The 141,995-nt window shown below is 48.2% G+C and overlaps 4 protein-coding genes across 4 annotated transcripts; 2 read left to right on the top strand and 2 right to left on the bottom strand.

The window, feature by feature from the left end:
• The first annotated feature begins 12,709 nt into the window (after window positions 1-12,709).
• Window positions 12,710-44,015, top strand: NTNG2 (netrin G2). The gene is made up of 7 exons (XM_026049571.1): window positions 12,710-13,807; window positions 25,143-25,786; window positions 34,110-34,282; window positions 35,058-35,084; window positions 42,851-43,018; window positions 43,259-43,393; window positions 43,792-44,015. Exons 1-7 carry the CDS (start codon window positions 13,595-13,597, stop codon window positions 44,013-44,015), a joined length of 1,584 nt encoding a protein of 527 aa, XP_025905356.1. The 5' UTR covers window positions 12,710-13,594.
• Window positions 44,016-50,415: 6,400 nt separating this feature from the next.
• On the bottom strand, window positions 50,416-75,649 carry SETX (senataxin). Its single transcript, XM_026049197.1, has 25 exons — window positions 75,613-75,649; window positions 74,705-74,885; window positions 73,131-73,341; window positions 72,857-72,966; window positions 71,741-71,960; window positions 71,312-71,431; window positions 70,596-70,767; window positions 69,969-70,059; window positions 64,624-69,183; window positions 63,975-64,074; window positions 63,447-63,623; window positions 61,861-62,090; window positions 61,369-61,533; window positions 60,640-60,796; window positions 60,423-60,524; window positions 59,882-59,994; window positions 59,107-59,178; window positions 58,015-58,164; window positions 57,414-57,521; window positions 56,518-56,705; window positions 56,060-56,152; window positions 55,249-55,413; window positions 54,653-54,751; window positions 52,617-52,704; window positions 50,416-51,635 (listed from the first exon to the last, which is right to left on the bottom strand). Exons 2-25 carry the CDS (start codon window positions 74,882-74,884, stop codon window positions 50,805-50,807), a joined length of 8,502 nt encoding a protein of 2,833 aa, XP_025904982.1. The 5' UTR covers window position 74,885; window positions 75,613-75,649; the 3' UTR covers window positions 50,416-50,804.
• Window positions 75,650-77,728: 2,079 nt separating this feature from the next.
• On the bottom strand, window positions 77,729-83,857 carry TTF1 (transcription termination factor 1). Its single transcript, XM_026049200.1, has 11 exons — window positions 83,758-83,857; window positions 82,626-83,557; window positions 81,360-81,625; window positions 80,720-80,905; window positions 80,551-80,629; window positions 80,161-80,291; window positions 79,664-79,886; window positions 79,288-79,377; window positions 79,030-79,095; window positions 78,373-78,458; window positions 77,729-78,081 (listed from the first exon to the last, which is right to left on the bottom strand). The coding sequence occupies exons 2-11, from the start codon at window positions 83,543-83,545 to the stop codon at window positions 77,921-77,923; spliced, it is 2,208 nt and encodes a 735-aa protein (XP_025904985.1). The 5' UTR covers window positions 83,546-83,557; window positions 83,758-83,857; the 3' UTR covers window positions 77,729-77,920.
• Window positions 83,858-84,799: 942 nt separating this feature from the next.
• On the top strand, window positions 84,800-136,352 carry CFAP77 (cilia and flagella associated protein 77). Its single transcript, XM_026049570.1, has 6 exons — window positions 84,800-84,955; window positions 114,044-114,143; window positions 114,615-114,843; window positions 125,631-125,733; window positions 127,267-127,362; window positions 136,230-136,352. Exons 1-6 carry the CDS (start codon window positions 84,800-84,802, stop codon window positions 136,350-136,352), a joined length of 807 nt encoding a protein of 268 aa, XP_025905355.1.
• The last annotated feature ends 5,643 nt before the right edge of the window (window positions 136,353-141,995 follow it).

Genomic DNA, 141,995 nt, shown 5'->3' with positions numbered 1-141,995 from the left:
CTTTGCTCGGTGCAACGCAGTCCTAAGAGAGGAGCTCAATTGCCTCCAGTAGCTTCTAGCCAGTAACCAGCGTAGCTAGAAGTGGATGCTTGAGCTGACAGGCAGCTTTCTACAACCATTCCATATTTCAAAAGCAAGAACATCATTGACATGTGAAACGCATCTGCCGGTCATGATGGGGACTAGAACAACTCCATCTTTATGCCAGTTTTGTCCATAGTAATTTCTCACCGGCAGCCTTATAAAACGACGTGAAAAAAATGAAAATGGGTGTTAACTATGCGCTTTCTAAACTCACTTGGTTAATGCAGATTAATAGTCTTCGTGTACCAAGAGCCTGATTGTGCCTGCCAGGGTGCACTAGTTAAGTAATTCTCCCTGTAAGAAAAATATCTCTGTGCATTACATGAGCATCATCTGCATTTACTAATTCCCAGAGAGGAATTTCCGCATTTCTTAGCAAAAGACTCATTCTTTACAACTCAGCATAAGTTCAGCTTCTGCAGAAAGGCTTTTTTGGTAAAGAACTTGCAAAACCAGCTCCGTTCCAGTGGCCAACACAAGCTTAAGCTTTCCCTGCACCACCAGGACAGACATCATGGGAACGGTCCCTCCTTGGGCTTTCCCAGCAGGAATCTGCTTTCCCAGCAGATCTCCAACAATGCCCCAAATATGCCCCTTCTTAGAGCAGGCGCCACAGCCAACTCCTGCAAGGATTTGCTCCATGGAGAAACGCATCAGAGGCGGAATCTTGCAGCTCCGAGGAGTCCTTGAGTGAAGCGACCTTGGCTGGCGAGGATGTGGTCCTGGGCAATGGTTTTTAATGGGTTTCGTATGACTCAGGTTTTTCCACCCGTCCTTCCCTCTCTCCTTCCCTCCTGCACGTCCTGCTAGTTAGCAAAGCAGCAGCCAGCAAGCACCAAGCCCGTCTAAAGCCGGGTTATTATTAACACCCCTTTGACAAATTGTCACAAACTATTAACAGGAGTCTTCCGAGCAGCCTGGTCACCGCAGCCCTCGAAGCAAAACTTCCCATGCATTATTTTTTTAGTAATAAAACCGCAAGTTTTTGTGCATAGGGTACAAATGCAGGGCAGCCTTCTGCCTGCGGGTGCAGGGAGGCTGTGCCCACACACGGCTGCTGCATCGCCTGCAGCCCAGGCATGGGCTGGGAAAAATCCTTCAGGAAAAGGTGCTTCCATGAGTGACAATTCCCTACGTGGCATTTAGGAGGTGGCACCCGCAAGCTAATGCTGCAGCGCGATACTAGAGGGCACTGTAAACCTGGCAGTTTGGGCTTCTGAGTGGGTAAAAACACCAGTATTTGCTATTTGCGGTCATTAAAGCCCTCCCGGCACTCAGCGCAAAATTAGCGCTAACCCCCGGGTCTCGAGCAAATTAATTTGTGGAATTGCATTCCGTTTATCCCCTCGCCTACACTTACAGCACAGGATCCTTCTCCACTGCCAGGCCTGAGCTATTGTACCACAGACTTTACTTCCCATAAATGCGCCGGCTCTATAATGTGTGGAGGGAAAGGCAGCAAGAACCATTAGGAGAACTCAGGAACTTTGATGCTTTTTTTTTATATAAGCTATTGCTTAACGCTAATGTGTTGATTAATTGGAAGCCAGACCACTGCCTGACTTCATTTTAAAAAACAATGGTTTTCTTTTATTGTGGTGAAGCAGGATTTCACCCCGTCTCTTTTAGATATGCCAACATCAATTTTTTTCCATGTCCACTTAAATGTATGCGCCTATCAGGGAATATGTGTATTCCTGCAAGAAAAACAGAGGAGTTTTGACCGTGCCTTGTAAAACATGTTTAAAAATAGGGATATGCTCCTCTAAATGCAACGCTTCAATGAACTTGGCCTTTAGACTTATGGATTTCCATATCCATCTCCTTACCCATCGCTTTAATTTATAGTTCAGGATGCAAATTAGGGAGATTTACACCAAAAACAACAACCTGACAGGTAAACAAAACTTGCCAATGTCAAATGAAAGACATTAAGGCGGCCTCGAGCTCCCGTTCGTGGAACATCGGGTCCGGTAGAAACGCACGGAGCGCCGGGATGGGAGAGGGAAGGGACCCGCGAGGTCACCGAGCCCTCGTCCTCCCGCTGCAGGAGGATCAGCTCCGCCTAAATCGCTCCTGACAGGTGCTCGTCCAGCCTGTCCAGCACTGGAGGTTTTTAAGGAGATTCCACAGCCTCCCTGGAACGAGCTATTCTGGTCCTCAGCTATTCTTAAAGATGGAACATTTCCCCCAATGTCTAACCTAAATTTCGCTTGCTGCAGTTCAAGCCCATTACTTGTGTCCTTCTCCTGTGGCCAGGGACACCAGCTCAGTACTTTTGCAGCATCCTTGGACTTTGGGAAGGTTCCTACCCTATCTTCACTCAGCCTAAGGAACCAGCTGTAGCTCTTCATCTACACACCCATTTCTTGACATCCATTTCCCTGGTTCCCATACATTCAGCTTTGCACTTGTCCTTTCCGAATGTCAGGCTCTTCTTCCCACGTTGTTTCCTCCATTTTTGGAGTTTTCATATCCTCCTCCGGTTCCCTAAGGGCAATTCCAGCCCCTCTATCCTGACACTGTCAACGGACACAGACATTCTGCTCCATACTCTGCTACTCGAGTCACTAAAAATTCTGTCCTCGTTGAAGAAAGGGGCAAAATTCCCAGCATCCAAGAACATCAGCACGTGGAATTACCATCGTGCTCACCCAGGTGAGCAACATTTCATTTCCACCAAGAGCTCAGCCACAGAACATGGTACATGGAGACCGTAGAGACCACATTTTTGAGCCTTATAAACCCAAGTGACATTGCCTTCCTTGCACACAATCCCTCCACCATCCCCATGCAAAGGAAAAAAAGAGTATTATCTGGTGCTACAGGATTTCATTAGTATCCTCGGAGCAACAGGTTAGATCCAATATAGGTGGAAGCAGGATAATTTACACACTGTAGAGAGCTGGAAGGAAGCGTAAATTACTGAAGCACAGGCTACCGAAGCTTCTCTTAAAATTCGCTCTGAATTTGGCACCAAATATATTGGAGATAATCAAGTTTTCCTTTTAAAGATCCTGTGTATTTAAAACCTGCTGTGTTTAATTTCTGCAGTCACAACAATGCTCATTCATAAATATTTCCTCATGTTTGAGCTATTAGTATGTGCAGCACTGCGCTTGATTAATGGACTAGAACAACAGCACCAAATACATTTGAGGCTCTGGAATACCGCTTTGTAATGCCTAATATTGGATAAGATATTACAGACAGGCTGGTCTCCTGCCTGGATTTGATTGCACTTCAGTTGGGGAAGCTCGGACAGGGATCTGGGAGAAGATCTGAATTTCAAGTGAGACCTAATTTCACAGCAGGCTGGACCAAACCTTGAGGGCTGCACGCTTCCAGCCTCGGATTCCTCACAGTTCAGATGCAAATGTCCTTTCTTAGCCCCATCTCTTGGGAATTTATAACACATTCATCAACCTCTTGTACCAGAGAGCCCTGTCTAACTATATTTCGAAGACCTTAATTTGATTTCAGTAGGAATTCAACTCTTAATAACTGATATTAAACTGCATTCCTAGCGGGGATGTTAGGACAACACCCTTTGATAACTGCATTAATCCGGTGCAATTGTGTTGATATCAGCCTTGTTCATCTCATGTGTGCTCAGTGCCATCTTGGCATGAATATGAAATATGCAGATCTGGGGGATACACGCTAATAGTGTGTCCATCTGCTAGGAGCTTTTATTAAAGAGAAGTGTGAATGCAGTTGCCATGCAATACACTCTTACACACAAGGACCATGAGTTGCAAAAACAAGAGAAAACATCTCATGCTTTTGCCTTATTGGTATCTCGCATTCACCATTTCTGCAGCCCGTTTTCATTTCAGTTTTAGAAATTTTCACCAAAAGAAATACGAAATTTGAGCGGAAAAGCTAAGCGGTTAGCGATGACTGTGCGCAAATACGCATGCACATCCCTTCCTCTCTGCTGACAGACAGGATATTACTTTTCCACTGCATATGAAATTAATACCAGAAGCATAAGAAAAGGCATCTGAATTCCAACCCTTAAAGCCCGATCTGGATCTGACGTGTGTGGCCAAGACAACTATCACCTAGAGGAAAACTATCTGCTCGCGTTAAAAAGAAGAATGATCCAGAGCTGCCAAAGAGCGAGCCAAGCCAACGCTTCAGCTTTGTCTTGAACACGGAGTCACAGCCCCATGTCCTCGTAGGATAGGGATGATCAGCTGTGTGCTGATCTCTTCTCTTTCTCCATGCTAAACAATTCTTCCAGTTACATCCTAAGGGAAGATGCTCCCATGGCTCACGGTGGTGCTCAGCTGCTGTGCCCTTAGCCCGTCTCTCCCATGGGCATGTGCTGTTCCAGGCTGATATTTTGGGGGAGTAGCCTATAATTTATTTAATAGTTGGCAGGGCAAACCTAAATGCCCTAGATATGCAAGTGCTGGTTTGGCTGCCAAGCAAAGATGTCCTAAAGACATAAAGTCAAGGTAGCCACGATTATGGATATTCTGGATATGGATATTGTGCATCCAGGGCCTTTTGCCCACCAGCCTGTGGAGACGAGGAGCTTTTGCCCTTGTAGCTGGCTCCAACTCTCACACGGCACAAGGCAGGACTGAGCAGCGGCTCCCTTATTCCAGGGCACTGATACACTCAGTGCCGAGAGGGCCCGTGTTCTTCTCCTGCTCGTTTCACAGATATTTGAGTAGGCAGGAGAGAAAGCAAGAAGGCAGTGTTTTTCTGCCATATCTTCAATATGCAAATAGATCGGTGACACTCAGCTCTCCTCAGCGCTTCCAACATACATGACACAGATGATGCTGTTCCCATTGACAGACTCAAACTGGGGGCTTGGTGGAAAGAAACTCACTGAGTTTCCATCTGCATGCAGCTGAGATGGTGGTTGGGCAGGGAGAGTCACTGCACTCCAGAATACGTCAGCCTGACTACGTCCATAGTGTCTTTTTTAGCTGTACTGTGAATGTGAAAAGCCAGTTAGATTCCCAGTTATTCCAGGAAGATCCTGGTGCTGCTTGGGTTGGTCCCGTTTGTGTTCCTTATCTTTTTTCCCTATTTCCAGGCAGGGCTCCTGCAATTTGGGCTAGGGCCAGCAGAGCTGTCGAACAAGGATTCACCTGGTACAGGACCAGAGAGAAAGCTGAGGGTCGAGATTGATTCTAGATGTATTTATGAAGTTCCAGTGATGCAAAGAGCATATTAGCATAAGTGGGTCATTATTTGGCGATGAGCACATGTGTGCCGGGGAGGGAAGCATGTGCCTAGGGCTGCTGCTTTTGCACTGCTGAACACATCACCTGAGAAAGAGAATTAATGCCTTTACCCCAGCGTTCAAGAAAGAGAGGAAAAGAGAACAAGCCAACCTGCCGCAGCCAGCTGATTATGCATTTTCCACATCAAATTGTCAGCATTTATTCAATTACCTCACTCATTACAAGCGTGTTCCTCCACCACTAACCTAAAAACGCTCCCTGCTGCTGTCAACTCCATCAGGAGCGACACGGCCCTCGCTCGAGTCGCGAAGCGCCGCGGGAAGCGTCTGCCTCCAGCCCAAGGCTCGGGGCTGCCTGGAAAACAGCCCTTTCACGGGGGCAGCATCCCCATCCACGAGCGCCCACACGATGCCGGAGTTTTTTGTGGGAATCCTCTCCGCTCCCGAGCCCAAGGGAGGATGCAGGTGGCGGGATGTGTTTTAAAACACATATATGCTCCGAGGCAGGGATTAGAGGAACTCGCAGGGCTCTGCCAAGGATACACAGCAGGTCCCCAGAGCCAAAGGGATATATTCTGCAAGCCTTCAGTTTTAATAGTAAGGTAAAAGGCGAGTTCCCCTTTCGAGGGGTTGTTAATTATAGATCCCTCCTCTAAAAGCTCCTCCTGTTTTTACCCATACTCACTCCTCCAGAGCTGGTAAAGACATGGAAAGCCTGTCTTCCCCCAAATCAAATAAATCTGAAATGCTTCCTGAGCTGATTCACTTGGCTAAGCTCTCATTTGATATATGAAACAAAAGACAAGGCACAGAAAGCAACATATTTTCCCCATGTCAAGGTGAAGCACTTCCCATCACCCAGTCGCTCTCCCCGGGAGTTAATGCGCATCAATAATATTTAAATGATCAAAGTTTTTTCAGCAGTGACAGTGATGCTTTTTTTTTTTTTTTCTCTCTTTTTTTTTTTGACTTGTCATGCTTGTTTTCCTTAAGGAGGCGACGACCTGCTGCGGGTAAGGCTTGCAGCTTGGCACGCAGGAGCCTTTCGAGAAGCGGCATCTCCCTCGCCGAGCGGCAGCCTCATGTTTCCCTGCGCAACAGCCTTTCTCCGCTCCAAACGCTCTGCATCCCGTTGCCTTGCTGGGGCTAAGTGAAAATCCCACCCTCTTTCCAGCCTGAAAATCCCACCCTCTTTCCAGCTGTCCCCCTGGCAGGCAAGAGGCAGCCGTTCCTCCCTAGGGAGAGCGGCCGCTGCTCCTTTGCTGAGCTAATCCCGGAGGGCAAAATGCGCCCGGAGCCCTGGAAAACCGGGAAGCGCAGCCCAGGTTTTGTGTAGGAGCAACGGAGGGAGAGGGAACTCTCCCCTCCTGTGCATATGCTCTGTGGCAGCTCCCAAAGAGCCTCCAAAAGAGACAGTGGAGGGGGGGAAAGAGCGTCCCTTGGGACTGATCTTGTCATCCGGAGGGTCCGTGGGTGCCGGTGGGTTGGGGACCTGCTGGTGGGGCCCGTGGGCTGGAGCAGGGGCTGCGCGAGACGGAGCGGGAGGGCAACCGCCCCCCTGGACTGCGCGTGCCGCGGCTGCGCGACGCTCCGCTTCCCAGGCGGTCTGTGGGTTTGCTCCTTGCAAACACAAAATATCGTGCCTCGCTGCTTTGCAAAAACTGGGGGTTTGTCCTTGACTCGAACACAAGGAACTGGGAGATACGAGCTCGCCCGTTCCCATGCAGCTGGGAGTTTTCATCACGCCCAGCTTATGCAGAAGGATGCAGGATGGTACCAGGGTGGTGGCATGAGCCACGTGTCCCCTGTGGAGCACCAGGTTCCCACTGCAGCAGGCTTCCCCCTCCCACATCCCTAATTTCCCAGGGAAAATTCCTTCTGGGCTATGGAAACATCTCTCCAGAGATCCTGGCAGGGCGGTGGGATCCGCAGCCTGCACCCTGGGAGAAAGGCACCGCTGGAAGAACAGCTTGGGCTGAGATGGGTCCATCAAACGCTGTCCCAAGCCAAGGGTTTCTCACCTGCTCCTGCCTTGGAGCACCATCCTTAGCCTTGCCTTTCCACCTCATAAAATGCTTACTCACTTGCAGAGAGCACTTTGGCATCCTTGGCTGCACACTGCTGGATAAGGAATCTAAAAGGAGCGGATTGCTATTAGAGGTGAGCCAGCAAGACGCATCCTCACATGAAAGGTCCTCGCGAGCCCCGTTGTTCCCCTGCCCCTCATCCCGGCTCTCAGGCGCTCGCTCTGCTGAATCCAGGCCCCGCAGGCTGCCGACGTCTTCCTCTCGCTGCTGTCCTTCCTCCTCTCTATCCCAAGACAGGAAAACACCCCCCTCTTCCCTTGCATATGTCAGGAAAGCAGCGATTGCCATTTAGATTTCGGGAGCCAAATATAGCCGCCGTATAAACAGGTGCGAGTCTGCATATGTCAATAGAATTACACCTGCCTGTAATGGGTTTACATTTGGCCCTCCAGCCCTGGGGATTCCTCTGGGAGCTGAAGCTGGATTAAATATTAAGGGCCTCATTCTCCACCCTTGCCGGCGCTGGAGTAATTAAATAGCGGCCGAGGAGCGCGGGGCGCCCCTGGGGAGCGCGCGGCCGCTTTGCTCCTCGCGGACCCGCCACCCCGCAGCCGACGAGCCCGGGCATTAACTATGAGCCAAACAACCTGGGCACAGGCAGCAAATGGTCTAAAATCAACCACGTGTGACAACCGCTTCCCAGGCCTTCCTATCTGCAAAGGGAACGGGGCTGATGGGCGGTTTGCAGGCGCTTCCTTGGCGCTCCCGTGTCTATCAGCGCCACGGACCGTCTCTCCTCCTCGGCATGGAGAGCCCTTGGAGTCAGACCTGCTCTTCCACACCTGGAGCAAACACATTGCTGCCACTGCCACCTCCGTCAAGTTAATTTGGTGATTAGTTAACTCTGGCTATTTACCAACTAGCTCCTTTTACCCGGCCATACACGAGGGTTACGGCCAGCGCCTGCTCTCGCGCCTTGCAGGCTGGAGAAAAACGACGTCAGGTTTTTCTTTCCACGCCGAGCACTTTAGAAGTGTGACGACCTGCAGCGGGCTGTTATTCTTTCCAATTGAAACCTAATGACGCGTGCATATCGCTTAACTCCGATGTCAATAATCAGCACAGCACTCGCGCTCTGCCGGCGCTATTAGAAGGAATGAAAATGAAATACCCACTCCTTTTTATCCTGTTACCATGCCATAATAACTAATAAAGGAGCAATAAGTGAGACACGGGGGATTTCCAGGGGAGTCATTACTATGGAAAAGACATGTAGCCTCTCAGTGAAATCCAGGACTATCAGCCAGTGCTCAATTGCCAGGCAGGGCTTCTCACTTAATATTGCTGGATTAAGGTAAGTGTGGGCTGCAAAAAATAGTGTGTGGAAAGTAGGGTCTGTGCCCGGCCGGAGGAGCCAGATGGAGACAGACAACAGCATCTCATGGATCTCACCTAGGATCCATTACATGGGAAACATTTCCCAGGAGAGCTCAAAACTGCCCCTATCCTGCCACAGGGCACATCCCGGGTTGTGCAGGGGTTGCTAAATGGGACAAGCCCCATAAAATTGCAGAGCAAGCGGTCCAGATAATTCATACAACAAAACTGCAAGCAGATGAGGTTGCAAACCACGTGCCAGAGAAGCAGCACATTTCCTGACATAGAAATTCCTGTATTCTGGAGTAGGAGGGAGCAGTTGGTGTTTGGCAGCCATATCCATGGGGGCAGTGGGAGCTCATGGGTTTTCCTCCCCATGAGCAGACTGTCGCACGTGCCAATAACCTGACACTGCTTGGGGACCATCCCGTGTCCCAGCAGCCGCCCAGGCTGGGCCTTCACCCGCTGTGGGTTTATCCAGCCCTCCTTTCCCTGCCCCTTGGCATAGCCACAGGACTGGTTCTAACCACACCTTGGTGCTGCTGGCAGCCCCTGTCCGGCTCCCCATGCTAATTCCCTGCCTTGCCAAAGAAAAGCTGGTTTGGTTAAATCCCAAAGCACATTCCCACCATCATCACAGCATTTCCCGGCCATCTGATTACCCATCTCCGAGTTTTCTGCTGTGTTTATCCTATTAATTCCAACCTCCCCCTCTTCCCCCAGCACACACACACGCACCACTTCATTTCCAGCATCTCTGCCAGCAGAAGCCTCCCCAAAATACCAGGGCGCACAGCGAGAACTTACACGTGCAGGGAAACCCTCGTGACTAGAGCTTTTTTTTTTCCTCCTCAAGCAAACATGAGCTCATGATTCTTTTAAGCCCTTAAAAAAAAAAAAAAAAAGGAGAAGAAGAAGAAGAGGAGGAAAGAGAAAGGAGTGGCACACCCGGGGCCTCCCGGTTATCTAACCGGCGGCAGCACATCCCGCCCCGCCGGAGCATCGCTGCTCGCAGCCTCCTCTTCCCCGGGCGCTGTCTTTTATTTTATTTATTTATTTCTTTTTGCAGCCTCCTCCCTCCCCGCCCCGCTCGCATTTCCTCCCCTGCACCTTTAAGAAGCACATTGCTCGCCGCTGGGATGCCGTGCGCTCGAGCTGCCCAGAGGAAGTTACGCAGCGCGGATCAGGCGCGCAGATAAAAGCTCCGAGCGTGATTGAAAGTGAGCGCAAAAGGGATTTCGGCCGCGGCTTTAACTTGCGCGGGGAGCCGGGGATTGAACAAAGCTTCCCCCCGGCCATCTGCCCTTGGGGCCGGCAGCCGAGCCGGGGGGGCTCCGGCCCCGAACTTCACTTGCGCGCCCGGGACCCGCCGCTCCCTCCCGGTAAGGACGGGCGCGCAGCCAGGCGCGGAGGGGACGGGGGGGGGGGGCTCTGCTAAAGCGGGTCCCCAGCCCCTTCCCTGAGCAGAGCCCCGCACCCCCACCCCGAAACGGAGCCCGAGCCCGCGGAGCCCGAGCGGCCGCTCGCAACTTGGCGCGGAGGCTGCGCGGGGTGCGCGGAGCGGCCGCGCTGCCCCCGGGGAGCTGCCCCAAGGCGCCTTCGGCTCCGCAACCCTCCCACGTCGCGCTGTCACCCTGCCCTGCCCGGGAGCAGCATCCCCGTCCATGCACCAACCTATATATTATTTATATTTTATATATATCCCCCCCCGGGCGGAGTTTCAAGAGCCGCCCGCTTTGCAAAGCGGGCTGCTTTCCCCTTTTGCGTGACTTTTAACACAGTCTTTCAATTATCTCGAAGTCCTCTAGCGTAAGAGGAACCTTAGGGGAGGCAAAGGAGGGGGAGAAAAGTAGCATCAATTTGTCCGGAACCACAAACGCGTTAAGGGAGAGCAGCTCAATGCGAGCGAGATTTACAGGTTTTTCTGCTGGGAGCGCCGCTCTCCGCTGGGGTTTGCGACGTTGTTCTTGCAGTTCATTGCCCTGTCACCCTGAATGCAGAGCGTGTGTCTCCTAACTCGTGTGTAAGAGATGAGGGGAAAGAGAGAATCGGCAGGGGAAAAAAAGGGGGGCAAAAACTCCTCACATTTCAATCGGCGTGCGGAGAGGGGGGTGCTTGGGGGTAATTTTTAAGGCAACAGCTCTAAGAAAATCATTAACTCGCGCATGGAGTTCACTTTCTGCCCTTAATTCCAGAGCAGAGTTGTTGCTCTGTGTTGCCTCTTTATTTCAATTGGGTGCTAATCCAATAGAAGGAGAAAAAAAACCAGCTAAGTCGAGATGCAATCTAATTTTGTGTTTTTAATACTCTGGCTATCAGCCCCTTGTGATTGCCGAGTACTCTTCAAAGAAACCAAAGCGCATCGATTCTATTTGTTCCCACAAATTGCCATTTCTTAATAACAACGGGTGGAGATTTATTTTCTAAGGAGCAAACCAAGCAGAGCAAAACCTCTCATTCCAAAAGCCTTTCCTTTCCCCGTTTGCGATGTGCCAGCCTATTTTAGAGCAACCTGGTGCAACTATTTCTGCAAAGGAACTGTAGCGTGCTGCTCTTGGCACTGCCGACTTCACAGGGAACCCGCATGATTGACTGTCTGCAAATATATTTTCAGGCAAATTTTTATTTCCCTGGGAATCTATGACATTTAGCAAGCATAACAAGAAACTAATAGATATTATAGATCCAGTCTTCCTTGGGGTTTTCCCCCGACAGCCGTTCAAGTGCAAAATGTAATTTTTAAGGCTATGGAAATAGATCCGTAAACTTAACGGCACTTGAGTCCTCATTAAAACAACCCAGTTTGTTTTAGACACAATACTGAAGTCTCACCCGCTCTCTTATCAGGCAGTTGGCTGTGACCAATTTGATGAAATAATTAGGAACTGACTTATTATAACTGAAAAGACAGCTCTGATGTCAGCGGGACTTAAAAACACTCTGTGTCACACCGTTTTATTATTTTTACTACATTTACTCATAATGTAAAAATAGCAGCCAGACTATTCTTTCTCGGGAAGTTTATTCAGGTCCAATGCAGCTATAATAGGTTCTTCTTTGAGGGCTTGAAATGAAGCATGAGAGATGGGTTCCCTCCTCTGAACTCATTCATCTCCATCAGAAATCTTGCAACCCAAAAGGGGGAGAAAGGGGAGACGGCAGCACAGCAGTAGGAGCCCCCCTTAACAGGGATCAATGCATCCGTTAACCCGGAGTTTCCCAGGGTAAAGGAGCTTTATGAGGAAGCATCTGCTCTACACGCGGGTGAAGCGGCCGTCTCCGAAATCTGGACAGAAAAGTTGAGGAATCAAATAAAAAGGGAATTATCCAGAGCTGGATTTCTGTTCTGGTTATACACCTCCCACCTTCTCTTATGAGATCTGTCTCTCCTGGATCTAATGCTGAGGGATAGCTCCACTTGGCTTTTTTTTTCCCCCTCCCTTGGCGTTTTGTTTAAGATTTTTATAGCTCTGTTGGAAAGAAAGACAAAATTGCAGAAATGTTGCTTTAACCTGAAATGAACACCGGGGAGGTCATTGCTCTTTGTGTGCTAGGTGAACCTTCAATATTATTAGTACTTTAAATTGTTTTTTATTAAACGTTATTGTTCAGATAAATCATATATGGGGCTGCTGGACAATGTATCTGTCTCCCTAGCTGTCTTATTTATTTGCTTATCTTTTTAAGGCTATCAATTTGTCTGTCTGTCGCTGGCCCGCGTCTGCATATTCTCCATCTCCTAATGACCTATTGTTCCTTCTTGATATTATTTAAAGACCCATTAGAGCTATTGCTGTCCAGCTGCCCTGAAAACAGAGCAGAGCCGCTAAGTGGGGCCCACCAACCTCCCCAACAACAGCTCGCCCATAAGCATCTTGCTATGGATTTCTTTTTATTAAAGTTGTATATCTCCCTCTTGTGAAAGGTCCGCGCTTGTCCTCGGAGACCAGAGCCTGCTCGTCCCAACCACCCCCCGCTTTGTCCCCGCTAATTCCTCTTCCAATCTATTGCAGGTGGCTCCTGCTAACGACGTCCCCCTCGTCCCCACCATGAGAGGGGATCAAGCCCTCAGGTAGCAGCGGGGCCAGAGCCAAAGACCTGGGGAACTTGCTGCTAAGTTGCCCCAAGGCACCAGGGGACAGAGGGGCGAAGGTGGAGGAGCAGCAAGCAAGGCTGATGCCGCTCGCATCCATCAAATGACCACGGAAGAGCCGGCTCGGAGCCCCTGCAGGTGCTGCCACCCAATGCAGTAGCATCAACACAACCGCCCTCGGCAAGGCGGGAGGTCTAGCTCCAAAGAAGCTCCCTTGCCAGAGCCGTATTGATGAGCAGATGCTATATTTGTTCTATGAATTAATACTCAAAAAAAAAATAACCCCAGTAATTATTTAAAGGAGACCACAGGTTAAAGCACTCGCCACGGCAACGCATTTGCACCAGATGAGAAGGTTGCGGAAAACCTGATCCAGCCCCATCTCACAGCCTCTCCAATCTACTCCTATCGAATTTCATCAGCAACTCAGAACTTGATCTTTTCTATTGATTGACTGGAGTCACCTCTAGATATTTTCATGCTGATTTGGAAGACCTCTCATCCAACAAAGAGAAGGATGAGGTTAAGGCAGACTTTGGACCACTGATCTGCAATTCTAGCCCAAACTTTCCAAGCCAAGTGATTTGCAAAGTTGGCTTCTGCCTCGGGAGCAGCTTTCCGTGCCCGAACACCATGTGGAAAATGGGGTCGTTCCTGCCGTCACCTGGATCTCCTTAGGCGGGATCACTTTAGATGAGGAGTTTCCATGCTGATCCCGAGGGCACCCCCTAGCCCAGTAGCTGCCTTTCTCGGGACTCTCGGTGCTGTCCTCGCCCGGGGCCCCGGCTTGCGGTGCCAGCTGCCATGTCCTACCTGGTGGCCCTCCTTTTGCACTGGCTGCCCCTGGCCATGGGGCAATATGACATTTGCAAGTCCTGGGTGACCACGGACGACGGCCCCTCGTGGGAGTTCTACGCCTGCCAGCCCAAGGCCATGCGCATGAAGGATTACGTGACGGTCAGAGTGGATCCGGCGGGAATCACCTGCGGGGACCCGCCTGAGAGGTTCTGCACTCACGTGAGTATTGCCGAGATCTTGGGCTCTGCTGTGGGCGGCTGCACCCTGAGCATCCTGCTGAGATGAAGGACCTCTCAGCTTGGGCACCTCTCAGCTTGGGCACCTCTCAGCTTGGGCACCTCTCAGCTTGGGCACCTCTCAGCTTGGGCTCTTGGCCTCGCAGGGTGCCAAATACCTTGCCTGTCCCCATGCAGTGCCTGTAAGGGGTGGTCCCACGAGCAGGGGATGGTGCCAGCGCGCTAAGGGATGGGTCAAAAGCAGCGCGGGATGTCAGAGCAATGGAAAGGCGAGTGCTGGTCCAGGTGGGCTATCCCTGTGGAGATACCTCCATGCTGCCCAGAGCTCACGCACTGGTTTGCTGGGACGTGTTCACTGGTCCCATCACAGGTCAAGTGTCCTCTCCACCAGGAACGCCAGCACTGGGGGCTGCTGGAGGCACTGCAGGGGCTACAGGAGCAAGGGGAGGGAAAGGGGAGTCCAACACGACCCAAGCTCCCCTTGCTTCCGAGCCTCGACGTGGAGAGACCCTGTGGACAGACACTTGCCCTTGTAGTTAAAATCTTTAACTTATTTTCCCTTAAATATTAATCATTGCCTTTTATTTGGTGCACCGCAAGGCTCCACAGGAGCGTTTGATTTATAATTCACGAGGCTTTGCGTTGCTGAAGAGAGTCGAGAGGGTCAAAACAAAGAGCAGGCCAAGGTGGCCGCGAGTCGCTCCCACGGGCGCTACCGCGGTGGCCCGAAGCCAGGGACGAAGCCTGTCCCTCCCAGGAGGGCTTGCCAGGATGGTCTTGAGGGCTCTCCAGCCTCGTGCGTAACGAGAAGGGGAATTCTCATCCATCCAAGTGAGCAGGAGGGAGGAACAGGCCCAGAGATCCCATTGCCAGCCCTGGCTGGGGTCTGCTACGAAGCCAGGCCACTCGTTGAACCCATGCCTCAGTTTCCCGTCTAGAAAACACACAGCCTAGCAAAACTTGGGCTTTTCTTGGGAAATCCAAGAGAAAGAACATTGCCTTGCCAGCCAGAGAGGCCAAGTGCTCACACTCATCAGGTCACAACACCAGCAAGTACCCAATTCTCCCCAACCCATGTGGTCTCCTCAGAGCTAGAGAAGATCATGGTTATCAGCTTTTCCCTTTATGTGAACATCTGAAAGGAAAGACCAAGTCCAGTCTAGGTGAATTAACCATTGCTAAGCCAGTCTAGGTGCCCAGATTTCCAGCCACCTCTCCTGCAGAAGGGCCACGAGGTGACCACAAGGTGACCACAGCCAGCTTTGCCCTAAGGCCACCGCAAGTGCCAGCTGCCCTTGCCGACCTCTGAGGAACTTCCCCGCTCCTCCTCCTCCCATACAACCTTAAATCAGCTCCCTGCGCCTCTCCATTCAGTCAATACTTAGCTTAAAATATCTCTGTTCTGGGTAGCGGTAGTATTTCCTTGTCGCATACGAGTGCCAAGCGCCGTAACAAGCCCCGCACGCATCCATGAATGAGAATTGCCCAGGAGCACAACATGGATTTGCCGGCATGTCCCTGCCTAACCCCGGAGCAAGCCCAGCCCAGGATTCGTTTTTCCAGCCAGAAACCACCTTTCAGCGTAAAACCCTGGATAAATTTGCCAGTGAGGAAACAAAGCGAGAACACAATAAGGCAAAGTAAATTATTTTCTAGATTTGGCGTTGGTTTGCAAAATCCCCGTGTATTTACCGCCGCCTTTTCTCCCATGTACAACACTGCTGCTATCCCCTGGTGAGGATTAGGGAATTTAAGAAAAGGAATAAGGGAGGTAACACAGGCAGTATTTGGGACTGGAGCCGCCTGGAAAACCCAGGACTGCTCCTATGATAGTGGCCATACAGGGCCACATCCCCGGGCATTGCAGCAGAGGATGCCGAGCGGCCCCTTTGGCCAGGAGAGGCTGGAATGGGCAAGGGAAAAGGCTGTTTGCATCCCAGGACCTATCGACACACAGGCGACGGTGAGCGCAGCCCGCAGCCAGGTTTCACCTCCCCATCCTGGGGAAATCCATGCCGAGCATCGTTATCCCCTTGGAGCATCGTTATCCCCTTGGGGCTGTAATTAGGGCACGGCAGCAGGTGGGACCATGCAGGAGCCCGGGGCAGACGGGCAGAGCTGGCCCAGGGGTCTGTCAGAGCAGCAGCCCAAGGCCAAGTTAAAGACACATAAATGTCCTCGAGGTGCAAGGGGGATGCATCCCTGGCAGGGCTGCTAGGGCTGGTGCAAGAGGAGGTTCCTACATGAGTGCCCTGGATCTCGCGGAGCAGCCGCTGTCCCTGCTCAGGCTCCAGCTCTCCAGCAGGAATTGCCCATCCCGCAGGACCACGCGCTGCATTTTTGCGACGTTTTGAGCTCTTTCTGCAGGTCCCTGGGGCATTTGCGGCAGTTATTCCAAGCACGGTCTTGCCAGCGTTTCGTAGCAGTTTTGAGTCACATCTGGCTGCTCCAGATCCTTTTTGAAGTCAGGGCGGTTGTTTTTAAGTGCTTGAACCCTCTCCCGTTTGTGTCAGGGTCCCCTTGACAGGGTCACCTGAAAAATGACACGTGCAACGCAGCCCAGCAGGGTGCACGGGGGGAAGCAGCAAGAGAGATGGATAAGCAGCTAAAAAGCCAAACCAAGTAAGAAATGCAGCTGCAGGCTAACAGGGAAGGGATCTTTCAACCACAGGCGCCGAGGGAAGGGTGGAATTCCAAGGATCACGACATAAAACTGCTAAATTTGAGTTTCAACAACGGGGAATTTCCTCAAGGAAAAGGGTTGCTCATGGGGGGCCAAGTCCCCACGGGTTTGTGGGGGGCAGGCAAGAAACTTGGTGGGATTTGGCCATGCAACCCAGGCAGGCACCCCCAGGGATGGCACCGTGTGCGCCCTGGTGCGGCTTTGATATCGAGCAGGCGCCCTGGAGAATTTATCTTGCAAGCTTTGGTGTTTTGCATATAATAAAAAAATAAATAAATAATGCAGGTTTCTAGGGCAATCCACATGCAATTGGGGAAAAGAAAAAGGGAAAAAAGCAAGCAAGCAAGCACGCACCCAAAGCGCACTCCCTGCTCACGTTTGCGTCTTCGGTTTCCAAAGCCAGCAAAGAAAAGACACCCAGAGGTGTCGGGAAGCAGTTTGGGCTCCATAGCAGTGATGGGGCCAGCCAGGGTGCAGGAACTGACCCGGCCAAAGAGAGCTGGGCTGGGCCCAGGCGTCCGGGCGCTGCTCTTGGACATGGGGCCAGGCTCTCGGCCGTATCGATGGGCAGGGGGATTTTTGCTCGGCGTCAGCACTGTTTCCCCGGCTAATAGAACTTGTTGATTTTGGCACAGGGACAGGGAGGACGAGGCCTTATTTATTACACAATCAGCCAAATTTGATGTTAGGTTTAGCTAAGGATTCTTAGCTAAACTTTTCTAAGTGGCTTGATTTATAAGGTTTACTGTGAAGAGCTAATTTCTCTTAGGAGACCGGCGGATGCAATTGGAAAAAGCAGACAAAGAGCAGCCACAGGAACGCTTCTCCTTCGGGTCTAACAACTCATCCTGCACACACCTCCGCTCAATCCCAATTTGCAAACAAAGAATTAGGGGGCACCAAAACGCAAATCATAATTTCGACGTTGGGAGGGAAGTGGCATTGCTGGAGCAATGCTCTTCCAAAGCCGTTCCTAAAGATGCAGCTGGAGCAAGCTGCTAAGGGATGGATTTGCCCCTTGTGGCACCCTGGGCAGAAAGAGTAAGAGAAATAGAAAACCAAACCCAGGCAAACAGGGGCCAGAAAGGCTGGGCAGAGTGTGCAGCCTTTGGGTTTATTCCATAGAAACAACCAGGCTTTGTGGTAAGACCAAGGGAAGTTGCTTCCCGGGGGAAGTGAATCCTTCTCCACCTGGATAAGTCCAGCTGGATCTTGCCATGCACCTCGTTAGCTGCCCAGCTAATTCCCATCCCCTCCAGCAGAGAGACCCAGGCACTACAAGTACTTGAGAAGCAGCGGCTTTACAGAAAATGAGGGAATATGACTCAACTTCACACGGGAGCAGCAGCGAGCGGGATTCCCTGCACACTCCATAGCAATCTCCGTGAATGTCCAGATTGGGACTTGCCTCGTATAAAGACAACTAGTGCTCTGCTAACAAGAGCTGCCCTGAGGATGGAGGAGGCACCGCGATACCACCCTAATTGCACATGTTTCCTTGGCACTTGGAAGCTTCCCCTGCCTCAGGAGAGATGGAAATGGAATGGAGATGGGACCAAAGGGCTTGTGAGGAAGGGATGTTCTCTGAAAGGAAGAGCAGGCACTGCTGGGATGACCAGAGCCTTGCTGAGCACCAGCTGCAAACTGCCTGCAGCAGCACCCAGGAACCCGCGTCCTCCTTCCCAATGGATCAGCCGGAGGGATTAAAGGTGACCCCGAAACCCGTGCACAGGAGCACGAGGCTGCCACGGGCTCGGTGCTGCGCTGGCCCAGCCCTTTGCCTCGTCCTTGCCTCAGTGGCCGTCTGGGTGTTGCGTACAGGGGTGTCGCATCCTTGGGGATGCTGTTTCTGCCTGCAGCCAGCCTACACACACAGCGAGGCACAACCGTGCGCCGCTTCGAGGGGCGAATCCTCAACGTGGTTTACAGCAGGACAGATTCGGTGCAAAGTGGACAGAAACCAGCTCGGCTGCGTTAGCTCCTCGCTGCTAAGGGACGTCCTGGAGGACAAGATCCTGCTCCCAGCCAGGATGGCTCAAGTCTGGCACCCAGTGCAGAGCCCAGGCTCTCCACCGCACGGATGCCTCCTCATACACATTACCCTTAAAACACAGACACAGGGAGAGCAGCTAAATATTCACCAACACTTTCAGCAGCAGCAACAAGGGGACGCAGCCGCGGAGGCTTTGGGCAGCAGTGCCCTCCCCAAGGAGCCTTTTCCAGGGGGATTCTCCTCTGCTCCCCTCCCGCTCCACCATCGGCCTCCATATCCTGCCCTGCCCCCTTCCAAGCAGCCCTTCCTCTTTCGCAGAATTAAATATTAATGGGAGCGCGGGAGCCTCTCGGCGCAGCTGCCGTATCGAGCTTACGCGGCGCACAGGCTTTTAGAGAGCGGGCGCTTTTCCTACTTCCTCAGCGTTTTCCGAGCCCCGGATCGATCGGGCACTTAGCACCCAGCTCGCTGCTCCATCAGGCAAGCGGACCCCGGCCCCACACTCCAACTGGACAAAGGGAGCCGGATCTGAGGGGTTTTCTATGGGAATGAGCTCCAGCCAAGGGCCTTGGGAAGAGCAAAGCTTGGAGAATCCCTGGTCCAGAGCTCTTTTGCCTCCAGATCGGTCTCACTGGTGGCTCAAAGTGATGGTCACCTTGTAATGTGAGCTTGCAAAAAACAGTTGCAATGGTCACCCCAGCACCCAGGCTTGCAGAAACACAAGCAGCTGCAATGACACAGTTCCACGGCCACCAAAACACCCCGAGTGGCACTGCCAGCCGAGGGGATTAGCGGTGGCCGAGGAGCCGCCTCCGCTGCAGGCCCGCAGCGGCCGCCTGGATGATCCGCTTAGGAGAGGAATTTTCCGTGTGCGCTTAACCCTCACTGCACCCGGAACGGGCTCCTGGGGCATTCCCTGCTGCAGACCCGGAGCCGGCACCCGGAGCCTTGTGCTCGGCAGCGCTCCCGGCCGTCCCCACCACTCACCAGCTGCTGGAAATAATCACTGTAAATTAATTACGGTGCCCTCGCCCTTCTAGTCCCTCCCAGCGTGCAAATTAATTGTCAGGAAGTATCTGCACTTCCCGGGAAATCCCACCCCATCCACTGGCAGGTTACGGTTTAGGACCCGGAGCATGAGATTTAATTACAGACAAATGCTATTTTTGATCATAAAAAAAAATGGAAAAAATTGCCCTATCTTTCATACATGTGGAAGAAGTGACCGAGACTGCATGTCAGAAGGGTCTGGAATGGGTGCGAATGCCCTGCAGACCAGTGGGTGCTTTGGCTACACAAACACGGTTCCTGGGAGAGCTGCCGCTCCTGGCTGCATTTGAAGGGAAAACGCCAAGAAAACTCCCCAGCTCTGGATGTGCTGCCCGTGGTCCTCGCCCCATGTTCTCACGAGGAAGCCCGAGGTGCCCTCAGCTCTGCACGCACAGGAGCACCAAGGTTGTCCCTGCAATGGGACCCAGCAAGGAGCACCCAGGGCTGCCTGCGCATGAGCGGTGCCAGGGCCACTAATCCTGGGATTAATCCGGGTAGAAGGCAGGATTCGGCCAAGTAGAGCAGCAAAACAAACGCACCCAAGTGAGCATTTGCAACCAGCATCTCCCTGCTCGAGCGATCAAAGCCAACCGGCACGGGGAGGATGCCCTGGGGCTCTCCGTGCCAGCCAGACCCTGGAAAGGCTGGGATGGAGGAGGAAAAGCTGCACCCGCCATCAAGGAAAAGCTTCCCAGACCCGTAAATACATTCTGGTGCCCCTGCAAGTGTCCCCAACGCACCCGGGTAAACCTGGGAAGAGCCAAGGTCTTCCTGCAATCCCAAGTGTCCCAACCAAGAGCCAGTTTGGGGGCAGAAAAACACGACAGAAACAAGGACCCAGCAGCAGCCAACACGACCACACACGAGAGCTGGACCAAACTGATGCCTTTGACATTTCTCCTCCATTTGCTAAAAAAGAGAAACAAGATAAAAGGCCAATAACAAGGCAAGACCTTAGTGTAGGGCCTTGACCCAACCACAACAATGTCCCCAAGCAGAACAGGTCCCCAAAAGCAGAACGAGTCCCCAAATGCTCCCGCAACCAAGATGGGGTGACGAGAGCTCCAATGACACCTCAAGCCAACCCGCACACACTTGTATCTCATCCGCTCACCTAGGGGCTCCAATTTTCCCTTTTTCCTTTAACCCTAGGTGTTTTTCTTCACCGCGCAGCTCGTGTTTGTAATTCCTTTTCCAGTTTCCCTTTGGCACGGAACGCTACTAAGGGCTGCAGTTTTATTTCTGCACAGCTTTCACCATTCACAACAGATGTCTGGTTTATTTAAAATATTCAACAGCTTAATGATTAATCAAGCAATTTCACCTACAAAAATATATAATTTTATGCTGGAAGGCTTAAAAACGGCATTATCTGCCAGGGGGGGAGAAAGCAAAACAACTTTGTTCTCTCCTCAAGAGCCCTAGAAACCAGCTGGGTTTTGTAAAGCAGGGCCCCTCGCTGTGCCCCATGCCCTCCCTTGCCACCAAGGTGGGACAGCGTTTCTCCTGCAGTGTCCTCCCGTGTCCTTGCTTGCCAGGCTGATATCTTGGTTCTTAGAAAATCGCTCCTCTATGAGCAAGTTGCCGCATGTTCCAACCTCGCTCCAGCGGGATTGCCATTCCCACATGGTGTCACCCCAGGATGCAAGGTCCTCGTGCAAGCACAGATCCCTTGTCCCTCTGTAGGGTGCAGTTTTGAAGGTGCTGAGCCAGCAAGGGTGTTGCACCCTGGGGTGACACCAAGACGGGACACCAAATCACATCATCCCACATGGCTAGGACCAGCCATGGTCCAGAACATCTCCATGGGAGGTGTTTGGAGTGCTGCAACGGGTGGGTCTCCAGGCGCATCCAACCTCAGGATTTCTGCTGCTGCTTCCCACCACTTGGCCTCAGCTCCTCTCCTGCCTTTTGCCCCTGGGCCTTGGATGATTTGGGGCCACGAGCTCGAGGTGACCAAGGCCACATCGCTCTGGTCCACACATGAAAGAAAGCACAATCGGAAGAGCAAGCCAGAAAGCGGGAAACCTGCAACATCTAGTTGCCGTAAGGACATCCACGACTGATTTAATAGCATAAGACTCAAAGTGAACTGCTTTATTTTAAGCTTAGTGAGACCAAGTTTGACGGGCTAATGCATTCTGACTTTCATATCGAAGACGTAAATATCTCGAGACTCCGGACAGATTCTTTGGAGGACACATGGTTTGGATGAGGAAACCAGCCTCAAAAATAATACCTGGAATTGTTTCAATAGTGCTTTAACCGATCTGCGAGGCCCAACAGAGCACGGCCATCTGCTTCCGTTCTTCTCTGCCCTCCAGGCTGACTCCAAACCACCCCACCATTAGCAAACGCATTGAGCATCCCGAGGAGGAAGGACACTTCAATGAGCCAAACCCCAGAAAGGAACACTTCATTTTCACAGAGGAAGCTGTAAATGACGTGACTCACTCGGCGGCTTTCGAGGCCCTGCCCACCTCTCAGCATTGCCACTTAAAGGTTATTCTTGCCCTATAGCAATGACACGCATGAAACCGCAGGCTGCTCCTGAATGTCAGGTCAGATAGAGATGGCTTTAGGCTTGGTGTCTGCGGAGCTGGGTGCATGGACAGGTTTGCATGCACCTTTAAGCAGAGGTGCATCTACAAGAGCTTGTGCATCTGCTGCTCCCTTTTCTCGGGGACAATCCTACGGGCAGCGTTTGGGCTCGTTGGTGTCCCGGCAGCCTCGAGCGGCCCCGCACCAGATCCCCGCTGGATAAGGGATCAGCCGCCCACCCGGAGGCTGCTTCATTGCACAGGAGGTGAAAACGGAGCTCCAGGAAGGTCTTCCCATGCCCGACCCATTGCACCAGCTGCACTCTGCTAGCCCACAGCGGGACCGTGCCGCGCTGCCACATGTCCCCTGGCACGGGAGATGGTGCCAACCCCCCCAGCTCCCGCGGACAGGGATTTGCTTCCTTTCCTAGCAGTGCCCCCGGCAAAGCCGTGCCAGGAAGCGGCTCCAGGGCCCTGCAGGGAGCTGAGTCTCCTTAGCAGGGATAATAACTGCCCAGAACACGGCGAGTCGGGAGCGCGTATGAAATGTGTCACTACTCTTTGCTGGATGGAGGGGGCTCATCCCCGCTCCGGGGTGACACATCACAGCGCAGAACATCCTGGCTGGCAACCTGCCCCACTCAGGAGGCTTTCCCCTTTTCGGGGCTAAAAGCAAGGAAAAACAAGCAGCACGCAGCACGTTACTTGTGTCAGATATTTGAGCATACGGTGGGGTGGGAAACGGTGCAAATTTTCCCCCTTTGTAAAGGGCCAAACCTGACACCGAGCCGAACCTGACGGCGCCGAGGTTTCACCTCCCCAGCAATTTACTTGTTTTCCACCAAAGCAGCTGGAGCAGCTGTCGCTGCCGTGCCCGGGGCTCCCGCGCTGCAGCCCATGGTTTATTTACAGGCCCCGTTCCCACGGCTGCAGCTCCGTGGCCGCGCCGGCGGCTCCCTCGCGCTCAGGGCCGCGCTCTCCCTGTGGCCTCGGCCTTATTTACCTTATTCCTTATTTACCGCGCGCTGCTGCGAAGGCAGAATTATTCATTTCCCCTGGGCCCTGTGTGGCTGCTCAGCACCACGGGCTCTGAGCCCTGCCAGGCACCGCGGCCCCTCGTGCGGGTGCGAGACAGGCCCCCAGCAGCTGCCCGTTGCCCAAGGGGTGATGGCAAAGGGTGGATTTTTCCAGGCACCTGCCATGCATATCAGCATCCAAAGCACAGATTCCAAAGCACAAGCCCTTGCTTCCAACGGCAGCTTCCCACTTCCCAAGGGAAGAAAACGTGCAAGATGCCTAGCGCAGAACAAGCCTGTTTCAGAGGTTGTTGTTGCCCCTGCGCTCCCATCCCCAGGGCTTTTCCAGACACAATCCGGTCACCCGGGAGCTCTATTCTTGCAGCCACCCAAACCTGCAGCTCCTGCCACAGCAGCACCCTCGGTCCCAAGCACAGCACCAGCCGCACAAGGGCACGCACGCAGAGTGCAAACCATCCAGAAAACAGCACAGAGCCCCTCCGGGCCTTACCTTGCAACCCTGCAGCGCTCAGCAGGACCAAGCTCATGCCCAGAAGAGTCCTCCTCTCCCTCTCCTCCATCCATTCATCAACCCCAAGCAGCTCCAGGTGCTTTATCAGCTTCTCCCGTGCACAGGTGCTCAGCCTCAGGGGAGCTGCAGGGACCCAGCTCCCTCAGGCCCTTGGGATTTGGGCTCCGAGAGGGCACTAAAGTGACAGCAAGAAGGAAAGAGAAGCCTCATGCGCAAAAAAACCAAAAGTTTTGCGGTCATTAGTGGGCCCATGCAGTTTTTCAGGGCATGCAGAGCCCTCCTTCATCCCCAAACAGCTCCGAGCTCCACCAGGGCAGGGGTTGGAGGGAAAAAGAGCCTGTGATTAAGGGTTTTAGCCTCCACCTGCCCATGCAAAACCCCACGGTGATAACCCTGACACGCACACCCAAACTTTCACATCTTGCTGTGTGATCTCAGTGATACAAGTGCCCGTAAAGCAGTTTAGCCCGGCCGTGATGTGCGCATTCCCACTGGGCACAAAAGCTCAGCCGTGCAGTGTCACCCATGGGTGAAAAACATCCCGGGAGCAGTGGGTGATGCAGCACAAGTGGCAGTAGGTGCCCGGGAGGAGACGCCGGTGGCACCGGGGCTTCCCTCTCGCCTGCAGCCTGGGAAGCGGCTTGGGAAGCGGCCGGTCCCCGCGGGGCCGCCAGATGCAGCCGGCAGCGCGGCGTTGTGTAACCGCGCTCCTGCAAGGGGAGACGTTAACTCACGTCACCTTGTTCTTGCCACGGGGTAAGAGCGCGCGTACAAGCAGCAAACACAGCGCGGCAGGACGCGTGTTTAGCCTGCAGGATTCCCGGCTGCCTTTCTGGGTGCGAGAGAGGCGGCGCGGGATCGGCTGCCCATTTCCTTCCCCTCCTCGTTCCTCTGCCCAAGTCCTTTCCTGGTTATTCGGGGCCGGGATGCTCTCCTTGGGGTGTCCTTTGGAGACAGCAGAGGCACTGGGAGGCCAGAGCGGCGTCTCTGCTCTTTCTGCTCCCATCCCGGCTCGGGAGCGCGCTCGGAGCAGCTCTGGGGACGGGGTCTCCTGCAGCACGAGGAGCTGGTGGAGGCTCAAACACGCACAGCAAGGCTGGCACTTCGGGAGGTTTGAGCCATTCGGTTCCTGCGAGCATGAACTGCAGCTTTCCATGGGCTCCTGTGTCGGCCAAGCACAAGGGAGACCGTCTTGGGGAACGCGCTTTCTATGAAAACTGCCCCCTTGCCGAATGCAAAAGCCCTTTCCCAAAGGGTTTCTCAAAGGAAACAGCTCAGTCAGACACAACAAAGGCAAATCCACATAGTTTTGTCTTAAATTCCTTCTCGGAAATAGCACCACGCAGAGCCAGACCCCTGGCCTGTGGTATTTCAGCTGAGCATTTAACACTGGCAAACCTAAACCCAACTAAAAACAGTAACTGGGCAAGTTGGGCCGTGCTGTTGGGTGCCCGTGATGCCCCCGAGGTGCCTTCCTCCCTAGTGACCCCTCTTGTTCTTCCAGGAGAACCCGTACCTGTGCAGCGACGAGTGCGACGCCTCCAACCCGGACCTGGCCCACCCGCCCAAGCTCATGTTCGACACGGAGGACGAGGGGCTGGCCACGTACTGGCAGAGCGTGACGTGGCGCCGCTACCCGGAGCCGCTGCTGGCCAACATCACGCTGTCCTGGAACAAGAGCATCGAGCTCACGGACGACATCGTGATCACCTTTGAGTACGGCCGGCCCACCATCATGATGCTGGAGAAGTCCCTGGATAACGGGAGGACTTGGCACCCCTACCAGTACTATGCGGACGACTGCATGGAGGCGTTCAGCATGCCAGCACGGAGGGTCAGGGACCTCTCTGCCACCAGTGCCAACAGGGTGCTCTGCACGGAGGAATATTCCCGCTGGGCGGGCTCCAAGAAGGAGAAGAACGTGCGGTTCGAGGTGCGGGACCGCTTTGCCATCTTCGCTGGCCCTGACCTCAAGAACATGGACAACTTGTACACCCGGCTGGAGAGTGCCAAGGGCCTCAAGGACTTCTTCACCGTCACGGACCTGAGGATGCGGCTGCTGAGACCAGCCCTCGGTGGCACCTACGTGCAGCGGGAGAACCTGTACAAATACTTCTACGCTGTCTCCAACATCGAAGTCACCGGCAGGTAACGGCCGCCGGGTTTCTTTGGGTTGCTCTTCTCGGAGGGATGAGTAGATGGTCACTGGTAGCAACCTAAGCCATCAGCGTGCCTGGGAACAGATTAGATTGGCAGTCCAGGCTTTCTCCCTCCAGTGCTTCCTCTCCCCAGCACCAGGAGCAAAGCAGCTGCGTCCTTGCAGCGAGTAGCTCGGGCAGCGCAAGGTCGCTGCAGGAGCGCGCGCCCAGGACGCTCCGTCCTTGCCGGAGCCGGGATGGAGCGTGGGGAGCTCGCAGCAGGGATGGGAAGCTCTGCGTTTGGTTCCCCTTTTGGACCCGGGCACCGTCATTGAGGCTGGCCAGGCTGCCGCCCCCGTAGCTCATCCGTCCTGTCCTCACGTGCCATAAAGTTCTTGGAGACGAGAGCCGAGCTCCCGTGGCTCTGCTTTGCCAGGTGCCAAGGGCTGCCCATCCTGGGGGCAGGGAGGGCTCAAAACCCCCGTGAGTTTAGGCTTGTTCCTCTCTGCTCTTGGGGCACTGCCCTCCTCCTGCTGTGCACATGAAGGGCTCTGTAGCGGTACGAGGGGCAAGGGGCTCCTGGATAGACCCCATGCAGTGATGGGGGGACGGGACGGGCCTCCCCCATAGCCGGGGGGCTGAGCAAGGCAGCGGGCGGGGGGGAATGTTTCTCCGGGCGTTTGCTTCTCCTTGCTCCGCGCACTGCCATATGTTACGTTATGACATCGAGCGAAAAAGCCAAGTAAGGTGGAAAAGTGCCGAGATGGCGAATTTCCCGTGCAGCCTGTGGATTGAGGGGGTGCGAGACTCGCAGGCGAGAGGAGGGGGGAACAAAACCCTCCTCCCCGCGCCCAGCGTGCGCGCGGGGCTCAGCGGAGCCGCCGAGGAGCCGCCTGCGTCGCTTGCAACCTCCCCACGAGCCCTGCGCACCTAAATGTGGCACGGGGGTGACCAGGACTGGCACGGGGGCGACCGGGACTGGCACGGGGGCTGCTCCGGGAGCACCAGCAAGGGAAGAGCCCCTTATTCCCATTGGAGGAGGCATTAAGGATGCCGGGGCAGCGCAGACGGGGCCGATCTGAGCAACAAGAGCCTCTCCTGTGAATGCTGCCGGGTCTGTATGCGGAGCCGGCGGCGCTGCTGGATGCAGCACGGAGCGGCAGCGATCGATGCCGGGCGGCATCGGGGGCCGTATGGATGCGCAGGGTGGGTGAGGGCAGCGGGATGCACGGTGTGGCGCTCAGGAAGTGGTAAGCGGGGCTTAAGGAGCCGACGTCCTTGTGCAGCGACCTTGGCTTCGGAGCGCCGGTGGGATCCACACGCAGCGCGCAGGCCAGCCGGGCACCGCCACCCTGCCTGGCACCTTCGGACACTTGGAGCTTTAAGGCACATGTTAAAATTAAGTCACCGGTGTACAGCGTTTGAGCCCTGGGGCTCTCGGTGTCCCGGGATTGCTTTTTGCCACAAAGTCACTTTATCTTCTCCGTGTCCCTTGTGCAGCGTATGTCACCTGAGCATTTTTTACTTCCTGGCTGTGCTGGTAGGACACGAACCAATGTCCATCTGGCTCTTAGCTGTCCTCCTCCCGCATCCCTCCACCAGCCTTTGACCTCCCTGTCCAAATTTAATAACATTTAATAGCAGCAGAGATGCCTCAGAGGTACTAAAGCCCTACAGGTTTTGTGAAAACAGGCAGCCAGAGCACGGGGAAAAAAAGACATCTGAATGCCCCAGAAGTGGCAACCTCTACTAGACATCAGAGCACCCACAGAAGGCTGCATCCATCCTTGCAGGAGGCCTGGCTGTGTGGACAGGGACCGCTCCGCACATGGCCCCAGCAACCAGGAAAACCTCGTCCACCTTCTCCTTCGGGCAAGGGTGGCAACCTCTGAATTTACCATGCAGAGCCCGGTGAGCGAGTGCGGGTGCTCATAACCTGCAGGCAGCTCCAAGGAACAAGAGAAGCTTTTGCTTAGATCATTTGCTCCGTCCCCGGAGAAGGAAGAGTCGCCGGGGGCTGCACTGTGGGTGGGACAGGGCTGCTGGAAGCCTCAGTGCTGCTTTTGGCCAGGGCCACCTTCTGCTTCCCCCCAAATGCTGAGCGCTGCGCTGGGCTCCCGTGGTCCAAGGTGGGCAGGTGGGCTCCCGTGCAGCACCACCACGGAGCCGTGCCAGGGAAGGCAGAGATGCTCCATACGAGTTATCCCTCTGCTCCTGAGCTCATTCCAGCCCCAGTGGGCAGTTTGGGCACTGGGAAGCAGTGACGCGGCAGGGCCGAGGGGATATTGGATCTCGTGTCTGGCTCTGCTGGGGCGCTGGGGCAAGCAGGGAGGAAGGGGTGCGAGGTGGCCACAAGGGTCCCCCGCGGGGAAGCGGAGGACGGCACTGCCTGGCCCGGGCCTGGCAGCTGGACAAGGAGGCGGAAAGGGCACGGATAAATCCGTGCGTGTTACTAAGGGACATGTGTCGGTGATCAGAGGAGAGAGGCCATGAGTGGGAAGGGAAAAAGCTGCCCCAAGGAGCCCAGGGATGGGGTGATGCTGGGAGGGCCATTGTCCCAGAGCACCCCTGCCCTGGGGTGCCAGCTCCAATGGGAGAGGCTTTCCCCGCTCCAGGGTGCCTGGGATTGTGTTTTTTCCCTGGATACCACCAGGGTTTGGGCAGGCAGGGGTGAGGCTCCGTGGGGACCCAAGGGGATGATGCTGCTCATGGAGCCACCCTGGGGCCTCCTGGGCCCCATCCCGCAACCTCAGCCGGATCCATTTCTCTGCCTGCGGCTGACAGTTTATTTTTACTCCCTTTCTTCTTCTTGATGTCTTTTTTTTTTTCTCCTCATCCTTTTTTTCTCTTTCTCTTCCATCCTGTCCCTATCGATCCGCTGCGTAACTGGAGATGCGGAGCACTCGAGACAGGAATAGCCAAGAGAAAGCCCTTGGCCTGGCCTGCTGGCCAGGGCAAAGAGGGGGAGAGCGGAAGGACTTTTCCCCGTGGATCTCAATTCACTGCTTGGTTTTCTCCTCGTGCAGACACAAGCTCAGGCACCTTCCTAGGATATGGAAAATCAGCTGCTCCCGATGCCAGTGTCAGTGCAAGGAAGGAGGATCTTTCGGTGTCTCTGACTCGTGTTTCTTTGGAGTCATTTTTCCCCCTTTGCACCGTCAGTCAGCGTGGCACGTGGCAGGGCACGCTGTGTCACCGAGACGTTCCTAAGCCCTAATTGAAGTTAATGTGCCGTGGTCGGGACACATGGATCCAGTGGGGAGAATCAGATGGAGGAGAAGTGAATCCGTCTCGGCTGGGTTGGGAAGATCGCGCTGCTTCCTGCTGCCCTGCCCCATCACGTGCTTGGTCTGTCCATCCGTCCATCTGTCCTGCTGCTGTGAGTGCTCATCATGGAGCAGCGTGCGGCAGCGATGGGGCCTCCTCTCTGGGGAGGCCAATGAGTTGCCCTCAAGAAGGGCTGATGTTCAGCTGGGAGCTCTGTCCTTCTCACCTCTCTTCTCTACCCCTTCGCTTTCTGCGCGTTTGCGCTGCCTTCCTCCTTTCTCAAGCAGCTACAAAAGAAATGAAGGCAGCCCCCTGCTCCGTTCATCTTTGCGGGCTGCTCTCCTCCTCTTGCACCACGCACGGAGCATCGAGGCCGTCCCGCAAAGAGCCCCTCCAAGCGCCAGGCGGAGCGGTGCCCACCTGCAAGGGCTGCTCCTCCCCGCGCTGCTGGTGCCTCTCCGGAGATGCGGGGACGCTGGGTGATGCCAGTTAAAGGTGACACTCACGGGTGCTCCGCGCTCCTGCTGCCTCTGCTCTGTCCTCCCAGCCGCGGCTCCGCTCTCATCAGCGCTGCCTCCCGGCTGCTCCAGGGCAATCTGCTGGAAAAGGCAACGGAGAGGAAACATCCTCTGCGATCTCGCCTTGTCTGACAAGGGGAATCAATGAGCCTTTGATCCGCCAGCTAAGCGCCTTTCCTGGAAGGCCGAGGCGGGAGCCGCCAGCTCCCAGCCGAGCAGGGACGTGCAGGGAACAGGGACACGCAGGGAACAGGGACATGGGACCTGGGCACGTCCTGGAGCTCAGCCCCACGCACGGCTCGCTCCAAAAGCGCCGGGCGCCTCCACGCGAGCAGCCCACGTGGATGGCCCTGGCCTTGGCCCAGGCTTGAATTAGCTCTAGTTCAAGCAAAAACCTTGGGCATGTAGTTAAATTAACCGTTCGCTTGTCTCTCCACGAGCCTCTTAATGGGTTTTCCTCCCGTTGCTGCAAGGTGGAGGAGAAACTTGCAGGGAGGGAGGGAGCAAGAAGCCCGGCAAGCTCCTCCTTTGCCCAGACGCCCGTGACACTTTGTCGATAGCCGGAGACAGATGCCCAAGGTCCTATTACGCTCTCGGGTTTAGTTTTGTGGAGGTTTTTATTTCCCCTTCCCTCCCCACTTCATTGCCGACTTGCGTCCGGCCCTGAGCAGATAATAGAATTTCATCAATAGACTGAGAAGGTGATGTATGTTAAAGCACTTAATATAAAGAGACTTCTACAGGAGCCCAAATTCAATTTGGCCAATGAACTCAATTGCAGGCACGATTGCATTCCAGGAGAAAGACCAGGAGCCTTCATACACGTTCCTTGGCAAATATTTACGCTCCTGTATCCATGCGATGTCCTCTTCACCCTTCCTCCCTTCTGCTTCCTGACCCCCTAACGGGGAAGTTTGTTTTTATGGGAGTTTTTTTTTACGGCAGCTTTGAATGTAAATAACGTTCCACCAGTCAGCGGGATCCTGACAGCTGGCGAGTGTCAACTTATTCAAAATAAATAGCCTCTCTAAAGGGAGCAGCCAGCCAGCACGCGCTCCATCTTGGCATCTTGTCTTCTCTCTGCAACCCAAACCTCAAATCATTTCAGAGGGCGGCGAGCGGGGCCGTGCCCGGCCGCGGGACGCGCACGTCCCCACCGCACGAGCGACGAAAACCACTCGCGGCCTCTCCCTCGGCTAGCGTTGATCACAGGGCTTTGGGCTCTGCAAGAAGCAGCCAAACCCCAAAGCTCCCTCGTTGCTTCAGAACGGGGCTTTCAAGGAGCTTTTCCTCCCGTTTCGCCTTGCGGACCGCAGCCTCGTTCGCGCGCACGGCGGCTGCACGAACGAGCCGCCGGCGCCGCGCTCGCCCCGCGCTTGGCACCTTGCTGCCCTGCTCCAAGCCGCTCGAAGCAGTGAAACGCCCCTCACCGAACACCTCTCATGCCACCCATCCACTCAAAGCTATTTTTCCTCGCACAGACGGACTGCAAAGGACCCAGCCCGCCACGCTTTGCCCAGCACATTTGCTCCGAGCTTTTGCCGAGCTGGTTGCAAAGGAGCAGGTAGAAAGCAGGGAAATGTGCAGCTGCGGCCACGAGCAACGGCCGCGGAGACAACAGGGAAAGAGGGGAAGAGTTATTCATGTTTCCCTGCGAACCGAGATCAGCTGAAACACCGTTTTCCTCGGGGATGGGGAGGAAAGAGCTCCCTTCAAACGCGTGGTCCCCCGAGGCTCATTAAAGACTCATCAATTACGGGAGAGCAAACAAAGCTCGTGCAGTCCTTCCCATGGACGGCAGGCTGAGCAGCGGCGCCGCGCAGCTCCCTGGTGCCGGGGCTAAGAGATATTGGGGGGCAAAGAGGGAGCCCCCAGCACCACGGGATGGGCACAGGGTGGGAATCGGAGGTTGGAGTCGGTGGAAAAGGGAGGTCATGGTGCGGGGTGGTGGCTTTTCTGCTGTCCCTCGTCTAGGAGTGTTGGGGAAGGAGGAGAGGGCATGGGGCAGCTCTCCCGGGCTCTGCCCTTGGAGGAGGAATGGGATGGAGAAATGCTCCGTGCCCCTCTCTGCTGGCCTCCTGCTCCACAAGACAGAGTCATGAGCGGAAGGGAGGCTCTAAAACCCGTATGGATCTTTAGAGAGGAAGCGAAGGGCTGGGGTTTCTTTTTAAAGTTATTTAAAAATCCATTATTAATGAGAGCTCCGGAGCGGCGGCCGCTTCCGCGCGGCTCCTGCAGCTTTGCGGCGCTCGCGGCCGCGCTGCGCGTCCTCGCCAGGCCGCCCGGCACCGCGGCACGAGTGACCTCCGCCGCGCTGGCTCACAGGAACGCAAACTGTTCTTTATGGCTGGAAAAGGGAAAAAAAAAAAAAAAAAAAAAAAGAAAGAAAGGGAAAAAAAAAGGGCACATCCTTGTAAACTTTCCTTGGCTCTCCAAGCTCCCTGCTCTTCCCTGCTGGAGGCGTTGGCAGCTGCGGATCGCATTGCACCACTTGGAGGGGAAGGCAGCGGCCGAGTGAGCTGCGCTGAGGATGAACTTGGAAATAGTCTGACATGGGACTGGGACATGCTGGGCCGAACAGGGGGCTCCAGCAACCAGACCCTTTGCTGAGGAATGGCAAGGACCGGCTCTCCCCCAAGCCAGGGCATTTGTGGGGACACCAGGGCTTCCCCCGTGTCTGCACTGGGGCTGCTCTTCCCTAGGTCGCTCAAGGGCTCGGGACACTTGCTGGGTGATAGATCCAGCAGCACCAGCCCCGAAGCACCAGCTGGAGAGCAGAGAAGGCGCCAGCTCCTCAGAGCAGCTCCCGAGGCAGCCGGCACTCTAATGGGTTTGCTAGAAGGAGAGCAGGGCTGGAGGGTCCCCAAGGCTGGGACAGGGACATCGCTGCCTTGCCCAGGGCTCAGAGCAGATGTCCTCCCCTCTGCTGCAGTTTAAGCCTTGCTGCTAAGCAGCTCCTCACCTTTTCCTTCATCTTCTCCCTCCCGACATGGCTGGACGCCCAAGGCAGATGAGTGGAGACAGGCAGGACTAGCAGCTGCAGCCCAGGGGACCGCACTAATGTCATTTGCTCCCGTCTCCACCAGCTGGAGCTCGGCTGGAAGAAGCTGCCACAGGCACCGGGCAGCGCTCAACCGCGTCCTTGGGCTGGAGACCCTGCGGAGGAGGCAGAGAAGGGGTTAAGGCCGAGGCAGAGGGGAGGCCTGGGCTCAGAGCCGCTCGTGGCGGCGGGATTGGCAGTCGGGGCCGCTGGAAGCCCCTCCGTGGCTCGCTATTAAATAATGCAGCCTGATTGATTGGTCTGCAAAGCGCTGTGCTGCGGGGTCAGCAGGCTCGGGCAGGAGCACGCTGCTTAGATTGATGATCCTCAAAGGTCAAAATTGGAAAGCAATTCCCTGGTAAAATTGATTCTTTGGATAACAAAACTCAGGTACTGTGGCTAAGAGCCGAGTGCTGAGAAACATGGGGCCCGAGACCAGGCGGGAAGGGCGAGTGTCTGGCTCTGTTTTCTCCTGATTTAATTTTCCTTGCTTACCCTGATTAGGGAGCGAGGTTCCTCTCCAGGCAGTGCAGCGCATGATGTCCTGGGTGTCCTGACGTGCTCAGGCAGCGAGATGTCCCCAGGACGAGACCCTGCTTTGCACTGGAGGAAGCACAGAGGTGCATATTCCCTTCGGGAGGCAGGGAAGGGCTGTAGTCCGGAGGAGAAGCCGTCCATGCAGCCGGTGCTCAGCCCTGAGTGGAGCCCTGCAGAGTGAAGAAGGGGCTGAGGAGAAGTGGCACGAGAGCTCATGTTATTGCACCGCGCTCGGACAGGAACAAGCTGAAAGCCGACTCACCAGACCGGGAAAAATGCTTTTTAAGGCTTCTGCTTTCAGGACCATAAATTATCGCGCAATGGACAATGCAGGGAAAACCAGTGCACTGTCCTAGGATACATTTTCTGGAAAAAAATCAGTTGATCTGTTTAGTTTATGTCTAGTGGCCTGAGCTTCAGCCCAAGGGCTGATGGAGCCATATGTGGATTATGCAGCCAGTCTCGGCCACCCTTGTGCTTCGCACAAGTCACCCCAGGATTGTGAGGAGTGGGAATTATTGCGCACGGAGACAATTATTCCCTGCATGCTGCACTACAACTCATTAGTAGTTGGTCAATGTTTGCAAATTGCTGGATAGTGTTTTTCCTCATTGGCTTTTCCAAGGAGGTGGTGGCTAAAAGGCAGTTTCGGTGCCTTTTCCTTTTTCCACACATTTATTTGGTCTGAAACATATGTGGCTCCTTACTGGAACCCCAGCTTGAGACATTGACTTACCATTGGGGGGTCTGTGCTCCTGCAGTCACATAGTAGAGATAAAAATCTCTCTCATCTTGGAAGGGAGACTGCAGATCCGTCTTGGTCAAGGGAATCGGGATGATAACCCAGTGAGAAAACCTGCAAAATCTCAGTGAGAAATCCTGCAAAAAGAGCAGGGAAGGGCTCCCCAGCCTCACTTCACAGCTACATTTTCACATGCATGGAGCAGACTGACACGTCTCCCACCTTACAGGTGCAAGTGCAACCTCCACGCCAACCTGTGCACGTTCCGGGAGGGCAGCCTGCAGTGCGAGTGCGAGCACAACACCACGGGGCAGGACTGCGGCAAGTGCAAGAAGAGCTTCCGCTCGCGGTCCTGGCGCGCCGGCTCCTACCTGCCTCTGCCCAACGGCTCGCCCAACGCCTGTGAGTAGCTCGCGGGGAGCTCTGGCCGTCTCAAATGGGTCCTCGGGGGGGTCAGGGCGCTCGGTTTTGGGGCATCGGGGTGCTTGTTTTTAAGAAGGGCACTGATATTTACCAGTCTGCTGGGGCGCAGGGGCAGGAGATGCTCCCCGGGTGGATGCAAAGGTGGGTTTTGGCTTTTAGCAGCTCATGATGAGTTCAGATGAAGGCAAGAACAGGAAAGACAACCCTACCCCTGTCTGCAACCCTACCTCTGTGGGTCAAGGTCTGCAGCGTTGGGTGGCAAGACAGATTAGTGTCCCTGGAAGCAAAGGCACAGAAAGACGAGTCCGGGTGTTTCCCTGCTGTCCTCAAGTCGGGGAATTGGGCAGCATCCACCACAGACGGGCCGGTTTCTCCCACCTCATGTTACCACCGTGGCTGGATGTCACGGAGCCGTGGCAGCCGCTCCATCCTTTCAAGCGGCAGCTTTGAGCCTCACCAAAGCAGCGCACCATTCCCTCCTTCCTTCCCTCCCAGGTTTCTTTTTGAAAGATTTATGTGCTTTAAGATGATCAAAGGCGGCGCGCGGGCTCCGAAGGCCGTGACGGGAATGTCTGCGTGCGCCGGGGCCCGGAGCCGCGCGGGGCCTTTGAACGGCAACGCGCTCCTCAGCTCCCACCCGCCGGCCTTCAAAGGCGGCACCGGGCACCGCTCGCTGCCTGCCGGCCCTCCTGTCCTCCCTGGTGCTGTCACCTCCAATTGCTGCATCTCGTCCCCGTCTTCTGCTCTCTTGCAGGCGCCGCTGCGGGCTCAGCCTTCGGCAGTAAGTAAAAACACAAGGGGAACGCGGGCGGTTGGCACTGAGCGGCATGATCCTTGGGGGTGTCACTAGCCGGGGTGCGGGGTAAAAACAGTGGCTGTTTTCTGTCCATCATCATCATCCAGGCATTAAGTATCCCCTCATCGTGCTTCATTTCTGTCCGAGAGCCTCACGTTTCTTTCCATCAGCTCCAACAACCTCATTTTGCCTCCTCCTCTGGCATGTTTCCCCCCACGAGGTTCGTTAGAAAAGCAGAAAAGAAAACAAGGTGCTTCAAAAACACTGGCGCTCCTGGGAATTCCTCACGGTTTTGCAGGTTTTGCTTGGAGAAGGAGCCAGGTTTCAGTTATTCGGGCGCAGCATCCAGTTTGGGTCACCTTGGGCTACCTAAAGGAACCAGGATCTATAGCGCGCGTACGTCTGTATAGACATGTGCACTTATAGGAACATGTGTCCAGGAAGCGTCAGCAGCAGAGTCGGTAGCACTCGGTGGGGATTTCTGCTGAAAGATTGATGGTGTGAAGTGACTCCTTATTTAACAAAGCTGGAGGTAGTTGGATATCAAAGAGCCTTGAGCTTTGGGGACGCAGGAGCCTGGGTCTGGGTTTTGCGCCTCAAAATTGCCTCGCAGGAGAAACAAATTGTAGAGCTGAATGAGTAATGAATCCCTCGGTTTGCAAGTAAGCAGGAGGAGCTGGAGGAAAAAGTGTAGTTCCAGGTAATTTCAATACAATGGAAATATAGAAAGGTACCTGAATGAAGAGCAGGGGCTGGCATTTCTGGATAAAGGAAACATTTAGATTTTTTAAGCAATTGAATCTAAATGTTTAAGAAACTTCAAGCAAAAATTGAAAGTCTCTCTAAAGTAGTTCCGGAGTTAAAAAAAAAAGAAGTGTTTTAATAGCCCCAAATCCTCTTTACTTTTCCGATTGAGGACTTACTGTTAAATCAACTCTCTTGCTTCCCTGGGAATCCTCAGTTCTGCTCTTGCTTCACTGGAAAACCCTTTCCCATCAAAATTTCCCGCTATCAAGAAGCCGGGAGAGCAGCGGGAATTGTCCGGGTTGTGCTGGAAGCGGAGAGCAGGGATTTGCAGCCGAGGGCAGATAAGGAGAGATTACGCAGCCTGCACAGGAGACAAGAAGTGACCTAAATTAAGTATTTAAACTAGCTAAGGGCTATTATGAAATTAAGCACCATAATCAGCCCAGAGCAGTGGGACAAACAAGGACATGAGGGCAGCAGGTGTGTGTTAAGCAGGAATTTGTGCCCCACGTGTAATTTTAGCTGCAGCCGCCGTGACCGGGCTCGCTCCGGGCCGACACATCAAGGGATTTTCTTGATTTGTGACACTAAGTCAGCAATTAAAGTGCCCCCGTTGCCCGCAGGATGCCGGGGTGGAAATGGAGCAATGGAAGTGGGGCAGGTCTCCTCCTGCCGTCTGCACCAGTGGCCTTTTTTTGCCTCTTTTCTGCCTAATTGGCAATCACGTTAGAGCTGTTAAGTATTTAAGCTAATAACTGTGCTAGCGGAGGAGCTGGCACAGCCGCGCGGGCCCGGCTGGCAGCTGGAGCCGCCCAGATCCCGCGCGGAGCCTGGGGCTCGGAGCAGGCACCGCTTTCCGGAGCCGGGAGATGCCGGATTCCCATCTCTGGGCTGGAGCGAAGCCCCTCGGGAGGCTCCTCACACCTCTTCTCTTTGCCCGGTAGCGTACGAGCGGCCGCAGCGCGGTCCTGCCACCAAAGTGACCACCACTACGTCACCTACCACCACCAGCACCTCCACCTCCACCACCCAGCCAGGTGGGTGCCTCACGGCCCAGGCCTCCGTTCTTTGTACATTTAAGCTGGTGAAAAGACATGGATAAAAATCACCCTGAATGTGGTCGTGTCCCCCTCAGCATCAGGGAGGTCCTGGCTTGTTCTGACCTGTTTCACTCCAAGAGATTTTGGGCATTGGTAGCAGGAGCTTGGGGTGAGGGGGCCAGCCCCAGAGTTGGCTCCTGTTTCCATAAGGACCACCATGATGAGTCCACCTCAAGGCTAGCAAAGAGCATGACCCTTTCCTTCAAGAAAAGCAACAACAAGAGAGGTTTTCAGATCTCTTCTAGGGTCTTTTAGGACCGCCCAGCAACATGGTCCTGCCGGAGCTGCTCTCCTACAGCAGGAACAAGTGAGGAAAGCAATGACTTCAGCGTCCGACTGATAAGAATCAAACCTCACGCCCAACCTTGCTGGGGTGCAAGAAGAAGCCCCCAACTTTCTCCTGGTCCATCAGAGCCATCACATCTGCTGCTGCTCCCCCAGCCCATGGGCACTTGCCAGCAGCATCCAGTGCAGGGACTGGTGCTGCACAAGAGCCTAAAATACCCTTCCCTCATCCCTAAAATCACCCTGAGGGGGAAAACGTGGGTCATTTTTTCCCGCGGTTCCTCCACTGTGAGCAAGGAAATATCCTCGCTTTTCTTTGGGAAATGAGCGGCTAACAACTTAGCAGCAGGACATTCTCTTTAAGCTTCTCCCAGGGGAATTAGCCAGGCGCTCTCGGAGGTGCCGTGCTTTCGGGGCCTGATATTTCCCAGGAGGACGGTTTACACCCACGGTGTGTTAGTAACAGTCTGTCTGGGGGAGCTGCCAGGAGCCAGTCAAAGGGATGAGGCAAGTTGATTGCTTGTTTATGCAAATAGAGCCATATTCGCGGCAGTGAATTCCTGGGCAACGTCCTTCTCTGCTTGGAAGTGCCCCTTATCCAGGAGCAAGTTGCACCTGTGCAGGACAAGGGTCTTTTGCCACCCTTGCTGGGTGCTCCAAACCCCGGCAGTGACAGCAGAGCCCATCTACACAATGCGCTTGGGGACATCACTTGATTTTTATCCATGCTCACCCCTAGCAGCAGCAGCTCTGGTCTGTATTTCGGTGTCTCCCGTGTGCGTGGCTTGCAGCGCTCTGTCCTGTGTCCGTCGGGCATTGCAGGGCTGGCACGAAGGTGCCCGCACGCTGCTGGTGCTGGGGCCACCCTGGCCACCAAAGTGTCACCAGGGGCCTGGGAACCTCACTCGCCTCGGGGTTCGTTACCATCGGGACCTGCTCCTAGGCAGAACGGGCTCCTGTAACATGTCCATTAACTGGTGACAAAAGAAAAGGTGTTGCCAAAGACAGACATCCAGTCGTCACCTCTCTCTTCACCTGGCTTTAAAGCCAATGGAGCCTTAAGGATATTTAAAAAACCAGGCTATGAAGGCCCTGCCCCATCCCTGCTTCACCCTCTGACCCGAGTTCTCTATTTTACCTCCTGAATTTCTGCTTCCCACTTTAAGCGCCCACCTCCAAACCAGCCGCCGAGCTCGCTGCCGTGGCGCCCGCGCGGGAGAGCCAGCGAAACCCAGGTATTTAAGGGCAGATGGATGCGCTGCTCCCTCCTCCGTGGTGCTGGGAACCGCAGGGCTACCCCCGGGGCCCCAATCCACCTCTACTTTCCTTTCCCTTCTGCACTCCTGTTATTTCTAAGCCTTCCCCCAGGCTTGTCAAAATCTTTCTTCCCAATCGTGACATTTTCCCCACGCCTAAAATAAGCCTAAAAAGCAGCTTTATCTCTGCTTCCATTTCCCCCTGTGTGGTTGGTAACCCAGCAGTTCCAGTCCAGTTCTGGTGGGAAACCACAAAGCAAAATGACTTTTTCCAGTTCCTTCTTCAGGGCCGTTTCCAAGCATCTTTTGCCCCAGCATTTTTTGCTGGAAATGGGGGCTTCTCAATGCCCTGTATTCTCTATCCCCAGAAACCCACCAAGACGGAGGGTTTTCATCAGCGCAGAGCAAAGCCCCGTAGCTAGAAGCTGCCCGGCTCTCTGTATTCAATAGGTCTGGGGGCGAGACATGTCTCCCATGCCCAAAATGGGAAGCTGTCCATTAATGTCATCAAGATCCGAGGGAAGGGTTCTGGGATAATGAGCATTAATAATTTCCCTGGCTCTGTGAATGCGATTGAGTGGAGGTGTATGTGAATGACTAAAAAGCAAAATGCCTTCAGGGCTGTTTTTTATTGTGACTCTAATTAAGCCCTTGCCAATTTGCACAGGGCTTTTTTCATATTCTCTTTAACACGGTATTAATATCAATTGGCTTCCACTTTCCAGCTGAAAAGGACAATGTCTATCACCTTCTCTTAGAGCTTGTCATTAAAAAAATATATCTTTTTTTTTCTCTTCTTTTTTATTCTGCATTGTTTATTATCCCCTTGCTGAGGCTGGGAAATCACATCTCTCTCCTTCTCGGGTTTGTCCTTTGAAACTTGGCAAGGAGCAAGGGATTTTTTTTTTCCCTCCTCCTCCTTATGTTACCCAACTGGAGCTTGAAATTAATAATATGGCTTTTAAATTTTTATCCCTCGATTTGTTTTCTAGCAAACCTGAAGATTGTTAGCAATACCGAGGAGATGGGAAGGGGGTATGGAGCCAGCAGGGGGTGAGGGCGTGCAGGGGGGAAAAATAGATTTATATTTACATAAATAAATATATAAATATATATATGTTATAACAGGCAATCTAATCTAAAGCCAAATCTCTTGCCATTTTAATTCCTCATCGGTGGCTTGCAAATTCTTTAGCTGCCATTCCTGAGGGAACAGCATGGCCTGACGGAGGGTCTAGGACTTTGCATTAGATTTTAGGAATTTTATCCAAAAATACTCATTTCCCCCCCGAAGCCCCTTCAGGTCAGTTATTCAAAATAACTTCCCCAAAGCGGAGAGGGGCCAGTTGGCCCCGGAGAGCCCTGCGTGGAGCAGGAAAGGCCTCGTTCTCGGAGGGGCTGAGAACGGGCAGCTCAGCGCAGGAGCGGGCGGCTCGCGGCAGCCCCGGGCGCGATGCCGGCGCATCCCGTAACGCGGCTCTTTCCTCCCCGCCTGGCTGCAAGACGCGCCCGGCCTCTCGGCCACTGCTCCGCTGCAGGTGGGATCCGGCCCGGTCCCGGTCCCGGCCCAGGCTGCCGCCGAAGGTAGGAAGCGCTCGGCGCCGCCGCGGCTCCGTGCTCGGCACCTGCGAACAAAGCCGCAGCTTTGCCCACGTCCCGCGCGCTGGGGGCGGCCCCGGGGGCTGCATCCAGCCTCGGGCTCCTGGTGTAATCACGGGAAAGGAGGAGGATGAGCAGAGGTGGGAGGGATGGCTCCGAGCTTGCTGGGGGCGAGCGGGGCGGATCACGGGAATCGCGGCGCCTCCCGGGGCCGGACGCTGTTTGCAAAGCCGGGGGGCTGTGGCCATGGAGAGTCTGGTGCCGCTTGTAGCGTAGGCGCCCGCTTGGATGCTCCCGGCTTTGTGGCTCCCACGTTTGCTGCCCGCAGGGAACGAAGCCTCGAGAGGGGCCGCGCTGTCTCCCAAAGCCCAAGTTTTCCGCTCCGTAGGGCTCCTGCCAGTAGCTCCATCTGTAGATATTAGCATCCCTCTCCGTGCCAACTGTGGCCATGGCTAAAGCTGGGTCTAAGGCATGAGCCAGTGCTTACAAATCTTCGACGGGACAGCTCCCGTTCCCTGGAGACTCAGTCTCTCATTCCTGCTTCCACGTGTCGTGAATCACGTTAGATCCAGCTCTCCTGACCCAGCCTAGATGCCCGCCTAAAGCTTCCTGTGCCCCGTTGCCACCTGCTTAAACCAGCAAGAGCCGCATTAAAGCTGATGTTCTCTCTAACTGACACCACGTCAAGCTGCTGAGCGCCCAGCCAGCAGTGCCACGCTCGGACCCAGGCCGAAGCCCCCGGAGCCCCCAGAGAGCATCCGAGGTAAGGACGCAGCTTGGAGCCCATAGCCATGCGAACGGGGACGGAGCGGGACGGGCTGGTGTCCCCCAACAAGCCTTGACCTTCTTGAATTGCTCTGAGACAGAGAGCACCCGCCCCAGTCCCCTCCAGCTCTTGCCAAGGATGCACAGGAAAGTTTCCGCCCTGTCCTGCCCATGACACCCTGAGCTTTCCAAGGATGTTCAAGGGGACACCTTGAGCTTTCCAAGGGGAGAGCTGAAAAGTGATGCTGGTGCCCTTTGCTTTCCAAGGGGAGGGCCGGAACATGATGCCCCCAGGGAAGCCCTGTCAGGACGAGCAAGGAGCACTGCACCGTGCCTGCTTGAAGTGCAGGATTAACGGTGCTAATGCCCGGTTCCTAACACAGCCCAGGGTGTCCGTGCTGCAACCCCAGGCTCTGCTGTGAGCCAGTGGGACGGAGAGACAAGCACAGGCTGCTTGTAGCCAGAAGCGCCAATGGGTGTTGCTGCCCAACGTGGTTTGACACCCAGACCGCCTGCCCTGGGGTTTGGGGCGTGCAAAACCCACCCGGTGCTGCAATTTGCCAGCGCTCGCTGGCATCCATGGCCTGCAATGTAGGCGCCCGCCGCGTCCCTTGGGTGCTGCTGCTCTCCGGGGCACCTGTCCCGGCCGCCGGCTCATCCCGGCGCTCAGCGGCGTTCCGTGTCTCGCGCAGCGGCACCGCGGAGCAAAGCCGGGCGCACAGCACACTCTGCAGGCAGGAGGCCCGGCAGGAAGGCAGGTAGGTGCCCGCGCCGCCGCGCCAGCCGGCCCGCGCGCCCTGCGGCTTCTTCTGTGCTAGCTGTGACCGCCTCGAGCAGACACCACAGCGGGTAGATGCTTCTCTAAGCTTGTTAGACGTGTAGACACTCCCTTTGACCAAGCTGGTTTGTTGTGTGTAGAGGTAGGCGTGCGAGTAGCTGCTCGGCCCCATTGTGCGGCTGCGCGGGCGTCGAGGACGGGTGAGGAAGAGGAGGCCGAGGTGCAGGAGCCCCTCGGGCTCCAGGTGCTGCCGCAGCACAGAGCATGCGTGGAGGACCAGCCCCTCTCTGGTTTCTCTTAAGCATCCTCCAAGATCTCAAAACTCGTCCGGCTCAAAGCTGACTCTGGCCGTGTGGCACCCGTTGAGACGTACGAAGGTAAGAGGAGGCGCTCGGCGGCTCCAGGGCCCCTGGTCCTCACTGGTGTGACGTGATCCTGCTGGTGCAGCTGGAAGACGAGGTGGAGGGTTGTTGAGCTGCGGGCAGGAGGCAGCGCCTTGTGTGGTGACCTGCACTGGCCAGGGCATTGGGCCCATGTCCTTCAGTTGGGGTCAGGCCAGGAGCAAATATTTCACGGAGGGTCAGGGTTACCATCGACCCCCGGTCCCTCCTCAGGCAGCAACGAACCGTGGGGAAACCTCTGCCCTGCTCCACCGTCCCTGCTCTTCATTTCATTGTCACAAACCTCCTGCTCCAAACCTCCGTGCACGAGCACCCGCACTGCTGCCTGCCATCCCCCTGCCATCGCTTCGTGTTTCACAGCACAGCCCCTGTTCAGAGCCTCCCTCCTCAAGCACGAGGAGGCTCAGAGATGGCTGGGCTCCCATCTGTGTTGGGATGTGAGAAGGGACACAGGTGGGACAGGTCAGCGGGGACCTACCTGGGTGTGCGGCAGCTTCAGCTCCTGCTCATCCTTCCTGAGGTCCTTCCAGTTGCCAGCAAGCGCTGCTGTGGCCCCCAATGGCCCCAGCTCCAGAGCCTGAGCCCTGGGAGCACCATGGGAACATCATGTCCACCCTACCTCCTGACCCTGGGTTGGCTTCTCATCACCTCTTGGGCTCTTTCATCAGCACTTAACTCCACTCTGCTGGTTGCTGCCCTCAGCTGGGCTCTCCTTAAAGCAACCCTGCCCTCACCCCCCAAGGGACCCACCACCCAAGGGACCCCAGGCCCCTGCCCCAGTGCAGCCCCCCCAGCTCCCTCCTCTTCCTCGTCCCCGCAGACTGCGAGTGCTACGGCCACTCCAACCGCTGCAGCTACATCGACTTCCTGAACGTGGTGACGTGCGTGAGCTGCAAGCACAACACGCGGGGCCAGCACTGCCAGCACTGCCGCCTGGGCTTCTACCGCAACAGCTCGGCCGAGCTGGACGACGAGAACGTCTGCATAGGTGAGGGTGCTCGTGCAGGTCCTCCCTTGAGGGACGCGCGGCCATGCGTCCAAATAGCCCCTTTCAATGTGAAGCAAGAAGATACCACTCTGCTGGGAGCAGCGTAGAGCCCTCCAGGGCTCTCCTGCAGCCTGGGCAATGCCGGGGGTGTCTCTGGTGTCCTTGGGGCAACATCTAGTCGGTGGCGGGTCTCCCGGCCAGGGCTCGTCAGAGGGGACTAAGGGCCTGGTCTCTGGGCAGAGTGTAACTGCAACCAGATCGGCTCCGTGCACGACCGCTGCAACGAGACCGGCTACTGTGAATGCAGGGAAGGCGCCACGGGGCCCAAGTGCGACGACTGTCTGCCCAACTACTACTGGAGACAAGGCTGCTTCCGTGAGTACCCCGGGCTGGGGGGAATCCTCCCTGGGGGACGGAGCCACCTTGGGGACGATCCTACCTCAGGGATCCTTGGGTCCTACCTCAGGGATGGACCGACCTTGGGTCCTGCTTTGTCAGGGAGAGAAAACAAGGGGTGAGATGGGTCCAACTATGAGGGGGATCTTCACCGCCTCCAGCTCAGCTGCCCCATGTCCTTCAGGGTCCATCACGAGAACAACCCTAAGCCTCCTCACAAAGTCCTCACAGACCCTCCAGCACTTGACAGACCCCCAAGTCTCCAGCACTTGACAGATCCCCAAGCGTCGCAGTTTCCCCTGTCTCCTCCTTCAGCCTCAGCGGCCGCGTCACACAGTGCCGGGGCCTAACGCGGCGTCCTTCCCTCCCGCCCACAGCCAACGTGTGCGACGACGAGCTCCTGCTCTGCCAGAACGGCGGCACCTGCTACCAGAACCAGCGGTGCCTCTGCGCCGCGGGCTTCAAGGGCGTCCTGTGCCAGCAGGCGCGCTGCGAGGCGGAGCGCGGCGCGTGCGACGCCGCGCCCGGCGCCCATGCCGCCCTCGCCTCCCTCCCGCTGGCCGCCCTGGCGCTGCAGCTGCCCGCCTGGCTGCGTCCCTGAGGCCTCCGCCTGAGGCAGCCACGTCCAGGGAGGACCTTGAGGGATCCCAGCTCAGCCGGGCGCTCTCCCGCCGCCTCCGCGTCCTTCCTTCCCGCTGGGACTCGCGCGAGGCCTGCGGGGCCGGCGCCGCCGCCACCCTCCCTGCTCCACACAGGGACCCTGGTGAAACAGCGCCGCCAGCCAAGGGATGGGTTTTTTATTTATTTATTTTGATATAGGCCCTTCTTTTATTTTTCCACCTCTCCTTTCTTAGCGTCCTGTTTTGTAAGAGCCTCTCCAAGCTCCAGCGTCCCGGCGCAGGCAGGGGAAGGGGAGGAAGAGGAGAGAGGACCCGCTGGTCCCTCCTTGTCCCCCGTCGCACCGCCGGCCCCGCGCCAGCCGTTGCCTATGGCTCTAGTTGCTGCCTTGGTTCTCTTGTGTTTTCATCGCTGAGTTTTTCTTTTTTCCTGCACTTACGGAGAGCACGGGGCGCGTTGGGCACACGGTACGCGAGGAGCGCAGTGTCTTATCCACACGTCTCCTGCTAGCGTACGGTTCGGATACTTCTTTTGGGTAGAGACTTATTTTTATTTGGACTAAATGTTATAGAAGAGCCACCACTTAAAAGGGACATTTTGCCATGGGCGTTTGATGATGGTGTATCCTCCTCCAGTAAAGCAACTATTAATTGCTGCTTGATCACCATGTTTTCCTTTTTGTGTGCACAGTTAATTACAGGTAAAGACTTATTTTTTGATTCATAACGTCCTCCTGTGTTTTCTGAGTCACTGCCAAGGTGCACTGCATGGGGAGGGAGACGGGAGGAGGGAGAGAGCTTGTTTCATCACTGAGAAGCGTTAATTATTTCTCCTAATTACTTTGCTGAACCTAGGTTAGGCCGCTAAATGTAGACAATTAACAAAGCCAGGATTAGATATTAAGCATTGATCTCATCTCCAAAAGCCATTTCCAAAGGAGTCGGCAGCAGGAGAAGGATGGAGAGTCCAGGACTGCTTCTCTAGAGGGAATTCAGCTGTCCAGACTCATGGCACCCATGAGTGTCCTGCAAAAGTTGCTGATTTTGAGTATTTTTAGTTAGCTAGAGCCTGGGACTGCAGTGGAGAATGTGTAGGGACCAGATCAACTCACCTAAAGCTCATAAACCTGCTACAAGCAGGGCAAAGAAGGCACAAGAAGCCAGACACAAGTCCTATAACTCAAAAACCGGGAGAATGCGACTCTTCCATCCCCTCGAGAGCTTTGATGGTGGCTTCAGGCAGGAGCTGAGGTGGGGACAGGGTAAGAGGAGACGAGACAACCCCACCGCCCTCCAGATCAACACATGCAATGAACCAGCACTTTGTGAAAAGGGAAGAAAAATGGAATAAAAAACATGGGGCAGACATGTCAAACTGTCACTAAGAAATTGGGTACATTTCTGCGTGGAACAAGCAGGACTGCTACGTTTAACCTTAGGGAGGAAGGGCACAGGGCTTCCCCAGGAACGAAAGGAGGATTGAGGTGACCCTGCTGAGATCTGAGCAGCGAGGCAGTGGCTGGCGCTTACCTCCCTTTCTTTAGTGCAGGCTGTTATTACTGACACTTTTTCTTCGTACTTTCTTAGCTAGATCTACCTAAAACCCTCATAGGTTAATATTCGTTTAAGTAATAGCAGAGAGGAGTCTGTAACAAGATCAAGATCTCTTAATGGCACTTCTGGAAGGTGAACCACACGTTCCCCTTTCCCAGCACTGGTGTTTTTCTCTAGAAAATTAGATTAAGCAACAGAAAATTTACTACTTCATAAAGCTGCATCTCAGCCAAGTGCCCTGGCCAGCAGCTTCCCTGCAAGCATGTGTCTTCATTGCACTGCCAGGGATCTTTCACTGAAACTAGACCTTTTGTGGGATTTTTTTTCTTCCCCTTTTGCTTGTTTTGGTCATTGGCTGGGTTATGTTTGGGTTTTATTATTTTATTTTTAAAGAAATAGACCTGCCTTCAACATTCCTCCGACCATGCCTTACTCCAGCAATGTTCGTCCTTGTTAACTGGAAGGTACTTCTCTTTCCAAGAAAACCCCCCTGGTGCATCAGCACTTACCAGGTTCCTCCTTTGGTCTTCAAGCTCATGCACAGGATGCTTCTTAAAGAGCCTCATATGGGCTGGAGTGGCAAGAGAATCGACATCACGGGTATTGTAGTAACTTGTCCTGCCAATTTGTGCCTATGAGAATTCATCCCCAGCTAAAAGAACCCAGAAAAGAGAAGCTGAGCAGCTCTCTCAGAGGGCTGAGGAGAGTTTCAAAGCACCCCAAAGGTCCCATCGTCATTGGGACTGCCCGGGCAGCACAAAAAGTTTCACTGTAGGGCAGAATATGGGAAGCAAAAGCCTAAGCACCCCTGGGTGCCCCTAGCTCTGCTCTCTCCGGGGCAGCAGCAGGACTGGAATACACCATCTCCACCCCTACCCCTTTCCACGGTAGTTTAGGAGTTAAAAGAAGGGAGATTGATGTCATTTCTTAGCAGAGAAGGGAGGAGTTTTGCTTGCTACAACATAGATATCTGAGAAATTAGACAGTCACAGCAATGGAGCCTGTCAGGCTATAAAAGAAGGTTTTTCCACATTTTCACAGTACCAAATGTAACCTGAACTCAAACCACCTTCATTTTCCTCACTATTTGCCTGAGTGTTGGTGGAAAATTAGTCAAGACCTTAGCAAACAGCTAAGGCTGGGAGGTCTCAGCAATATTCAGTGTACGAGACTGCTCGCTTACATTTATGCTGAAGAATAAGGCATTGGGCTCCCTTCCAAGCATTTTAAAAAGACAAGAAAGGAGACCTTATATATGAGTTGGGAACAGACCCATTGTGGCAATAGCTTGTATTATATTGTTAACATTATAAATTCCATTTACAATACAGCAGTCATTTCATCCATCATTTATTCATGCAGACAAGGGAGGATGTCTTGCATTTTTAGGAGCACGGTTCTGCTTACCCTTGGTATTGCTACTGTCAATAGGCTCTGAATGAACAAGGCTCCTTTGGGTGTCGGTCGCTCTCATCTCTCCTCCTGCACGTCCAAAAGGACCTGCAGCATCTCAGCACACTTGGATAACTGCAAAAAAGTCCCAACTTGCAAATCATTGTTAATTTTTAGACTTCACCAAGGCCCAAGAACATTGGTCATCCTTAATTATTATGTGTCCTGCCCCTACGTCATCTTTCTTGCTCTAGAAAAACGCACAGGAAAACACAGATTAAAAAGATCTTACTAGGCAAATAACTGATCAGATGTCATCACTGTTCAGATACCATCATATGGTTCTGCTTTATTCTCAGCTGTCCAGTTTGGAGTGATGACATGGAAATCAATCGGGGTGCAGCTTAAAGGAGAAAGGAATGAGCAGGCTGATGCTTCACCTCCACCAGAAAGTACCCTCTATTCTCTGTACAAGCAGAGGGCTTAAATAGGGAGGTAGGGGAAACCTTGACCCAAAAAGACTCCAGCTCCTAGAAGAAATTTCCAACAAGTGACTATGGCACCACACAGGGAACTGGTTTTGCAGTAGGAATGAAGCTGCCAAGCTTGGAGAATCATTTAAAGAAGAGTCAGCAAAAAGACTTGTTGCAAAGTTTTTTGGGCACAAAGTCCAATTAAACTGTTTCACATTGCTTTGTGTTCTTTATCAATTTTTCTGACTTCCCCAATTTAATAACAAAGGAATAATTGAACAATCTGCACTGCTTCTGAGACAAGAAAACACAAGAATACATATAGCAAATTTACACCCATAACTTACAAACATGACTGTCCATCAACCCTGAGGATGGTATTGCACAACCACAAAATGGAATTGAGAAGGAACTATCAGAACTGTACTTTGTATTGGAGATTTCATTTCAACCAATGAGAAATGTGCTTTGGAGTCGAGCTGATCAAAATATAAGGAGGAGAAAAGTTAATTAAACCTATAAACCTACTCTGACTTGCATGTGAAGAGAGAGAAGTGTTTCAAGCGCAAATAACCCAAAGATTTTTTTATTCAAAAATACAACATTAACAGTACAGACTGATATGGTAGGAATAAGCTACTGCTGAAAGACTGACAACTTAAGACAGATAAAATAAATTTAGTATTAAACCAGAGGGGAGAGGAAGAAAAAGATAAATAAAAATAAATAAATAAAGCTCGAGCCACTTGACCATTCCTTATAAATGATGTTTTATGGAAAAAGTACATCAATTATAAAATTACATATGCTATGTTTTCTGCACATAATACAAGCGAAATGGATGTTAAAACAAAATTCCTTCCAGCATGTGGTTAGCAGAGTTCTCAGGAAATGTATGTTCTCAAACACAAATTAAGCAGGAAAAAAAAAAAAAAATAGAAGGGATGTTTATGAAAAAATGTTTCCCTGACAAAGTCCTATTTAATGGCCAGAAAAGCGCGTTTCTTCATTCCTAGTGTTGCTGCCTTCACTTTATTCCCATAAATACAGACTCCATGGCCGCTCCCATAGCTATAGGGTCTTGCAGCAGTTAGCAGAATAGCAGCCTTTTTAACGTGCTAAGCGGGAGCAGCAGGCAAGCTGACAGGGCAGTGATGAGGAGAGCCAAGAGGTTTCCGTGAAGACAGGGTTTTTAAGGATTCCTACTAACAGGAAGGCAGATAACACGGAGGGCAAGGATTCCGTGAGCCGGGAGCGACAGCAGTGTCCAATTCATGACAATGAAATTAATTCCAACCACCTTCCTTCTCGCTCCAGGTACGTAACATAAGGACCCGTCACAACCGTTTCAGAGGTGCGTATCCTGCTGACTAGAGCGGGTCAGGGGTTAGGGAAGCAATTAAGATTGCACCGTAATGAAGAAACTACAGTTTGGGGCCCAAGGTGTCATTCTTGAGCACTGCGCCACGTCCCCATTTCATTTCAAGGGCATCTCGAAGGTCAGAGTTTTCCCTTATTCTCTTAAAGTCTCCATGGCGTCGCACTGTGAGCAGGACAGGCACACACAGGGACTAAAGAGCCTTGCAACACACCTACTGCTCAGTTCTTGTTAAATACAAAAACATCTGTCCAGTGCTTGGATACCTTAAACTTCTAAGTTATCCTGGCAAATACGTTACTTTCTGTGGGGCAAGCTATCCGTATTTCCCTGAAGTGCATCACAGATTTGTCAGCTGGTGCAAAGAACAAAAATACCACTAACCATCACACTGAACGTGCCAGGCCTGGAATGCAGCTAAAGCCGGTGGTTAAAGTCAGCCCAGGAGCCTGGCAGCTCTTTCTGCAGCTACACGACCAAGACACCCTCATATAGTGGTTAAGCATAAGCCATTCAGTAGGTCAGCATGCCAGAACCTGCTCCTTAGTTATGTGATTTGCAGGTGTAAAATTAAATTTAAACTTTGCAGGCTCCATTCACACAAGATTGATGGCTTCTTTCTATTCCTTAAAGCATTTGGCCACAGCACAAAGGGTTAAGAACACCACGACCATCCCTTCCCGCATCAGTTACAAGGGATGGCAAGATACTGCCAGGGTTGTAACAGGTTGTATTTTAAGAGAGATGCAGGGAAACAGCAGTCTGGCCTGCAGGCAACACCCCCAACTTGCATTAATGCAGAGAGGTGCTGAATTCTCAAGCAGGGGGTTGCTAGACTGTCTCCACACGAAACACTGTGCATGGGAAACGCTGCTGGTCGCTTGCTAGAGATGGATGGGCTCTACTCCGGGAGGTAAAAACAGCGCTACACTGTGACCCAAAGGCACTTGCTCTGCACTAGAAATAATCCCACTCTGATTGTGGAAGCGTTACGGTGAGATGTTATGGCTTTCTGCATTATGGCTTGCTTAAGAACAGTCACAAGAGACGCTCTCCCTGCCCCTTTACTGGTTATATAACAGAGAACTAACAGCTCGGTCCTTTTCAACTCCATAGATCTCCAAGAGCTCTATACAAAGAAGTTCAAGTGTCATTATCATTAACTAGGTCTTTTGACTGAGATCCCACTCATCACACGGACTCTGTGGGCCCAAACAGATCTCACAGGCTTTAACCCGCAGCTCGCGCCACCACTGCGGCCAAAGGGCTCCAGGCAACCAAGCAGCAGCAAGAACAAAACTCAAGGCACGTGTGTATAAACATAAGCTCTTTTGTTCCTATAAAAACAGGCAATAAAATGTACAAAGTAAGTAGAAATTTCTCCGTTCAAGCTACGTTCCTCTGCCCTCAGTCTTCCCTGAGGAAGTAGAACATGAGGAAGAATCGCTTCCACCATCTTTTCAAAATTTGTTGTTTGCTATCAAATAAATTAGAGTTACTAGGGCAAAGGGAAAAAAGTCTGGCTCTGAATTTGGTTTCTTTTTTTTTTTTTTTCTTTTTCTTTTTTTTTTTCTTAGGTTCTTCATAAAAAAAATTACATCACTATGAAATTAGCATTTGCACAAGGAAACAAGCAGCTACGGACCTGCCAAATCAAGTCTTAAAATAATTTTGTACTGTACAAATATACATCATTAAACATTTACAATCTCAACTTCCTAGGTGACAAAATTCACTGCCCTTCCGAGCAATGCAGCTAACTCAACTTTTCTGTTCAAAAGCTCAAAGTTATCAACTCTCATCTATAAAGTCTCTTTGCCATTAGTGACAGGATGGGAAAAAGATCAATCTACTGATTGTAGAAGTATCAAAATCAGGGAGTTCCAGGTGTATGAATGATCTTAAAATGAAGTCCTTGCTAGACAGAAATCTGGGGATGGATTTTGAGTAATGGGCCAATACTAAAGACATTCCAGTCAGTGAAAGGTCTTTCTTCGCTTGGCACTGATCAAGTCTTTCCTATCTGGTGATTCCTCTGATGCTTTCCTGGTTGCAAAATTATAGTCTTTATCTTTGCTGCACTTACTGCTACTACTTTGACTTCCACTGTGGGCTTTGGAATCATTTTTGGACGAAGCGGCTCTCCAGTCGTTCTCCTGCTGAGCTGCAAAAGAGGATGACATGCAAGGGAGGCTGAATTTCCCTGTTGTTTGTTGGGGCCTCTTGGAGGTTTCTGTCTTGGGAAGCTGAGCCCTGGCAGCGGCGGATGCTTCTGGGCTCTGTTGCTGTTGTTGTTGAGCTGCTGTTGCTGCCAGATTGCCCTGAGCTGACTGCTTGCTGTCTTTTGAGACCTGCTCCTTGCCTTTCGTCTCTGCTCTGCTGGCCAGTCTGGGGTCCCGGGGTCTCTCTCGATCAGCAGCCTGTGCTGGAGCCTCTGCTGGGGTGGAAACCGAGGCCCTTCTGGAGTCCACAGCGTGAGGCCCCTGGGGCTGCTGCGGCCCTCGGCCTCCCTGCGATGCTGCAGGGCTGGCAGCAGCACAGAGTGCCCACGGGTGGCTGCTCTCCTTGGGGTTTGGGAGCTCGTCCCTCCTGCCACCAGGAGGATGGGCTGGCACTGGAGGATGAGCTGGCACTGGAGGAGCTTTCTCGGGCCCCGCTCTTGTTGGAGGCCGCCCAGGGGGTTTTGGGACTGGTGGCTTGAGCTTCAGAATCTTGGCAGCATCTTTCTTGTAGCTCTTCTCCAAAGTCTTGATAATGGCACCTCTTTTCTCAGCATCCTGAATCAACTTGTTCCAGTCTTCATTTTCCTTTGAGGAGGGGAAAAAAAAAAAAGACAACCCCAATCATGCAAAAGAAAAGAGCGAGCAGAAGGAAATCAACACATACAAACAGAGGGGCTGCAGGATGCACATCCTCTTTCACTGAAGGTACCCGACCAAACTGTCATGGCAATCACTGTTATGATCCTTCTAGAATGAAAGATTCTAAGTTTCACCTGAAAGCAAAAGAGCAGTGGGCATGTGGCTGCTTTACATTTCTCAGCCATCAGCAATTTACTACTTAAAATTGTAACTCTTGTCTGCTTTTGTATTTATGAAGGCTGGAAGGCAACCGAATTCGGAGAACAAGAGCTACGGGAATATTGTCTCCATGCCCTCTAGTGGTGTAACCACCAAATAATCCCCACTCACTGACAAAATAAATGAAGTACAACCAGGCACCTAGACACCAAGTCTACTCTAGAGCACTACCCACCCTTCTGGTGATTCTTTATAGTCCCCCAAACATGCAATTCTGCCCAGAAACACCTGCCTCACAGTACAACTACCATGAGAAATCATGTAACTAACTACACAGAGTAGTGTCAGACACAATCTGAAAATCAGAAGACAGTGGGGTTTTTTCCCCCCTCCCTCCTCTAAATCAATCATTTTACTTGCACAAGTATCCTGTAACAACTGCAGTAATTACAACTGGAGAAAGAGGAAGGATCAAGCAGCAAAACATCTTTGTCATCATCTCAACTTACCTGTAGAGAGAATTTTTGCACTCCCCACACTGGTTTAAAAGTACTGTGATATAACTGAATAGCTAAAAACCTTTCCTTCTTGGAAGCAAGGAATACAGCCTTTAAGCTCTAAGAATCACAGCCAAGCCCTTGTTCTAACTGAGTAACACACTTAAAAAGCACCTTTTTCACGTACCAGAACAGTCTGAGGATGGTTTTTACTTGCTTAACCTAAAAAAGGTGGACACACAAGGATCATCAGATGTAACACTGCACCTACCATGAGTGTTTCTAGTCTTCCAAGAATGAAGAGGCTGAACCTGGCCCGGGTAATTGTAACATTCAGGCGCTGAAGACTTGCCAGAAACCTAAATGACAAGACAAAACCAAGTTCCTAAACTCGTTCCTCCAAACTTAAACATGTAAGAGAAGGAGATAACAGTCAGTTTATTAATGAAATGAAGATAACACAAGTAGTTAAAAAGAAGGCAGTTCATTATCCATTCCCAGAGCCCTCTAAAGCAGCCCTCCCTTTCCTAAAAGGCTTTGGGTGAAGCGTTTTCCTTTCAGTACTTTGATTCCTTGCAGAGAACTCCACAGCTCTCACACAAAGAGGGGAAATATCAGTGGCAAAACCTCTCTTAACGATGATCCCTGTTTCCCTCACTGTTCCTCAAAGCCTTGCTCCTATCAAGCCTTTACAGTTCTTTTTGGCTTGAACTGAAACAGATTAATATTTCAGATGATTAATGGGAAAACTTCCTACTGCGATGCTAAATGCTGGACTTGAATATTTTACTCATTCCAAAGGTGACCTGCACTAGAAGAACACAGCATTTCTGCTTTGTCATGTTTCAAGTTCTGAAAAGCATACTCCTTGCAAAAGGAAGTTTCCAATTACAAGTATCAGACATCTAGACTGTTTCTGCAGAACCAAAACCAAACACAATGTATTAAAACTTAAACAAGAAGTTATAACAGAAGTTACAATTTTTACTGAAAAAGACTAAAGACAACTAAACTGAAGGAATACAAGATGTATTTTCTCAGGAAAGTGAAAAAATCCTTCAAGTATCACTTCTTGGATAGTTTTTCTTCTCCTTTTTCAAGCTTAATGCTGGACTAGGAGTCCTGGAGACTGAAATACTTTGCTCAGCTCTGAGACCAGGGGTAATGGTGATGCAGAATTTCTCATCTTGCCAATGAAGCCTGACCTTGAAACACACACCCAAGTCATCAGTATGTGCAACTTAAAAGGTATCGCATTGCCAAAGCTTTATTGTATAAGTTTCAGCACAGCAAGTTGTAAAATTTTCTTCCAAGAGAACAAGTAGAGGCTAAATCATACGCCAGCCAAAAAGTCAGGCAGGTTATAGCTGCCTTCAGCTTCCAAACACAATCAGCCAGATTAAAAATTCCCCCAGAGCATCCTTGTTTTTTACTGCAGGATTTCAATGCAAAGAACAGTCCTTTCCCTTCCCAAAGTAGCACAGATCCATACAACTAATAGCCCTTTATCTAGCAATTAAAAAAATCACTAATCAAAGAACTATCAGTTGCAAAATGTCGTGGGTGGTAACAAAGAATTCTGCCTGTGAACAGCCTCCGCAGACTCACTGAAAAGACCACGAACTACAAGGCTCATTTCCAATGTAATTTTTAATTAAAATAGTCACCTTTCGGACATATTAGTAATAAAGGAAATCGATCCAATTGTTGCAGTAGTTTCCAATATCTAGTTGCTCTGCTTCAAAAAGGAAATTCTTGTATACAATTATCAGAACTGTGATCTAGAGTCAAGAGTTTGTGAAATTCCTTGTTCTTCAAAAGACAACCATCTAGCTGGTCTAAGCCACATTCCTAACAATGTAATTAATCATTTAGCAGCACTCTTTTTACAGAGTAAATGCTATATTAATAGGATATTAGTCATAAAAAAAAAGGACTTTTGTTTTCAAAGAGCATCGTTCAGAAAACTGCAATGTGACAAGCTATAAGGACTGCTGCAGCACTAACGTGAAGAGCCAAGTTCCCAGACCAATGCTGCCAACCGAACACTGATGGACTAAAGCAATCATGCAAATTTATCAGTATGCACTGCAGAACATTGCAATACTTAGCATTTCCATGTACTTTTTGATCCAAAAATCTCAAACCAGTAGCATTTCATGCAGTGGTTTACTTTTTAATTAGCCAATTAATGCACTGCACTGCAGTAACTTGTTCTCTTATTTTTAATGTTAATATTCAGAACCTGACAACTACATCCAATGTGTCGGTGTGACAAGGATTTGCAGGTCACTGAGACAAACGTACCCAATGGAGCCTTTACTGCTGTTGGCCCGGACACACGTCACGATGATGCAGTCCTTCTCCCGGCCCTGGAAGGCATCCACGGTGTCCACTTCCCCCGAGCTGTCAAAAGAAGGAATTAGTAGGCACTGAACTGCCTTAGTTGAGCTTTCTTAGCAATACACTAACATAAATGGTATAAAAACTGTGCTGTTTGATCAACATAGTCCAGGGATAAACTTCTGCTTCAGAACATGGAAAGATTCAATATATGAATGTTAAGCAGTTTTTGCTTTTTTTGCTGTTGAAAATCTGTTCAGTTCCATGGAGCCTGGGAATCACTTTTAAGTTTATCTGCAAATCTTGTCTTTTTCTTTTTTTTTTTTTCCTCCAGAACAGTAATCTTGTCAGAGCTTGTACAAGAGTAAGCGCTAAGAACCCAAACGTCATGCTTGTTTTAAGAGAAAAGATTTGGATGCCTCCTGATAAAAAAAACCTAAATAGAGATTTTGGCAGTACAAAAAAGTTTGAGACATTTTGCTCCAGTTTTAAGAGGATAAAAAAGGACTAATATGCAGGGAAAAAAAAAAAACTATTTGAAAGCTCAGGGGCTTCTTTACCTGTTGTTCTTAAACACTCTCTCTAGTTCTTCTTGAATTTTCTTTTTCTGTGCGCTGTAAGGGGTAATTATTCCAATCTGACGAAGACCAAAATCCTTCTTTTTTTCTTTAATTGCTTTAATTAATTCTATCACCAGTTTAACTTCTTGGGGATTACTAAAAGAGCTGAACAAGACAGAAAGGAAGAAAAACATTAAAGAAACAAATTTAATAGCTCTTTCCAACTCAGCACTTCAGCCCAAGTTGCAGGAGGACTGAGTCAAACCTCATGTTTTAAGCTCTTGCATCCTCTTTTATAGACGCGCAAAATAACACTCAAATTGGCCTTGACAGGAGATAAGCAGTAAGGATTTTTATTTCTCCTTTTCAATAAGGAAAAATTGTTGTACTACAAGTTCCCTGAGAGCTCCACAGCTTCGCTTTCTCTTAAAAAAAAACTATGAAGGGGAAGACTGAGCCTGCCCTCTTCTGGCATCCTATCAGTATGCAGATGTGAAAAGCAAGTCTTCAAGAAAGGGGAGATAAAAAAAGAATCTGTAGGATTGAGATGGTATCACAGCACAGACTGAAGGCATACACTGGGCCCAAAAGATATTCAAACCAGGACGAAAAACAGTTACACACCAAGAAAAACACTTAACACTTGGTTTCAGTAAAGCAGCCTTCTAGAAAATTAAATCACATCTAGCTGAGAATGAAGTTCTGGCTATTTGCTGCATGCAGAGAAGAACAAAGGAAAAAGGCAGATACCTCTACAGGCAAATAGTTATTACCATGGGTAAGACATGGCAGAGCAGAACGCAGGACTTACTCGTTGTCTCTCTCCTCACGACCATCTCTTACATCAAAAATCAGGTAAGGCTGGAAAGGCCATTCTGAGGAACATCTGTTCTCTTCTGTTGCTCTGTGAATAACATTCACATCACTAGTTAAGCATAAAAAAGAAATCCCAAGAATTGACACATGGTTATTAAACACAATCAGCTTTCAGTTTTTATATTTCCCCACTGGAGTCCCTACTTCTTACTGTTATCTGGGTATACTGAGGACTAAGATGGAACTCTGTGCTGTAACAAATCTGTTCCATCTTCAGTGATCTAGTTATTTCATGCCTCATGGCCAGCATCACCAGCAGAAGGCATGTAAGTCTTCCCCCATTAAGCATCCTCCTTCACAACCACAAGAACCTTTGGATGCAAACAACATGCTGCTGTGAAGAAGCTTTCTTTGAAATAGTCCCAGCTCAGAAGGCAGAATTTTGTTACTTACTTGTCAGTCTTCAGGGTCCTGCCATAAATGTAACTGGATGGGAAGAGGCAGATATCAGGGTGCATCCTGTACTGCACAGTCAGCTGCACAACAGGCAGGCTGCTGCAAATATTCTGCTGCACTTGTCTCTCCAGGTGCCTGTGCAGACGTGCCATCAAGGACTGATCATAGCCATAGTCCTGAGCTTTCTGCCAGAAGGAAGACACGTCATTGACTTTTGGGGAATTGGGTCCAGAATTAATGATAGGAACTCACTTTGGGGACTGCTTGCTATTTTTTTAAGGAAAATTCTAAATTGCTGATGAAGTATAACAACCTAAAGACTTGATTCAGTTTTCTATCTATGCTTGTCTTATTAGTTCAGTAAAGGTCACCTGCCTACGTCTGAATTTTGACAGTGCAGTCTTCAGCAATGCTCATTTCCCTTCTCCGAGTTGCAACACACTGAAGTTTTAAACACATTAATAATAATGGAAAGCAAGATTTTGCAGAAACCATCTCCCTAAATTAATTCTGAAATCTCCCCACAATTTCTGCTACCAGAAAGGAGAAAAAAAGTCTGCCTTCTATCAGATGTTCACAACAGTCCTCCCAGCTGATGGATACAAGAAAACACTCCTAATATGTTCATCCTTACAACACCTTTGTAGGTGAGGAATCCTCCCACTAACAGGTAGTTCTCCATCCCCATTCCTCAAAGGATGGGACACTGACCGAAGCTCATGTTACAGTCCAACAGAGCAGCACTGAAGGTGCTCACTTTGGTGCCACAGCTTTCCTTACTAGTGCATGAAATGCACTTTAAGCTACATCAGATATATCTACTGAAGTTCACACATAAAGGCAACACTGACATGGTCTCAGCACCACAGCAACAAAGTAATTTGAACACCTACCTGTGATTTTACAGTAGGAGGGAGTTGTTTAGGATCTCCAACAAGAACAAGTTTATTACAGCGATGAATCAGTGGAATGAGTGTTTCAACCTCACAGGACTGTCCTGCCTTTTGAATATGCAAACAGGACAAAAAGTAGAAGTTGTAAGCAAAGGATGGAGAAAAATATTCATTTTCTGCCATATAGAGAGTATAACTCTGATATCTTTTCCAAGGATCTCTTCCTAACAAAATCTCCCAATAGATTTTTCAGTTAAGTAATAGGTAGAGCTCTCCAAATAAATACAAAAGCAACCCAAACATTTAGAAATCGCTGTTATTATATAGTCACATCTTAGTCATTGCCTAGTAAAGATATTTCCCTTTAAAGCAAGATGCAGGCAAATAAAGAAAAAGAAAACACCCACATTGTAATAAGTTATTCATGTTGTGCAGGGATCTGCATGATAAGACAGGCCAGTTATCAGTTAAAACACAGGTACAGGTGAGTCAACCCACAATATTATTATACCAGCAGCTGAACAGTCCCAAGCAGCCTAAGCAAAGAACAAGGCAGACATCAGGTGGGGAAACTGCTTTAGTTCTCCACAGCTTCACTCACCTCATCCACAATGACACAGCTGAAGGGATCGAGTCCTTGCCGACTAAAAGCAGATTTCAGCAGGATCCCTCCGCTCGTGCTCAGGGTGCAGCAGATGATGTCGGACTCCAAGAGAATATCTGCCTGTATCTTCTGGGAGCACCCTCGAACCTTCAAGTACAAAAGGACACCGTGTCTCTTCTCTGTTTGCTTTCCTGAACCACCTGCTTTGTTCTTATAGCCATTTCTAACTGCCTGAACAATTCCAGCTGTCAAACAGATGACACACAATAGGCCATCCCAATGAAACTACCTCTGCTCTTACAAATGCAGGTTACAAATTTGCTCAACTGAAGTTTGGAACTGATGTTCCTCTCACCTGAATTCACAGATCGAAACTACTTCCTAGGTAGCAAGCTAGTAAGTATTCTTTCATCTCTACAGTTACGCAATCTAAACATAGTAAGTGTGAGCAAAATGCAGTTTGCCATGACACAATTAACTCCAAGCCTCCGTGACCACGACAGTCAGCCTGTAATTGTTGAATATTAACCTTTCAATTATCTTTTGTATGATTTGTGCAACTTCACCTCATTTTTTTTCCTATCAGTTCTTATTTCTAATCTCAAACCTATCTCTTTCCACACACAAAAAAACCCTGCAGCTACTGCTTTACTCAAAATCATCTAAGCATGTCTTGCCTCCAGTAGGACAGCACAGGGCATAAAAGTGTCTAACAGAACATGAGAACACTGTGCATGCTTCTATTAACTTTTGTCAAATATGCCATTTTGTTTCATACTCACCTTCATCTAGCAAAGGTAATTTCCTCATCCACTTTTTTTTTTTTTTTTTTTTTTTTTTTTTTTTTTTTTTTTGCTATATGCAGCCAGAAGACTATACCTCTGCTTCCCACCACACTGTTGTTTATTATTAACTCAGCTTATGTCCTCTACCTATTTAGTTACTATTCTATTTATAAATACTCCCAGGCACATCAACCCCAAATTTCCAGTACTTTTAGCACAGAGTACTGGAAATTCAAAGCATACCAAGTACATAAATACAAGAGGTAAGGTTTATTAGAGAACTAACCCGAGGATAAGGTCCTACCTCCTTCAGTTGAGAAGCAAGTTGCTGTCTCTCCTTCGAAAGTCTGCCAATTTCATCATCTAACAGTTGATTCTGGACGGGGGGAAATAACAGGAAATTGCATATTTATATCAAGAACAATTTACAACACGTGTTTCCTCGAGAGCTTTTTCTCCCATACCCCCCAGATGTTTATTAAAAATATCAACTTGTGCAATAATATGAAATGTGTCAAAAAAATACATTGATAACCATTTCTTTCAAAAGTTGTCAACATATCCAGCACTGCACGTCAGTCTACACCCGTACATTTCTATGCAACTGGATACATTATTTACTATCAACAATCTATAATTTGAACACAAGTGCCAAATTTTTATGCACCTGGAAAACACAACAAATGGATCCAAAAATCTTAGACTGCAAAGTATCTCCTTATTTCAGCCAAGTAAAATCAGAGCTTTGAAGCATACAACAAAATGAAATAATGAAATTTTAAAGTATGGTCACATACAATTCTACTTGATGACAGCACTAAATGAAGGCCACTGAATACTGGAGCAAAACGTGCTGTGGTTGAGCAGCTGAACACACAAACATAAATGGACTAGAAAATTCCAGACAAAAAGTACTTCATTCCTTTTCATGTTGCTAACCAGTATTTCTATCAGTTGGAAAAGCAGGTGAAAAGACACTGTTTCTGCTCAAACACAGCTTTATAAGGAGCTCTTTCCTCCTTGGATTCAACCACAAATACAAAACCATAAACAGATTAGAAATACTGTCTTCTTACTACCTCCCTCTTCTCACATCTATGCCTGGCACGTTGACGGGACAGCATGTCCAGCTTTTGATCTAGAGCTTCTTTCCTCTTCTGAATATCCTGGTCACGGTTAGGTAGTTTTCGCTCTATAATAAAGGAAAACATGCAGGAGAAATAAAAATTATATAGATTACAGTATCTCTTTTCCATCAAACTTATCAAAACAACAAAAATAAAAAAAATTATTTTGTGCGTTTTCCTTTTTTTTTTTTTTTTTTTTCCCCTGGCCTCTGAGGTCTTTCATCTTGGACAGTAAAAATGAAGGCAAGAAACCTTTGTTTCCAAGTCCAACTCTCAAATGCTGCACACCAGCAGACAAGCTGATGAAGAACAGGCTAGATGAAGAGTGAGGTGGACTGAAAACCAGCTTGAGAACAAGCAAGGTCAGAGGGTTGTGGCACAAACTCAAGTGGGAGGCTAGGAACCAGCAGCATACTTATGAGTCAAGGATCTTCCTTCTTTTTGAAGCATTTGAGCACACAGTAGCCCCAAGTCTAATTTCCAGGTTACTTACTCATTCTGTGTTCAACTTGCTTATCCAGGCTAAATCCACGTACTTCACTGCTGATGGATTTTTCTGCACCCAGTCGCACTAACTGGATGTCACCACAGTTTCCTGTTTGTGAAAAATAACATTGTAAAAATCCTTTCATTTTGCTCCAATCTGCTCTTTCTTTTGGTTCCAGAGAAGGAAATAAAAAAATTAAATAAATAAATCAAATAAACCATACCCAAGGGTTCCTGTCTGTTTTGGCACTTTTCCTTAAATTCAATGATGATCTTTTTCATGAGTTCATCAACAGCAGCATTGGATGGTGCACAAACTAAAAAGCGGTTCGGCTTGATCTTGGAATTTGGTTTTTGAGTTGTTTTCTCATTCCTAGCGTTCTGTAGATTAATTAACAATAAATCAAACCGGGCTCTTTAGATAATTTCTATTTTAAAATCCAGACTGTACTCTCCTCCCAACTGGCATGCAGTGTATGAAGACCCTGGTATTTGCACATCCCTTGAGGTGGACTACACCTTCTACTGAGGAACTGGCAAGCCAAATGTGTGACCACTACTTGCACGCATTCCCTTCAACAATGATGTACCTGATGGATCCCTGAGATGCTAACGGGGAAAAATCAGATGGGATCAGTCAAGTAATGTTCTTTACATCAAAATATGAGGGTGTTTTCATGAGACAAGTGTTTACACTACCTAACTGCATGTTCAGCAGGAAGCTTTCTTGATTTTACTCTCTAAGCTCTGTAAAATAAATCTTTTCCAAAATGTACACAATGTATTATTCCTATGATTACAGGCTATTTGATGCAAGTTTAAAGAAATTCAACTTAATGAATATTACCCCTAGTACCACTCTGATTTTATTTCAAGATATTATCAATTCCATTGCGGTGATTCTTTTGAGAAAGCAAATAGCAGTACAGGATGAACGCATCACATTCACCTACCTCTCTCAAAACACGAGACAGAAGCCCAACAATGGTTTTTGATTTCCCTGTTCCAGGCGGTCCGTGTATGAGGCAGATCTTGGGAACTGTTGGATGCTGTTTTACAATGGCATAAGCAGTGCTGATGGCTCTCTTCTGATCTTTATTGTAGTCTTTCATATGAACCTGAAGGAATGATTAAAGCTTCCATGTTTATGTATTTTCAGAATCCCCCACTCTTTCTCCAAGACTAAATAAAGCCTCATACATTACAGTGGTCATGGAAGCTTCTGACTTCAGGTTTGCTCTAGGAACACCCAATGCTCATGGAAAGGCAAAATCAGCTTCTTGTCCACCCACCCAATTCACTCACTCTGGAAAAGCAGAGTGACTCGGTGCCTTCATAATTTGTGTATTTGCACTTAGGCATCTCTCAAAAACCAACACGACCATCGGATTTGCAAAGTGGTAAGATAAAAACACCCACTTGCCATCCCTCACCACAGGACTTACATCACTTTCTGCAGATAACGGCATATCTCTGGGATAGAAGTCATTGTAATTTGGGTTGATGATGGCTCTAGCCAGGGGACTCCTGCTCAGTAGCAGGAGACCTTTGAACATTCGCTGCGTGGTTACTAGGGAGCCGACCACCACGCATTTCACTTTCTTGTTAATGAATAATGACAAATTGCTTCGAGTTTGCACAGAGAGATGACAGACAAGATGCTGCTCGTTTTGTCCTTTAAAAGAGAAAATTACAACATTGAAATACTTAATTCAAAGAACATTCAAATCACCAATTACAAAATTGTCAAACAGCTCCATCAGAGAACCTATCAGAATCAGATGCTGCCTTATCTGATCTGCATATCATCTGGAAAGCCAGGAACTAATTCTTGCAAAGAAAATCAAATTCTTTGCAAGAATTTGCATGAAGATCAAAATCAATTCTTGCAAAGAAAATCAAATACTGTTCATGATTACTCTGGTCATGTAATAAAGCCATACTATCATCATTTTTTAATGGAACAATATTAATGTCCTGGTTGACACTAAGTTAACCATGAGGCAGCAGTGTGCCCTCGTGGCCAAGAAGGCCAATGGGATCCTGGCCTGCATCAGGAGGAGTGTTGCCAGCAGGTCAAGGGAGGTGATTCTGCCCCTCTACTCAGCTCTGGTGAGGCCGCACCTGGAGTACTGGGGGCAGTTCTGGGCTCCCCAGTATAGGAGGGACGTGGAGCTTCTCGAGAGGGTCCAGAGAAGGGCAACCAGGATGATTAAGGGAATGGAACATCTCTCGTATGAAGAGAGGCTGAGTGAGCTGGGCCTGTTTTCTCTGGAGAAGAGAAGGCTCAGAGGGGATATGATTAATATGTATAAGTTCAGGAAGGGAGAATGCAGGGAGGAAGGGGACAGGCTGTTTTCACTGGTGGTCAGCGATAGGACGAGGGGTAATGGCCATAAGCTGGAGCACAAGAAGTTCCGTCTCCAGGTGAGGAGGAACTTCTTTACTGTTAGGGTGACAGAGCAGTGGAACAGGCTGCCCAGGGAGGTTGTGGAGTCTCCTACTCTGGAGGTCTTCAAAACCCGCCTGGATGCCACCCTGTGCCACATGCTCTAGGTGTGCCTGCTTGAGCAGGAAGGTTGGACTAGATGATCTGTAGAGGTCCCTTCCAACCTGTGATTCTGGGATTCTGTAACCTTGGTACTTGTCAACCCTGGTACTTCACCACCCCAGTTCTACAAGATACATTTTGCCCAGTGAAGTCATGGAAGCTGATGGCACTCCTTGTCTTTCAGCAGTGCTCTCCTAAGTGCATATACACAGCACTTACTCATCTCTGAATTCTACCTTTATACAAAGCATTAACATCTCTTGTTATAGGACATCTCTAGAAAAACTCATGAAAATAAAACTATAGCTTCAGTTCCTAGCTTTATACAATATCTTCTAGCATGGAATGGAAGGAGGAAAAAATTAAAAAAAAAAATCTATTTCCTCTTAGGTTAGTGATATAAATCCTATCAGTCAATACAAAGAAGTATTTGATGGTAGCAAAACGAGTTGCATCTTTATCTCAACACCATTTACTTACTAGCTGAGCTGCCAGCTGCACGAGAAAACCGTGTCACAAGCCCCACAGGCTGCTCTAGGTGGTTCACCACCTCGCTCTCTTCCCCAAAGGTGTTCTTTCTCTCTTGGATTTCCAAAAAGATTAAATCATCCTCTTTTGGGTGAAGCTGTCGTGCCAAATCACTTTCTCGAATATGAGCTACCCAAAAAAAAAAAAAAAAAAAGGTTTAAGAATTAGAATGATAAAAGAAATTTGGGCACAATTACTTTTTGCATGGAGGAATGATTCGCATAGCACATACACTTGAGAAATACCTATATGCCAAGTTTTAAAGCGATATGAAGCTACAGCAAAAGAAAATGAACAGTTTTAACTGTTTTTTTTAAGTCTGAACACAGATCTGTGTAGAAGCAGAGTAGATCTGTGTAAAAGAGAGTCACCCAGCAACTCTCTAACTGTATTTTGAAAGCAGAAACAAACAGTAGAGGAAAAGCAGGCTGTGCCATTATCTTCATAAGGTTATTTAAATATATAAATAACATCACTTACCTGTAAAATCGGCTCGATTCAAGTCAGCACTGAAGTTTTGCAGCTGGAAGTAGTAACTCCTCTCTTTCATTCTCTGGCTTTCTAACCAGTCTTGGACCAGCTACAAGTTGGAAAGCAGAAGCTAAATAGAGCACTCTGAAGGGTTATTTTTTTCAGAAAAAAGCTTATCAAAACTCACAAACAGCAGAAGTGACTAGGCAGCAATAAATGAAAGCTAATGGACAAGACACAGAAAGTCTTGCCCACTTTTTATGTATGTGTGTGTATATATATATATATATATATGTATACAAGCACACACAGAGGACAAGTGTTGTTTGATTTTGAATGCAACTTTCACAAAAAGTTCTTCAAAACAAATGCATTTTCCCCCAACTCTTCCATTTTGCTTTAAAAATACCAACAATAGTCTTTTTATCTTATTTCTACTGGAAAAAGAGAGGCAATGACAGAACTTAAAAGCATACAGCCTTTAACTGAGGGAATACTGAGTCCTCTCCCAGAGAAAAATCTATCAAAATAGCTTGAAACAACACATCTTCTATCATTTTCAGAAGTTAAACAGCTAAACATAAAGCCATTTTTAAACTTTTTCTAAAATTAGCTAGTGTTGAAGGAAAAGCAAACCAAATGGCAGGTAGGGACTTACTGTTTCAAAGGCATTTAGCATCATCAAGGGGAAAAACGTATGAAAATAGTCATTGTATCCCTGGAAGCTGACGGGAACAGAGACCACTACAGATTGCAGGAGACTATCCGGAGGTCCAAACTTCCTGAAGTTTGCAAACATTTCATAAGTCCACTTGAGGACTTCCTTAACAAAAATACTATTATCATGCTGCTGAGCTCCAAGGAAGGAGGAATATTCTTCTCTGACAGGTCGTCTGGGAATGTTTGAAGCATTCTGTATATTTTGTGGCTGGAGAACATTACTGGAAACATAGGGCTGAGGAGCATTACTGAATCTTGGGGTTTTGCATACTTGATTTGCTGATGGTAGAGCCTTTGCAGGTGGTGGTCTGAATGCCACAGGTCTCTCTGCATTCACTTTGCTCTTTGAAGCTGGCAGGGGTTTTTTAACATCTTCAAGATCTTTGGTGAAGGCTGCATTCCGGGAAGAACTTACTGAGCTAAAAATTTTGGTAGTGGAAGGTTTTCTTGTCTTAGAAGGTGGCAACAAAGGCTTGACAAACAAATTGTCTTTTTCTGAGCTGGCAGTTGAATGCTTACTGCAATACTCCCCTACTCTTTCCACTTTTTCCGTACAGTCTTTGTACTTACAAGTCACAATACTCAACTGTTTGTTCTGCTCAAGGTTTTCAGCAGCATCTATTTCCATTTCCGTTGGTTTACTAGCTATAGTTATTTCTCCATCACCTTCTTCTTGGGAACATAATTCCATATCCACAGGATCTAACTGAGTTAAAAATAAATCATCATCGTCGTCGTCCTCACCACTATTATCATTTGATTTACACCAGTTTTCTTTTGAAGTTGTCTTCTCAAAACTAGACTGGACAACATCACCTCTCTCTGAAGGTTTATCTGTATCATCTTCAGCAGCTGCAGCAGAACAGGGAGACAAATCCATAGGTACAGGAGAAACCATCATGTTGTTTTCTTTCGTTTTTCTGCTCGAGTCTGAAAAAAATGGTGCTTTAGAGACATGTGCAGTCTGGATTCCCTCCTTCTCCATAGGGCCATCTCCGATTCGTTTTCTCTCACTGGTTGAGGGACCAAAAGTCTGCTCCATTTTTCTTCCCCCTTGGTTTTCAACAGCTCCTTCAACCGACGTCAAGCCAAAACTTTTCGGCTTTTGTTCCACAGATTTTGCACCCGCTTTGCTCACCTTTTTGCTTCTACCCTCAGAACTTCCTGCAAGATTTTTCCCTCTGACGCTGTGTTTGGGCCGTGTCTGCCTTAAAAACTGCAGATCTTGGCAGGCTAACATTTTTTTATTATTTTTTACCGACAAATTCTGGGGAGTAATCAACTTAGTCTTCTGTCTCTGTGCAGTTCCAACCTTCCCAGCAGCTTTACCATAGCTACGCAGCTGAGCCACGCTCTCTAAGGAGCGCTGAGACAATTCAAACGCTTTGCGGGGCGCCTTCTTCAGGCCAAGTTTTTCTGCAGTTGATGTTGGTGCAGGACACTGCCGAATCTTCCTCGGAGGAACCACAGCGGGCGTCGCTCGCCCGGGCTGAGAGGTTTTGGAGGTACTTTGAGAAAGTTTTTTACTTTTTGCAGTTTTAAGAAGCGTTCTTTTAGGACTCATTTGAACAGCTCTCAACACCTTAGCTTTTGCTAAGTTCATCCGTGGGCTCGTGCTGTTTTTCTTCATGGCCAGCTTTGAAGCTAACGATAAGTTAGATGCAGATGCTTTGGGTTCAGTCATTTCTGCGCTCGGGACGAGGTCTTTGGCAACAGCACTTTTGTCTGGAGAATCCTCCAGTTGATCTTTCTTGTTTCCCTTACTAATAGAATCTTGTAAAGTTGAACTAGATGCTTCTTCTGTATTAGCAGCTTCCTTCTGATGAGCGAGACTCTCCATCTGCTCTTCCACCTTGCTTGCTTCTTTTTCAATGGTATCATCACTTATGTACTCTGTATCATAACCCCACTCGTTTGTATAATCCCTCAGTATGTTGTCTGAGTCACTGCTACCAACTGATGTTGAAACACGATCTGTTTTATATTCTTGAGTCTTCTCTATAGCATACAGCTGAGTATCTTGCCAAACCGAGAAGACTTCATCTTCTGTTTCAAACTCAAAGTACTGAGAGCCACATTCCTCTTGCAACAAGGGCGAGCTGGGAGTCTTCAATTCATTTTTCGTCTCACTCTCAGAAATGCAGCTGGGTGTTAAAGGCTTTTTTTCCGGACATTCAACTTCATTTTCTTTTGGTGCTTGTTCGACAAGAGGCACGTTTTCTTCTCCATCAGAGGAATCTGAAATGATGATGACTTGATTGTCAAGACTATCACAGGGAGACTTGCTGCTCTGGATACTGCTCGACGATCTTACAGCACCTTTCACTTTCCTTTTAATGTCACATCTGTTATGATCTACTGAAATTTCTTGGCTCGAATCCATGGAAAAATTGATGCTCTTGGCATATGCAGCTAAAGATAATTTAGTGAGGTCTCTATCAACCTCAGAGTCTGTTAAACTGCTATCTCCAGAAGCCATCCTCATAAAATCCTCACTTTTCCCCACGGAATTGTTTTCTTTCTTGAAATATTTTGAAACTAATGATCCATCACTCGATTCACACTTCATAGAAAGTGGAATGATCTGAAAAGCACTGTTAGATACATCACCCTTATCTTCACAGCTAGATGGAACATGGCCATTTGCTGAAGTTTTATCTACATGGAACGTTCTGAAATTTTGACCTTTATAGTCCTCTTTAATAAAGCTGCTTAAATTAGGCTGTTCCTGGTCTGCAGATTGCACATTAAGATTTTTCTTCAATACAGTCTTCAACAATGAACTTGATCTTTCCTCTCTGGATCCTTGTTTCATTAAATTCCTACTGATCCCTGAAAAAAGGTCATCTTCACTGTCCTGCAAAGCAGGTTCATTTTTAGAGGAGTGAGAGCAATCTATGAGTATCTCTTTTGACTCTTGTTTAATGGAGGTCAATCTGGATTGAAAAATACTGGGCATGTTTTTCTCCTGCTTGCTTTCAAAGCTTCTGGAAGCGTGACAAATAACAGAGACTGCATTTTCACACACAGTACTCGCTCCCTGCTGTCCATAACAACCTCTGCTCGTGCCTGCACTGTCAGAGCACTGCTGAAGTTGGTCTGCTTCAGCTTTTGAAGCATTTGCTGCCATACAACTGTTCTGCAAGTCAGATTGCTTCACTAGATGCGATAGTTTTGAGGTCCAATCAGTTCTCATCATCTTCTGTTTTACATCCATGAGTCTGTCTGCATCTATTTTAAATTTGGAGGAAGAGTTAGGAGACACGTTGCTTTCCTTCTCATCCGAGTTACAAGCACGTTCTGGAGAATCAATGGAAGTCTGAGCAACCAGGTGCTTTGGCGTTATGGGCTGTATTTCGTATTTACTTTCCAGCTCTCCACTTCTTTGAAAATCAGAACAGAACCAACTACTCTTATTGCTACTGCCTGACACGAGGTGATCGTCCATATTTTTCTGAACTTCCCCCCAAATTTTTGTTGTCAAAGAGTTCTGCGGGCATTCATATTCCTGTGCTGCCATTTCAACTGGTTCCTTTTTAATATACGTATCCCCAAGAGGCCTTTCAGTGATATATCTTGTTGATTTAGATGCATCTCTGCCTTCCTCGTCCCAAGCATCATTTCTTCTAGGGAAAGGGTTCTCCTGACAACCTCCATCTCTGACTCCTTTTGATACAAAAGGCGAACAAAGTTCATCCCTGCTAGATATAGTCATCTTACATTCATCATCGTGTGTCCTCTTCTCTTGTTTTACACAAACAGGGGGCAAAGTTGGAGAGCTTGCACTGGTTTCTGCAGGCACAGAGGTATTCATTGCCCTGACCTTTATATTTCTTATAACCTTCTTTAAGCACAACTGTAATTCCTGGGTTTCCTGCATGCTCAGCTGCCAACCTAGGGATAGACTGCCACGCAGAAGAAGATTAAGCTGGTCTAGGTATTTCTTGCATAGAGTATTCTGCCCAATTTGATAACCTTCTCTAAGAAGGCTGCGTATTAACTGCACGCAAGCGTGTTGCACAGAGTTAGCAGTCTGTGAAGATGATGATGAGGAACCTCTCAGATAGTTTCCGGACGCTTTTTCAGCGCACCGTGAAAATGCTATGGCTGGGAGCTTGGCACACTTCACCACTGCTTCTACCCATTCTTGTGAGCTAACCCATAGCAAATGCAGGCATTTCTTATTTCTGTGAAGCTCGATAATCGACACTAAGATCAGGACGAAAAATTCAGAGACTTTGTCACGCTGCTGGATTTTTTCATTGAGAATATCCCGGATTTCTGAGCAGAGGTAGTGAATGACTTCTACTATATATTCCACACCCAAATTCTTGAGGTCCATAAGTGATTGAACAAAAGGGATGAACCACAGAAATGTGCTGTGATGCACACGCATATCCCTGCCGATATCAGACTGCAGCAGGTTAGCCAGCGTTTGCATTTCTTCATACATGTTGGGGCAATAGTCCGGACAAATAGCAGTTTTCCATCCTGTGTCCTGAAAAACAAATTCACCATGTATCATACTCCTTATTCACATCTGCACAGTTTGATCTGTCATTGTTTTCTAGCCAGAAATGTTACTTTATCTTAAAAATGGGAACTACCAAAGATGGAACTCCAGTATACACAAAAGGAAAATTTGCTGAAGAGGAACCTACAAAACAAAAATGTTGAGTAATTTCTCCCTTAAAAGTCACTTTAAAGCTTTCCAGAAATTGTTATGCTGACATAATTCAGTCTCAAATATTCAAATATGCTACATTCAAAACATTTCAGACATTACTTTATAAACACAGTGTTCCAACATTAAAAAGCAGAACACACGAATGTTTCTTCTGTTTTAAGATAATAAATGTTACTACAGGCTGTGACTTTTCTGAATCCGGCTCTAACATTTACAAGTACATAAATTTATACTTCATTACTCCATAGTCAATAAATTAAAACAAAAAGTAACAAATAAACTGGACTTTAAAAAGAAAAAAAAACCAAGTCCTTTGAAGCATGAACCTTTTTTTTTTCAATTTTGCTACCAATTTTAATGCTTTAATACTGCTCCTCTCAATTTCACAAAAACATATTTTGTTGCATACAATAATTATATACTGGCTGCTGTTTACAGCATACATAAGTTAAATATATTACTTAATATTTCTTATTTAAAGCATATAAAAATGTCCTTGTAGAAACAGAATAACTTCCTTTTCATATTTTACATATGATGTAACTGAACAGTTTCATTTGAGAATGACTTCAAAAAGTAAAGAAAGTTTTAAATACCTTTGGGGGCTTTTCTGTATTGTAATTATACACAATCTGACTGCAAGTAACCATTTCATCATCATCATCTGACTGTGGCTCACATTTAGTCCTAAAATGAGAAATACAAATCATTACAGACCCCACACAAATTACTCAAACAAAAAGACAATTAATCAGCCAACACATCTAATTTTTCCAACACTGAAACATGTAACTATTGGAAGTTGTCAGCAATAAAATACCCCTTGGAAAACTTATCATAAAGAGCAAAAAATTGCTTCAAGGAAAGAGTTCACAACTGTGCATTGTTTTTGATTGATTAAATAGAACAAAATCTTTGACTGACTCCAGCAAAAATGAAACAATGAGCAGCCTTCTTGGTTCAGAAAAAAATGTCCTGAAATTCATAAAAAAGTCAGGTTGTCAAAAAAAGTTAGTAGTTTTAAAATAATTTCACAATTTTAGAGGATGTACGTCATCATTTCATTGACTCAAGCTGATAGCGTTTGATTTTTCTTGCTGATGTTTTCCCTCTACTGTCACAAGTTACAATAACACTGACCAAGAAAACAAGATCAGAGCTACAACACTACCAGATATTAAAGACTTAAAACTCTTCCAATCTCTTAATAAGATACAACTGACCTCTTAAAGCTATCCCGTATATTTCTTATTTCATTGTTGTAGCTCACACTGTTGATAATGGTTTGAAAGGCTTGGATGGGATCAATAAGTTGACCCCAGACTTTAGATCCGAGCTGATCCAAAATGACCATGAAACAATGCAGTGCTGGCCAGAAGGGGTCAGTAGAATCATCTGAAACACAACAGCAGTATCGGGCAGAGTTGAAATGCAGAAAGCCCTGCACACACTTACAGTAAGCTGAGGTAAATCAGTTTTCATTGATTTCTTTCTTTTTTTAATATTAATAGAGATAATTGCTTTAAGTTGCAGCTAAATTTTTAATCCAGAGGAAAAAACCAATAAACATGCAGAAGAAAAATACCTATATGTACAGATGCTGCTGCTTACTGCAGTCTGAAAGCAACAGGAATCAGGTTAAGTATTCCTAATACAAAGCAAGGAATTTCCCTGTTTTAGGGCTCCAAATTCAAACTTTAGATTTTAACAAAAAGGACATCCCCCCATTCCTTAAGGGGAATTAAAGGACATTCCCCCCTTTCCTTCAAGGAAACAAATAAGTCTCACAGGTAAAATTCGATCATCTTAGCATTTCCACGCCACACGCTTACACAACTAAATAAGATCTTTAGAAAATGATAAAAAAAAATGTAAACAAAAACATAAAGATAAAAAAGAGACTATGAACTATCGTAACCTCAGCAGAAAAAAATAGTACCATCTGCTTCTTTCTCCATGGTGTGAAGTATAGACTGCATGAAGTCATTCTGTTTGTCCGGACCCAGCAACAAGGAATCCAAAGCTTGCTCTTCCAGCACTGTTAACAACATACAAATACCTACAGACACACACAGGAAAAAAACAATCTGCTCTTATACTTGTGGAAGTTTGTTTAGTCTGAAGTCTCATCAAATCAAGAATCACTTTTCAAATATCACAACCAGGAAATAACCTGGTTGTGAAAGATCATGACCAGAAAACTGAACCGAAACTAATTAAATTCCTACTGTTGTGTGCAATGTTCTGGTTTTCCATTTGACACCCATAAGGAAGAAACAGCACCTAGCTACATAATAAAACTTTCTCTTGAAAGAAGTGCTCATGAGATAAGAGAGATCACAGATAATTTCTGATGATAAATACTCACCTAACCAATAGTTCTTGTAGTTGGTAGTATCGTATAAATGAGATGGCAGCAGAATGAGTTTACCCTTTTCAATCACTGAAGAACTATAAATATCTGGGCTGTCAAAAAGCCCCAACTCAATAACTTTAAACAAGCATGTCAGCACTTCCTGCAAGTCATAGTAATCATCCCTGTCCACCTTTCCCAAGTTCCTTGCTGTTAGAATGGCCCATCGACGAATCTGCAGATTAAAACAAGAGAAATAAATGGTATCAGATATCAGTGAAAAGAGAAAAAAGTCAATGCTGTCTGATTAGCATTGCTAAATTAAATCACTGCTAAAATAAATGAGATAAAAATGTTTTTGTACTGAACTGCAAGTAAGAGCAAGTCTTTTCCTCTACCTACTACAAGGTACAGATAACAAAGAAGAGGTTAAAACTTCAGGAAATATATACAAATAAAGCTCCTTAGAATTCACGTGAGAGAGGCACCATTGGACTTTGCACTTTTTATATTATGTAAACTTCAACGACTAAACTCTATTACTTATATCATTACTTATATCATAATATAAGCTGCAGGAAGACGCTTACTATTTCTTTCCAAGGTGGAATAATTTGCTGATCCACTGACAACATTACAGAATACTGTCAAGAATTTAGTATAATACCACTACATCTTTTAATATTCCTTAAAATAGCTCAAAAATATCATAATAATGATTCCTGATAATTACAATTCCATGTATCACTTAACTACAGTGCATTTTAATGGAAGTTCTTTCAGCCAACTACACTATTATCTGTAATCTGTTCAGTCAACTACATTGCATTTAAACTGGAGATAATCCCAAATCCATCCTTTGCAATTTGCAAGGTTCTGAGTATTAATAAAGGATAAAAGCTTCTAAGGATGGAGAAAGACCAGGAAAGGAAGAGGGGTTAAAAAACAGGGTGACATAACTCTGCTCATTATTTACACAACGTAGTTCCATTACAGATATTTGAATTAAAAACAAACACAGGGAGTTACCTTACCTACAGGGGAAAAACCACAAGATAGATCATCAAATTCTTGAAATAGATCACATCTAAAAAGCAGTAAGGCTTCTGATTCCAAAAAAATACAACTTACCACTTCATTTGGGTGCACCAAGAAGACATAAATTCCTGGATATTTCTCAAAGACCTGAAAGGAGTTTTGACCTTGTTCCATTCTACAGAGCACTTCTACACAAAGCTCACCTAGAATAAAAGGCAAATACAGCAAGGACTAACTCATATGCTCATAAATTAACCTATTTGGTGTCAAAGAAAAATACTGGGTTTAGTATAACAACTGTTATTTTTGCTTCTGCTGCAGAAACAATATGGTGTCCTTCCGAATATGGACTAAAATATGTACTTACTGACTTTCTCATGCAGTAGCAGATAGGGATACTTCAGTATTTCTAGAAGGGGCACTCGCAAGTTATTCTCAAAATCTGGGCCTACGTAACCAGACAGCTGCGTGTCCCCATTCTCATCCACTATAAACAATTCATCATCCTCTCCAACTTCTTCTTTCATGGATTTCTCAATGCGGGCAATGAGACGGGAAGTTTCCAACTCCCATAGGACCTATTTAGGGAGGAAATATACAGTTAATCAACATAGAACTGTGTAGGGTTTAAGGATATTTATTATCGTAGACAGAAACCTTGACTTTCAAAACTTAAAATTTAACTTTGGGAAGTTTTTTTTCCTCCTGGCCCAGCACAATACGAAACATTAAAGGTCTACATGGAATTCACATAGTACAAATCACAGAGCTTTTACTTCAGAATTTCAGAGTTAAGATTATAAAATGATTGGGGAAAAAATGGCACTTCCACTGGGCAGGTTTCTGCATCTTTGTTAAATATTCATAGAGAGCTTCAGGCTGTCAATTTATCACAGAACTTTGTCCTTCTATACAAAAAAGCGGATGGGCAGTCATATTGAGCAGCACGGAATTAACAATTTTTGGAGTAATTTTAAAAACTCGTTTTCTCATTTATTTTGCAACTTTTTAGTGGAGAGCGAGAATGCAAAAAGGCAAACAGTGGCTGGATGAAGAATTGTTCCAAAGTTCAATTAGAAGTCTAGGTTATTTCCTATATTCAACGGGGAGAGAAAGGCATCTTCAGCAGTCGATTCATTCCAGTTATTTCTATCTATGATCAGACAGGATTAATTGCCCTCGAGATCAATCTATTTCTCTCTTTGGACTTTAGTTAAGTCTAATTAATTTAAAGAGTGACCTTTCATACACCATTAGTAAAGTTAATCAGCTATGAACATTCATTTATGTACATACATACATACAGAGATGCACATACACGCATGAAATAAGCTTTCCAAAATATCAAACTAGATGCTAATAAATGGAGAACTGTAACAGGTTTATTATAAGATAAAGGTTTTAAACCAGTCTCATATATCTGCAGGATCACAGCTCTGACAGTCAAGCATAACAGAAAACTGAGAATGGAAAGTGAAAGCAAGTCAAAGAAGAAAAACCACAAAACTGAACAAAGGAAAACAAAGGAAGAAAATGCATTACAAAATACAGCAGTTACTTGTTACAGTCTGCACCTTTTTTCAGAGCCAAAATCATTGCAGCATGAACAAAATTCAAGCTTTAATGTCTAGTCAGTAACTTCCTATTACTATTTTAGTTTTTAAACATATGAGGGACTTCTTGTTTTAATCTAGGCTCTATGCAACTCAACATACACCCACATAATACAGTTAAAAAACAAAGTACCTTATTTCAAGACAGTAAAACTCATCCCCAAGGAAAAATCCCTTTCTCACCAAAGCCAGACCACAACAACCCTGAGTTTTCATTGGCCGTTGAACCTCAATAAATGGCAATAGTCAAACCTCTTTGACATTCAAATATAAGAGAAAATTGAGATTGAAAAACGAAAACCTCGTGCAAGCTTGGCAATTTATTTACCTCGTGCAAGCCTGGCAATTTCTCCCTCGCTCTGTGGTATTCAACCACGCACTCCAGGCAGTAGCAGAGATCATCGTTGGATCCTTCCAGTTCTTCCTGGGACAGCCGCTTAGACGCATAGCTCTTCAGGAACTCGGTGGCATCAGAACCACTGGGTGTGCACCAGCGACATGTGCTCATTCTTTAGGGACAAGAGGGAATAACAGAACTCCTAAGGCTAAAAGTGGCCCAAGTTATTTCCTTTCAGCCACAGGGGTACCTAATTCTCAACGCTACGCATGTAATTTTTGACATGCATGCATATGCTCTTGGTTTGCGTCGCATAGATGCATGCAATTAAACAAAAAAATTAACTACAGCATCTACATAAAAAGGCAGAAAAATGGCCTGAAATAAGAAAATAAGAAGTCCTGAAAAGAAGTCACATGTAATTTGCAGGCTGTATAATTACAGTGTTCGAGAACCCACTTTACCTACCAAAAAATTTCACGTCCAGATCATATCTCCAACACCTACAAAGGGAGGGGTTTTTATAGCTTTTTGCTTCTACTTGGGAAGCACCAAGGCCTAATGAGGGCAAAACTTAATTAGCATTTTCCCTGAATCCTCTCCTACAATTTATAGGTCAGTAAATCCCTGTTGTCAACAGCACTGAGCATCTATTCCAAACTTTCCCATTTTTATTACTTCCCTGGGACAGCTGAGAGCAATAGCTTTCTGATACTCCCGCTTGGAAAACCAAAATTCCTTCTGCAAGCAGCAACAAGGTAGTATCAGATGAGTGTTTGGAAGCGCTCAGGTGAACGCTTGGTCTACAGAAAACGAGCAACAGTAACGGCTCCGTGTTTGGGATCAGCGAGGCAGATGGAAGGTGTAAACAAAGCGAAACTGTGCGGACGTGACTTTACCTTTGGGAAATGAAGCGATCCGCGGCGCAGGTGTCTCGGCTCACATGATGGGGACCACGGCCGCGCTGTCCCGCCGCTGGCGCGCGGGGTTGACGCCTTCAGCCGGCCATGGCCGGCCAGGCGAGCGCGGCCGCCGAACGGGCGCCGGTAACCGGGCGCGCTCCGGAGCGCTGGAGCTGCAGCTCCCCCGCAACAGCAGAACAACGCGGAGGAGATCCCCGCCGCAGGCCTCTGCGGGTGTTTATGTTCCCGTGGTTTACCCGAAGCGCGGGTGTTTACCGAAGTGAGGCGTTTCGCGCGGGTTTTTTTTGTACCCAAAAGCGACGCGTCCCGCGGGCTGCGGCGCGGCCTCCCCGGCCTGCAGCGAGCCCCGGGGCCGTTGGACGGAGCGCACGCGAGGGCCGCGGGCCCGCGCGGTGCCGCTGGCGGCGAGCGCAGCCCGCGGCGCTTGGCGAGACAGGAACAACGGCGCGCGGCGGGGAAACGAAAGCGAGAGCGCGGCGCCCCTCCCGGCGGAGCCGCCCCGGGACGGGTGAGCGGGAGCGGGCGCAACGCGCGGCAGGCGGAGGGAGAGGAAGGGACGAGGGGGGCGGCTGCTGCCCGCGCACCTCGCGGCGCTACCGCCCCGCCATGGGCCCCGCCTCAGGCCGCGCCTCCCGCTCGCTTCCGGCGCGGCGGCGGAAGTGCCGCCCCGCTCGCTTCCGCGCGGAGCGGGAACGCGGAGGCGGTGCCGCGAGGCCCCGCCCACACGGGCGGGGAGGGGGGCGCCTTAAAGGGCCAGGCGCGAGGGGCGAGTCTTAAAGGCGCCTCACGCGGCAACGGGGGCGAGAGGGAAACTGGGGGGGGGAAGGGAGTGAGGGGGAAGGCGCGAGGAGGCAGTCACATGGGGCAATGAAGGGTGAGGTGCGAGAGAGGTCGCAGAGCAGGGGGCAGCAGAAGGGCTTTTTTAATATTAAATACTTTTTTACTATTAAAATAATAAGTGCTATTAGCAGCTGCTGCACGTTTCCCCTTGTGCCCCTCCCAGGGACCCCAGGGCAGTGTTGTAGATTTTATCCAATTTTTTTTTTTTTTTTTTATTATTGAGGGAGTTGCTGCCCCTAAAGAAACTGCCGCTGCGGTCTCCGTAACAGCTGTCACGCTTGAGGTGCCTCTTGCTGGACCCAGCCCTCGGAGCAGGGCTGCCGCCCTTGACAACACCACAGTCAGGCCTCGTTTTCCTAACATCCTGCAAGCCCGGAATATGCCCCGAAAGCTACAGCTTTGTTAGGCTCAGTTAATGGTCTGGGGAGCTTGGAGGAGCAGTCCTGCTTTTATTTAACACAGAGCCCGCTACACAAAGCTTTGGCAGTGTTAAATGCCTCAGTGCTTGGAGGAGGAGGGAAGAGAGCCCTAAAACACAACCGCCTGTCTGTTTGCCTCAGGCAGGGCTCTGCTTCCTGGTAATGTTTTCCTGTAAATGACTCTCAGCCTCAAAGCAGGCCTTTGTTTGGATCTCTTACTTTCTATGCAATTAAAGGACATTTCTTTCACTTATCCATACGAAGAATCAGAAACATCACAAATAAACTCCACTCGTGGGGTACTGCTTTCTACTGAAACTTTATAGGAAATAGAAACAAGCCCAAGGAATACTTTACATGCATAGGAAGATGATTTTTACATTCACACAGTCAATTTACAAATAATTAGGCAAAGGGTTAAAAATATCATACAAACATGTGTACAATTTCCACCTTAGGACTTAGTTTCCATATTAAGATGTAGAAATTTTCCTTGGCATAATTAAAAAATATATACTGTCCATTTTCTTTCTGTATCCCAAATATTAAAACATTCTAAAAGCATCATTCTGGTTTGCACAACACTTCTAAAAGCAGATAGAAAGCCTTCTTCTTGATCAAGTATTTTTTTTCCTTAGAAAAAGAAAAAAGATATTTTTTTCCATGTGCTGAAAACCAAACGCACACATAAAAGAGCGGTTTCCAACTCCACAGAACATAAATAAAAGGCAAAAAAAAAAAAAAAAAACCCAAAAAACCTTTTTTTGAGTCGTTTTGTGTCTTGAAGAAAAACAACCAGGATTCTTTAGAAAAAGAAAAAAAAATCTAAAACAAAGAAATTCCTAGCAATAAAAGGCGATACGAAAGCTGTATTTACCTCAGTCTTCAATATGAAACAAGAAAAGCAGGCATTCCTGTCTTTGCTTCTTCCATTACTTGACAGTAATGCAGTTATTCATCTGTGTCCAATTTCAATCGGGTGCATCTGGCATCTTAGATATACAATCTAGGAGTTGTTAAGACCATCAATTATCACTGTCTTCACTCGAGTCAAAAATTTCACTGAGCTGGAAAACCTTTTTCTGTTGACTGGCTGATGGGCTGTCCGAACCAAGGGGTTGCTTCTTTTTTTTCAACTTTTCTTCAAGTTCTGGAAGTTTCTTGTCATAAAGATAGTCAATAATTTCTTGGAAAAAAAAGAAAAAAAAAAGTATTCTTAAGGGAACCTTCGCCTTTTCAGAAAACAACAGGTTTCTCACTACAGTCAGGCATTTTGACCTTCTTCCCCACCCTTTCTGGTTTGATTAAAATACAGAGAAAAAGCCACAACAAGAAAATGTTCAGTAAAATAGATATAAAATGGCTAAATTCACAAACTTTATTTAAAATAAAGCTAACTAAATGGTATATTTACCCACTTAGGATTTAATCAAAAATCTCACCTTAAGGAATACATAAAAATATCAGGGATACTGACCAGAAAAAGTCTTTCTTTGCCAAAGAGGGACACAGGAGACCTTTAGCCTGTAAAATTTGGCTTGAACATAGGCTCTAGGGACATCTCTGAAAAGAGAAGCATTCAAAGAATTAGTAGGTGCAATCTGTTTTAAAGTCTCCATACTACTCAGTTATCCATTTATGAGAATAATTCCAGTCATGCAACCTGCTAGCTTTGAGCAGAAAGGACACATTTGATATCCTAACAAAAACTCTGCCAATTGAGCAATTCCCCTTAAAAGTAAGCACCTAAACTCAACTGGACATTAAGCACATTTATCACATGCTTAATAAGAAGAAATAGTAAAATTAAATATTCTATGGAAAAATGTGCTATTTGTTGACTAACACTTGAAAAAGTCTTCAATAAAAGACCTTAACAGAGAATACTCATTGCTACCAGTTCTCCTATGTAGAAAACATTAGGAAACCACAACAATTTCTGGAAGTGGTTACAACTATTTCAGCACTGATAGGTATGGTTCATTGGTAACCACAGTTGTAATCCTTATGTAGCACTGAACAAACATTTTCCATAATTTCAACTGCATAGACATATGGATTCCCTTACAGAGTTTAAGGCAGGTTGTCTCAATTATGTACTGTATCTAAAGGAAAAGTAGTAGAAAGTTTTTACCCAATAGCATTACTGAGTTCTTCCCAGTTGACGTCATTAGCATCCTCCACTTTCATTTCATACAACCTGAGAATGTAATACAGGAAAAAATTGCAGAACTGTTTTGATAATATTGACATCTTAACCCATTCAAAAGCCACAACGCATTTTGTCAAAAAATAAAGCATCTGTGAAATCACTATAAAACTACATGGCATGCCTTTCTCAAACAGTAAGCATTTATGAACATAAAAACATCACATCGACGCTGAAAGATACCTTTTAATAAGATTGATTTTGGCCTGTAATCCTTTGGTCCCCTTGTATAACTGCTGCCCTCTGCTCATCTTGTTTGTTAAAATTGAATTCCTTTGAAAACAGGAAAAGAAAAACATACTTTTTTTTTCCCTCCTCCCCAGGAAATTCAAATCATCAAAAGATACAAAACTTAAAAGTGGTACCACTGCCACAGAGAAGCCACAGTCAAGTTATTTATCTCTTGGAGAGAAATACATTTGCAACCACCTGTTCTGTGCTCTACAGACTCTTAATAGTCTTACCTGCAAACATTACAGTACAACCAGTTTTCCAAAATGAAGTCAGACAATATTACCCAAAACACATTCTGATATTTAAATCCAATGCAAGACCTTACCACTTCTGTTTACATTGCCTCCAATATCTAGTTCCCACTTTAGTTTCAATCTCAGTCCATGGTAATTTCTGGTAGAGCTTTTCACGGTCAATTGAGAGATTTCTACGGGACTTTTCTGATGAAGATTTTTCAGCTTCCAATTTTGATCTTTTCCTAATCACGTCCTCTACTGCGTGCATTAGCTTCTGTGTTTCTTCCTTAGTCCAAGGACCATAATTAATAGCTAAAATTAAAAGGTGAGAAAGATTACATAGCTAAGGCAGAATTTATCATAACTGGCTAGAGGGAAAAAATATAATACAAACTGAAATATGTGGGGTTTTTTGTTTTGAACTCTTTTTTTTTTTGGAACAATTTCTTAACATGCTTCCCAAAAGCTCTTCTGCATCCCATAAATTTAAGAGGGTCAGTTCTGCCCGTCGACTACAAAACAGACAACACAATAACTGTTCAAGTTGCAATACACAAACTGAAACTTGATTCTTAAAATTACTTGCCCGATTTGATTTCGGAGTATTTCATAGCAACTGAGAGGTTTGAACGGGACATGATCTCCGAAATCTTCTTCCAGTCATTGCCATGGATAGCATGGTACTTCTTCAGTTTTTCTTTTTCCTCCTTAGTATACCTAGAAGAAATGGCAAAGCTTCAGCTGCAAACTCAAACTACTGCAGTACTTCAGAAGCAGCATCCACTAAAATGTTACCTACCGCTGTCCCTTCAAGACATACTTCAGTACAGAGTAATTGATAAGAATTGATCAGAAAAAGTGAACTGTCAATTAAATCACTGGCATAAGCGGGAGAGATGATCTTCAGCTCTATCTTTTGAAGTACAAATAAATACCAGAGACTGGAATTAAGCCTCAGGAGCTATTACTTGCTTACCTTCCTTTGTAATTATTTGGGTCAAATATCTTCCTTGCTCGATAATATATAAGTCTCCAGGGTCGTGGAATGCCCTCAGCTGGAAAACACATGATTCTTTGTTAAAAAAAAGATTTTTCACATCAAAATGGCCTTTTTTTTTTTTTTTTTAGAGTGCTTGAATACTTACCAATTTTTTCACAGAAAAGAAACTCTGATTTTAGGCGATTGATAGTTTCTTTTTCTTCTGGATACCTACAGGTAAACAGGAGTTTTTCAGCATTCTCTATTCCAGTAAGTGATAAAAACTCCTTAACGTTTTTCCTGATTTGATCATTTTCCTTCTGTGAAAATCTGCCAAACTTGATAGAAATACCTAAAAAATTAGAAAAGTTTTAATAAAAATATTTTCATTAACAAAAAAAAAACCAAAAAAAACCCTCAAGCCCCAGATACCATCTTTTCTTCATTGTATCTCAAGTTTACTGAAACTTTCTGGCAAACCTATAATGATATCATAGTTAACAGAAAAAGTAAAATAAAGAAAACCAGAGTGGGACAAAACAAATCTGGAAGGAGGCAATTTACATATAAATTGATGTAATTTGATGCAATAGATACTACAAAGCAGAAAAAAAATGCCCACTGAAATTAAAGGTATGGAAAGAGAGCCTACTAAAATACTGTTTTACGCTCACATGACCATCACTAGGTAATTCAAACCACTGTCACTCACCAAACAAGAGAAAGCAACAAGCTATTTCTCCTAGCTCAAAACATCATCACAGCTCCACACTCTACCCTCACTAGAGCATTTTATGATAGCTCACCTTGCTGTTTAAAATGTTTAAACCTTGTTAGGTCTCTTCCAGCCATCTTCCTGATGGAAGTTTCTGACATTTCCCTCACATGAGGGATAAACTCTTCAAGTTCTTCTTTTGCTGTATCCAAATCCAAGGTTTTCAACGTGTTTGACTCCAGGCAGCCATCATCATCGTCATCATCATCGTCATCATCGTCATCATCAGGGGCTACATTTTCAGTAAAGGAATTATTCTGTTCTTCCTCTCTACTCGATAGTGTAGGTTCTGGTGTCCTGAGAACAACAACAGGACCACCACACTATTAGAGCTCTAAAACACAGATTTTTGTTAATATCTCCATAATTATAAGGATGAACATGTTCATTAATAAATACCAAATTCTATTCCACACATTCCACCCTTTTATTTCCAGCCTTTTAAAATAGATGTCATTTTTTATGATGCTTCAGTATTTAAATATGTGAAAAGCTTGCCAGGGTTATGAGAACTCCCACTTTCCCACAGAACTGTCACACGTGGATATACAAAAGAAACAGTGTCTCTTTCTACCAGCAGTAAGAGAAAAACTTTCCACATGTCTCTGGCCAGCGGTTATTATAAGAACAAAAGATAGTTTTTAGCATTATTTTTCATTAGACAGCAGTTTTAGTTCATTACAATTTAAAATTAACTTCATGTTCTGGGTCTGTCACCACAATACACAGTGGCATATGGAGTGGTAAGTGGAGTTCTGCATATAGATCTTTATCTGAGAGAAGTGACATTTTGTAACTGTGAAACACCTGTGGTTTGGGGGTTTGTTTGGTTTTAAAAACTATTTACATAAACATTTGTTTGCGATAAATTTTAAGTCTCTTAATTCAGCTTATTAATTTATCTGGTAAAAAGCATAATAAAGATGAAGTTCAACAACCGGGAATCCCTTTATTTATTTATTTATTTTATTTTTTATTAAACATGGATTTCTTGCACATGAATTCTTCCTATACTTACTTTTCAAGTGGGAAAATGGCATTTTTTTTTTAATTCTAAATTGCAGGTAATCTCACAAGCTTCCATTATATTTCAGTGTGATAACTAAGAACGAAGCTCCACAAAAAGGGCTATATGGAATCTCAACGTACAGTGTAGCTTTTGGAAGCTATTTTGGGGGTTAATACACACAACACAGACTAGACCAAAGTTTGGGACTCAGGGGAATCCAAACATACTTGTGCGGTGCCTAAGAAAATCTGAAAATATATAAATAAATAAATAAGAACCCAAACTTACATTATCTCAGATTCTGAAGAGTCTTCTTCAACGAATGCACTGCTTTTAACCTTTCTACTTCGCCTTTGAGCTTTGCTGGGAGAATGCTCAGTCTCTTCAGCAGGCTCAGCAGCTTCTTCCACAGGCAGAGAAGCTGGAGAAACAGGCAGAGAAACAAAGGAGACAAGGGAAACACTAGAGTCATCATCTTCATGGAATGGCTGGGCCGTTGTCACACGACTGTTTGCTGCAGGTAAAGCCAACACTGTGTCTTCCTCTTCTGTATTTTGTTCCGAAAACGACAAGGTTGATGGATCAACCATTGCATCTATGTCTTCTTCTGGGGTGATATCCTGTTTTCTCCTCCTCCTCTTCTTCTTTTTCTTCTTTTTTGACCTTTGATCATCATCATTTTCATCACATGTTTCTGAGACAGGCACCTCAGCTGCCTCCTCCTGGTAATTGTTTCCCGATGATATTCCTTTTCTTTTCTTCTTAGCAGGCTTCTTTACATAAACATAATCAGTCTCATTTTCCTGACAGCTCTCAGTATTATCTTGATTAACTTGAACACAAATTATATCACTGGACCCATCTGCACTATCATCATGCTTCCGCTTCCTTTTTTTCTTTTTCTTTGGGGAAACTTCAGTTACAGTTTCATTACTAATTCCATCTTCCAGCCCCGGGCAGGAGTTATCTAACAAAGGCTGCTCTTCCTCCCCTTCATGTTTCTTTTTCCTCTTCTTTTTCTTTTTACAAACTGCACTGCTCTGCCCAGCCTGGTCTTCAAAAACGGGCAGAGATTCACAGTTTTGCTCTTCATTTTGCACACTTTCTCTTTCCTCACTTTCTTGTTGCTTAATGCGCTTGTGCTTTCTCTTTTTCTTCTTGAGAGAATTCCAAGCTTGAAAATCATCTACACTTGCTTTTTCTGTCATGTTTTTTCTTACCTTTAACAAAAGATATGGGCTTTACTGAAGTGCTATAGTTTCAGACCTTCATGAAAAAGAATAGTACTTCAGTAAATCTTGGCAAATCTTACTCACCCAGTTATGCACAGTTAAAAGGTAATGAAAAAAAAAAAAAAAAGGTTTATATAAAACTACCCTGGAGCTATCCAGAATTTTCTAAAGAACATAAGTATACTTGCTTTTCAGTGCAGCTAATTTGGGAAAGTGACTATGTAACAGTGACCTCTTCTTCATCAAACAGATGTGCATCACAGCTGTAGTCAGACTGAAATTGCTTTCCTGTAACAACAAAGATACACGTTAAGAAGCATGCACCTTAGCTTGACTTTGAATAACTAAGCAACGGCAAACAGGCTAAATTCAACCCTGTTTCCAGCACTAAAGCAGTAACAGGATAAAAATAATAAAGAAACATTAAACAAATCATCTCTAAAAGCTAAATTCTCCACCAAGAGCTTCTGACTGGCTCTGCCTATGTTCAGTGGTCCAAGCGCTGCCACAATCCGCTAGTTTGGACCAGACACTTGTTAACTGGGATAAACCCGCTCTGGAAAACAACAGGGTTGGGCAGAGCACGAAGCGACTTCAGCCCCTTTCCCACGGCTGACGCAGCGGGAACATTCCCGAAGCGACAGCCCAGGCCCCCCGCAGACGCAACACCCGCATTTCCCCACCCGAGCTCCGCGGGAAGCAGCTGCGCCCGAGGCCGCCCGGGACAGGCGCGAGGCCCCGCGCTACAGCCCAGCCCGCTGCGAGGGGCCCGGGCCCTGCCCAGCGCCGCCACCTCCGCCTGGCGCTGCCGGGGCCTCTCGGGGGCGGCGGGACGGGTGGCCACGCTGCCCCCCCACAACTCGGGGCGCTCCCTCCCCCGCCCTCCCCCCCCCCCCCCGGTAAAAACCGCCCCCCCCCCGGTCCGGTAACGGCCGCCCCACCTCGCCGCCACACGCGCTCCGCACGGCGTCCGCCCGCAATACTGTCCCCCCACGCCCTATAAACTAAGCCTGTCCGTTCCACCTCCCCCCGGGCTGCTCCTGCCAGCGGAAGCGCTCTCGCCCGGACCCGTCAAAGTGCCGGACCCAACGGGCGTCGCCGTTGCTAGGAGACGGGCGGTTGTTGACGGCGGGGCCTCCTCCCGGCTCCGGCTCCGGCTCCGGTCCCGGCTCCGGTCCCGGCTCCGGCTCCGGCTCCGGCTCCGGTCCCGGCTCCGGTCCCGGTCCCGGCATGGCCGGAAGCGGCGGGGGCGGCAGCGGTGGGGGCGGCGCGGAGCCCCCGCGCTCGCGGCGGCCCCCGGGAATGTCCGAGGTGGCGGCGGGCAGCGAGAACGAGCGGCTGGGGGTGGCGCGGGACAGCATGCTGCGCAACCCGCTCATCGCCAAGGTGAGACCCCGCACACGCTCCCTGCCACGACACGGCCGGGACCCCCAGCCCTCCCCTGCCACAACTAACACGGGACAGCACCGGGATCCACCCTCCACATTCACCCCATCCATCCCGGAACGCAGTTGTGAGTCCTGTGTGTCCCCCAGGACACGACTGGAACCCCGCTCCGCTTCCCTCTGCCCGGGACAACACTGGCACACAGCCAGGATCTGCCGCCACCTCCACCCCCTGCTCCAGCCCAGGACACAGCCAGGATCGTCCCATCCTGGCCTCCCTTCCCCTCCAGCACAGTGTCCCCATCATGCACCAGTAGCTGTGAATGGGGTGGGCACAGAGGACACAGCGTTGTGTGAGGTGGGGGCAGCCCCAGCTCCCCCTGACAAAATGGGGAGAAAGTTTCTTGTGAAAACACTGGGAGCAGATGGAAACAGTCTCCTTTTTTTCTTTCCCTCTTCTCCTCGCACCACTTGTTCATACGACAGCGAGAAAGTGTCTTCCCTCCTTCCCAGGCAACTTGGTGTTTTGTCACTGTTAAACACTTAATAATGTCCAATAATGCCACAGTAAGAAGTTTAGGGAGAGTTTTCCATGCCACAACCCCAGTTTGCAAGCACTAGATTCTTAGGCATCCAACAAAGTCTAACAGTCTGAATTAGTACTTCAGAGAGGCAGTTCACAAGCTGCTGTGCTTCTCATCTCACCAATTCCCCTTGCATTATGGCCAAGCTGAATGCGGGCTGGGCTCCACAGAGCTTCCCCAGTACCGTTAAATAGTGACACTGGGACAAGCCCTTTCCTGCCACAGTTTCTTTCACTCCCCTTGCACAAGCAAAATTCTGCTTGTGCCCCAGGCTGCCTTCTCTGGCTGCCTGCTGCCGAATTTGCTGTGCTCTGTTTGATGAGACCTCTAGGATCTCTCAGCTCCTCCCGAGCAACCTCTGCTGCTCCAGCAAGTTGTGCATGAGAAACACAAGCGACTACCCTGACCAACGTGGGCTCTTTATCCTACAGTCCCCTTCCTGAGTGGGCAGCTGAATTACAGCTCCTGGCCCCTGGATGGCACTAGTAGAATAGCTCTTGCCTTAGCCACTTCTTTCATTCTCAACATCCTCACCCAAAATAAATAAATATATAAATAAATATTCGGTTCCTTCCCCAGTGCTCTAGGGAGGCAGTTGTTGCTTCCGAGTGAGGAGAGGAGGAGAAAGGGCAGCTTCAGTCGCTGCCAACCCTCTCTGGAGCCAGAGACATTCAAACAAATGGTTTGGCCAGCTGCATTTTTTCTCCTCTCCTTGCGAGGGCAGCTGGTTCTGCTCAAATTCCTTGTTTTCCCCACAACATGCAGCGGTGACATTTAAACTGCTGCTGCTGAGCCCAAGCTGCCATAGTTAAGGTCTTGGGTTCCCTTGATAATCTTCCCCTCTCACCACTGGGCTTGGAAGTTGGCCATAAAACTCCAGTTTTTCAACATAACAGAAAATTTGGATCTTGTAACATCTAATATCTTGTTGTTTTCATCGTGAAACCTCAAGATTTCCCTCTACAGTTATACTAGGAGGCAAAGAAAAACAAAATGAACTTGCCTGGCGTGAGCGCAGCTGCAGCACTGGGGGCCAGGGAAGGAAGGGAGGGCAAGGGGAGACAACTCGCGTCCTCCCTGCTCCATCCCAACTCTTCTCACCTTTCTTAGAAGCACCTGCAGCTACATGTTTGTGCAACCTAAAAGAACCTCACATTAAAGAAAGGTGCCATTACATGCTGTTCAAAGGACCTACAGGCTTAATGGCAGAGGTTGGGCTGATCCTAGTCACTTCCCTTTAGGGAGAGAGTCACTGGTCAAGTCACTGGTCAAGTCACTGGTCAAGTCACTGGTCAAGTCACTGGTCAAGTCACTGGTCAAGTCACTGGTCAAGTCACTCTAGGTCTACCATGATATAACTGGACCTGTGGACAGTAGTGCCTGCCTCGAAGAGCACACATTGCAGGTAGATGACCCGCAGTTGTTGGGATTGCGCCGACTTGAAGGGGAGCTTTGTCCATCTGGGCTGGGTGCTGCGTGTCCCTAAGCTCCGTCCATGGCATTTCCCCCTCGAGTCACTCATGTGAATTGCTCTGCTCCAGAGGATGAGTTTTCACCCTGCACAACTGTGGGGGGCATCTTGGAAGTGGGATTTCCGAGCAGTTATAAAGCATGGGATGGTTCAGCGTCTCACTCGGAGTTTCTGCTATCTGGCCAAGGAGAATTCCAACTTGAGCAGGTTTGGGGCAAAGGCAGTGACTAGTGTAGCTCTCCGTTCAACTTCCATGCTCTCAAGGCTGCTTTACAAGCAGGTTTATTTCTCAACAAGCCAGTTGGTGGAGATGTAGGAAGCTCTGCATTCACGTGAGGCAGTTTTTCAGCATGAAGTAGCCGGGCCACTTTTAGGGACACCTTTTTTTTCTCTTGAAATCAGCGGTAATTCCCCTCACACTAAGATCCATCAGCATTTGTGCAGCAAACTTCTCCTTCCACCACCCTGCTGGTTCGTGTCCCATTGTTCCCAGCTGCTGTAGAATCAGAGAATCCTTAAGGTTGGAAGGGACCTTTGGAGATCATCTAGTCTAATCCCTCTGAACACGCAGGCTCACCCAGAGCCTGTGGCACAGGCTGCGTCCAGGCGGGTTGGGAAGATCTGCAGAGAAGGAGGCTCCAGAGCCTCTCCTGGCAGCCTGTGCCAGGGCTCGGGCACCCTCCCTGCCAAGAAATGTTTCCCCAAGTTCCTGGGGAACTTTTGGTGCTTCAGGTTGTGGCCGATTCCTCTGGTTCTGTCAGTGGCCACCGCTGCAAAGAGGCCGCCCCGTCCTCCTCGCTGCCTCCCTTGGGGTATCTACAGACCCTGCTCAGGTCCCCCCGCAGCCTCCTTCTCTCCAGGCTGGACAGGCCCGGCTCTCCCAGCCTCTCCTCACAGGGCAGATGCTCCGGGCTCCTGATCCTCCTTATTTATTCTCATGTGTATTGAGCAGGAAGCCAGCTGAAGCCACAAGGTCACTGTGAGGAGACAGCAGTTTCCTGAGGCCTGGTTCATGGCCATGTCCCACTCACTGCCCCGCACTCAGGGCACCAGCTCTCTGCTTCTGCCCAGAGCCCTGGGTCCCTCTTCCCAAGGGGAGCCCTCTGGACCAGGCGTTTTGAACAGAGTTACCTAAGGGGATGGTCAAGGTGGGTCCCTCCATGCTGCGTGGTACCACCTGGAAAACAAGGATAGGGAGGCAGCTTAGGAGCAGGGACCAGGAGAGGGCAATGAGAAATGCACAGCTGGCCACAGCTGCCAAAGCTTCACCAGGCAGCAGGTACAGAAGAGCCCAACAAGGTCCATGGTGGAGGACAGACTCACCAGCCATTTACATTCTCCCCTCGTTCACATTCGGTCCCTTAAGCCCCAGGGTCACAGCGTGACCAGAGCAGCTCTAAAAGCAGCTGGCCAAGCAGGACTCGGCTCTCCCTCGCCCACCTCCCTCACCCATCCTGGAAACAGAGCATCCCGTATCCAAGTGGAGGCCGTGGCCCAGCTGGCTGCAGTTCTGGCTGCCCTTCCTGCCTCCGCACGGCCCTGTCCTGTCTTCCCAATCCACAGGGATGTGTGTGCACACACACCACCAGCTCAGATTAAAAACCATTTGCTGAGCAATGAACGTTCTGTCATTCTCCAATAGAGTACAGAGGAGCTTAATTAATCAGTAAGCTCATTTAGCTCATCAGTATGTGTTTGCCTACAGTGTAAACTGAATAAGGCATTTCATCTACTGATGCCAGTAAAAAATCTTGGCAAAGCATTTTCAGCTTGTTTGTTTTTATCAGCAAAAGCCTTAGCAAAGCACATTTTTGGTACAAACTTACTAAAAAACCACTCTGCCTTACAGAAATGAGCAAACTCCAGGAAGGAAGCACAAGACACCACTACATTTAACCCTCAGCACACCTGAAATCCACTGCAGATCAGCAGCATCTCACAGAAGTTCGGTTGCTCTCACATAATTTCCTCCAAGCAGCCTGCCATAATTAAGTGTGACATGTACCTGCCAACATCCCTGTGTCATCAGTCTATAACTGGACAGATCCCCAGTGGATGCAGAAATCACAGCTCACCCAACCCCTTTGATAACCACGTAGAAAAGCCAGTTCTTACCTGTTAAGAGAGGTAGCAGGAACAAGCAGAAGGAAAGATCCAGCCACTTGGAGCAGCTTTAGGTTTGCACATCATCAATCCAGATGGCATCCAGAGCCAAACCCAAGTCTTACGGCTTTAGAAAGAAAAGAGGCTTCAGCAGCAGCACTTCAGAGGGTGAAGGGCACTTTGGAGGCCAGGGAAGGACATTCCCCTTTTGACACCCGTGAGGTGGGTCCTGCCACAGCCAGAAGGTCCCATCCATCATCCCTCCTGTAACCAGAACAGAAGTTTTCAGAACTATTAGGACAGATATATTTGCTTTAAAAGCTTATTTACATGACAGCCAATGCCTAGCTATTTAGGGTTCATTTTCCCATGCTTCTCCTTTCAATCTTTAAGCCTTTACTTAGCTCCCACCTTAGAAAAAAGAGCTAGATCTTCTCTCCACATTCACTGATCTTTAGCATCCATGGCACAGCTGCAGCAGGAAGCCAGAACAAAACTGAAACTACAATCCCACCTCACAACATGCTGTCTCAGGGTCAGTACATAGCTCCGCTATCCACCTCAGTGGTCCTCATACATCTTTGTTTGGTGGGAGACCTATTAACAGGACTAATTAATAAAATGAAGGCTTCTATAAAACCATACTTACCACTAAGTGCTCAGAGAGCAGCCAAACAAGCCACCAGAAAACAAACACAGCACCTGGGTGACAGGTAGAACTAAGGGAGCAAAATCACCTCCTCCTCTTGCAGCACCTCCAAGCAGAACACCCAGGACACTTCCCACAGCCCCCTCCATCTCAGCATTTTGAAGCAATTCTCAGGCTGCAGTTGAGGCTTTAAAGCCAGTTTGGTGTTGACTAAAACAGTCAGCAAGAACCCCAGCCATGCTGAGGTTATTTGCAGCATAGCATAGCAGCCCAGCATAGCAAAGCGGTGCCACAAGCACGAGAACAACTTTCAGGTGTTCACTGTGCTGCTTGAATTAGCTCTGCCCTCCTCCTAATCCATGGGCACTTTCAGCTGCTTGGAATCAAGACATCCCCTTCAAACTTGGTCAGGAGCCAAATTTTAGCTCATCTGTCACAGGTGGGTAAGCCCTGTGACAACGAGGAGAGCAGCCACAATAATGCTGACTGTATTTGCAAGAAAGTGGTGTTTTATTAGGTGTTAATTATACTATTTACCTCAAATCATTACATGTGTTGAACATTCTGCCTTCTGCACTTGCTGCTGAGGGACGCTGAGAATTAATTAGTGTTTATGCAGCATTTTGTGTGCTTATTGCTCTTATTATTATGTTGCTGCTACTATTATATTTTTGCAATCTAAGGCCATTGTTGCATTAAAAAAAAGAAGTGTTCTGAAATATCTACACCCTACAGCTCAATAATTCATTAGAGAAAAAAACTCGTGAAGGGCTGGTTAGTCAAATAATCATCAGATTTGGTTCTGAGCTTTGTCTTGCCAGTGCTGCGACTTCTAAGGGTTTCGTTCTCAGCATGAACTCATTTAAGATTTTAAATGAATTATTTGGTACGCTAAAAATTAGACTCCTCATGAGCCGCAGTGCCCTCCCGCATTTTGCAGAGACACCTCTGAAGTAAATAAGGCAGTCCCAAGAAGCAAGGAAACACTCTGCGTGAGGGAAAACAGTGGGTTTTTCTCCCGGTTGCTGGAGGGCAGGACTTAGGCTGCAGCCTGAGAGCCGGGATGCAGCAACCAGGCAGTCGTCGCTGCTCACACACGATGCACAGAAGGAGCAAGGGGGCATTTTCAGCCTTTATGTGAACAAAACCATGCAAATCGGTGAGACTAATAAGCCCAGGAACGTTACAAGGTGAATGCCTTTTATGTTCGTGAAAAAACTCCTATGTTTATTTGTCTAATATGGTGGAAATAAGGCTTCAAAGGGCCTTTGATTTTAAAGTGTGTTATTGAAATCAGCCAGCACAATAATAACCAGTAGACCAAACTGTTGCATTAGGGTGACCCTCACAGCAGTGCCGTCATAGCAGAGAACATCCATGCAACCTCTGTGGGGGCTGTTGGTGCTGTAAAATTCGGAATTAGACTAAAGGAATGAAGAATTTGTAGAAAAGAGGGGGGAAAGAAGAAAAAAAAAAGTCACAAATGAGTCTGTGCATAGAGCAAAGCAGCTCTATTCACAGTTCACCCGGAGCTGTGTCAGGCTATAAATTTTGATGATGAACCTGCAGCTCAGACCATCCTGTCTGCAAGATATGAGGAACTTGGGGAAGAGCCGATGGCAGCTCACGGCGGAGGCCCCAAGCCGTGTTAAGCCTGGAGATGATTTCCAGACTAGCTCAAACCCAAGAGGCCGTGTGGAAGGAGAGCCCCGTCAAACAGAGGGGAAAGGTTCGCGCAGTCCCCGAGGCCCCAGGGCAGTTCACAGAGCCTCGCGGTTCCTTTCAAAGTTTATTCCTTTCTGCCGTTTCAACCCCAAAACCCGATAACATGCCCGTGTTCACTGATGTTCCCCAGGGGCACTGAGCAGCCCGAGAGCAGCACCATGGACCCAGCTAAAGCTGCTCAGAGCACAAGAGCATTGGGGGCTCCTTCCCTCCCCACCTTCTTACTGGTTGGGATATACATACTGGGATATACAAAGGAATATCCCAGCTTCTCTGGAAGAGGCCCAGGAAAAACCCCAGGTGCTCAGTAGGAATCACACGGCTCCGGGCAGGAAGAAAGCAAAAAATGTCTCTTCCATCAAACCTCTGCTTTACCCCCCAAATCAGCTCTTGAATGTGACGTAGCAGAACACAGAGCAACCGCTGCATGTTCACGGTGGTCACAGACACCGTTTTCAGCTCCACATTTCTGCCAGTTTTTAGCCATACTTCCCAAAGGCCGATTTCTTTCCATGAAAATTCTCAGAGAGGCTCTTGTGCTTAATTATTGTATTGGAGAAGCCTTTGTCACCTTGCAGGGATCAATTTGTTCTTGCTCAGCTGCTTGCATTGAACAGATTAGACAAAACTTCTGCATTTTTTTTTCAGGGTATTTTCTTTGGTTTAACCTTTTATGCTCTTTAAAATGCAGCAAATTACGCTCTAACTTTTCTAGTCACATGTAATTTATTTAAAGTGACATCGATAAGTGGAAGTGTAACCCTATCGCTAGATTTCCTAGGGCAGCCTTTAAGAAAACTTTAGTATCAGTGGAAATTTATGCATGTCTAATTTTTAAAGTAAGTCAGTGTGGTATTTTTTGCCTAAAAATCTATGAGTAGAACTTGATTAAAAGTAATAATGTGATTTTCTACTGAAAAAAAAATAATAGGAAAGCAAGCAAAATGGGTTCGGGAAGATACTGCTTGCATCACAGAAGAGCAAAACGGTCTGAAAAACCAAAATCAGTTGAATGCAGTTTGCAAGGGCCCTTTGCCCTGCCCTCCGGGATCAGCTCCGTGCTGCCCCTGTCCGCAATTCCCAGCAGAATTCCCAGCCCGCCGGGAGAGCCGGAGCCGCCCCGGGGAAGACGCCAAGGCCTTCCTCGCTGCATCCCGGCCTCCGTGATCGGGCAGCTACAAAATTGCTCCCGGATTATCCGCGGCCCCGAAAAGCACAGTCCCGACCGCGCTGGCGCTTACTTAGCATTTAGATAGGCTGGGCCGGGGGGCTGTACAATAGGCTTCAAAGCTGAACTCTCGGCGCGGCAAGAGGGATTAATTTCTTTAACCAACATGCCTGATCTGGCCTATCTCATTACCCTGCCTTGTCAGTGCCAATGTTAGATTTGATTGAAGATTATACCATTTAGGCCTGGCCCCTGCTTTCCCCAGCAAACCCGGCCTATTGAATTGCACATTCTTCCGTGGGCCCCTGTCAATACGCGGCGGCCTGAGCCTCTAATTCTGCTTCATTTAAACTTCATCAACTTTTCCAATCAAGTGGAAGGATCTGAAATAGGCTCCGTAAGCAGAAAGGCCTTTTTTCCTTTTGTCAGATAATTTATTCTGTTTTCTCTTTCGCTCCCCCTCGCTTCCCCACCTCTTTCTCTTTTTCTTCTTTTCGCTCCCTTTCCCTGATGCTGAAAATGAGATTACAGTATTTAAATGACTATGATAATCAATCGGGGGACCTTGAGCCGAGATTGAGGTTAATTTTTCTTAGCAGAACAAAGAAGCGTGATGCCATTGGGGATTTGAAGGTGCAATCTGTGTTTCATGCTTGTATTCCTCCCCCCCGCCCGAAACTGCAGTTTTAGGAGTCTTTTCTTGTTCCTAACTAGGCAGTTGTTGTGATTTTTAACAGAGGCAACCCCTAGGAGAGAAGAAATGTAATTTTGGGCAGATAAACAGCTAACGGCCTTCAATCAACAATTTTAATGGGAAAAAAAATCATTTACATGGTGTGACTGCAGATCTAATGGAAGTGCTAGCATTACCTTATTTATTCTTAAACATACTTTAAATAATGTTCTGTAGTGGTCCAGCGAGTGGCTCCAGGCTGCTCAGTACAGTTGTGAACTTCTGAGTGTCCCTCCCATTCAGCCCCTCTTTGGACTTAGCAAAAGTCGAGACTTTTGTCACGGTTTTGCTAATCAGAACTGGAGCCGCTCTGTTCACCTTATACACAACATTGCAATGCATCCCGAAGTGTTTAGACGACGTATTTTTCATTGTAACACACCAGCAGTCTCTCGCTTGGCTCTTTCCCCTACCCTTCTAAGGAAGAGAGAAAGAAAAATATGTATTTCTTTGCTTCCATCCTAGCTGTCTTGTCAGTGCTGTTTTACATGCTGCCACCCAATGTTATCTTTTATTTGTGTCAGGAGAGAGGATTTGACAAGTTCAGTATACAATGTTCATTTGGCAAGGCAAATTTTTCATACCAATTTTGAGTAGAAAATGAAACCATCTTTCAACACAATGAGCAACATCATTTTTGGACAGACTTATTATGAGGAGAGGAATTGCAAAACTTTATTTCTCTACACGAGCCCGAAAACCCTGGAAATGAGACATTTAAACAGAAAAAAAAAAAAAAAGAAAAAAGAAAAAAAGAAAAAGGGAGGAAAAAAAAAGCATGTATGAATGTTTGAGGCCATCAGTTTGTTTTAGAAATAAAAAATAACCATCGGCTGCTGTCAGGTAGCTGTGGCCTCCTTTTTGTTAATCAGATGCTGCTGAAATTGGTTGCCTCATAATGTGGCTTTGTTTCTCAGCTTTTAAACTGTCAGAGGCTGGGAAAGGCAGGCTGCCTTTAAAAGTTTGTCAGTGCTCGCCAGGCAAAACAGTCATTAGACAACGGGAGCGTAGGCTGAGCTCCTCCATGACGCCCAAGGTCTCCACGAGGTAGGACTAGGTCTCGCCGTATTCTGGAGGGTGCCTTCCCTCTCTTGGGAATTCCAACTGCACTTTATGGCTGCACTAAAACCTCTGAAGAAGCCAGTGAGCGGAAAAGTCTCATCATAAATTCTGTTTCTTGTGCTTTGCTGTCCGTCTGGACCCACCGTGTGTCCTGGTTAGGCAGATGCAGCCAATTCCTTGAAGAGTTTCTTGGTTTGGGCTTTGTGCAGCCCCTTTCCCTAGGATCCGATTCGTGGTAAGGACTCCCTGCTGTGGCTGTGTAGTGACGACCCAGGGCTGTTAAATACACCTTTTCCAAGGAAGAGTGTGTGTTGGAAAGGGGCTGTGACACTCCGAGCAAGTGACAAGTTCATTTTAACACCCAGGGCTCCTGCAAAGTTGGAAGACACTATTTAGGGGCCATGAAATGGCTGGATATCTTCCTTGTTCTGCAAGTCCATAAGAAACCTCAGCCTTTAGGGGGACCTGGGATGGTCTGTGATGCCCCAGCTGTGACCATATGTGAATTCTACCCACAACGAAAGAGCAAGAGGCCCAGCTGCCCCATCCAAGCCCATCAGACTTTGAAGAAGCCTTGTGTGTGTCTTGGAGCTCTGCTTTGCACTGACAGTCTTTTCTCTTTAAGCATATATTGACTCACCGTGGGGAAATTAAAACTCCATTAAATGTTGCCACATTGTAGAGCAGACCCCATTATAGCGGTCGAGTTGCAATTAATTGGTTTCCTCAGATATTGCTTAATTTTGGAAGGCTCGGGTAGGCAGGAAGGACAAGGCTGATCTAAACAATAATTCTTAAAATGACACAATCTAAATAAACTAATGACATGATTATGTAGTTATTAATCTAAACACAAAGAAGAGTCAGAAAAATATTGGGTATATAATGATTTGGGGAAAAAAAACAGCGGAGCTAATGTCATTCTGCTTTAAATCATCATGAAGCATCAGCATTTGTGCTTAAAGCTGGATGATGGGTTAGTAGATTATATTTCGTGCAAACCCTGTTGTTTCAAACTGTTTGTGTTGGTTAACTTTCCAACATCCAGGCAGAAGGAGGCCTCAGTGCACATGGGCCCCAGTTTTTGGTTACAGTTAACTTAAGATTAAGAAATAGAGATGAGAAGAGACAACCTTGTGCAATGGGACGTTTGGTGGTACGGGGTAGGAAGAAGATCCCCAGCAGGTTGGGCAGGGACAACTGGTACCACTCATGGTGTAGCATGACCCAGCAGGTGACCTAAAGATCCTCTCACTTGTCTGGGGGCTTGGGCTGCACCAGTGCAGACCCCCAGCCCGCTGCCCACACAGGGAGGACACCCAGAGCCCTGCTGCCCAAGGCCGGCCTCTTTTGCTTGGCTTTGCAGGGTGAGAAAGTTTGGGGCTGCAGGAGAAGAAATAACTAGGCCTTCTAAATCATTAAAAATGCACTACGAGAAAAACACAGGAAGACTATAAATAGCAAACAAAGCAGCTCGTGTATAAACTTTTACAATGACTCTTACTCAGACTATTGTCACCATCTGTTTTTAAGTGCTTTTAGCATCCGTGGTCTCCAGAGACTGACATCCATTCAAATGCCAGTTCTTTTGCTCAGGCACTGACAGCACGTGGGTCTCCGTAAACCTTCCCTAGTGTCAGCAAAGAGCGTTTGATGACAGTAGCCCAGGTCCTGTCACCTGCTCAGCCTGTCTCCTGCACCCCGTTATGGTGAGCAGTGAAGAACCTGGGACAGGTACACAGGGGCTGATTGGCACTTAGTTGCAAAGAAGAGACCTCAGACTTCCCGACACCTTCAGCTATTTAATTTACAGCTCTGAAAAGCTAATACGAACTTGGGTCCAACATGATTGTCACTGAAACCTCCACAGTGGAGATCTTGAGAGTGCTTGAAGGCCTGAAGGCTGCTGTTTCTCCAAGGGAAAGGCTGGGTTGCCCTCACTGGGTGTTGATGGCAATTTGGGATTACACCACATGGATGTCCTGAAGTGTTCATAGCATTTGGGTGGAGGAAAGTAGGTTGGGGATGGAGCATCCCAATCTTCCTGACTGTCGGGGCATTTCAGATCTGGGATCACATTGTCCTGCTTGTTTCCATTAACATGGCACTGAATCATGATCCCTGCAGAGATGGAAGATCCGATCATCAAATTCCCACATCTAATTCCTGATCAGGCCACCTCTGGAGTCGGGCAGCCCAGCTCCCGCTGTGGCTGAGCACAAGTTCCGCAGGGTGATGGAGAGGAACAAAACTTGCTTTTTTTTGCACTGCTGGGCACTCTTGAGTGTCAGGTGTGGAAGCAACTGGCTGGAAAACATGGGCTGAGGATTTCTTAACAGGCTGCACCAATGGGACACGTTTCAAAGAAAAACAAACAAAAAAAAAACCCCACAAAATGCACCAAGCAACTTTTGGAAAAAGCAATTTTCTTTTCAGGAAACATGGATTCTTGGTTTGTTTTTAACCTAACCTCACAGAAACTGTTCTATAAAACACCACACCAGCCTCCCTTGGCCAGGGTCTGGCCCCTCACCTCCCTCCCGCAGGGCTGTTAGGACGGAGCAGTGCTTTTAATCTGAGACTTTACAAGTAACCCTAAATTGGGACTTTGGAAAACCTGTGATCCTATCTAGCATGTCTATCCCATCAGATGTAGCTCGATGCTTTCGCAGGATTGAAAACAAAAGGGAAGAAAGTCGAACACATGGTATCCTCAACTAGAACTAGCTTTGCTGTGAGAAGACACCGAGCTGGTTTGTAAAGCCCAATATTACGCTTGAATTATGCCTGAATAAGGAGAAAGGACATTGTTAAAGGGCCCTAAACATGGACCCAAGTGGATCTTCTTGCTTCCAAACCATTCAGGGCTGTTGCTTTGGGCTGCTAATGGTTTGGTATTGTATTTATAAGCCGACAGGGTAATCCAGAGAGCAGCAGGAGGGGCAGTTGCCTTAAATAAAGCTTTACAATGCTGCTAATTAAAATGATCCTTCCTCTCCCTGTGATGACTAATGAGACAGAAAGAAGAACTGGGGAGGGTTAATGAAAATGTTGCTGTGAGATTCCCTATTTTTAATTGGTCTTTTTAATGTTTTAATCTCCTTTACGATGTGGGAATGGAAACAGAAATTTTCTTTCAACCTTTCTTGTACCGTGCCCAATAGGTCTGTAATGCCTGGCTTTTAGCGGGGTGCATTTCTGTATGTAAGAGAGGCTGTAAACAAAAGTCTAGGACTAACATATGTCTTAAGCTGGAAGAACCAAATTTTGTATTTAATTGGGTATAGAAACAACAAAAAAAAGTGAACCTGTTTTTAAGTTCAGCTTCCCCAACTCCAAGGGAGCATCCATACCCTGAGGACTCGGGCTGAGATCTATTGTGAAGGACTGGCACCGAAGCTCAATAGTATTTAGAGCTTTAGGCTATGATGCCCTGTTAAATGCAATATTTATCCCATGAGCATGTCACAGTTCACCTCAGATGTCAAGAATTCAATTAATATTCTATTTAATAGAACACGCCATGACCTAACCTTTTAATACTCTTAGTGCGTCTGAGCCCTCCTTATTAGTGTCACTCTCTAACTTTCCTTCTCAGCTGATGCATCTAACAACAACTGGGATGGGGAAATTGGAAGCAAGGGGAGAGGGGGAAGAGATTTAAATTACTTTTGGAGCTCACTGTGTGGCTTCAGTAGCTTTATCCCTTGTAAAACTCGGTTCACAGGGGGTTAGCACACCCCGCTCTGCCCATTTTTATGGGCTTGACATTTGGCGAGCTTCAGCTTTCCATTGATTGAAAAACACAAAAGGCACCACCAAATTTATCATGGTTGGAGTCTGTTATTTCCATCCAGTGTTTCCCCTTCCTCACAGCACATTAACAAACTTCAGGCCAAGCAAGCCATCGGGTAATTCCTGCAGGATTAAATCTTCAGGTTGAAACTTCACCTGTTTACTGTAAGGGTGGGCTTAGATTTATTAGAGATTTTTGGAATCAGTGCTGCCACAGATGCAACTGTTTTGCACCCGGAAATTGTCCCTGAAAGCAGGATCACTTGAATGCATCAAGATTTTTCAGATCTAACTAGAAAAATCACAAAATTCCTCCTGGCCTTAAGTCTATGAATAAATAGAATTGCCTTCTTTCACGTTTCACCCGCAGTAATGCGGCAGCAACCCAACTTGACAGGTTTGTTGCTGGTTTAGATCAGATGCAGCAGAACTGAGTTCTGCCATCCTTGGGTCATCTCTAGAGGGCAACTAGAAGAAAGCCATAAAACCCCCAAACACAGTAAATTGTGCATTAGAGATCACATAAAAGAGAAGATGGGCTTAGTAATTTGATGCATTTTGCACCTAACACTTTTCAAGAACAAAATCCACTGTGAAGACAGGAGCAGCTTCAGCCCTGCTACCATATGTGTGCAAGACACTTGCAGCACGTTAGAAAGTAAAAGAGACAGAAGGGAAATAAATATTTTAAATTATTCTGTATCGTGGAGCCTTTCCATTTGGAGAAGTACTAAATTTCAATGGATTTGGGTTTTTTTTTTTCCCCACCCCAAGGCAGAGGGGAGGAATGGGGATGTAGGTTAGCACAGCCCAGAACATCTGCCTGCAGCTGGGAGGGGGCCAGGCTATTACCACACCTGTGATTTCAGCAAGATTTGTTGGGAAGTCCAACCAATAAATTCCAAGGTCCTTGGAGGAGGAGGAAGAACAGACATTGTGCCAGCTATTTTCATGCAACTATATTCATTATTTATGCAGAAGAAGAGATATTTCAGGAAACCAGAGTCAAGCCCTGAGTGACAAGGTATCTTTCCACAGCACAGGGTGCAGGAAAATTGCACTGAGGTTGACAGCTTTTTAATGTAGAGTCTCTATTTCACTGAATTACTGCATGTTGGCATTTTGAAAGTACAAGATGACCTATTTATTAGCTGTGAATCAAACAGAAATTACATGCTAGAAAATAAAAAAGTTGTATGTTTCTTCCAGCTGGTAAGGTGCTTATCCTGCAGAAATAATATATACATAAAATCAATAAACAAAGGATCAGTCACAAAACACTAAATTTAATGTTGTAGGAGCCATATTCATCTTATAATATTGCAATCATATGTGCTTGTTTCCAGATTTGTGATGTAATGTTAAATGTATCTTTGTCATAATACTTTAAATTTCACGATCCTTTCTCTGCTTTGGCTCCCTTTCCATTTGAAGGGAGCAATAGTGGCTTGGAGAATGGGCTTCAGTGACACACATCTCAGAACAGCACAATTTGGGGCTGGGAGATCAGGATTTCAATGTTCCTAGGTGTCCTCTCTGGGCAAAAAAATAAGTCTCCTTCTCCTCTTATATTGGGGACAAGGATGTCCATGATCTGAAGCTGCCAGACTGTCCTTTGGAGATGCAGTCCCACGTGCTGTACACGCACTCTCCTCTTGGCTCTCAAAGCTCTTAGCTAAATTGAGCTTAAGAGGTGCAAGCAATGTGTTAGAAAACAAAATTGCCCTGCAGCAGTAGGTGATTCTGTACCGAGGATTGCACCATCTGCCACCTCATCACCGCTTCAAAATCCCACCATCCCGAAAAACTCAACCACAAATGGTGTGCATCAAAGTTCCAGCAACATATGGGACAGGCAGGTGCACATCACCCTTTGCTAACTATAATCTTAACTTTAACAACTTCATAAGGAAGCAAAGGGAACAAAAAATAGCACCAAATTCCTGCAGACTCAGCTGAAAGCCCTTAGCAGAGGCCTGTAACTCTGCAACTGCATCTTTGGCTCTGCCACTTTGCCCTTCTGCACGTGCCAACACAGCATCATCCTTGAAACCTTAAATTCATATCAGCCTTCCAATCAGACAGTACCTCATGGATATATATGTATATAATACCTGGATACATACATAAATTATACCAACAGGGTTCAAAACTATAGAAATATAGTATCTACTTCCTCCAAATAGCTGGAAAAGAATATTTTAAAATACATGTTGAGTCAAGTACCTCTGAAATACAGGCAGGGTAGATATTTCAGCATTGTACATTTTCATTTATTCAGAGTTAACTTATAGGATCTTCTGGAAAAAGAAATCAATACATTAAAAACATTCAGTTGACCACTTGACATTATTTCAGGCCCTCTGTGTTGAATCCTGAATGGTAAAACTTAACACAACTCTTTTTTGCTTGACTTATCTTCCAGCTCCTGCATATATACAAGCTACATGCCGTAATACAAGACTCATCCATTCGTCTTAGTAATTTATCTCATTTCCTTTGGAATGGTGTCCCTCAGAGGCTCAGAGAAAGTGGAGCGGTTGTTTTAATAGATTTGAGTTTTATCTGCCTCTCTATTTGCAGCAGGGCATAATAATAATAAATTATGATACTAATAAGTAGGTTGTGCAGAATGGACTACAGTGGTACCACTTCCCTCCCCCTCCCAAAAAGTAATTTATGGGTACATTCTTGTGACTTTAGGGGTGTAATAAATTATCAGGGTTCGTTTTTCCATCCAATTTGAGGCAGTGCAGCTGTGTTTTGCAAGCAATAAACTCTCGTGTTGTATTTCTTAGCTAAGCACTGAAAAACACAGTGTGATTTTTTTCCCTCCCTTCCCAATTATTGTTGCAACGCCTGGTAGCTTCTCTGTAGTTAAGGGTTTGCCAGTGCTTCTATTATAAACCTCAATTTTCAGGGACCTCTAACTTTGCTCTTTTAAATCATAGACTACTAGAACTTGGTGTACATCTCTGTCAATCTAGGTCTTCTTAACTACGAGAAAACAATTTTTTAAGGATTCCAAAACTCCCAAATTGAAGCCACGTATGGAAGTCAGATCTGTGGATGAAAGTATCTAGTAACGCTTGGATACCTCTTCAGCTCCCGGAACAGCCCATGAGTGCCTCTATCTTGGACATATCTTGGGGCACTATTTGATTCTTAATCTGTTTCATTTTTGACTCAGAGGGGCAAGAAGGGTAGTGCCAATTTCTCTCACTTTGCAGCTGAAAGGTTTGGGGCTCAGAAGAGACTCGACCACTTGCAGAAGCTCCCTCAAAATGATGCTCTGTGCAGCAAGGACCTAGTGGTTCAGTGTGTTAGAAACACAGAAGGTGTCCAGGAAGCATCAGCTTGCAGTTTTGGGGACTAGGCAGCTCTGTATCAGAATCCCATCATAGGGCCTTAGAGTTCCAGGAGAGTTTAATGTGGACCTGGGTTCCAATCCCAATCCGTTCCTGTCTGCATTCACTGACGCAAGCCAGGGTCAGAGAAGGGGTGGAAGAAGGTACAGTAGCAATGCCGGAATTACACAGTCTGTCAGTTACAGAGATCCTCTGCAAAGAGGTCCAGTACCTGATTAGCCTAGCATTACTGCATTCCTTCCTCTCTGCCAAATTTCACTGAACTTAAAAAAAAAAGATTATTTTTCCCTATGAGGATTTTGCACAAATACAAACACAAATTCATTTTGCATAGGCACCGCTCTGCAAGAGGGGACCCAGCACCTTGTAGCCCAGGCAAGTGAACATTGCCCTGGGTTTCGAGGGGAGCATCGTGCCAGGAAGGGGGCAGCCTGTGTCCCCTTTGTGCCACCGCTGTCACATCAGGCCTGTGCAGCCACACGAGGTAATGCTCCCGCTCACCCAGCCTCCTACGTGATCAGCAATTAAGCTGGGAAGTCAGCCCCTTAATATTATGTTAACATAGTTCAGTATATTAAATGTAAAACAAGTCATAATTTTTAAAGGTACCTCAGCTTACTGAGTTTAAATGAAGGCAGCAGTAGGACTATCACAGCCATATGCAAATCACCTGCATTTTAAAGCTAACAATAGATTTTGCTTTATTGTTTTGGCATTTAACGAGTGGGAAAATAATAAATTAAGCCACATGGGGAATCCCTGGTGCTTCTACAAACTGAAGCAGTGCCCATTTGGAGAGAGAACATTCTCCATTTTTCTCCCTAGCTGAATTTCTCTTATCCCAGCCCCTTATTAAAGCTTATAGGGCAAAATTTTCCTATTCTTCCATTGTTTCTTGGTCTGCATTCTGCTCTTGCTGCTTTCCTATAGCTGCTTCTTGGAGAGTTCTCTGCAAACAGGGAGCAGAATAGGAGGAGACACTGGTGAGGCCATAGAGAGCTAGAAGAACAGGGTTATAGTTTGAGGGTGGTTATAGGAGCTCTTAGATTATGGGCAGCTTTTTTCTGTTGTTCTATTGTAATAGTTAACATAGTTGGCAGCTACCAATATAAGATCTATGGAAAGGGGTAGTTAGACTAGCGTTTGGTTAGCAACAAATAGGGTCCATGAAAACAACAAAATATCCATAAAAATATCGGTGAAAATAATAGGGCCTCTGCATCTGCCCATTGAGTCCTGGTGCCAGGGACCATCATCCATGGAAAGTATCAACTAAACATTGGGAAGTGTGAGCTAGACATATCCCCACATCTGCTTTCCCCCAGAAACTTGGGAAAATCAGCAAAGGATGCTGTAGAAATCAGAAACGAAGGTAGAACATTTTTCAATAACACAAGCGCAGCACAGAACAACTTACTAGTGCCACAAACTACTTTTTCATTTCTGTTTTTGCTTCATGCCTCAATATCTTCTTCCAGCTGCTCACGTCGCCTTTTCCTTCTCCTCACTTTGATCTATTAGTTTTCCCCCCGAAATAGGCTTTATAAATCATTGTAATGCAGCCCTGGGAAAGACGGTGCTTAGTGCAGGGAGAAATACATTGCAGCTAACAGCCACGGCAGGGAGGAAAACTCTCACCTCGTAGCGGGGCTTGGGCGACAGGTTACGGATGGCGCTTGGTTATTTTATGTCTGCGGTCGTGCCATCAGGGGCAAGGCCGTGGGGAGCGCTGCCTGGACCCCCTCTGCAATATTTCAAGCTTTCTTCTGCAGGGGAAAAACCAACGCTCCAGGGCTCACAGGGGAAGGGGGAAGGAAAAACCGACCGCAGACGGCGAGGGAAGGCAGGGATGGATCGCTTAGTTGGCGCTTTGGCAAGACTGCATCTTCTTAGAAAGCGACATTTGTCTCTAGCGCATCTTGGAAAGATGCAAATTTTATGCGAGGCTAATCTGTTCATAGAAGCCATAGGATCCGGCTCTCCTATGGCGTTTTGACCACTTTTTAACCAAAGCGCTTTCATATTTCTAGCTTCAACTTCAGCAACGTTGCTGCCAAAGGCCCGTGGTCACTGCTGACCTCCAGCGTTGCAGCAACGTGAGGTCAGGACACACGGGAAGAGACCCACCACCAAACCCGGGCTTCTGCCCAACAATCCTCCTCCTACTTCATCCTAGCTGGGCTCCCATGAGAGCAGACACAGCTGCACTGTCCAAAACAGTCTTTTGGCCTCTATGTTTGAACCCTGAGAGTTGAGCTCCATTTTCCAAGCAGGCTCTTAGAAGGAAAGCACCATAAAACCTAAAGATAGGAGACCCGCAAAGCCAGACATGCTGAGCAAGCACTAACCAGCCCTTGCAGGACAAGTTAGTGGAGGGGCCACAGCAGCCTGCGAGGGTCCCACCAGCAAGAGCAGGTCCCCTGGACTCCCTCCCACCAACCAACATTAGCTCTAAATGCAGAAACGCCAACACAAGCTCTAGCAGATTAGACTTGGCTCTGCCAGCAGTTGTTTAGGAACTAAGCACTTGCCACAGGGTCTGGGATAGAGAGAAGAACCTCTTTCCAGTCCAGTTTAATTAGGGAAGAAATTCCTGTAGGCACCTGAAAGCAGCAGTCTCCCCCTCAGACCCTTCCAAGCACTTGCTGTGTTTTCAGGAGCACCATCTCCTAATAAGGCCACCCCAGGCAGGCACACCATCTTTTAGGTTGGAAAGAACACAAAAGAGACACCATGCTGGAATCACACCCCGCCTTTAACGAAGCATCCCCCCCTCTTCACCCCCTCGCCCATAATTGCCTTGTTATTGTCATTGGTGCCATTGCTCATTGGCTCAGCCCTAGAGAGACCCGTGGGAGCAGTTCTGCCTTAGCTAAACCAATATCTCCTGCAATAACCCCCTGCAGTTTCCCCTTCGCTAGCCCGTGTTGAATAAATCCTCCATCTCTGCTTGCTGAACGATCATAAAGACATGATTGAAGTTTCGGATTTATGGCTGCTTCTGCATTGAGGAGCAACTCCAGTAATGCCAGCGCCTGTTTGCTGGTTGCTTTGGACAGGATCTACACAGAGGGAGATTTGCAAGAGCAGAGGTAGCAATGCAAAGAGGAGAAGGCAGCATTTTCCAGATGCAATGCGCACATGCTAGCACGTTTCAGGGTTTAATTTCCACGCACTTCCCTTATCTGCAAGCCTCACCATGAACCGCAAGCACCCAGCAAGGCAAGACACACACACAGGGTTTTACCTACCAGCAAATCTGCCTTTAGTAACCACACAAGGGTCCCACAAGACTTGGTTGCCTAGTAAAGGAGGATCTTAGCTAAACATTGGACACAACATGTTGGAAACTGCCTTAATGCAGGAGGGCTGGAGGGTTGTATGCTGAAGCAGTCCTTAGTATTGACTTCATTCTCCAAATATCCCAAATTCCCTCCAGATTGTATTAATCCTGTGGGTGCTGGGATTGGGCTTCCGAGAACACTGAGAAACCCTCTTGCTCCCACAAGAGTGGAGAAGGTCCCAGCTGCTCCCTCTGACCAAAGCCCCAGCATCCAAAAGAGCATCACACTTTGCAAAGAAGCCACCACCCAAGTGTTGTGTCTTCCTCTTGGAGACAACAGGCTGAGGAGCAGAACAGGACACTCTGGTCCACATGCTGTGAACTCCAAGCCAGGGTCCGTTGTCACCTGCCTCCTGCTGCCTTGGCCAGCGTGTCCAACCCCTCCTGTGGCCCTCAGCCCCATCCCTGCAGCACAGAGTAGGACACCTCAGAAAAAACAACAGCAGTTGCTTCATCTACAGCGCTGCTGACCTGAGGAAGCTTCCCAAACCCATCGACAACCTTAGGGCCACAGCAGGTTTGCTCGTCACAGATTCACAGCCATTTATGCTCATTCCCTTCTTGATAGAAACCTATAAAACTCTTACAGCATGATGCAGTCCTAAATTAAATGCATTTTAACACCCCTATATAACAAGGGAGTCTTTGCTCTTTTAAATAAATGCACGGAGCTGAGAAGGAGACCTTTCCTGGAAAATTTATTTCACTTTGAGGCGGAAAACCTCATCTCTTCCCACCTTTTCCAAGAGCAAAGATTGCGCGTTATAATGAGGATTTTGTAATAACGAGAGCATTGTGTGTTAGACCAGCTATGAAGTGAACAACAGAAAAGAAAAGAAGAGACGACTTCTGTGAACAGCAGTGTTTGTGATGTATGGTAATATTTTTCCTTAGTGCATTACAAAAGGAAAAAGCAAGATAAAAATATCTGCCATTTTCTCCCTAATTTGTAGTTTTCTGGTGTTAGCAAGGCTTATAAGACACATGCTCCCAATTAGCTGCTCCTCTTAATTTAAATGCTTCATAAATTATCTCCTGTGCTTGTGGATTATCACTTCATAATGCGAGTTAGCATTTAAATAAATAGCTGCGATGTAGGAAATTAGAGAGGTTTACAGTCTGAGGCAGCAGCATAATGAAGGAAAATACCACAGCAGCTGAACAGGGGTTGGGAAAGATATGATGAGACAGATTTTTTTCCTCTACCTTTTAGCAGCCAAATTTGGACTGCAGCAGGGAAAATATGGGTCAGAACTCCAGCAGAGCAGGCTCCTTTTGTAACAGCCGAGTGGGAAGGGAACATAGAGAATTCTTAAGCACAGAAAAATATCTGATTTAGCAAATACGATGCAATTATGAGGAGACCTTTCGCAGCCAAGTTGTGCCTGCCTCAAGAGTAGCCCCTTTGAAAGCAATTGGGCTACTCATGTACGTCACCGGAGCGCTATTTGACCCCTCATGTTTTAGCTCTTCAAAAGATTTAAGAGTAAGAGAAGCAGTACAATGGAGCAGAGATGAGATTTTAGTGAAAGCATTCGATGGGGAAAGCAGGGAGTCAGGTGTAGGATTAAAGAGAATTTTGTAAAAAAAAAGTCAGAGATAACGAGCATTAATTTGTAACCCAAATACCTCTTGCCATGTTTTCAACATCATTAATAAGACCAGCCCAAAGGCAATGATAGCTCTTTTAAAAATAGGTAGCAACATCCTAGCGCTGCTTCAACCCAGTTTCACAATTATTGTCATAAATGTAGAAAATTAGGCAGGCAAAGCAGGACAGGAAAAAAAAACCCTCATGACAACTCCTTGGGGGCCCTAAGGCTCTCATCAGCATTTGCTGGTCTTGCCTTTGGTGTCACTGCGTTTTTTCCTCCACAAGAGGAATTTCTGGCAAGTTCCTGACAGTGGCCAATCTCACTCGACTCCCATTGACTTCCTGAGAGCTGAAGACGTTCGGGTGCTTGTGAGCACAGGACCGTCCGTGTCCACGTCACAGACAGCCCCAGGTTGAGCACTGCAGCTCTCGGGGACGTTTGGCTATTACAACTCCCCTCTCGCTCACACAGAGAAGTCCCCAAATGTCAAAATGTTGGATTTTTTCCCCTCAAAAAACACATAAAAATCATAGAAGTCTTGACAGCCTTGACCAAAGTCCAGCCTTAGGCAAGAGTAAAGTTATTAGGTACATGATTTCCCAGCGAAATAGTCTGACACATTAGGATTTCACAGTAACTGGCTCTAAGTGTAACGGGCAAGGTGTGATTTTGCTCACTAGAGTTTTTGCAGTTAAATTTTAGCATGTTGAATACATTTTGCTGTAGGACAGAGCAAATGATTTGGGCAAATTCTTGCAGCAGCACAAGACCCTCTGTGCTTAATAGGAGCTCTGGCTGGCTGACAGCACAATTTGGGTCTTCACTGTAGTTAATATCCTTTAAGAGTGGTGGTCAAATTGTCTCGTCATTTACATGCATACAACCTGCTAATCCCAGGAGAACCGCGGAGCTGAAGCTCAAGACAACCTGTAACTGACTCAATTTTCTGTTTGCTTAGCAGGTTTCAGCTAATTTTAATTGCAAGCTGCCCTGAATTGCTCATGGTTAGAGACCCAGCTCTTCCTCAGTCAATAGGACTGAAGCTCAGCTGTAGGGAGATTTCCTCCTGGACTTCTCAGGATGCTTTGGTGGAGCCTATAGGTACTGAGTGTGAAAAAGGGACTTGTCTCATTCCAACCATCATCTGAAATGACAGAAGAACTCCTCCTCCCATGTGGTTTCCCATGAACATAACAAGGTTGTGTGGGCCAAATGGTCCCCTGCTCACAGCTTTGCAATGATGTTGCTCTATTTGTGACCTATTTGCATGCCCACTGCCATCACCTCATGTCTTCAGCAGCAACCAGTGGGTTGGCACAAGCACCACTGGTTTCTTCCAAGCCTAGAGCCCACTTAGCCTCTTGTGCCAGGGTAGGAACACAAAGGATCCATCTGGTCCCTCCTAGTTACAGAGGCTCTTCAGGTCTAGGAAAAGATGCAGTAAACATTGAAGATGGTGAGGAAGGCAGGAGATACGATTGGAAAGCCAGACGCTAGATTCCTTCAGAGACGGTGCCACTTTTTACAAAATCACCTTTGATTCTAAGGGGGCATTTTAAATAAAATTGGAAATACTGCTGCATATATCTTTCCAACTGATCTACTAATCATATTTCTTCAAATTTTATATCCCTGACCCTTGTAAAGGGATTGCAAGGAAGGCGTTTTTTAAGCTGCATTTTAATAAGTCAATATGAAAGCTCAAAATTATTTAAAGCTTCTTAAATAGGATTATATTTGATTTCTTATGGGAATAGTGGGGGATAGCCTAGTAAAGACATTCTGTCCTGGTGAGGTTTTATTACATTAAAGAAACAGCATCCTTTTTTAACAGCAGAAACTTTTATCTATTCTCTAATGAAAATAGAGATTATTCTGAACATGAGGTGGCTGAAGTTGATAAGTTCCTATATCTGTGACTGGAGATTAAAGTTTCTCCTTGAGTGAAAACCAAGAGATTCCTAAGGCAGAGGACTCAGATTGAACAGGCTCTCTGGTGCTCTGCAGTGTTGAGTAGTCTGTTTGAGGAGGTACTACCAGTGCTTTGGTTTCAAGCAAATTCTACTGCAAAATGACAGAGGTCTCAAGGCAACCAGCAGATCTACATATAGGGATTGAATTTGGTCCTAAAAATCAGAGTTCTAAGAACAAGACTTCCAAGTTTACACTATAGCAAATACCCCCAAGGCTCTGGTTCCTTGGGAAATGACAGCCTAACTACACCCTTTCCATCCACTCCCAGGAGACTGCAGTTCTCCATGGGGCATCAGAGACAAGAAGGGTAAAAACTCCTGTTGCAATATACTGCCCACATTCTCTCCAGAGCACCCAAAACCCAGTGCCATCTTGGAGAAAAAAATATTCCATCAATTTTCCCATGCAATTCTATCTAGAAAGTCAGAAGCAGATTTAATATAGAAGATAAATTTCAATATTTCCCTCTCAATTACATTCAAAACCCTTAGTGAGCCTCAGCCTTTGGGGCTGTACCTGGGCTGCTGGCTCACAGCTTTGAGACAGTCAGCAGAATCAGCAGAAATAGCACAATTGGGCAAGGAGATTTCTCAAAGCTGAAGGAATTAGTATTGACAGAGACACTGCTGAAGAGCTCGGGTCCAGTGGGTGCCCCAAAGACCCCCAAATTATAGGGTGACACACGAGGCAAACCAGATGTGGGATCCGATTCCCTAGGAGAGACTTTTTCCCCCCCACCAAGACCATTTCTGACATCAAAAAGAAGCAGTCTTGTTACAGAGAGCCAATTTTGACATTTGTGATGCTGTACTGCCAAAGTTGCCCAACTAAGTGTTATATTCCGTATCAAAAACAGATTCCTGTTTGGATTTCCAAAATTTCACAGGATTTCCAAAATTTCACACAGGTATTTTCAAGGGAAACCTAGAAGGGAGATATACCCATATAGAGAAATTCAAGTATAGTATATGCAAATACTTTCCTAACTGCCTAGCCCTTTAAAACCAAAACACAAGAGTTCATTTGCATTTAGATCTCTTTGGCTCCCTCTTTTCATCTAAAGACAAATCCTCACAAAGGCTGCTTAATTAGACCAAATTAGATTTCCACCTAGTGGCTTGTCATTCATTAGAAAACGCTGTTCTTTTTTTCTATTTTGGTAATTATAGGCTGGTCTCGCCGTGTTCACTTCAGGCTCCAAGTCTGACGAGCATCCGTGATTTTGTGCAGATGAGAGGAAAATTATTCGGTCGCATCAAGTCTGTCCATTTTACAAGTTGGATAAAGACCATCACTGGAGTCTTTTATGTAATAGGGTATACTCTTAAGTCTTTAATGATTCATTGTAATAGCATATCTCCTGGCAATTTTCAGGACTAAACACTAAAGCACCAGCAGTTCCCACATGACACTACTATAGCAGACAGTAGGTGCCTTTCCTTGCATTCAGGCTCCTGTTTCAGGGACCCTTGATTGTGGATCCAGTAGCATTATCCCCAGCCCAGGGCCTACCACATTGGGTGCTTCACCCAAGTAATGTCAGAGAGGTGGGAAGGTGCCACTTGTGATGGAGAAGGTGCAAAACCAGGGGATTCAAGTGCCACCTGCAGCCCAGATGCCACTGGTGTCTTACAGGGCATGGGAAACATCTGTCCCACCACCCTCACATCTCAAAACATGTTTTTGTTTTGAAGGGGAAAGACTTTCAGTTTTGGACCTGCAGCTTAAGGCTTCCCATCTCACCTGGAAAAGTCAGCTAGGTTAACCCACACTGTACCTGGAGGCATGTTCTGGGTCAGTAGTCATCAAATCTGGAATATTTATAATGATAGGAGTTAAGTTCTGCAAGATTCCTGAGCTTTACCTTTCTTGAGTCTGAGGACAGCTTTTTAACCAAGTATCAGCCTTGTCTCCAGAAGACTTTGACCAAAATCTTTTCCTTCTTGTGGCTGGCCTTAGTCCGTTGGAGATCTTATGCCAGCTGTAGGCACTGTAGGTCTGGAATGTCCTTTCCCAAGGGTTGGCCATCCCAGCAGACACTTTCACACCGGCATGGGAGACCATGACCTGGTCTCCCCCAGGCTGACCACAGTGCACCAAGAAACAGTTGGTTTCTTCACCAGTCCAAGCTCCATCCCCTCTGCTCTCTTACATGAGCACATTCATCCTGCCTCAGTTTCCCCAGCTCTTACAGCAGGATTATTGCTCAGTGGCATGTTCCATAGTTTAATAAATCAGAGACACAAGATCTGGCCCTTCATGAAGCCAAATTTCTTTCACTTTGACCTTTTATGTTTATGAAGATATCTCCAAACATAAGTGCCAACCTATTATTAATAATCTTCTTGGGAGTGGAAGCTGAAACACTTGACTGTGCACAGCCAAGCAGCCAGCACTAACAAATCCAGATTTTTCACCTGTGTTTTTCTAACAACATCCTTGTTTTCCCAGGCATTTCCATGAGAGGGCAACTAAGTTTTCCCTTCCTTCCACCTTTAAAAAAAACATCGGATCAAATTTGCCTTTTTCAAAACACTGAACATTCCCTTTCCCATCCACCTAAACCTGATGTTGAGTTAGTGTCCCCCGGAGGCTTTCAGTAGCTCAGTTCTGATGTATCCCTGCACTTTGTAGCTCACTGCCTTCTTAGAGTGTAATCAAACATCAAGCTAAGTAGCAAATAAATCTCCCGATCTCATAAGCTGCACAGCAAGATCATGTAAATGCAAATGAAGGGCTTGATTTCAAGCTGTCGCGGGGGGAAGGAGGGAAAAATGCTGGGCCCTGTCACCACCATCACTTCACTCGGCAAGCGCAGTAAATCTGCAATAATAATAGTAACGGCAGCGTGACGGGAGGCTTCACTGTGCAAGGGGGTGTAATGAAAAGCCGAGCAGAAGGTAGGGAAGGAAGCAGGGCCCGGCGGAGCGGAGGCGGCTACCACAGCGTCCGAGACACGGGGTGGCCCCGGCCGAGCAGCCTCATGAATTTTCCCAGTGTCTCCCCCATGGAAAAGCCGTCTCCAACATCAGGATTAAGGCAGCAGGCCTGCTTCTCTCTCTCCACACGCTGTCAGGTCTCTTTTCTGCTCTCAGGCTTAGTCTGTTTTAGAAAAGTAATGCAAGGAGTAAAGAGAGGCCCAAAATGCTTAGGAAGGGGAGAGAGGCTTTCAACCAAACCTGGAACCTTTCAGTTTTTGTACCTCATGACACCTTTGGGTCACACTCACCTCTTGCAAAAGGAGCCTTTGCCCAAGCCCTCCTCTTCCTTTGCAGAGAGCTCCCACCCAGGGCTACCACCAAAGGCCCGAGAACTCGATACACCCAACTGCATCCTTCAGCCAGCTGGGCCACCCACACCAATAAAACACCCCAGCACTGCAGACAGTCCAAGTGTGGCACCATCTGAGCAGAGGACAGGCACACTCAGGTCACAAGTGAGAGCTGCCCTGCTGGAGGATGCCTTAAATGTCCTTAAAGACACCGAGAGCAAACAAAGCCTCAGGCCACCTCCTGCTCCCAGCCCTGGTCGCTGCAGGAAGCACCGGGAACACTTTGGGAAAGCCGCTCGAGCTGGCGTTTCCGAGCAGCCTGTGCAAACAATATTTAAGAGGCTGATTTTCCCGACGAGGTCGTAAAGGGAGAAAATTTGCAGAAGGTACCCAGAGAAAATTAGGACCGCCTGGGATGCGGACAGAGACGGTTTTAATTAGAGCCAAGAGGTGGGAAATAAGGCAGAGAAATGACATCTTAATGAGGTTTAATGAAGTTGTCTGCTGATGGGCTCAGCTGTCAGGCAGATCTGTATTCCAGCCAAGCGGCTCCGTGACAGCCTAAACCTGAACACGGGCGGCGGAGCCGGCAAAGGGAAAAGGACCCTGGGCATCAACCAGGGCTCCATCTCTTCCCACATCCACAGGACCTCCAGCACCCACAGACCACCTCAAAGCCAGCCCTTGATCACCTCACTAAGCAGTCGACAGGAAAATCCCCAATCTTTGAGTGCACTTAGCAAGGTTTCTTCCCGATCTTGCCTCCCAATCCTTTGATTTGCAGATAGGAAAATCTTGGCAAACAACCAGAATCCTCCGAGTCCACCGGTTCTCTGCAGCATCACGGCTGCTCGCCGCGTTCAACATACTGGACCAGATTTTTTTTCTTTTAATTAATTATCCAGCACCTCCACCTTTATTTATTCAGTGCAAAATGACTGTAAAACGCTACCAGAACACAAAAGGGAACAGCGGGAGCTCGTTTTGCAACAGAATAAATATCCAACTGCATTTACTTAAGGCGCACAGCAAAAGGGAACCGTTAAGTCCCTTCATTTCCTCCGTTCCACCCAGGACCACACTAAGAGGGCTGGCAAGGGCTTCGCCACGGATTTCTTGCAAACCTCTCCCCTCCCCAGCGCTTCTTCACAGGCAGCTGCACCGTTTCCCCCTGCACATCGGCAGCAAGAACCCTAAAAATAGCTGTCGTGCTAGCGCCTGGGAGTGCGGTGGGAATAGATGAGCCACAAGAGCTAGTTTATCATTCCTGGCAAGAGCTTATGTGTTTTGAGCAAGCGGCCTCGTGCCCACGCCGGGTGTCCGGACCAGCGGCAGCCAGTGCATCTTTGGTCGTGGTTTCTTTGCTCACACCTTGCCCAAAGAGCAGCATTTGGCCCAGCACAGCAGGAATTAGCACCTGCCCATCCAGGAGGTTAACACTGGAGCATAGTGATGGTCGTGTCCATATCAGTGCGCAGTGCTTCCTCGGAGAGCAGCACTGAAGTAGGATTTCAGCATTTCCCTTCTCCCCTCAAAAAGACTCCAGACTACAAACGCTTCCTATAGAAAACTCCTTCCCTACACCTTTCGTGTGGAAAACAGCCTGTCCCAAAGCACCCACTCCCATACCTTAGGTCAGGCCTCGGGCTGGCCTGTCACCTTGCTCTCCCTGGCCTCCCTCGGCAGAGCAGCATTTGGGGAAGTCAATGGCAGTTTGCTAGGATGCACAACTAGGAAAATGGAGCAACTTGAAGGGATGTTAGGCTGGTTGCAGAAAGCCTCCCGTCGCATGCCCCCACCGGCAAATAGGACATTAGCTAAACAACACTTAAGTCCTTTTATCATAAATAATCAAGGCAGCACCTCCACTTCCAGCAAGGCCAGATCACTTAATACAGGCACCTTGTGCGACATTCAGCTCTGGCAAAGCCTCAAGCACTGATTATGTCCAAGAGATGGGATTCAAAGCTGTGCCAAGCAGAGTCAAAGCCACTGCTGGTCCTCAGCACCACATAGCAGCCTCCTCTGTCTTTTTTGGCCCTTTGTCTCAAACATTAGTCCCAGTTCTAGGTTTGACCCATATTTCCTAACCCCTAGAAAGCCCTTGGGAGTCAGGGTGCCATTAGCAACCCAGGTAGCAACAGCAGGAACAGCCAAAACTTCTGCTGCAAGTCTCCCTCTCCAGGAGTGTGAGCTCTTCATGCAAGGTCTCCACACCTCCCCGCTAACCTGAGGTCTTCTTCAACAGGCAGAGCTGGGGAGACCCCGCCGATGCGGCTATGCCCTGCCGGGCCATGATTTTTCATATGGACTGTACATCCATGGGACAGATGGAGGAGTCCCTGAAGGTATGACACCACCACAAAGATAGAGACATGCAACTAAGTCTAATGTTTAAGGGGAGCCTCTTCTCTTGCTTCTAAGAGGGGAAGCACTCCACCATTAACCCACTTACATAAATATCACACTAATTGCTTGGTGACTCGTGACATTTCCCTTTTCTTGGGAGCCTTACAGGCTCACACAGAAGCTCAAGCAGAAAACGGATGCACACATGGTCACTTAGCAGATAGGCAGAGCTCTTGCTCTGTGGTGTCAGGTAAGACTCCACTGTGAGTCCGGACTTTTGACCATGCCAGGGTGGAGGACAAGTAAATATCTAGTTCAGATGGGATGTACAAAATGCACAGGTCATGGTGACACTCCACTATGGAGTCCTGGCAGAAGCCTGGTGTGCAGGTTCATCACAACCATCTTCCCAAAGAAATGTTCACCCAAGATGCTTCATCTTTCCCTCTTGTGTCTCCTTCCACCTCCAGCAATCGGCCACTGGCACGCCATGAAGCCCAGGCCTGCTCTGCGACGCAAGATGCCCCGGGACTACATCACCATGAACTGTGGGGCTCTCAGGGCTGGTTACGCCACAGCCCATGAATTTAATTTGTTCTACAAAGCCAAAGACATTCGGCAAAAAGCAGATGAGGAGAGTCGCTTCAAGAGAGGGCCTCCCAAAGTACCTGCAGACATGACATATGGCATCGTATCGAGGTAAGGGGGAAGGTTCTTGGTCTCTGCATCTCCCTCATCTCCCACTCAGCAAGCTCCCCAAAAGAGAAGCACCCTGAGCCTAGGCACACTGCAAACACATCACAGCAGCATTTCCAGATTGCACCCAGATGTCAAATAATCAACTAACTCCTGCCTGTCACGACAGAGCTCCATTTAACTGCCGGGGCTAAGGGCTTGTAACACCTTAAAAAAAAAACACACATTCAATGCCAAACCTTTAATTTAAAGCAGTATGATGAGTTGTGAGCTAGACTTGCAGCTTTCCAGGGTCATTTATGCCAGGAGAAAGTGATGCTAAGACAGAACAACAGCATTTTCACCTGGCCGTATAGTTCGAAATACTCTGATGCAATTAAGGATCAGTTCAGTCTCTTCATCCCACTGTTTCTCACTAGTCAACCTGTAACCCCACGTTGGGTTTCTATTTACAATTTCACAAAGCACTAAGTACATGATCTGTACCCTAGGGAGTCCTGTGCAACAGTCTGAGAGGGAAAACATCAGCTCCTTGCTCCAATACATCCCTTCCACTGCCTGCCCAGGAGGAAACCAATGCCAACAAGTGCTAAAAGTCTTGGCAAGGGGCTCCAGAGCAGCCCTTCTGCTGCTGCACAGAGGGTCTTCATGCCCTGTGCAGGTCTAGGCTAGATATCAGGTTTCATTTTAAGAGCTGGCTAATAATCACTACCCGAAAAACAACAGCTACAAATTCTAGAGAAAGGACATGATGAACGACACAGTGTATTTTACATGATAGTAAATGGGCTTTGCATATGCAAATTGAATGGATTTTAAAATGGTATTTAATGACAATTTTCGTAGCAGACATTAACATTAATTGCATCAAAATGAAAATGCAGCATTAGCTTGCTGTTAGCTGCAAATGTCCCAGCTATAAAGCTTTATCTTTATCAGCACCAGCCCTCGCTGATGTGACAGGGCTGCTCTACAAATTGCAGGCAAAAGGGCTTTTATGTTGCAAAAGTATCCCCCAACGTAGACCAAAATCAACATCAATTTTGCTTTATTTCTTCATAAACGGAGGTTAAATGGCTGCCTGTAGGAAGTCTAGGCACGTTTCAAAAGTTTTGAGGAAAATCTGCAGACCTCACAGCAGGAGTAGTGGGGAAGAGTTTTTAATTTAAAGTTATCTTTCATACAATTTGTCCACTCTTTAATAGCTACCTTTTATGCAGACTGATTGTATTTATCCCTTTACTTTAAAAGCAAGTTATAGACAAAATCAAATTAGTAGGGTTACCGAGGAGTTGTTACAGCCATTTGGGTAAAAGCTGGGAATTTAACTCACAACTGGCAAGTTAAAGATACCAGCATGTGTAAGAGCTGCCCAGACCCAATCAGACCCCTTTTACAGACGACCACTTGCAGAAAGGTCACTGGCACTGGCCACAATCTGGCCCATGGTCAGCTCTTGGTGCTAGGACGCTGCAAAAGTTCAATTTCACCAGTTTTCTAGCCTATGGATGGGCACACCTGCCCTTAATTTGAACCTGCAGCATCTGCTGAGGCTGTCAGAAACCCTCACAAACAAGATATACAGATAGATCCAACATTCCTAGAGGCTAATACAAGCACAGAGGGATTCCTGAACCTCATATCACCATTCAAGCAATGGGGTAGGCTGTTAAACTACCCTGCTTAACTGTTTATGGATTTAAGTTGCTTCTGCTTGCAGATCCTAAGCCCTGTACAACTCCTACTTGTGCTGCTGGAAGGAAGACACTCTGGATTAAGATACAAGCCAGATTGGGGGCAGAAGAGACAACAGCAGCAGCATAGGATCCCTTTCCATGACTCCAGACACTCACCTGCTTTTAGAAACATTCACTTTCACAAACATTTCAGTGAAATTTTTCCCAAAGTGGTGCAGGGTGTTATCAGACCCAAACAGAGCATCTGCACAGGAATGTTTCTGAAGTCTTATCACAATCAACAGATAATACAGAACACTAAAAGGCAGCAATGTTTCTCCAGCCGCTGGGCTACATCACTAAAGGCTCCTCTGTCTCCTAAAGCCACCAAGGTCAGGACTTCTCCCCAGGCTCCCAAGTGCAAGCTATACTTGGATCATCCCAAAGAGAAGCAAAAAGATAGTGCTGGGGTTGCTATTAGTGCCTTATTAATCATGCCCTGGCCCTGCTTCTTTCTTTAGCACAGCAGATCGCTTGCGCCTCTGCTTCCACGGCATTCCTGCCTTGCTGCAGGCTGCAAGGAGCAATCCAAAGCCATATCAGACACCAGAGTGAGCCAGAAGCTTGGGGATCCTTTCACAGAATTTACCTTCAAAGGTCACAGATTTACCTTCAAAGGTCACCTGTGCCCCTCTCTATCCATTCCCCATGGGCATCTTCCAGGGGAGAGAAGCTACTCTACCTTTTTTGCTGATTCCCCCCCATTCCCACCCTCCCTCTTCCCCGAGAAATGTTTGCCACAGATCATGTGGCCAGCTTTGTTGTGAGAGTCATAAAAAGGACATTTTTCATCTCTCCTTTTTCCTGCTCGCGCTCCCTCTCTCGCTCGGTATCAGACAGAGATTTATTCCCTCCCTGATGCCTGTGGCATTCGGAGCTGGGAGGGGTCAGCGGAGGCACTGATGGGACAATAATAGATAACACGGTGGTTCCCCAGGGTCTTGTCCAGCTCCACAGCCTATCCATCAGCAGGCAGCGCTCGTGCCAAGGTCAGCGGTAACGAGGATGCGCTGGGGTCCCGGCCGCCCCCATGGGGCGTCCTCCAGTCAGGCGCCTCCGATTCGCGCTCCGGCGTGCGATCCGAGCGCTGCCGTGTGCGAGCCACGGCTCGCCAAGGAGAGAGCGGCCGCGCTCGCTGGGGAACACGCGCTTTGTGGCGCCCGCAGGTGCAGCTCGGCTGGTCCCAGCCCTCAGCGCCGGCGCAAACAGCTCTGTGGATTTTCTTTCAAGGCAAATCAGTCCTAGCAACCCCTCCTACAGGAGCCAAGCTCATCCAGGTAGGCGCTTTGTGCACAAGCCATCACATGCCGCAAGGTATTCACAGATTAAGGTTACTTCTGTCCTGGATCTCAGTGCCTGCCTCTTCTAGGTCCTTTCATTTTAAAACCCCCACACCCCGTGCATCCAACCTCCTCTTCTGCCCAACAACCTTCTTTTACAAAAGGGAGGATTCCATGCACTGCATGGGTAGATCTTTTTTTGGTACTCAAAATCTAAAGTGGCAGGGATTCTGCAAGCACCTGCAGTATCTTCTTTGGTATCAATAGAGCTTGGTACTCAGGTAATAGAGCTTGGTACTCGGGTGTATCTGGAAGTCTCAATAGATGTCCAGATCCATAATTAGCCTCCTAATCACCCTCTCTGAAGGGTGATTCCATGCTGAAAGTAGCAGACACTAAATAGTAATTTGGGGGAAACAAACGTACAGGTGCTGTCTCCATCTATAATACAGATTATATTGATTTGTATAAGGTCTCACAGGCAGTTTGAAGCAAAAAAAAAATCTCACCAGGGCACAAATCAGCAGCACAAGCACAGTGCTTTTCCCAAGCAAATGTTATGGCACCGTAGAGTACATGCTTAAGATGAACACAGGTTCCTTACCACAGCTTTTGGAGAAAAGCTCTTATTTTCCTCCATTTACTAAAGCAAGTTTCCCACTTGCTCCTTCCGTATGCTACAACATGTTCATGGACACAAGGAGCTGCACAGACGTGCTGTTTGTTCCCACCCAACACCTCTAGCTCCTCCGAACCCTGCGTGGCCATAACCCTGCCTCGGACACGTTGCCATCCTCTTGGCAGTCGGCCTGTAGGTTGGGCTGACCTTGGGCATGCTGGCAGGATTTCCCTGGCACTCTGTCATCCAGGCGGTTCCTGCCAGGTCCCCCTACCGTGTGCCTTCCCTTCAGCCATCCCTTACCTGAATTTCATATCCTACTTTCTTTCCAACTTCATCACCTCCTACCAATCCACCTCCCAGTCTCAAAAAGTGATCTTAGTATTTTGGCAGCTGCTTCATTGCATCACCATGGCAAACTCACCCTTCTAAGTATTTGGCCACTGCCCTCTCCTCATTTCAAACTGGTACAATTGACCAAAGGAATCAGTTATCCAGTACCTCCTTCTTGTCTTCATATCATCTGTAATTGTCCTGGAGCTCTGTCAACATGTGAAGCATTAAAGACCACTGAGACAACTGGAATATCAGCTATTTCTGCAGCTACTGCCTTTACCAAGTCACTGCTTCCCCCTTATCTTTTACCTCTGTCTGAAGAGCTCAATGCTCACACCCCTGCTTCCCAAGTGGCTTTTCCATCCAAAGTGTCCACAACATCTGCAAATAGCCAGAGCAAACCTTAGAAAGCTACCTAAGTGCTGCCTTGACATTTCCAGCCTCTTTGGCAGGAATGAAAGTGCCCTAGCAGGTCTGAGACTTGCAGAACATTTGGGATCATTAGTATATATCCCTGGGTAAAAAAAAAAAAAATACAAATAACTATAAAATGACTGCAAAAGTCAGTCAAAGAAACAGAGGATATTTAGTATTGGAAAATGGAAAAACTCCCTCCTTCATGTAATTTTGGATGCACAGAGAAGAATATTAGTTCTGGTTAAGCATAGATATTTACTTCAGTTTTAAGGCTTTTTTCTGACTGTTTCTCGCTGCGAGATTAAGAGGAAATAAACTGCCAAATCATGGTTTGGCAGAATGTTCAAATCCTGCGTGCCAGCCTCAAGGACAGCCCAAGCTAGGAACAGGAGTGTGCCGAAATTATTTATTTAGATCCGTTATTACCAGCTGCATAACGGAGCAGGAAGAAAAAGGAAAATTTGCCCCCGCCTCTCAGACACACTATCACTCTTTTACGAGGGCTTTAACTTTGGTGAGCAGGACTGGATGAAAATCACTACCAGTGATGTCAAATCACTTCTCACCAGTAGTGATTTCATCCTCACCTCCCCCAAACTTCTGCTTTTTCGGTTGGTACGATGAAAACCAAGATAGAGGAGAACAGCCCCAGAATCCTTTCTGTGAAAGCAAAGCTCTGCAGCTCTCATCGACAGCTTTTCAAGCAGAGTAATATTCCCACCCAGACAGAGAGAAAACAGCATGAACTCGAGGTCAGGGCAAAGAGCAACCTGCCCTTTGATTCAGTTTGCTGTGCTTTTTCTTTTCCATGCAATGAGCAGAGCACTCTCCCACCAGGAATTTTTGCATTTGGTGCAGGAGCTGCTCAGGCTCAGCCCTGGAGGGAGATCCCCAGGCTGGGATGGCTCTGTCCCATATTCACAACCTTCCCAAGTTTCTCTGAGCGTCAGAGCGGGGCTCCAATCAGTAAAGAAACGCGTTGAACACAAGTCTAAATAACCCACAACCAACTCAGCTAAATGTCTTCTCAAATCCTACAAAATATCAATGCTAATGAACAAATGCCAATTTGTTAAGCTATTTTTTAAATGGACAAAAAGTGGCCAGCTGGCTTTACTACACATATTTCCACATGTGCATTTAGGACTGTTGCAGACATACACCTCACGCTTAGCTTGGGAGGGAATAGTAAAGCAAATTGGTGCTCTTGTAACCATGTGTACTCCTAAGCACAGCTATGAGCACCGGATAAATCTTTTAAAGTGTGTGTTTACAATGGATTTTATTCTTTTTACTGTGCTATACATATGAGTCCTCTGAGCAAAATAACGGAGCCTCCGACACTTAGAAGAAGCCACTGCCTCATTGGCTGCCCACGGTGAAATAATTTATATTGTTATTTCCTCATCCGAATTACAAGGCTTGTATAGGAGAAATTCAGAAATTCAGAGCAATCAGGGCTTCAACAGACCCTGCAGTTGCCAAACAGGCAACAGACCCACACTTTCGATTGGGAGCTTTTCCAGCACAAAGACTGCAAAAAGAATTGGTCCCAGAGTGTTTCCCACCAATTTTTCTCTTGTTATTTTCTGCAGTGGTTAATGGAAAGCGAGGACAAGTGGAAATCATTTAAAAATGATCTTTCAGGGCCTCTCCATGGGTTTGTTGCCACAGCCTATTTAGAGTACCATAAAGCTGTAAGGGGCCTATAACTTTCCTGTGCAGCCCCCAAGCTTCTCGGGAAGATGAAGAGCCTCCGCATTTGCGCCCTGCTCCTTTCCCCACCTCTCCCTACGACACCCGTGCACACAGGGACTCCTAATTGAATTCACTCCAACCAAAGCGTTAACAAATTGCAAGTGACCTTTTTATACAGATCTCAAAGTCAAGAACTCACCACTGCCTCTCCGTCCCTCCTCTCCCCTTCGCTCTTATGCAAAACCCACAAACAATTAAACGAAATAACAAAGAAGCCCAGCGGCTCCTTCCTAATTAGCTGCAGGAGGCAACATTTGCGAGGGCAGCTAAGTGCTCCAATTACCTCGGCCCTCCTCGCTGCCCTTGTTAGAGCAGACAGGTCCACCAGCCAAAAGGGAACAATTAAGGGCGAGCGGAGCCGGGCGCTTTGCAGGGGGATGCGGGGACCGCGCAGGCTCCCGTGCCAGGGCCGGAGCTGCCGGCACACCCCGCGTTCCTGCTGGGCTACACGGAGACAAATTAAGAGGAGATGGATTGCTCCAGTCTACCTGCAGCAAGGGAGGAAGGGAGACAGTGTAGAGGTACAAGGGAGCCGTAATCAGAGTTTTCCTGCACTATAAACCCCGCTTCCAGGGCAGAGGCACCTGAATCTTAATGTCTCACTGCTGTGTGTGCTGGTAGCTCCCCTGAGCTGAATTGCAGCCCCCCCAGCTCACATTCTTTGCTGAAGAGGGGCTGTGCTGAGGAGTCGCAGGCACCAGAGATGCTGGAGAACAAGCTGGAAACAGCCCCCCTGCCTCTGCTGCCAGAACTAATCGCTTCAAATGAAGCCACCATCATTAGGCACTGGCAAAGGAAAAAAATACACTTGACATGGGCAGTTTTATCGTGGGACAAATCCATCCCATCACAAAGCCAATCCACGAAAACATGATGACATGGGGACCTCGGAGGGCTGGCTACTCCCTGGACTTGAAAGGCCCATAGGAAGACTCTGGCTATTCCACTGATCATCTTAGGCTGAAGGAAGCTAGCACAGACTAAAACCCAAAATAAAAAACAACCTTGAAACCTCATTTATCTTTTGGAGGCAGGATTAAAGTGCCAGGATGGCTGGTGGCACTTTGATACTATGCGATATCAGCACTATTGAAAAAGTGAGACCATCCATCTATTGCATAAGCACCCATGCAGCGCCAGATCCTGCTGCCAGTAAAACAACAGAGAAATTAGAGGGCTGAACGTGGTTCCTAGGAGCAGTTTTAAGCAACCCAAACAGCTGCAGAGCCACCAGGGAGCCTGTGCTCTGTGCAAATCTCTGCTCGCCCACTCCAAAGCTCGCGCTAACTAGCGACGGGAGACGGCACCGCAGGAGCCACAACCCACGGCAAGCAGCTTGCCCAGAGAGCCGAGGGTGGAGCTTTACCCTGAAATATTCACAAGCCAATAGGCTTCTGAATTATAAAAAAAACACAAGCATAAGCCAGCATTTAGCTCTTTTACAAGACAACTCAGCAATTAGATTCATCACCTCTTTTAAGCTGCCATAAAAGCTCTTCCTGAGCAAAGTTCTTCATATGCACTTCTGCCAAGTAGTTTTTGCTCAACTCGTATGTAAACCTTTGAAAAGAAGTTTGAGGGGAGACTGACAACCTTGAAACCTCAAGAGCAGCATGGCACTGATGGGTGCCGCTCTCATGGCTGGCTATTAGAGATAGATTTTAATTTAATTTTAACAAAATAGCTGTCTCCAGTGGAAGAAGCATCAAGAGCTAAATGAGGACCCGTCTTGAGCTGAATCTCGTTGAACAGATCTCAGCACTGTCATTGATTTTCTGGGAAGAAAAAAAATGCCTCTGGCTACTAAACCAAATTAGTAGTCACTGATGACCAATTATTTTGCCCCACTGTGAACGGAGAGGCGTACTAAAATTCCAGTTTGTCAGACCCAAGGCTCTGTTCTCAAACACCTTTCAACGCTCGTGTACCAAAAGCCCCTCAGATGGTTCTGACGCCTTTCCTGTTTTTGGCAAGTTCTCCTTCTCCAAAGTTTTAATGAGCTGCTGCTATGAGGATGGCCTGCCACAAAAGGAGCCCTCCCGCACTACGTGGAGCACTATTTGGCACGCTGCACAAATCACAGCTGTCAGAATTTATACACACATACACAAAAAAGTGTCAGCCTAATGTTTGCAAATTATAATTACCATTTCCCTTGCATGTCCCTAGTGCCTTCATTTTAGATAAATCCCAGCTCTGAGGTATCAGCTGCAAAGCACTGAAGTCTCACATTGAATGGAATAGATTTAACTGGTTTGTAGCTCATTTAGGGCCTACACTGTTTTATTTTAATATTGTTAATACTTTATTATACTTTTTAACATTGTTTTTACAGTAAAATAACCCATTAGAAGGCTGCAGCTTCTTCTCCAAGAGACTTCTGGCAGAATAGTGTACCACATTTTATAACCAAGTTAGCAGGTGCTTGTCATTTCAATTGAATGTAGGTCTAAATCTTGACTCTTAAAAGTAATTTATATAGAGAGTGTATTAAAGAGGCAGGAACTGTTTCAGGGATAATAGTTTTGAAAGTGTGCATAGATAAGCTTTAAAATATTTAAGAAATGTCAGCATTAGAAGTGACTCCAACTATCTGACTATAAAAGGAAGCAGCTGATTTTTTTTTTTTCCACAATTATAAATAATTTGTTACAGCCTATCAGAACTTCTTCCCTTTCCCTCTCTGTGGCAGGGTGCTTGTGCCAAAACAAGGAGATCTGAGTTCTTCCGAGCGAGATGGGTTTTAATGCACAATAGGCGATTGCAGGGGATGCTTCCCCCATCCCCACAGCACCCACAGAAAAAAGCAACAGCAAAATCCTCCCAGCTCAAAGCAGTGACATCAGGGCAGTCCCAAAAGGAAACAGCACATAAGGACAGGAGTGAACTGGTTAGGTCACACTACTGTGAGAGGAGAGTTTCCCATAGGTCAGCTGCAAAGGAGAAGACCTGGCATAGCACTAAAATGCACTAAAACGAGACCAAATCTTCCATCCATTCCAGTGGAATCTGCATTTGTCACAGAGAAGCTTTTCCACTGAATTTCCTTTGGCTTGAGGTGCTGGGGCAAACTTCCCTGTTATCCCCTCCTGTCTTCCCAACTTCCTCCATAGTTCTTCCAAAAGGGCCAAGAAAATCCAAATGAGGCATCACTTTCTACAGCCGCAGCAGCACCTGAGTGCCTAGCTAAGCACACAGCTTATTCCTGCTCGTTTCAAAGAGGTGGCTCATGCATGTATTATGCCAGGCATGCTTCTATACTTTGCTGGATCAGAACTTAAATGTGATTAATCACACAGCAGGGAAGAATCTGTGAAGAGCGTCAGCCCAAATGTGTCCTTTCAAGCATTTACTTACAAGCCAGCTGTGGACTAATCAGTCACCTATGGCTGGTCCATCAGAGATGGTAAAAGTCACCTCCACAGAGATGTAAGCACACATCCAGCTACCAAAAAATCAATAACCAAACACTCCCTGTAGCCTCAACACTGTCCTCCTTTCCTCCTTGCTCTCTGGGCACACCTGGAAAGCTTTTCCTTGGACAGCAAAGCCCCTGCACTTTGCAAGCAAACCTCTAGCATGGCCATTCCTACCCACAGCGATGCCAGTGCTGGCTGGGGTGTTTTCCACCAGTTTTACTGCCTATGGGGCTAGCAGTGGGATACAAGACACAGCCAAGATCCCTCTTGGAGTTGCCCCAAGGTGGGACTGGCTGAGGAAATAAGTTCATGTTAATGATAAGTTCATAAGCTCGCTGTATTTGTGACGCAGCTACCAAAATCTACACCATGCAATGAGACGGAAGACCCACCCAGGCACTAGAACTCCGCTTTTGTCAGGATTACCCTACAGTTTTGCCAAATCCTCTATTTCTTGTAAATAATTTGCCCTGCTGAGTGGCATGAAACACCAAACTGAAGGGGTAAGTGGCCGTGTCCCCTTGGACACTGGGTGCCTCCAGGTGACAGTGTGGAGCACAGCTGATTTGTAAGCAAAGCCTTGAAAAGCCCTGCAGGCTGTGATCTCCAAAACGGGAGGTCTGCAGAAGGATGTCTCCTCCACTATGAATGCCCCCTTGGGACATAGACGGCTGGATTGCCCATCTAGTATCATTAGAAAACATGACCATAGATTAGGCTGTTTTGAAGCATGTGGCGTGCAATAATTAAGTAATAAAAGTCACGGCAGGGGTGAAGGAACACGAAACAGAGGAGTTGCTATTTGCATATGCGCTGCTGGCATCCCCTGCCACTGTCAAAGATCCTTCAGATGGCTGAAAACTGGTGGCTACTGAACCCACATGGATTCCTGCTGAAAACCTGGAAGCAGCAGAACCAGCTCTCACTGTGGTCCAGTGAGGGACCCCTCCACAGAAACCCATCTGCTGGAGGAGGCCCAGGAGAAGCCCCAGACACTGACCAGGTCTGGACAGACAGGGAGAGCAGAGCCTTTCTGATATAGGAGCACATGCAGTTTTTGCTTCTAGGGTATCTACCTCTTGCTCTGGGCAGAGGAAGACTTTCCCACTGCAGGAGTTCATCCATGTTGCCACTAGTCGCATTTCCCACCAGGAGCAAAGAGGAAACAGCACGGAGAGGTAAAGATAGGCATTAATCTTGGAGATTATTGTTGTCTGTTTCCTAGGCCTCCCACTCCCTTTTTCGATCTCCTCCAACACAAGTACAAGGAGCTGTGGATGGAGCAGCAGAGAGCAACGACAGTGATCCAGCGAGAGGAAAAGAAAAAGGTGATAACTCCGAACCTCTGCTTTCCCTTCCCTTTCCCCAGGCAGACAGAGCACTGCCACCTGGCCCAAGCACCACAGCGGCTCCCACGTCTCCTGGGCACAGGGAGAGAGCTCAGCTGGGAAATCATTTTCCCTGCCTGCTAGAAGGCTGGCAAAGCCGAACTAAAAGATCAGCTGCTTCGAGCCAAGATGAGCCTGGCTCTGGCCAGAGCACATCCAGCTGAGCAATGGTGTGGGAGCAAAGACCAGATGTGCAAATCTCAGTGTGTGCCTCAAAGTGACCTAGAGATAAAAGGAAACTTTTTTCTTTTTATATATATATGTAAAAGATTCCTTTCTAGGGATATACCCAAGAGACAAGACTTATTGAGCTATCATTAAGCATCTACATCGATATGTCTCTAGTTTCCACGTACGCAGCTAAACACCTTATAGCAATAAAAAACACAGGCTATAATTCTCATTTTCACCCACACCTCTTTGCTCTGCAACAATACTAGAAGTCCCTGCCATAATAAGGAATTAAAGCTTCAAATTATCTTAGGCATTTCATGTTATCCTCACTGCAGGAACCCCACAGACATTCCTTAGGAGAGCATCCTAAGTGCAAGCAGCAAGTGTTCAAAGGGCCAACACCAGCCCTGATCACCGCGTGGCTGCTGCTGGCACCCGAGCAGTTGTTAGAGGGAGACTCAGTGCCATTAAACATAGTGCTATTGTAATAACATTTAAAAGCAGCCAACGACAGGTTTATTAGTTAATGGCTCAAAGAAGAGTTGAGCTAATATGGTAATGACCAATTTCAATGGGCTTTCTGCCATCACAAAGTATGCTTTATAGTTGAAGAGCAAGAATACAGTGTTCTTAATTAGCAGCTGTTTTATGAATGCACGAGACTAGGATGTTGTGAAAATGCGAGCCTACCTGATCTATTAATGACTGATGCCTTTAATAACTAAGGTCCCTCCATCAACTTCTGAAGCTGCAGCCACCAATTACTGAATTAAACAGAGCTCCCTACTACATCACACAGCGAAACAGATCCCCCAGGGCTGCACAAGTTGGCCAAAATAGTCACCCAGTACCTGCACTGGCTCCTGCTGGGACTATGAACCACTGCAACCTGCAATTAGGCAGGAGATCAAGACTAAGTGGAAAACTGGGAAGTTTTCTCCACAGTGGGGGCAGCAGGAAGGACTTCCAGATTGGTGACCCCTTGCTCCAGCTTGAACCAGGACTTTCTGTGGGCAGCAAAAACCTCACTGCAATATCAAGCAGACTTGCTGATAGCAGGGGGGTGTCCGTGCTTCCCTCATCACTGTTCTAGATATCAGCATTAGCTACAGGGATATGAAGGATGACCCAGATCAGGTAAGAATCAGCATCACATTTTCCCTAAGGGGACCGATGATCACTAGCGTGTCAAACTGACTTTTTGTCCGACTCATCTTGGTGTCGTTATGTTGCACGGCCCTAGCCTGATGGATAGGGCTGGGTGGCCATTTCAGACCTTTCTCGTTTATCTTGTTACAGAAAAGCAAACCTTATGAAACTCGCACCACGCTTCTCCGAAAATACCCACTACCTGAAAAAGAGGAGTCCTTCTGGCACTTGCCGCGCTTGGACAAGGTAAGGAGCTTCTCCAAATGTGGGGCTACGTTCTAACCTTGTCCACATGCCCTGTTTACACCCTTAACACACAATGAAGATAGACACAAGGCTCTTGCTCAGAGCTCACTGTACAAGACAGCCTGCAATGCTCCTGCACTGGACATATTCAAACATCACTGGATGGATTCAACTGAAAATCATTTAAACATGAACATCCTAAGATCTCCAGAAAGCCAACAGTCTTGATGCTTCTCTAAACAACCTGCTTTACAAAATTATGAGACCAAGCAAAGGGTTTAGCCAGGTTACAAATGGATGTGACACTTCCTTAAATTGATCCAGATGAAAGTCCAAGTGAAGGTTTCTTGTTCTAGAAGCAAAGTCTAAACAACACCCTGGATTCACCTGTGCATCCTGCTGGACTCTGAGGCACTTGTTTGAATCCTGGTAGCTTTTTGTGTGGTGTAAATTGCAGGAAAACTTCAAGTGAAGAGCTAGGGGGCATTTTAGGAAGGAAGGGAAAAGCATTAGGCAGGAAGAACAGAAAGGAGACACCGGGATATCTGAGCACACTGAAGCCCCGCAGGGAGTTTACATGGCCAGAATCATATCTGGCATTGATAGATACCACTGCAAAGAGCCTCCCTGCCTTCACCCAGGCCCTTGTTCTGATGGGATTACTTTTTTCACCATAGTGTTGATTTTTAACTGTAGTTTAAAACAAGAGACCGCTTGCGACTTCCTGAAGCTAATGTACTTGAACAAGTTGGAGAGTTTTGACCAAGAAATGTGGTTTTTTTGCACCACCTTGATGTATTCTTCTTATGTCCTGTCTAAGACTGTCCGATTAGCATATGTCAGTAATCATTTATCCCAGCTGCCTGTCAGCGCAGAGCTGCTGCTGCGGCTGGTGTCAGGGAAGAAACATGACCGATCGCTGTTAAACAGATTGTGCAAGTCACACGAGATCCTGGGGCAAGCCTCCTCTTTAGAGCTCCTCTCACCCCAGACCTTTCCATCACTATTCATTTTTCAGCCTCGGTTTTGCTTCTCCGCGCTTCCCTTTGTTTCTTCAGCAATTGCATTTGGGTTCTTCCCCATCTGCAGGTCTTAAGCCCAGCTCCTGAGTCCTCCTCTCTCCTCCCAGCCTTTCCCCCTTCCTCTCTCTTCTCTTCCTCCTCAGGAGCAGCTAGGGCAGGAGGGACAGCTCATTTGCTTATTTTCCTCCTCTTCCTCATTACATTAACCTGAGATTTTGGCCTTGCCCCAGATGCAGATTTAATAGATACAGCCCATATTAGAGCTTGGATCAAGAAATTTATTGCTCAGTTGAGTTTCAGAGCATGACTTCCAAGGAAAATTAAATATTCTTGTGCATCCATAGATGTTTACCCTGTTAAAAGCAATAACCAGCTAAGGAAAGGTGATGTTTCACAAGCCACTCAATAGCCTCCAAGCTATTAATTCATCTGTCTCTCTATCAGTTTGGGTCCTGAATAGGCAGTGATGGAACAGCCTTGCAAGACAATAAATTGATCCAACCCTTCCACCAAGCACAGGCAGACTGGAGAAGTCACTCCATTATACTCAAGTGCGACAATAAAAAGCAGCTCTCTGAGGTCAGGAATTCTGTTCTTGCAGGGTTTTTACCCTCAAAACCCCTTTCACAGGCACTTCCTTGCCAGAAACCTTACAACTTCAAAATGATCCCATTGCCTGGGCAGGACAGATTATCACAGTACCAGAGTGAGTCTCAGGCCCTCTTCTTTCATCCAGTAGACACACCGAAGGCCAGGAGAAGATTTGAATAGTACCAGGTTACACATGAAGTGGCAGAGAGCTGCATGTAGGTGTTCACAAGGGAGCTGCTTTGAATTACAGGGCTCCTTAAAGGAGCTCCTCTTTCTCCAGCTCCCCACTATGCCTGCCAGGCTTCCCCATCACCACCAAAACCAGACATCTCTATTACTAAAGTCTGACAAGTCCAGAAAAAATCTGATTTTTCTCTACTAGAAGCCCATCCATCCTGGAAGTTCCTCTGGTGGCAGGGATCGTAGAATGATATTAGAGAAAAGCTGGACCTCTCAGTCCAGGCAACAAGGTGTGGACTAGAACAAATATTTTCAGTTTTCGGGATAGCCAGCAGTAAAAGGAGATTTTATTCCTCTAGGCCAATACAAAAATCAGGAAGGAGAATTTGCTCTAGTTTTTTCCTCAACCCTTCACATACAGCTGCAAAAACTGGGCTTGCTTATCCTCACTGACTCTTAAACTGGACTTTCTACTAGTGCCAGCCATACCCTGGCATCCTGTATGGGCTTGTAGTGGAAGCCAAAGAGAAGAAAACAAAGGCACTTTGCCCTCCCCACTAATTGCCTCTGCCTTCTCTCCGCATTGCCAGGGCAGCGTGACATTACATAGTCATTCAGTCGCTAAAGTATGGACAAATTGACTATATTTTCATTTGGATTTAGGTTTCAGCCCCAATGCTTTAGAATAATAGCCCACGCTATTAAGCTAACCGTGTGATTTACAGGCTCTCCCACGCCGGGCAATCGCTTCTGCTCCGCGTCTCGCTCTGGAAGACTAACCTTGCACGAGGTCTCCTGGGCCCCCCGGCTTGCCGAGACGAGCGGGTCACGGGGAGCCCGTCACGTCCTCGCAAGCGCTTCATTAGTGAAAGTTGCTGAATGGAAGTATTTTATTTTACTGTTTCACAAAGCCCAGGGCTTAACCCCTTCCTCACTTCAGGGAGGATTTCCCACTGCCCTCCCCTTTCTTCGACACTCCCAAGAAGGTCTCTCACCTCAAGAAAACCTCTACCCTGCTGTCTGCAGTGTGGTGAGGCCTGGGCACAGGTTTTCCCAGCAGAGCTCGGGCTTTGCACCAGGTCCTCCCTAGGAGGGGAGGCAGCCCCAGGTTAACCGGGTACCAGAAGAGCCAGAGCTCCATCAGGTCAGCCCAGAACGGGAGCACACTTTGGTTGGAGCACCTCACAGCAGTGAGGAAGGACAGAATCTGCCCCGTGCATCAGAACCTCAACCTACACCATGTGTCACTGACACATTGAGTTTTTTTCCTCCTCCTTTGCTCATTAGAGAATTCCATCTCACACACACACTCCAGGAAGCTTTCCAGGGAGAAATGTTCTTGTTTACTTGACCAAACAGAAGGAGGAAAGAAAATGCAGCAACTTTGGACAACACTTTTGTCAACACGCGCTGTCTTCCCGAGCAGATGAAACGAGCTGCGCTCGATGCACGATATGAATAAGCGATAAGCAATTGACGAGCAAGTGTTCGGGTACCTTGGCAAAAGACTTAATTTGCAACCTGGCACAAAATCAAAGGCTCTGTCAACGCATGAGCGGCTCTCCCGCGTACGCCTTGCATTACCTGGGAAAGCTCTGTCAGGTAAATTTCCAGTGAAAGTAATTAGAGGAATCCCCACTGTATAAACTTTGCAGCAAAATTCTGGGCTCCGGAATTTGATTCTCACCAGGGATCCGATATCTGCGTGCAGCCTGATCCTTCATCAGAATTAACAGTTGAGGTTTAACACACACACAAAAATGTTCTGCATTTTTTTTTAATGCCTTACCTCTATTTTTTGTCTAAAGAGCCAAACTGACAAGCACAGCTCATGTAATCTTGCAATTGTTGTCTTGTCAGAAAAGCCATAGACTGTGCTTAAATAACCCATGTTTGATAGGCACAGCACACAGTGGGCTAGATTTTCAGCTACAGTGTTTATCCTCACAGGTTTCAAGAGGACAGAAAAACTTCGTGTGGGTGGAACTGTATAAAACTTGTCTCCCGAGGCCTAGAGAGCCTTTAAAAACTAAAGCCACGAGTAGGAGAGCTTTCCATCACTCTGGTACTATCAAACCTTGCTTCAACTGGAGTTTTAGCTGCCCAAAGTGTCAGCATCACCTCATGGAAGATCAATGGCCTAAATGAAATTAATTGGCAGGTCCCAGTCCAGTAATAACGATCCAAAAAACACAATTTGCCTTAATTGATGTCCAGCTTACAATAAACACAACATGAAAAGAAAATGTAACATTATGCAAGGTGCTATCAGGCAGCAGAGACCCAGCTACCTTCAAGCCCAAAATCTCCTCAACTCTGCTGGGACAACAGGGGAGATCTACCCTCCCACATTGCAGCCACCCTCTAATTAATGCAGGCTCCAATCTCCAGCACTATAGGATGATTCACGATGGAAAGGACCTTTGGAGATCATTTGGTCTAAATTGTCTGAAGAAAAACAGGCTTCTCTTGTTTTGCTTAGGAGCCCAAACATCCAGCAGCATCCACTGCTCACACCACAGCAAGGCATTTCCATGGTCCAGCCCTTCCCAGGGCTTCTTTGCAGATATCTAGACCACCTAGAGGCCTCTCTACTGTGCTTTTCCCATCCTCTCCCATCCTCAGTCCATCCTTCCATCTAGTTAACATGTCAGCCCATCAGGCACTCTTGGCATTTCTCACTGTTGTCCAGCACCTGATGAGCGACACCAGGAAAACAGAGCATAAATAGGTCCAAAAGGATAAGAGACATTCACTTCTGGCCCTCAAATGAAAACACCAGTGTTGGACCCCAAATCCATGCAAGCTCATCACTGGCAGCACTGGTGTGATGAACCAAAAGGGTCCAAGTCAGGGCTCAGAAGAGCCCACAGTGCTTCCCCACGCAGCCTCCCCTTTACAGTAGGGTAAAACCACCCAGGCCAGCTCATCCAGATGATCCTCACTGTCCTTTCATCACCTCCTGATGTTTTCTACACAGTTTCAAAGTATTTTTTAAACAGACTCAGTGTTTCCTTCACAACTCATTCAGCAGAGACACCAGACACTACAGTGTTACCTGGAGAAACCCTCCTGTCTGACACAAAAAGGGACCAGATTCAGGTCTCAAAGAAACCCCAGCTGGAAAAGTTACTAGCTTGGGTCTGATCTCGCCACATTTGTTGGAGCAACATGGCTGGGTTATGGCTTGAACACAAATTCTCCTTCATTCACCCTAATACCCCGTCCAAGCAACCAGTGAATTTCAGGACTATGACCCTTACTTTCAAAGAGCTAAAACACCCAATCCAACATGAGATCCCAATGAGCACACAGTAGTCAAAAAAATATGTATATATCTCATTGAGGACTTTTGGATATCATCCTGCTTCTAAAGCAAACAAGGACCATCCACCCCTCTTTGTCCTGCCGCTTCCTGATGTCCTCAGAGCGGGCAAGGGTGGGAAGAGCCAAGAGGCTCCGTTTGTTCATGAGGCTACGCAAGCACCAAGAAAAGTCTCAGGGTTTGCAACTCAACTAATGCAACACCTCAGCGCGCAGCTCGCCTTGGACAGCGTAACGTATGTTTTAAAAATACCTCCCTCCAACTTGTCATGGCATTTGTTGACAACCCTATTGAAAGCGGCTCTCGATGCAGCCGCAGAGGATCTTTCAGCACCTCTTTCTCTTTCCTAGACAGTTTTTGAAAGGGAGGGGAGAGGGGGGGAAAGGGAAAAAAAAGCCATCAATACAGGGGGAAAAAGGCATCAGCAGCCAACATCGGCTGATGAAGCGCCTCACCTGGGCCCCCAGCGCACCGCCTCCAATTAAATCAAAATGGTTTGTTTTTAATGGTCTTTTACACTGACAAGTGGGCTATCATTCCAGGCCTAGATAGCTGTCAGGGAGCCGAGGCAAATCCTCCGTTGATAATGCCCAATGCTTCCAATTAGGAGCCGAGGCCGCTCCTGGCGCACTAACGATTCCCCAGCCTCCCCCTAGGCCCCTTCGGCGCTGGCTGTTTCGTCTTCCCTCTTCCTCCGCCGCAAATTACTGACACAAAACGGAGGCGCCCTGGTGCCTCCTCACCACGCCAGGCCCCGGCCCTGTTGGATTTAATGAGGCGATGGAAGTTTTTTGCGGCTCTTTCGCTAAATTCTTTTCTTGTTTGACAGCTGCTTGAGTGTTGACCTTATAAAAGATTTAGTGTTTCTCATTATTTTCTGTCAAGCTTTACAAGCGAGGGCTTCGCGGAAATCATTTGCATCCCCGATGCGCGGGCGCGTGGTCTGGTCTGCGCGGGGACGCGCGGTGCAGGTAGGTGAGCATGTGTGTGGGCGCCCAGCTCCTCTCTCATGTATTTCACCCCAAAAATCTGCAAGCTTGACAGTGGTTTGTGCTCTTTAGGAGGGGGAAAGCATGGGAGAGGACTTAAGGGCCTGGATTTGTAAGACTCCTGCAAATGAGGGAGGTTTGGAAGGAAGAACAGAGATTGGTTTCCCATCAAGAGAGCTCAAGAAAGGGTTTTGTCACCCACCCAAGGGATTCAGTCAAATGGATGGTGGAAAAACAAGGCTGAGGCTCAAGGAAGCTTGTTGTTAAGGTGAAAAATCATGTGAGGAGGGAAACCTCCTGGGCAGGCACTTGGAGCAGAGCAGCCAAAGCAGCAGCATCTTCATGCAGGTCTTCCCCAGCAGGAGGAAGGCCTGACACTGCTTCGTATTTGTCTGGGTCCTTTTAATGGGCTCATTCCAGCACCTCCCACAAGCCATAGCAAGCCATTTCATTCAACTTTAGCAATTAAAACTTCTGCCCTTCCCAAAGCTGCTCATTCACCTTTGAAGGAGCCAGCCCTACCCGCCACCCAAGGGTGCTCAGAGCACAGAGCAGATGCTGAACACAGCTTCAACACCAGCAAGCCTAAGAGCAATAGCACCTACAGGGCACCCATCGCAGGGCTCCATATGCCCTGCTGCCCACACACTTGGCCCAACTGTACCAGCTGGGATCTGCCTTTTCTACACCAGCTTTGCCTTTTTGCATCTCTCAATTCATTAGTCCTCCATTAACACACCTGCCTCTGCTCGCAGCAAGCATGTCATTGTACTAATGCTTTGCCAGGGATCCTTTTCATTCTTCCAATCTCAGGCATAACCCTAACCAAGTAACCAAAACAAAGTAGCCCCCAAGTATTTACTTTACTTTAGAAGTCCTTCCGACTGCTTGAACTTGTCTTTCTGAACTGCTTGAAGCAAAGGCTGATGTAACATCCCAACTGCAGGAACATCCCACAGTTTAACTCGGAAGTAAAAGAGACAATGAACAACAACTAAATATTACTTGAAATGTAATGAAAACAGTTACAGCTACCCCGTCCTGCAAGGAAAACAACCAAACTTTCCCCAGGAAGCGTATCCCTGTCCTTGAAGGCTACAGCTCCAATACTCCAGATCTGATCCAGACAAAACCCTGCCATAACAGTTCAACAGATCACAGTAATGATAAAGATCATCAGCTGTCTCTAGAGAAAGTACCTTTGGGTTCATCATTTAGAATATGAATTAGAAGAATCGGAGATGAGGATCCATCACTCTGGCATTGGCTTCTTACACCAGTCTCTGTCATATTAAGACCTTTGACCCAAGGACACCCTTATCTTGACTCTAATTACCAGCCTGGGACTAATCCATACTTTTCAGGTGTCCCTCATTATGAGGGGGCACCTCATTTTTTAAAGCAGCACTTGTCCCCTGTCCCACACCTGGTGCTCCCCACTTGCTCTCAGCTGTGGCATCACTCACAGCTTTGTCAAGGGCTCGGGTAATTTTCATTGCAGCCACATGTTCCTCAGTGCAGATCAGGGTGTCATTTCTCACCTGGGAGCTTTGGACCAAGCCTGGAATGAATCAGCTGCTGGGTTCTTCCCCCATGGCTTCAACTCAATCCAATGCAGGAATTTCATCCTGCCCAGCTCCGAACACCACTGGGCAGGAAAATGCAATAGAGAGGCGGCTGTCCTGAGGTTCAGGGGGGTGGATTTTTCCAGGAAACCCAGCTCTTCCTCCACACAAATCAGGGGGGAAAACTCCTGCATCTTTAATGGCAGGTCAGAGTCAGCCCTGCTGGGGGATTCTCCCTGCTGACTCCTCCAGAAATTGCCCCTCTCTTTAGGCAGCCTTTGCTTCTGCCTCCCACACGGTTCTCTCTCCAACAGGGGTTATGTCACTGCTACTGCTTGTGGGAAAGCAAGAGCAGCCAAAAACAGCTGTCTGGAGTTAGGCACTCAAATGTATATTTAAGCACCTGAACGCCTTCCTCCAGAGAGGGGGAATAGCTAAATATGCTTTGTTTGTCTTGATTAATGAGATCACTAGCAAGCTTTTCAGGGCAAAGACTGCTGTGTATTTTTACATATGCAAAGCCGGGCTGACATCCATCCTGCTTGAGCAGGGTGGGGGAAGGAGGGAACGCTGCACATCCACACAAAGCAGATGTGGAGCACAAGGGATTGAGCAGGGGCAGGAAAAGCCTCTTCCCTCCCCACTCCCAATAAACCTGCTCCATATGTAAAGACACACTCACATATTCTGCACAAGCCCAGGGCTCCAGGGACCTCATTCCACCAAGGGACCTTCCCCAGGAATTTATTTTATCCCTTTCCCAGCTCATACACAGCTCCCAGGATAGAGGCTGCTCGTGTATTTGTTGGGGAAGCCTCTTTTGGGGCTGGGAACACTTTCCATGACCTGCCCATCAGCTCAGAGCTCTGCCTGGCTATCTCAGACACACACACAGCTGAGGAAAACAAATATTTCAGGGCCTATCTTAAGGCATGTCAGCATTTGAAAATGTCAGATAACCAACAAATCATAGCAGGACTCCAGGATCTTGTTCCTGGGACAGAATAAGATTACACCCTGAAGTCAATCGAGAAAATCAGCTCCTCATTTTAAATGTGTTCAATGAGTTTAACTGTACCAGCTGCAGGAATGTTTCCGAAACAGACAAAAATTGCACTAAACTGTTCCCCGTTTGTGCTATTTTCTTAGGCCTGCTCCTCACTGTAACCAAACCTGTCTGCTCCTTTCGTTGCAGATTGGTCCTCACCTCAGCACCTTCCCAGACAGCGAGGCTCGCAGAAAGGCCTTTAGTGCCTATCGCTCAGAAATGCCTGTGAGATGCGGCCCCCTGCACCAGGGCATCTACATCACGAGCTGAGGACTCGGCCACAGCAGCCTGCTGTGCAACACAGCCTTTAGGCACCGCTAATACCTGTGGAGGATAGTATTTTTGCTCAGTTGGAAGGTTATTCTCATATTTATGTAGCCAAATAAATTGCAAATACATGAAAGAAAAGGGTTCTGGCTCAGACTGTTCGCTGCTTTGTGTCAGGTGCAGAGCAGCACTTCATCCCCCCATCACCTCAAATCTCATCGCATTCAAGATATCAACACTCAGACCCCTGCCAGGGCAGGGATTCCCCATAGGGAAAATGGGACAGTCTCCTTCACTGGAGATTCTGAACAAATATATTAAATGCAACCATATCCCCATTGATACCACATCTACAATATCTCATACTCCATGAGTCCTTGTCATCTGATTGCCAAGGAAGCTTCCTATCACTGCCTGGTTCATCAAGGCCTATTTGACTACATACCAAATCACATGCTTTAAGCTGCCAAAAACTGAGATCTTACAGCAAATTAATTGCACTTGCTTGAAAAGAGCCCCAGATAGTTCTGCACTGAGGCTTAAGTAGCTGCTGGTGCCCAGTGTGACTCAGGGCCAAGCACATCAAACCAGTGGCTGGACAAGTTCACAAAATCCCCCCAAACCAGCTCAACCCCATAGACCCCAAACACCAGCCTGGGGCCAGACCCCCTTCCAGGTCTGTACTAACCCCTTCAAAACCACCTCCTTCCCACTGCTCCACCTTAAGAAAATACCACTCGCTAGTGATTGCAGTTACTTTAATTGCATATCACACAAGCTGCTAACTGAATAATGAATGGCTCTTATGTAGCCCAAATATCACTTCTATTGTCATATCCCAGACTGTGCCAGATATAGCTTAGTCTAACGCTAGTTCTGGGTGTTCATACTCATCAGCCCTTCTTCCCCCTGCAAGCTCAGAGGTGCCCACCCCAGGATGAGCTGAGCTTCTCAGGGCTCTGCTGAGAGGGCTAAAGCCCTGCCCTGGGCAGCCCCAGCCCACCACCCTCCTCCTGCACATGCCCACAAGGGGCACAGATACTCAAAAAGCGTCACTGCTTGAGCCTCACATTATCTCTAAACAAGCTCTTCGACCCAAGCCTCAAAGAGCAGAGCCAAGCACTTCATAAAACCCCAGCATTTTGCTCCAGATGCAAGAAGAAAGCAGGCTAAAGGAGTAGCTTTTCTTACCTTGAGCAGGACCAACCACTCTGGCACCTCCATAATCCACTCCTTAGGGGCAGCTTGGGCATTAACCTCCCCTTTATATAGGGCAGCAGCTGCAGCAAATCCCACCCTGCCCAAACCTGCCTCCACCTGAGGCTGGAGAGGCTGGAAACCAACTGCTCCATAGAGGAGAAGCCCTGTTATGGGCTTCTCTCTTTTAGTACTGGTCTCTAAATAAAGCCAATCTAAAATAATGAGGAGGGTAACAGTAGGGTGTGCCATGCTGGTAGAGGTGGAATATAACAGGAGACCTTTCCCATTTCCCTGGAGAGGGAGAAAGCTGGGCCTTAAATATCTTGTCTTGCTAAAAATGACATGATTTACGAACCTCCTGTAGCCAAGCTGCAGATTGAGACACCAAGGCAAGAGGTTTCCCATCCTGCAGCGACATCCGTCTCTACCTGCAGCAAGTTTTTGTGTCTCAGGGATGTGTGGGGATAAAGAGACATTTCTGAGAGGGTCCTGCAGCTTTAGAAAAGGGCCAACAAAAACCCAGGTCTGAGCTGCACTTGTTCAGAGTTGTCAATTCAGCGTCGGGCAGTGATGGGAAGCGAGTTACGCTACTGTGGCCGATCCTTCCTGTGCTCTGGTTTCATCTGAATCCAAGAGATGGACGGGCCCTTGGCACCCTGCAAACCCTGGCTCCATGGCAAGAGGATTAAGGACATTCCTGCCGTGCTCCGAGATGCCGGCAAAGAGAGCGGAAACCTGGAGAGCAACAGTTGGGTCAGGAACACGTGCTCAGGAGGAGGCCCTGCTCCATGGGGTTGGTAGCAGTCAGGTCTGCCCCACAGGACCGGGAAATCCTGGGCACAGCTGAGCTGCCAATGGCCCAAACGGGACAGCTCTGGGCTGCCCGGGCCGCATGTCAGCCCCTTCCCGCTTGCCCTGCTCGCCACGGGGTGACAGCGGGCGCGGGTCCCGAGCAGGTACCCGCTCCCCAGTGCCACCTCAGCCTCCTGCCACCCCTTCCCCAGCACAACCTCTGTTCCCCACTGCTCCGAGCCCAGCGCCAACGCCACCAAGGGGGAAACCGAGCCCAAACGAAACCGAGCCCAAGCCCAGGCGTTCCCCTCCTGCGCGGCTGTGCCAGCACCCGGCAGAGCTGCCCTTCTGGGGGGCAGATACGGGAGCTCCCCACGGCCCGGGGAGCAGCGTGGGGTGTCCCCGGCCCCGCGCAGGGCCCCCCGGCAGCCCGCTGTGCCCCACGGCCCCGCCGCCCTCCGGCGCCGGGCGCTCCTTGTCCTGCAGTGACACCCACTGGTAACTGCGGTTTTCACGCCGCTGCGGGTCCGGGCCCCGCGCTTCTCCCTGCTCCCCTCGCTGCAGCCCCAGCTGGGCTTTGCCGCCCCTTTCTGCCGTCCCTCCCGCCCCAGGGCTCTTCTCCTGCTCACCGAGATCTTCGTTCAGCTGCCTGAGCATCCCGCCTGCTCCCTGCACGATGGAGCAGCCCCTGCCGCCCGCCCGGACACGGCCCTGCACAGCGGTCGCTTCAGACATGGACCGAGCCCAGCAGAACCTCCAGGGGGTTCCAAGGCCAGAGCCCCTGCAAGCAGGACACCAGTGCATGACACCAGCAAGGATTTCAGTGTGGCCACCCAACAGCACCCACCCCAGCGTGGGCACCTTCCTCTGGATCCTGCCCCCATCGGGGTCTCCTCACTGCTTCCCGCCCCAGGAACTCCAGGGTCACTCTTGTTGCAATGGCCATGGGGACAAACCCCCCAGGTGGCCATGAAAGCAAGAGCTCCCCTCGAGGGGAGCTGGCAGCACTGTGGGATGGGATGTTGCACAGCTCCAAAAGGCATCTGAGTCCCAGAGCCAGCCCTGGGACACGGACTTATGAGGAGATGACTGGGAATGTGGACATGGCCATGGATCTCTTCCCGACAACACGGCAACAAGAAGCAGTGCAAAATTATGGGCTTTTAGGGCAGCTACATCTGCTTGGTTTACAAAAAAGACAAGCTGCTGAGAGCTGAAAGAGCCGATCCTGAAGATGCCAGTGGAGCTCAGCACCGCTGGGACCAGCCCGGTGCTCATGGTGCTCAGCAAATGCCCTGCGTGTCACTCAGCATCGAAGCTGCTGCAATGGCCAACAGGCCTCATTGCGCCCAGGAAGCTCCAGCGCTGGGGTCCAGGGCAGGGTACCCAGGAGCCCCCATCCCTGCGGATGCTGGGAGCCACAACAAGTTCTTCCGCACCTGCACATCCAGCAGGAGGGCAGCCCGCCCAGTAGTCCCAGGATTTCCACCCCACCGCAGTCCAGCTGGAGCTCCCGGGAGTCCTGGCGTCCTCCCGGGCTGCCCGTGCAGCATCACCTCCTCCAGCTCTGACGCGTCCCCGCGTTCGCCTCAGCTGAAGCTCGTGCCCGCAGGGGAGCAGCTTTGCCAGACACAGACCTCGAGCTAACGAGCTTGGCTCTGATGTGCGCGGGACGCCTCGTGTGGGCAAACGGGGCAGGTTTCTGCCGCTGGCAATCTAGTTCTGAAACAACTTAATAATAATATTAATATTTCATATTAATTAATGTCAAGTGCGCTAGTAACAAGTGCACCTGTAGCCGCCCGCTGAGAGCTCCGACTACGGCCTGGGAGCAGCAGCGTCTGTCCCAAAGGGTTGGCAGTGCCACGATACAGTGTGTGCTTAGTGATGAGGACCACATCCTCCATTTGCACCCCAAATCCTCGCACAGTTTCTCTCCGCAGCACTAAGGCTGCAGCAGCCCTAGAGGCCCGTCCCCAAGCTCAGGAGTGGATCTGAATCAGCAGGATCCCCTTCACCTGTTATCCACGCATGTTACCCACAGCACAGGACACTCCCAGGACCAAGGTGTCTGCTGGCAGTGGGGTTAGGGGAAGATCAGTGTGAGTCTGAGCTGGGGAATTTCCCTACATTTATTTGAAAAGAGAAACAAAGCAAGAGAATTGTTCCTGTAAGGATATTCTGCCCTTCCCATAAGCATCCCAATCCAAGTTCTGGTCCCAGTCCAAATCCTGATCCCAAACACACTCCCAGTCAAAATCCTGGTCCCAATCACAAACCAAATCCTAGTCCTGATGCCAATGTAAATCTCCCTCCAAATGAAGTCTGTTGGGTAGACGAGGAGGTTGCCAGAGCCCAGCAGCCAACACTGCCCCAGTGGAGAGCTGGGATGTCCCACTGGGATCCCATTTCTCACCCAGGACCAACTCTTGTCCGTCTGTCACTGAGGTCCCTCCAGGACGTGGTACCTGGGCAAGGGGATGCTGCAAAACCACCACCACCCCCAGCAGATCGAGCCCCTCCAGTGCTGTCCCCAGTCCCTGGCACGGCTGCAGCCTCCCTGTGCTGGGACGGAGGCCGAGCAGCCGCAGGGACCTCCACCCAGCCTGGACGGGGAGGGACGAGCAGCCCCCGGCCTTGGGCGCTGGGGGCACCGGGGCCGGAGCCGCTCTTGCCTCTGGATTTATCCTCCTCCGAGCTCTTTTGTTCGGCTGCCCCGAGCCCGCCGGGCCCTGCCCGCCCCGCTGCCCGACAGCTGGTAGCCGGGCGGCCCCGGGGGGCTCCCCGCGCTGACCGCCTCCAAGCTGCCAGCCACGGGCGCCTTTGGAAGGGGGACAAGATGCAGCTGCCTGGCCGGGAAGCGGGGAAGGAGAGGAAATCGAGTATTTGGGAAATAATCACCCCCCTCTCTTGAAAGTGGCACCGCGCTGCGCACGCGGCTCCGCGCGTTTCCCCCATGCCCGAGCGTTTGCCCCCGGGGAAAAACCCTAAATAAACCCTCGCGGAGAGCGGAGGGGAAGGTGAGAGCGCTGGGGGAGTCTGGAGGAGTCACAGCAACGATGGGGTGGAGGGGACAAGAGTTGTGTTGTCGACGGGAAAGACGGGAAGCGGGGAAAGCGGGGCGGGCTGGTCCCGAGTAGCCCGAGCCTGTTTCGCCATCAGGGTGGGCAGCTCGGCCTGGAGCCCCCTGCGCCATAGGGGTTATTTTTAAAAAGGGATTGGCGACAAGAAGGAAAAAATAAATACAAAAAAAAAAAAAAAAAAAGGACAAAATCTTCCCAAAAGCCTCAGCCAAGACAATGTCTTGGTCCGAGGAGCGGGGAAAATGCGCTTTGCTCATGGGCAGCTCCGGCTGCTGAGGGCGGTTTTCCTCGGATGGCAGCGACAGCGTGTCCGCGCTCAGCGGCAGCTCTGCCGCCTCCGTGCCCCGCTGCCCCTGTGGCTGCCCGCGGCCCCGGTACGTACCGGAGCTCGGCGGCTCCGCGCCGCTCCGCGGGGCCACGTTCCGCCGGGCCGCTGCTTTCCCGCCGGCCCCGGGGCTGCTTTCGCCAAAGGACCTCGCTGCTCGTTCACAAACCGATTTCGAGAGGATTCAACGAAATTGCTGGCTCCGAGCTTCACCTCGGGCTCAAAGCAGCCGCCTCGGCGCTGGGG

The sequence above is a fragment of the Nothoprocta perdicaria genome, unplaced genomic scaffold (assembly GCF_003342845.1).
Source record: "Nothoprocta perdicaria isolate Ctin4 unplaced genomic scaffold, notPer1 scaffold_6, whole genome shotgun sequence".
NCBI lineage: Eukaryota > Metazoa > Chordata > Aves > Tinamiformes > Tinamidae > Nothoprocta > Nothoprocta perdicaria.
This window is presented reverse-complemented; position numbering and strand designations above follow the sequence as displayed.

Bases quoted from the DNA above. Each gene is read 5' to 3' on its own strand.
- NTNG2 (XM_026049571.1), top strand. From the start codon at position 13,595: ATGTCCTACCTGGTGGCCCTCCTTTTGCACTGGCTGCCCCTGGCCATG. The intron at 34,283-35,057 runs GTGAGTAGCTCG...GCTCTCTTGCAG, and splicing joins CAACGGCTCGCCCAACGCCT to GCGCCGCTGCGGGCTCAGCC. The intron at 43,394-43,791 runs GTGAGTACCCCG...TCCCGCCCACAG, and splicing joins CTGGAGACAAGGCTGCTTCC to CCAACGTGTGCGACGACGAG.
- SETX (XM_026049197.1), bottom strand. From the start codon at position 74,884: ATGAGCACATGTCGCTGGTGCACACCCAGTGGTTCTGATGCCACCGAG. The intron at 70,768-71,311 runs GTACTATTTTTT...GTTGTGTTTCAG, and splicing joins CATGGAGAAAGAAGCAGATG to ATGATTCTACTGACCCCTTC. The intron at 59,179-59,881 runs GTAGTAAGAAGA...CCCCCCGTCCAG, and splicing joins ATAGATGTGAGAAGAGGGAG to AATCAACTGTTAGATGATGA.
- TTF1 (XM_026049200.1), bottom strand. From the start codon at position 83,545: ATGACAGAAAAAGCAAGTGTAGATGATTTTCAAGCTTGGAATTCTCTC. The intron at 80,630-80,719 runs GTAAGTATTCAA...TGTGTTTTCCAG, and splicing joins TCTTTTCTGTGAAAAAATTG to CTGAGGGCATTCCACGACCC. The intron at 80,292-80,550 runs GTAAGCAAGTAA...CATTTCTTCTAG, and splicing joins CCAAATAATTACAAAGGAAG to GTATACTAAGGAGGAAAAAG.
- CFAP77 (XM_026049570.1), top strand. From the start codon at position 84,800: ATGGCCGGAAGCGGCGGGGGCGGCAGCGGTGGGGGCGGCGCGGAGCCC. The intron at 84,956-114,043 runs GTGAGACCCCGC...CTTCTTCAACAG, and splicing joins GCAACCCGCTCATCGCCAAG to GCAGAGCTGGGGAGACCCCG. The intron at 114,144-114,614 runs GTATGACACCAC...TTCCACCTCCAG, and splicing joins AGATGGAGGAGTCCCTGAAG to CAATCGGCCACTGGCACGCC.